We start from the raw sequence: 144,179 nt of genomic DNA, 5'->3' as shown, positions 1-144,179 counted from the left end.
GGCACAGTGGTTAAGACTCTGCACTCCCAATGTAGAGGGCCCAGGTTCAATCCCTGGTTGGGGAACTAGATCTCACATGCATGCCACAACTAAGAGTTCACATGCCACAACTAAGGAGCCCACGAGCTGCAACTAAGGAACACGCCTGCTGCAAATAAGACCTGGTGCAACCAAACAAATAAATGGGTTGTTTTCTTTAAAAAAAAATTTCATCAAGATTTAAAATTTTGATTGCAATCCAAAATCATTATCATTATTATTACAACCTCAGCTTACAGACAGGCTGCAATCAAAAGTCCATTTGCATGTCATTTTAGAACATGGAACTTGCTTTCTATGAGAAACAATTCCACCAATGGGCATTTGGTCCCCAGCTGGTTCTTCCCAGGGGTGTAATTCATAACACCCATAAAGCAGCTCAACACACATGCAGGATTCTGGGATAGGAGGCCCTTTCTTCCTTACTCCTCCATCACTCCTACAGAAAGCAAACTATTCCATTCCTTTCCCTCTCCCAACCCCCACTAAAAAAAAAATGAAATTTAAACACTCTACAAGTAAAACAAAGAGCCAGCTCTGCAATTTTTTTTCATTTAGATTTCTCATGCTGCTGCACGAGAAAAACCACAGACCCTCCTGCTCAGACCAATGGGCTATAGGCCTTTTGCATTAGAAATTTAGGAAAATTTTGCTTTATAAATCTAGCTGACATTGAAAGTTCCTGAAAGTTCTACCACTTTTCTCCTAATTCAAAAATACTTAGTGAAACAGACTAATGCATGCCTCAGTGTACACAGGTATACATACATGTACACATGCTTTAGAGTCAGACCAAACAGGAGTTGAAATCCCTGCCCTACCACTTCCTAGAGGGCCGCCTATGGAAGATATTTCACCTTTGGAAACTTTTTGATGTGGTATTCGGTGTTCCTCAAGTATGGCCCTGATCTCTTTTTCCAAGTTCACCTTCCATCACTTTCCTGCAGCAGCTGTTACAAGCTCTTCCCCAGACACCCCGTGCCTGCTGGTATCGTGTCTTCACTCTAGCAGGAACCCCTGCCCCATCACATCTCTTATCCTCCAATTCCCACTTCACCTCTCCCTCCCCCGTGCAGCATTTCTGTCCCTCAGATGTGATTTCAACAAGGTTCTGACTGCACTCTAGTTGTTGATGTTACCTGTGTTATTTATTTACTAAAAACGAGCTCCTTGAAGGCAGAGTCTGTGGCTCACACATCTTGTACTTTCTGCTGTGGCTCCCACACGGCATCTTTAATGCCAAGGATGTTCACTAAATATTTGTTGAATGAATCATGATTCCTAACTTAGACCAGCTGGTAAGTGCCCTGTCACCCATAAATTCACTCCAATCAGAAAGCAGAGGAAGGTAAAGTAAGAAATACTCACCAAACGAAGAGCAGTCTTTCAAAGATTTCTTCTAAGTCTCAACTGTTCACAGTCCCATGGGGCAGAGAGAAGCGGGTTGTGGCTCTTTCACAGGAAGATGGAGGAGGAATGAAGCAAACATTAAGCACCCAAGATGTGCTAACCACTGTGCTGAGTGCTGGAAATACAGTGCTGAGCAGGACAGACATGGTCCCTACCCCCATGGAGTCCATGTCTAGTACAAGGTAATGATGTACAGGCTTGTACCTGGGAGATTCAACCGTGTGCCGGGAATCAGAGTGGGCATCTCTAAGGAAGCCATGTTTTACACGGTTTTCTCCCCATCTATTGCCCTTGCCTGTTATATCTGTAATCACAGAGATTTGGAACTAGTGGCCCCACCTACCTGTATGCGTTAAAGATAGGGATGCATGTCAATAACATCCTGACCTCAAAGCCTGGCACATGGCAGGAGCCAGAAAGTGAAATGAGTGAACCAGTTCTGTGTCCCAGTCCTGATTCGGGGAGTGGACAATGGTCACTTGGTAAGGACAAACATCAGCACATCATATATCCCAAACAACTCAAAGAGATGCCGTGGGCAAGCTCTTTGGGGGACACTTAGAAAGGCTCTGTGTGACCTTCTAACAGACCTAGGTGAACTTGCATCCCAGTTACTTAGCTGTCAGATTATCAGCCTCTTGTCCTGACAGAGGTGCAGCCATGACATGGGTGATAAAATAACACTTTCACGTAGAATCGTCCAAGTTTGAGATCAGAAGGAGCCCATAACTCAAAAGCATTAAAGTGGGACTTCCCTGGTGGCTCAGTGGTTAAGAATCCACCTGCCAGTGCAGGGGACACAGGTTCGAGCCCTGGTCCGGGAAGATCCCACATGCCACGGAGCAGCTAAGCCCGTGTGTGCACCACAACTACTGAGCCTGCGCTCTAGAGCCTGTGAGCCACAACTACTGAGCCTGTGTGCCACAACTACTGAAGCCCGTGCACCTGGAACCCTTGCTCCGCAACAAGAGAAGCCACCACAATGAGAATCCTGTGCACCGCAACGAAGAGTAGCCCCCTGCTCGCAGCAACTAGAGAAAGCCCGCACACAGCAACAGAGACCCAATGCAGCCAAAAATAAATAAATAAATATATATATTTAAAAAAGCATGTCCCAGTCTCTTCCACAGCATGTCTCCTCCTGGTCACTGCTAACAGGTAAGGTCTCAGAGGCTGTGCTCTTCTCTCCCTGGCCTGACTGCAGCCAGTGAGGGGTCACTTTACTGCCCTAACGGACCTTGCAAACCAAGTCCTGTGTGTAAGGATGTTTACCAGCCTTTCTAGAAGAGGTCCTGTTCCAGTCACAGTTATTTTATCCCGCACAAGGAGAGAACTCTTGGGGGCCATCAAAATCTTCTCTGAGACCAGCACGACCTGCAGAGTATTCGCTGTTCCTCTAAAGAGCACAGAGAGTTAATTAGTACGAAATTAATTATGGGAAAAGGAAAGACATTCCCAACCGATGAGCTGCTTTAAACTGGCTTATTCCTACCCAAACCGTGTGTTTCTTCACAAGACCCTTCTCCATCACAGAGCTACCAGGCTGAGCAACAATTTCAAAAGGGTTGATTGGGTTGGAGCCAGTAGGGTCAAAACAAGTTTCTAAATATTGTCTCGGTGATAGTTGAACCCCTGCCAGCTGGGACGGGGCCAAGACTGTTAATAGCTGTGAAAAGGGAGACTGGATAAGAAATTCCAGGGGACACATAAGCCAGAATGAATTTCTCATCTGGGGACTTAGTATCTTAAAATATTATTTATTCATTCACGCACTGATTCACTCATTGATTCACAGATTTCACGAGTCACATAGGCACAGCTCCTAGTCTCTCAATCCATCTCAGGAGGCAGAGGCACAAATACTGGGGAGGAAAGAGACAAAACCACATGTGCCACATGACAGGAGCACCAGGAGGGTACCTAAACTGTAGGGCTCCTGGAGAAGGTGACACAGAGCTGGGCGGTAAGGGAGGGGTGGGAGTTCATTAGCCAGAAGTGGGGGAGGCATTGCAGATTGAAGGACACACGAATAAGACACTTAACTTCTGTACTCCTCAATGTCTTTATCTATAAAATGAGAGAAGGCACAGCCGAACTTAATGAAATTTCTGAGAGGATTAAGAGCAAGGCGGAGCACGGGGCCTGACAGCATCCCACACTCCCAGGGCTTACACGCCAGCAGATCTGGGTTCCCAGCAGTCGGGGAAGGACTGACGGAGAGTGCATCTTGCTCTTACTGTTCCTAGGGGCCTGGGTGTGAATTTCTAGCTTCTACGGACCAGAATTAGGAGAAAGTCCGTACCCAAGGAACAAAACAAAACTTAGCAGAGGAGGCAAATTGATGAGTCACGAACCACAGACCTTGCAGACAAAACAGCATTCAAGTACACTCGCCTGAAATTAGAATGGCTCATGGTAAGCCCACTTTCAACTCTTTTTTTTTAAATTTAATTTTATTTATTTTTTTATACAGCAGGTTCTTATTAGTCATCAATTTTATACACATCAGTGTATACAGGTCATTCCCAATCGCCCAATTCAGCACACCACCATCCCTGCTGCTTTCCCCCCTTGGTGTCCATACGTTTGTTCTCTACATCTATTTCTGCCCTGCAAACCGGTTGATCTGTACCATTTTTCTAGGTTCCACATATATGCATTAATATACGATATTTCTTTTTCTCTTTCTGACTTACTTCACTCTGTATGACAGTCTCTAGATCCATCCACATCTCAACAAATGACTCAATTTCGTTCCTTTTTATGGCTGAGTAATATTCTATTGTATATATGTACCACAACTTCTTTATCCATTCATCTGTTGATGGGCATTTAGGTTGCTTCCATGACCTGGCTATTGTAGATAGTGCTGCAATGAACATTGGGGTGCATGTGTCTTTTTGAATTATGGTTTTCTATGGGTATAAGCCGAGTAGTGGGATTGCTGGGTCGTATGGTAATTCTATTTTTAGTTTTTTAAGGAACCTCCATACAGTTCTCTATAGTGGCTGTATCAATTTACATTCCCACCAACAGCACAAGAGGGTTCCCTTTTCTCCACACCCTCTCCAGCATTTGTTCTTTCTAGATTTTCTGATGATGCCCATTCTAACTGGTGTGAGGTGATAGCCCATTGTAGTTTTGATTTGCATTTCTCTAATAATTAGTGATGTTGAACAGCTTTTCATGTGCTTCTTGGTCATCTGTATGTCTTCTTTGGAGAAATGTCTATTTAGGTCTTCTGCCCATTTTTGGATTGGGTTGTTTGTTTCTTTAATATTGAGCTGCATGAGCTGTTTATATATTTTGCAGATTAATCCTTTGTCTGTTGATTCGTTTGCAAATATTTTCTCCCATTCTGAGGGTTGTTTTTTCGTCTTGTTTATGGTTTCCTTTGCTGTGCAAAAGCTTTGAAGTTTCATTAGGTCCCATTTGTTTATTTTTGTTTTTATTTCCACTACTCTACGAGGTGGATCAAAAAAGATCTTGCTGTGATTTATGTCAAGGAGTGTTCTTCCTATATTTTCCTCTAAAAGTTTTATAGTGCCCGGTCTTACATTTAGGTCTTTAATCCATTTTGAGTTTATTTTTGTGTATGGTGTTAGGGAGTACTGTAATTCTTTTTACATGTTACTGTCAATTTCCTCTTTTACAGCTGTTAGCATTTGCCTTATGTATTGAGGTGCTCCTATGTTGGGTACATATATATGTATAATTGTTATATCTTCTTCTTGGATCGATCCCTTGATCATTATGTACTGTCCTTCCTTGCCTCTTGTAACATTCTTTATTTTAAAGTCTATTTTATCTGATATGAGTATTGTTACTCCAGCTTTCTTTTGATTTCCATTTGCATGGAATATATTTTTCCATCCCCACTTTCAGTCTGTATGTGTCCCTAGGTCTGAAGTGGGTCTCTTGTAGACAGCATATATATGGATCTTGTTTTTGTATCCATTCAGCGAGCCTGTGTCTTTTGGTTGGAGCATTTAATGCACTCACATTTAAGGTAATTATCAATATGTATGTTCCTATTACCATTTTCTTAATTGTTTTGGGTTTCTTTTTGTAGGTCCTTTTCTTCTCTTGTGTTTCCCACTTAGAGAAGTTCCTTTACCATTTGTTGTAGAGCTGGTTTGGTGGTGCTGAATTCTCTTAGCTTTTGCTTGTCTGTAAAGCTTTTGATTTCTCCATCGAATTTGAATGAGATCCTTGCTGGATAGAGTAATCTTGGTTGTTGGTTTTTCCCTTTCATCACTTTAAATATATTGTGCCACTCCCTTCTGGCTTGTAGAGTTTCTGCTGAGAAATCAGCTGTTGACCTTCTGGGAGTTCCCTTGTATGTTATTTGTCATTTTTCCCTTGTTGCTTTTAATAATTTGTCTTTAATGTTTGTCAGTTTGATTACTATGTGTCTCGGTGTGTTTCTCCTTGGGTTTATCCTGCCTGGGACTCTCTGTGCTTCCTGGACTTGGGTGGCTATTTCCTTTCCCATGTTAGGGAAATTTTTGACTATTATCTCTTCAAATATTTTCTTGGGTCCTTTTTCTCTCTCTTCTCCTTCTGGGACCCCTATAATGCAAATGTTGTTGCGTTTAATGTTGTCCCAGAGGTCTCTTGGGCTGTCTTCATTTTGTTTCATTCTTTTTTCTTTATTCTGTTCCATGGCAGTGAATTCCACCATTCTTTCAGGTCGCTTATCCATTCTTCTGCCTCAGTTATTCTGCTATTGATTCCTTCTAGTGTATTTTTCATTTCAGTTATTGTATTGTTCATCTCTGTTTGTTCTTTCATCCTTCTAGATCTTTGTTAAACATTTCTTGTATCTTCTCGATCTTTGCCTCCATTCTTTTTCCGTGGTCCAGGATCACCTTCACTATCATTATTCTGAATTCTTTTTCTGGAAGGTTGCCTCTCTCCACTTCATTTAGTTGCTTTTCTGGGGTTTAACTTGTTCCTTCATCTGTTACATAGTCCTCTGCCTTTTCATTTTGTCTGTCTTTCTGTGAATATGGTTTTCATTCCACAGGCTGCAGGATTGTAGTTCTTCTTGCTTCTGCTGTCTGCCCTCTGGTGGATGAGTCTATCTAAAAGTGTTTTGTCTTTGTTACTTGTTTTTGTTTTATTATTGTGACTCTTTAAGCTTTATATCAACAAACCAGATGAGGGTAAAAAAAAAACTACACAACCACTCTCCCACGTCATGCACATCCAGAGCTGAAGATGAAATTAAGTAACATTTTTCACTTGGTTTTCATGAAAGACTAACATCCTACTAGTTTCACCGCAGGCCTCTTGCTCTCACTTTTTTCTCACCCATTAAAAAGACTGTCAATATTTAGCTTTGCTTTCTTCCACCTCACTCTGTAACTCAAGTGCCCTCTGGTGTTATGCTTGATTTTAGCAGCTAAAGTCATTGGCCTCTGAGTCCTGTTTAAATGTGCTTCGTGGTGGTAGTTTTATCATGTTTCTCTTAAGTAGCATCTAGCACTAAACTGTAATTATAAGACTTTGTGGGGAAAAAAAAGAAATTAAAAATTAGAATGTCTAGGTGCCAAATTCTTCAACCTACTTGATTAGTATGCCAAGTAATAACTTTTTTCCGTGCCTCACTTTCTCCAGTCATGGCCTTGGAGATTGTTAGCTCAGAAACTCACCTTACAGAGCATGTAAGACAACGTCCTCATCTGAAAGACAAAGATATCAAGACTCAGAGAAATTAAGAGACTTGCCAAGGTGACATAATGAGGGTTAGCCCCTAGATCTTTCACCACCATATGATGAAAAGAGTTAAAATTTTCTAAGTACTTATCATGAGGTCTATTACAGGCTTTATCTTATGAGTCCCACAGCATTGTTTTGAAGTAGATACTATCGGTATACCTATTTTGCAGACAGAGAAATAGAAGTTTGAGAGAGAGAGGGTGGAAATGGGTGTACTCCATGTCACACAAATACAGGTTTTTAAACCAGGCAGCATGATTCCAGAAACCGTGCTTGAAGTCACAACTGATCTTACTACCTTTATAGAAATTGTATACATAGATGCAGATACAGAGGTATGTAGATGGATATGTGTGTACTTATAGATATATGATAATCAATAAGCAAAATACAGAATTATTTTGAATACCTTAAAATTTTAAATAAATAGCATCATATTTTAGAATGAAAAAAACGAGGGAGAGAAACAAGCGAAGGGGAAACCTATGGATTGAAATGGATTTGGAAGACATAGTTTTTTTTTTTTTAACGAGTGACTCTAAACTATAGTGTCTAAGAACGTTTGCACTTCGGTGCCAACAAGGTGGTGGTTACTGTGGGATGGGACACCGATGGACCTGTTGAGGTGGCTACAAAATTCTGCTTCTTAACCTGGATGGTGGGTACATGGGTCTTCGCCTTATAACTGCTCATTGAACTCATTAAGCAATACCAAAAAAAAAAAAAAAGCATCATAAATTTATCTACCTGGGGTGTATAGAGGAAAAAGGCACCTAACATTCATGCCATCCTCTTTCAAGTGTACCTTTCTGTACTAAGGAGACTTAGAAACTAAAAACGACATTTCTCAGACTCCTTCCCAACCAGAGTCCTGGATGTGATTTAGCTTCTGTCAATCGAATCCGGCAGGATTGGAGCACAATGCCAGGCTTCTGCTGCTCCCGCTGGCAAGCCCAGTTGCGAAGACATTTTGTTTTTCTGCAGCAGCATTAGCAGAGGTTCTGGGCTCTGTTCACTGGCCTTGAAGTGTTGAGAGCAGGGCCTGTGGCATGTGGCATCCATTTGCGTGGACCACAGCCTGCACAGTGTGGTTCTAAGAGCCCACAGTACCAGCTGTAGCTTCTGATTGCGGTGACTTCCTGAGTATGGTAGTTTCCTGTTCTTGGTGGCTTTCAAATTGTGGCTGTAGAGATATAATGGAATCAGCAGCTTTTTGATGCTAGAAGCAACCTTTCTGTCTTGGTGCCTTATGCAGGCTTTGGACAACTTCATAGGGTAAAGCAAACACATACTGAAGTCCAGGGCCTATGAAGGGTGGGGGGCCTGGTAAGCTCCCTGCTCTTTGGGTAGAGGTCCTGCGGGACTGCACCCTAGGAGCAAAGGTCAGCTACAGGTAACCAGTCCTCAAACAGACTGCAGTCCCCCTTCAAAGCTTCTGCACAGCTAAAAGTATCTAACTCCTGCAGTGTAACGGAAGTGACTCTTAATTGATAGTTACCAAGTGCCTGGTACAAGCAAATGGAAGTTATTTCTGGAGGAAAGAATTATCATCTTAGACTTCTAATTCTTTCAACAGCAATTTTAAAAATGCAATACCCAGCACACAGACAAACAAAACAAGCACATGAGGAGATTAGACAGCAAGAATGAGAAATACACAGTAGAAGCAGAAAAGCACAGAGAAGGTCTAGACCAGTGCTCTAGAAGAACTATAATGGAAGCCACAAATGTGAGTCACATTTTTAAAAAATTTATTTATTTATGTATTTTATTTTTGGCTGCATTGGATCTTCGTTGCCACGTGCAGGCTTTCTCTAGTTGCAGTGAGCAGGGACTACTCTTCGTTGAGGTGCGCGGTCTTCTCACGCGGTGGCTTCTCTTGTTGTGGAGCACAGGCTCTAGGCACGTGGGCTTCAGTAGTTGTGGCACACGGGCTTAGTTGTTCCGTGGCACGTGGGATCTTCCCAGACCAGGGCTCGAACCCATGTCCCCTGCATTGGCAGGCGAATTCTTAACCACTGAGCCACCAGGGAAGTCCAACAACGTTAACATATAACATATGGCAGCGTTAATTATATTTATCATGTTGTACACTACATCCTGGTACTTACTTATAACTGGAAGTTTGTACCTTTTGGCGAACTTCATCCAATTCCCCCTCCCCATTTTCCCATCCCCTTCCTCTTGTAACTGCAAATCTGATCTCTTTGTCTATGAGTTTGTTATTTTGTTTGTTTTTCAAATATAACTGACCTACAACACTATGTTAGTTCCTGGTGCACAACATAGTAATTGAACATTTCTATATATTTCAAAATGATCGTCACCATAAGTCGTTAAGTCGTTACCATCTGTCGCCATACAAAGATGTTACATTACTACTCACTATATCCCCCACACTGTACTTTTCATACCCTTGACTCATTTATTTTGTAACTGCAGGTTTGTACCTCTTAACCTCCCTCCCCTACTTTTTTCATGCTTCCACCCCCTGTGGCAACCATATGCTTGTTCTTTGTATCTATGACTCTGTTTCTGTTATGTTTGTTTTGTTTTTTCGATTCCACGTGTAAATGAATTCATACAATATTTGTCTTTCTCTGTCTGACTTATTTCACTTAGCATAATACCATCTAGGTCCATCCATGTTGTCACCGGTGGCTGTGGCTATTTATTTTTTAAAGTATAGAATTAATATGTGTTTCCAATAACTAAAAAGGATTGGGTATTTCATTTAAAATATCTATCATACTTGTAATAAATCTAGTATTATGTGGGCTAACTTTATGAAATTCATAAACTATAAAAATGATAGTAAGTAGAAGTGACTTCACCTAGTTCCGGCATTCACTTTGTTTAAAAGCTCAAGTGTGTTCACTGAGAAAAATCACTAGCTTTTTCACTTCTGCAAACCTGAAAATAGTACTGCTTGGAAATATGATTCTCTATAGAATTTACAGGTGGGTAAGATGATTCATGGCTGAAGTAGTATCATTCATCTGCTTTTACTTCCATAGTCTGGGAACATGCCTTATAATTTTGCCAAATGTCTACATGTTTCTAATATACTCCCAAAGATAAAGGACCTTAAGCTACCTGTATTCAAAAAGAAGGGGAGTACCGTCTGTAAATTATATCTCAATAATTGATTTACATAAAAGATGGAAAGAGAGAAGACTAACAATAGCTGGACAAAACAAGAACAATGAACTTGTCACACCTATGAGTGCATCTATTGATCTATTGGTTGAAAAAGGTTTTAAAACCTTCCCCCACCTCTAGGAGACTAGATGGCAGCCTAGTACAGCACAAAATCACTGGTCAGAGCTGGCAGTGAGCACAGCCTTCCAGCTCCCTCCCTCAAATGAACCCGGAGAAACCGCAGAAGTAAGAAGGAAACAGATCCACAGCAGTCCCAACAGCAATCCTGGAGGACCAAGGAGCTTTATCGCCAAAGTACTGAAGGAAAAGAGCTTTGGGCCTAGCGTATTATATCCAGACAAATTTTCATTTAAATGGGAAGGTGTGTGTATTAGTTCTCTATTTCCGCCATAACACATCGTCACAAACTCAACTGCTTAAATCAACACACTTACTTTCACACACTTCTTATCTGGAGGACAGAAGCCTGAGCTGGCTCCTTAGTTTCTCTGCTCTGGTTCTCACAAGACTGAAATCAAGTGTGGAAGAGCTGGGCTCGTGGCCAGAGGCCTTGGGAGGAATCAGCTTCCCACCTCACGTAGATCACTGATAGAATCCAGTTCCTTTTTAAAAATTTTTTTTTACATCTTTATTGGAGTATAATTGCTTTACAAAGGTATGTTAGTTCCTGCTTTATAACAAAGTGAATCAGTTATACATATACATATGTTCCCATATCTCTTCCCTCTTGCGTCTCCAGTTCCTTAGAGTGTCGGGGCTGGGAATGCATTACGACCCAGGACTGGGATGGTGGTGCACCCCGCCTGTGTGGGTTTGGGAACCCTTCTTGCAGGGTGGTTTCCCCGCCCCCTACTCATTCCCTCCTCAGGGTCTTCCTCCTCGGAAAATTCTCAGGGGCTGGTTGCCACCCTCTGGTCAAGGCCAAGGCCAGATAAGAGAAATCTGGCAAAAAATGATGTGTGGAGGAGAGCATGTGGAGCGGGGAGACGAGGGGAAGGGGGTGTGCAGGAAGTACTGCTGCAGCCCCCCAGGCCCCAGCCTGCCCCTCGGGAAGCAGGAGCCCCTGAGCTGTGCAGGGAACCACAAGGCAGTCCCACCCCACGGTTCCCAGAAACACCCTGAAAAGCACACACACACACCCCCATCTGATCTGCTCACACAAGCCCTTCTCCACACCACTGCTTCTGCCCTTGAACTTTACCAGTGGGAAACCGCAGGTGCAGCCCGGGAGCTCACTTCCCCAAACGCTGGCATCTTATCCCCTTGCCTGAAGACACATTCAGTTCCTTAACTGAAAAGTAAAGCCCACAGTTCCTAAAGTAGGAGTGATGGGGAAGCACAGTTGCCCGAAGTATGACACAGGGGATGAGGGTGAGGAAGGGCACGCCGCCGCTTCTACCTTTTGGTAGAAGACTCCCAGACCCATACATTCACCTGCTGGGGACACAAACATCATAACGGTGATTGATTTAGAAAAGACTCTGCAAACTTTTCCTGTAAACAGAAGATAATGAATATGTTCACCTTTGCAGGCCCTTTGGTATCTGTCTCTGTACCCACCTCCATCTTCGTAATGCAAAAGCAGCCAAAGACAACACGCAAACAAATGGGGGGCCAGACGTGCCACTGTCCTAGTTTGCCAACCCCAGATTTAGGGTATATAGTTTCCCAGATATGGGTGCCACAGCACCAGTGAACTTGCTGAGGAGTTCCTCAGCCTGGGTTTGAAGGGTCTTATCCTGGCTGTGGCTTCTGGGTGGAGTGAATGTGCTAAGGGTGTGGGGGTGCTGTAGAGTGCCTTCTTGGTCCAAGGTTCCAGGAGAGACAACTCATGACCAAAGGTGTGACCAGAGGGTGAGTGGTAGTGCAGCATTTCTGGTATGGGGTCTGGACCACCAGCTGGTGCAGCTTATTTTTTCCCTGGAGCCCCGCTCATAGCAATTGGGATGAATCATTTCTATCTTATGACCACTGAGCCCATCTGACCTAATGAGTATTGGGCTGAGGAACCCAGATCACAATGGGCACCTCTGGGTTGCAAGGTCACTTGACATCCTATGACCAGAGGCCTCATCTCTACCAGGCCCCAGAACTATACCAGGAGCCACTTTTAAAGGGTGTGGTTTTCCCCACTGCAAGTGGCATGGCCTTGCTTCAGGACACAAGGGGTCTGTGTTGTGGGCATCCAAATGGAAATGCCATATACTGCATGTAACACTTTTCCTACCACAGACACCTCTAATGTCATAGGTTCCGCTGGGTTATCTGCCCAAAAAGCAGGTCCAGCCACACTCATCATTCACCAATTGTCTGTGACTGCTTTTGTGCTAGCACAGCAGTTGCAACAGAGACCTAGGGTCTGCAAAGCCTGAAATATTTCGTATGTACCATTCCAGAAAATCTATGGGTCACACTGGCAATTAAATGGAGATAGAATGGGGATCACATCCCTGCAGCCTCAGAGAGGTTGTAGGTTGGTACCCATCTCTGTCATTTCCTCCAGGATATGATATTGTTTTACACATACTATTTGGGGAATGAGGAGGCAGTGTCAGAAGTTTGAACTTGGAAATCACTACTATGGTAGCCCTCACCCCACGGTAATTTACTGACTACAAAGATTTTCCATTCTTGTTGCACATCCAATGCATATGAAATGAGCACTGTGTTGGATCTGTAGACCCAGTGACACCCCTGTAAGCAGGACCTGGGAGAGATGTCTATCCTTTACCTGGCCCTCATGTATCACTTCAACAACGGGGTGGGCCATGATGATGCTTCAGATCCGGGGCATGATGTTGGTCACAAACGAGGCCCATATGAATGTGGCGGGAGCCTCTGCTTCCCAGGGTCCACTTACCTGAGTCAATGGCCACGTGGCTTCCAAAGATGGGGAAGGCCAGAAGGACTTCTGCACTTGCTGCGGTGATGAAAGGGCCCTCCTTGCTGGAACTTGGCAAGTCTCTCTCTCTCTCTCTCTCTCTAGTAATGGATTCTGGGTCTGACAACCGGCTCAGTTCTGGAAACTGGGCAAGGATTGGATGTTTCGTTGGGATGGCTGCTTTCAGCCTTCTGATCATCCAGCCTCGTGTTTGTCTCTCTCTGTTTCATTTCTTTCAGTCGAGCAGTTGGTATCCGTGTTGGCCGCCCGTCTGCTTGCCTCTAGGATTGCTCTGTGCTACTAGCCAGCATCACACTCTCTGCAGTCAGGCCCTGGCTGGCACTGGGACCCTTTAATCTCCTTGACCATCGCACCTGCTTTGCTCCTGACTCAGAGCGCCCTCGCTTGGCATCTGCTATTTCCATATTTTCCATCTCTAGTACAACTGGAAGCCGATTGGGAACACCATCTCCTAGCCCCATTCCTGACCTTCAGCGAAAGCCATCCTTGAGCTGTTGGAGATGCTTCTCATCCATGCTTTCCTCATAGGCTCGACAGAGTCCTTCAGGCTTTCCCACGGCGCGGGGTGGACTGGACACTTTTCTGCCCTTTCCTACCACGTCCGCCCTGGGAGTAGATCTCAGAAGTTTTCACCAAAAGGAAAAAAAATTTTAACTACGTGTGGTGATGGTTGCTACCTAAACGGTTATGGTTTTCATTTCACAGTATATACAAATATCAAAACATTAAATAACATGGAAGAAGAGTGAAAGCAGAACCACTGATTCTGCTGGATTTCTCATGGAAACAGACAATTTAAGGGAAAGCTAGATCACCAAAGGGTAGCTTTTGCCCAGACTGGAACCCTGGGATACTCCTCGCAAATTCTCGGTATTTATAGTCTAACTGTCCCTTTGCTGTGGTGGCTTCTCCACATGTTCTTATGACAAGCCACCAGCGGAGCCCCACGGCAGATGAGCTAAAAAGTGCTGATGAACCACAGCCGGTGAGACGACACTCTGACACATCTTACTTCATTCTTGCATCAAACCAATACACAGCGGCAGTGTGAAGTGAGGGGTGCGTGTGTGCTGGGGAAGACCCGTGCGCCTGGGACCCTGGAGGTTCAAGATGAATGTGGGGACCACTGTGGACGACGAGCCGGGAGGGAATGTTGCTAGAGAGAGTGGGTGGTGCCCTGCCCCCTCTGACTTGTCCTGGCCTTGATCACAGACGACCTAGAAGGGCGGTGAGATTCATGGAACCGAGAGCGGGGAGGGGCAGTCGGAAGAATAAATTAGATGTCCGGTGCCACGCACTTTTATTTATTTATTGTATCTATTTATTTAGCTGGACTTACAATGAACGCCACCCAAGAACGACTGCCCTGTGGCCGCTGCCTGGTGGGTGGGGAGGAATGTCTGATTAGGAAGCTTGGGAGGAGGGGCGGGGCCAGAGTTCTAGGAAACAGGGCGGAGCCGACCCGGAAGTGAGCTGGCTTCCGTGGGAAACGCGCAGTGAGGTTGTAACCTGTTCTCCCTGAGCTGCTCGAGGAGAGTAATTGGCAAGAAGTAGCTCTCGGTCTCCAGTCCCGGGTCCCCAAGTCCCGCCCAGGTTGGCAAGAGGAAGGAAGCTCGTGGTCGCCCCGCGTCCCCGTCCCTTCTCGGCGCAGAGACCTCACTCACCCGGCTCCGCGGCCCGGGTCCTCCCACGTCTCCCAGAGGCTGATTGTTCCCGGCCCCGCGAGCCTCCCCGGAGCGCGGGACCTCGGCCCGGGCTCCTCTTTGTAGCCGCGGTGGGTCCCGCTCCCCACGACGCCGCTCGGGACGCAGCCGGCCGAGCTCTGACCGAGCCGGGGCGGCGGGACGTCGGGGAGACAGACATTCGAGAGAAGACTGAGGGATTCAAACTGAAAACCCCGAGGAGTTTTCGGAGTCTTCTCTTGTGCTTGCAAACAGCGACAGTCTCAAGCTGGGAAAGCAACGTTGGGTGGACCGGGCAGGCGAGGACCGCGCCCCACCGATCGCGGGCGCTCGGCCCCGGAGACGGGTGAGAAGGGAAGGAGTGCGCGGCGAGTAGACCCCACGGCAGGTCCCCCAAGGGTTCAGTCCTGTCCCGCCATCCCCAAGCCACCACCCCTGAGACCGCTGTGTTTAGCCAACTGCGCGGGGGATGGCGGGGGCGAAGAGGGTGGGGTGAGGGGAGAGATGTGGAGGACGAGGGGAACTGCCAGGCAGGAGAGGCTGGGGACTGCTGGTTGATAAGAAAGGAGTGAAATTCCTACACCCTTGCTCTGAGCTTGCTCCTCCAGTGTCCTTGGGAGGAGTTTGCAACGTGCAAAGAACAGAAGCTAGTGATAATGTCCCAGCTTTTCTTGAGTCTCGGCTCCAACAGGACGGTTGGACTCTATTGCGCACCCGCCTTCGGTGATAGACCAGGTGCGCTCTGCCTGCAGCTAGCTTGATTAACACTAGGGTGCACTTGGTGAGAGTGAATCTTAATCATTAAAGAGAAAGTTGGAGAGGTTAGGATGGAGACTGGAGGTGGGAGAAAATATGGGAAGAGGGAGGGAGAGATGGGAAGAGGGAGGGAGAGATGGGAAAGGGAGGCAAAAGAGGCAGCGGGGAGAAGGGGGAGAGGAAGTTCGTTGGAAGGTTAGAGGAGGAAGTGGTTGGTGGAAGGAGGGAAGAGGAGATCATAACCCCCAGCAGTTTTGCTCACGCCACAAAAGGGGGTTTTGGGGGGGTGAATGGGGGGAGGTTGTTTAAAGTGAATTTTTTTTTTTTTTTGCGGTACGCGGGCCTCTCACTGTTGTGGCCTCTCCCGTTGCGGAGCACAAGCTCCGGACGCGCAGGCTCAGCGGCCATGGCTCACGGGCCCAGCCGCTCCGCGGCGTGTGGGATCTTCCCGGACCGGGGCACGAACCCGCGTCCCCTGCATCGTCAGGCGGACTCTCAACCACTGCGCCACCAGGGAAGCCAGGAATTTTCTTTTTTTTAATTGGTTGTGCCACATGGCTTGTGGGATCTCAGTTAATGACCAGGGTTTGGACACGGGCCACGGCAGTGAAAGCAGGGATCCTAACCACTAGGCCACCAGGGAACTCTGGAAGTATTTTTTTTAATTGAAGTAGAGTTGATTTACAATATTGTGTTAGTTTCAGATGTACAGCAAAGTAATTCAGTTAAATATATATATATTTATATAACATACAATAACCTATAATGGAAAATAATCTGAAAAGCTATATATACATTATAGATATATATAATGTATATATAGTTATATATAATGTATATATAGTTATATATAATGTATATGTATTTATATTTAGTTTTTTTATATATATGGTTTTTCAGATTACTTTCCATTATAGGTTATTACAAGATATTGAATATAGTTCCCTGTGCTACAGAGTAAATCCCTGTTGCTTATTTATTTTATATATAGTAGTTTGTATCTGTTAATCCCATACTTCTAATTTACCCCTCCCCTGGAAATGTTTTTTTCTGGTCACCTTTTCTCTCATCCCTAAGCTAGATTGGATAAAAATTTTAATATCTTTTAAAAATTAGCAAGTAAATAACACTTAAAATTTCTTTAGTTGTTAAACACAATTGGTTGTATTTTACATTCTCCATTACCTTACTACACTGTCCATCTTTGCCGGAACTCTTTTCACTGTTTCCTTTGCAATCCCTGTTTGCATATGTATAATAGTTTCTAAAACTAGGGGTACCTGCAAGTCAGTCTTTCCTTCCATTGTGGTTTTCAAACATATGTATTTCCCACCATAAATAGAGAATCAAACTTAATATAGGTTATGGAAATGCAATTTTCCCTTAAAAAAAGGAAGGAGAGTATGTATATTTTTAACAAATGGGATTCCACTGTGCATACATTGCTGCCTCTTCCGTGTGTCACTTAATGATGTATCTGGGAGATACACAATGCAAAGTATTCCACAGCATGATTATACCAAAATTTATTTAACCAGCTCTCACTTGTGTAGATTCAGGGTGTTTCCAACTATTGCTTTTGCAAAAAAAATCCTGCAATAACCTCTATACATACATCTTTCCAAACTTGTGTGAGTATATTTGCAGAATAAATTCCTGGAGATAGAATTACTGGGAAAATGAATGTATTTTTAACAATTTCAAAAAATTTTCAAAATTGACCAAATATTATAAAATGTGAATCCTTAGTTTGACAGCGTATGGAGGAGCTTTAGTCAGCAGGAGTAAAAACTGGTCCTGGAGGATATTTTGGCAAGGCGTATGAAAAACCTTAAAAATGTCCAACCCTAACCTACAGACTGTAAGTTAATAAATTTCTGTTATTTTGAGCCACTACATTTGTGGTAATTTGTTACAACAGCAATAGAAAACCAGACAGACATTATCAAAGGTGCTCAGACAACAGAAATGGACAAAAGCCAATCTAACTTTCAGAAGGTAGGTTTTGCAAAACTTGTACCTAAGAACAATCCTGGACAAGATTCTACAAATAGCTTTTAAGGGCCTATTTGGAGAACTCTGACAGGAAAACAGTGCTCATCAGGATGGTAAGGTAAGTCGCTTACTACATTTTCCAAGCAGTAGTACCCATCTGTTTAACTTGGTGTTGTAAACTGGGAAGTGTGAGAATACGATGTACTGCAGCTCCAAGCTACTTGACAAGCTCTCATGATACATCTGAAGAAAAGATGGAGAAATCCAGCTGAGAAAGAGCACCTGGGTGGATTGATAACCTAATAATCATAGTCAAAGGGTTCAAATGAATGAATCCCTGTTAACCTTGGGGTAAGTCTTTAAAATGGGGTGCCTCAACACTCCCTCCTTGGCCTTCCCAGAGTCCATAATTTAAGTCAATTTCTTGGACAAAGACATAAGACAGGATCGTCACTTAACAGATGATACAAAACCAGATGGAATAGAAAGTGTTAGGTTTCAGGATCAAGATCTAAAGCCTTCATGATAGGATGGATGGATCCGTGGACGGAGAGCAGGGCACAGTAGCCAGCAGTTGTGGACCCTCTACCTGGTGCTTGCCATTGTGGCAGGTGCTTTCACTTAATCCTCATGACAACCATGGGAAGTAAGGTTATGCAATTGTTTCTGTATTATAGATGAGTAATCTGGGGCTTGAAGAGAGTAGGTGTCGGGCTTCCCTGGTGGCGCAGTGGTTGAGAGTCCGCCTGTCGATGCAGGGGACACGGGTTCGTGCCCCGGTCCGGGAAGATCCCACATGCCGCGGAGCGGCTGGGCCCGTGAGCCATGGCCGCTGAGCCTGCACGTCCGGAGCCTGTGCTCCGCAACGGGAGAGGCCACAACAGTGAGAAGCCCGTTGTACCGCAAAAAAAAAAAAAAAAAAAAAGAGAGTAGGTGTCTTGCCCCAGGGTCACAGTGCTTTTAACACTGTTGAATTTCGCAGGCTGAGTTGCATGCACAATATAATGGCAGTTTTTAAATATATGAAGGGCCATCACTTGAGAGAAAGTATAGATTGCTCAAAGAGACCTCAAGAAAATGAACTACACAAAATGCTTGGAAGCTACAAAGCAGATTGTAACTGAATATTAGGAACAGAGTTCTAGTGAAGAGTTACGAGTTGCCCAAAGATGGAATCGCCTGGATGTGTGAAGTCTTGCATTCCCAGCCAGGAGAACACGGGGACTGTACTGGTACACAGTGTGTGAGGGTGTGGTAACTCAATGATCAGTGTTTGTGCAGAACTCAGAACATTTACTTGGCATCCAAGCACAGCCCTTTTTAAAGTGTCTCTTAAATTTGCAATAAAAGTGAATAGAAGTGTTTAGGCAAACGCTAGGCGTTGCCTTAGTCAAGTAGAAGATAACTTCTGGGGCCGACCCCGGCTCCCCGTCACTCCCTTTCTCTCATTCGGCCCTCCATGGGGCAGGGGAGGGAGGCTGCGCTCACAGCCATGCTTGTACCTCATGACCTCTGCACCTTAGTAACAGCACCCGGGGGACACAGGACCCAGCTGGACTCATCAGAATCTCTCCCGAGCCTGACAGTCCATGGGCTCAGTTTCTGTGCGTTGCCGGAAATTGAGGTGAGGTAATGTCAGGCTTCGCACATGGAGGGCAGAAAACGCCAGGCCCCGAGAGAAACAGGAATCCTGTGACCAGAGGGGTGGAGATGTGAGACCACCTGGCTCGGAAGGAAGAAGTGGCACCTGGGGACCAGCTGCTCTGGGCTGAGGGCCTCCGCCCTTGGGTCCAGGCCCTCCGTCTGGCCCGGCTGCTCTTCCTGCCCTGCCCGTGAGTGACACGTCTCACGTGCCAAAGCACTGTGGCCCTCTTTCCTCATGCCACTGTGAAATGGGTTTCTGTTGTTTGCAATCCACAGAGATTTTACCAGGACAGCCCTCCATCGCTCAGCTGCAAAAAATACAAGCCCGCGCAGAGCATCCAGGGAGGAGGCCAGGGAGGCGCCCAGGGGAGCCGCTGGGCCTAGAAAGTTGTCAGGCAGCCCCTGCCTTCACTTGCTCGCTTTCTTGGCACTGCGTGTAACCCGTGCTCTGTGGGCCCCTCCTGCCTGCTCCCTGTGCCCCCTCTGCTGAGCGGCTTCTCTGCTCCATCGCCCCTCACAGGACTGTGTGGCTCCCACCTGGCTTCCCAGCTCCACTTCCCTCACTGATTCCACTGTTCCTCGGTTCTGTGTTCTGTGTTCCTGGGAGACAGGGTCGATGGCTGGGCCCGGGCCAGGTGTTCGTTACAGTTCCATCAGCAGTGGACAGGCTGGGTCACCTGGAACCTGGGGCTGCCCCTCCAGGGATGCGGGCAGAGCAGATGCCGTGAAGGGGGTGAGGATGGGGAGGAATCTTAGTGCAATGACTGCTGGACTGGCAGGTTGTAGGAGACAGGCTTCAGCTGGTTGCACATCTTCTAATCTCGTGGAAACTCCCTAATTTTTTTTTTTTTTTTGCGGTACGCGGGCTTCTCACTGCTGTGGCGCAGGCTCAGCGGCCATGGCTCACGGGCCTAGCAGCTCCGCAGCATGTGGGATCTTCCCGGACCGGGGCACGAACTCGTGTCCCCTGCGTCGGCAGGCGGACTCTCAACCACTGCGCCACCAGGGAAGCCCGAAACTCCCTTATTTCTGTGGGGCCTGGTTTTTTTCCTGTAAAATTAAAAGGTGGGACAAGAAATAATAATAATAATTATCATTTATTGAGCATCTCCCACGTGTCAGATGCCCTTGTAAGGATTTTACACGCACTAGTTTAACTTACTTATTGCCTGTAAAGCATTTAAGAGTCACTAGGATGATGATCTCGTTCCAACCTTCAGTAAATTGACATATAATGTGCAAATCTCAGTTTGCTGAACTTGTACCCTTAATGATCTTATAAAACAGAGACACATCTCCATCTATTCAGATCACAGTCCTGACATTTGTATCCTCACAGGAAAAGTCTTCTGTCCGTTCATAAGGTTTTGACGTTTAGGCTTTCAAATCAAAGATATTCTATTTCCAAAAAACTGAAAGGAGAAAGAATTAGCATTTAGAGACACATGATTTCCTTTATCACATCATGGTAAAAAATTCAACCGATATAAAGTCTTATAAAGTAAGAAAGTGAACGCTCCACTGCTCCCATCTCGCACCCCAGAAATTACCCTCTTAATGGTAAAAAAAAAAAAAAAAAAAAAAAAAACCCACATTTCCACTTTTCTCAAAAGGTCTGTGAAGTTAGCAAGCTGGGGAAACTTTCTTGGTGCTTGAAGGGCTTGGACATGATGCCCCTGAGCAATGCGGTCCCGTCCTCCTCCCCCTCGTACTCCCCCCGTGGAGCAGGTGACCTCGGTCTCACTCGGTGCTGACTCTCCTTCACTGTCCCTAAGACAGGAGTGAGGTCACCTGTCCATCTAACAGCTTTGTGAAGGCTGCGTGATATCATGTGTATGGAAGTGTTTGCAAACTGGGAGATCATATACAATCGTTAGTTAATATTATAGCATCATACATGTTTATTTTTAATAATAATTATAATAATCAGTTTTTAGAAGGTTTGATGATACCTTCTGGGACCATTCTTATCATATGTGAAAATTTCTCCTCATAACAAGCTTTCTCAAGCTCTGAGGTCTAAGCAAAAATGGAATTTACATGACTTCCAGGGCACCTGGAAGTGGCTGCAGTCAGTATGGGGTAAACATCTCACAGTGGAAGAACCTGCAGCCTAAAGCGCTGCACCCCAGACACAGCCTTTAGGGCTAAGAGATCATTTTTTTTTCAGCCTCAGAATCACTCAAATACACACCCACAAAAACTTTAAAATTTCTCCTTTTCGTGGAATGGCAAGAAATACTAGGTTAATTTTTTTTTCTTTTTTTCTATTTTTACCTTCTAATTTCACTTCCTACTCTGTTCTGGACCTGAAAACAATGGGTTCCTAAATGTCATCTGTGAAAATAAAAGGTATAGGAGAAACTGCTATTTTCCAATCCAGTTATTCTTACCCTCCTACAAATTAAAGACATTTTTAAATGTAAAATTCACAATGTTCAAGTTTCTGAAAAAAAAATTCTGGATGTGCTAAAAAGGAAATGTGATTCATAATCGTGAGAAAAATGAGTCAATAGAAACGGACTCAGAAACAAACAAGATGCAGAAGCCGCTCACGGGTAGCTAGAACTCTCAGGTGCAGCCTTCCCTGGACTGGACGTTTTCGTATACCTTATTAAGTCACGTAAAACACGATTCCTCTAGATCTTACAAGACCTCAGCTGAAGGCCTCTGCTCACACTGTAGAGTGAACTCATCAGGTCCCCATAAGCGACTGTGTTCAGATTTCTAGTTAAGTTTGTGGAAAACTGAGTGAATGGGACTATTAGTTGTGTATTTTCCCACAGCACTGCCCGCCTTCTGTTACCCAAGTGCATTTTGGGGACCTAAGATGGAAACAGTCAGGGGCGCCGGAGGTGAAGGACTGAATGTGGTGCCTGGTGGTTCTCCAGTTGAGCATGTCCCTTCGCTAGAGCCGGCCCTGAGGTCACACCGATTTGTGGAGACCCCTCCTCCCCTTTTCCCCAGGTGTCCGTACCCCTTTGAGCTGACAACTGAGCAGGTCTGGCTGGTTAATAAAGCCTGGCGCGCTTAGACACGAGCCCCGCGCAGATGCGGAGGTCCCCGGGCGCAGAGCCTAGTTCAGGGGCCGCTACCCCGCTACCAGGCTACTTTCCAGGTCTGCAAAACAGGCGGGCGTGGGCGGGGTCCCTGAGAGCGAAGGGAGGGCCGGGCGGTGCGGGCCTGGGCGGTGCTTGATGCGCCCCGCCTCCCGCGGCCGCTTTTCATCCCCGGCTGGTGATCCTCATCCAGGCCGCCTCGTCCTCGGGGAGCTCGCGACGGCTCGGGGCAGAGAGTCGCCGGGGCGCCCAGAAGCCCCGGGAAAGGACGAGGAGCGGGGCCGGGCCGGGCCGGCAATGCCTCCAGCTGCTACGGCGCCCGCCGGTGACCGAGCGCCCGCGGCCTCGGGGGCGCAGCTGGGCCCCGGGGAGGCCAGGCTTTGAGGCGCTGGGGCCTAGCGCCCGCTGCGGCGGCTCAGGAGGGCCACAGGGCCCGCGATCCTCCGCCTCCCTCGCTCTGTGCGGCCCCGCCTCGGCTCGCTTCCTCCGCCGCCGATCGCCATGGCCTCCGCCGCCCGGGAGAGCGCGGGCTCCGGGCTCAGGCGGTCGCCACGGCTCCCGGCGCTGCGCTGGCTGCTGCTGCTGTGCTTGTGGCTGCCCAGCGGCCGCGCGGTGGGGTCGCCCTCCGCGCCGCTGTCCGAGCTGCACGCGCAGCTATCGGGAGTGGAGCAGCTGCTGGAGGAGTTCCGCCGGCAGCTGCAGCAGGAACGGCCGCAGGAGGTGCTGGAGCTGGAACTGCGCGCGGGCGGCGGCCCCCAGGAAGGCTGCCCAGGCGGCGGCGGCGGCTACAGCGCCATGCCGGACGCCATCATCCGCACCAAGGACTCCATCGCGGCCGGCGCCAGCTTCCTGAGCGCGCCGGCTGCCGTGCGGGACTGGCGGCAGTGCCTGGAGGCCTGCTGCCTCGAGCCGCGCTGCTCCGTGGCCGTGGTGGAGCTGCCCCGCCGGCCCGCGCCCCGGGCCGCCGCGCTCGGCTGCTACCTCTTCAACTGCACGGCGCGCGGCCGCAGCGTCTGCAAGTTCGCACTGCACCGCGGCTACAGCAGCTACAGCCTCAGCCGCGCCCCAGAGGGCGAGCAGAAAGGCCTGGAAGCTGGCGCCCCGGCCACCGCCCGGGCCTCGCAGCGGCCGGGTAAGCACGCCCCTGGAGGCCGGGGCCGGGCCGCTTGGGTCCTGCTGTCGCTGCCCTTGCACCTGTTGGTGGCTGCATCTGGGAGACCCGCCTAGGCAGGGCCGCTGGGCCCTTCTCAGTCAAGTCAGAAATGAAACACCCTCGATCCAAGTTAACGTAACTTAGTTGCGGGCATCCAGAAGAGTGGCTTTGATATCCCATCCTAGGGATGGTTTCTGAGAAAGCCCAGTAGATTGAGCAGAAGCGGGCACGATGGGCTGCTTGTGGAATTTTTCTAAGCTTAGGGAGGAATGCTTATCTGAAAGGATTCACAGAAATTCGATTTAATGGAGGAGAAAAGTTCAGGGGGAAAAAAGTCTATTTTAATCTCGGAGGTTCTTATGAGGAAGGCGTGGCTTGTGTCAGGTAATTACAAGAGCAAAATCTAATTAGCTGCCGGATTGCTCATAGCGCGCCCTTATTTCCTAGCTTGGCTCTCAGGATTCATGATTCCACCTAAAGCTGCTTTCATCAGATAAAAATAGGAAGAGAAATGTGTCAGGTTATTTTGAAGTGGGTCCAACTGATTCCCATGAACTATGGTTCTCTTTTTTAAAGAGGGAAAAGAAGGGACTTGGTTTGTTGAAAACAAAGTTTAAGGCACCTCTCTTTTGAAAAGGAGCTAAAAATGATGCTTTTCGTTTGATGGTTTTACTTTCTGGGAATGCTCAGAATGAGAAGACCCAAACAGGGGGCAAAAAAAAAAAAAAAAAAATGTAGCAGTTGGAGATTAAGTTCCCTGAGGGAATAAAAACTTGATTGGGCCTACCTGTGGTCAGCTCCGTGTGTTTGATTGCACTCTGTTGCTGTTTGCTTTATGATAACACAAGAGTGAAACCATAGCAAGATTAGAGGGGCGTAGCTTCTGGAGTCTTCATGACCTTCAGGTCCAAAGACAAGGGTCTGGAAATCTGTGTCCACAATGGCCCACCTCCCTTCCCACCTCCAGAGGAATAAACATCAAAGGTCACCCTGCAACTGCTCAGCCTTGAGGCAGACACTGGGAAGGACCCCAAAGTTTTCTCCCTGAAGTGGAGGCAGGAGGCACTTTCACCTGGACCCTCACCAGCATCTCTGAGACCGCCCATGGGTGTTACACACACATCCATCCTCTGCCCAAGCAGGGACTCAAAGATCCCAGCAGCAAAGAAACAAAATCCCTTTCCCTTTTTCTCACTGCACATCTGGAAGAAACCAACATTGCCAAGGAGAGCTTTCTTATAAGCCAGGGGAAACCCAAAGGAAATTAAACAAGGAAAGAATATGCCCATGGGAGAAAGAAACTTTAGTTTACTATAGAAGTTTCTGAATCATTTTTTCTTCTACTTTGTTTTTTTTTTTTTTTTTTGGCCTTCCCTTCCCTGGGGCAAGTGTGCCTAGGAATTCAGTTTTGTAGATGTTCAGAGGTACACACAGATGACCACTGGGCTTGGTCCTTATTCTGGAAAAGAACTGCCTTGCTCACAGTTCTTTGGATCTCTGATAGTATGGACACATGGAAGGGTGCTTCTTAGCCCAGTGCGCCAAGAAGCTGTCTGCAGGTAGGGCAAACGTTACCCTACCCAAATGTCCTGTGTTTTCCCTGCCCAGGTTCTTAACCTCCTGAAGTTCTCTGTGCTTCTGAGACTAAGTTTTTCCTTCTTGAGTGTTTTTTGTTTTTCTGAATCTTGTGAACATGTGTAGTTTAAGGCTAAAGGAGCATGAAAATGGTTTAGAGAAGCTCTGGCAGAGAATTTGTTAGGGGTGCATTTGAGGTGAGTAAGAAGATCATGAAGAAATGGTGGAGGGCCAGGTGGGATGGGACAGCACACATTTATAGCGGAGCCCATCAGCCCTGTTTGTTGCTGATGTTTATTGTTTGATGAGAAGCACTGTTAACAAGCTCCTTAGACAAGTGAACTCACTGTCCTCACAGCACCCCAAATCTAGGTTCTTTCATAATCCTCAGCATACTGGAAGGCTTGGTGAGAGAAAGTAACATGCCCGAGGGTCTCATAGCACCTAAGTTGTGGAGCTGTGCGTTGTGAGCTGTGTTCTGGGCCAGCTGGAATGTTTTTCTCCAGCAGCATGGGGCCACCTGGAAGCAGAGATGCCCTTGGTTGGGTTTCCAGGGTGGGACTGACCAGGTGGCTGCAGGGGATGATGGAAGAATGTGCGAAGGAGTGGAGGATGCTTAGAGAGGTGTGTTGAAATGACAGAATCTGCCTGCAGTTGCGTGCAAGGTCAGGGCTGGGGACTTGAGGTCCTGAAACCTGGGTTTGAGAGCCAGCTCTTCTATATGAGGGTCCCTGTTCATCCCCTTAGGACTTGAGTGCTTGCCTTGCCCTCCAGCCGGGCTGTCATGACGATCAAGGCTGGACATGCTTTGTGAATTATAAAGGTGGCATTTTTTAAGGAAAATGATCCATGCTAAAGAAAAAGTATGAGCAAAAAAGTTTATTATAGCATTATTTATGATGGTGAAAAAAATTGGTAACAAAATGTCCAGTAGTAGAGGTTAGGGAATCAAAATGACAACTGTGAAGTTTACGTAGTGACACAGGCAATGGTAGGATACATGAATAAATATCAAAAATAGAAAATAAATTAGTAGGTTAAATTCAGGATGTAACTTTATATTTACTGTAACCAGAATACACATCCAGTGTCCCCAAAGTATAGTGGGAAGGACAGAGCCTTTCAGTTTGACAGATCTGGGCTGACATCTGAACTGACAAATTTATCACTTGTGTGGTCTTAGGCAACTAAGTTAGCCAATCTGACCCTAGTTTCCTCATGAGTATGATGCAGATGACAACACTACCTCAGAGACTTGTGAAAGTTCAGTGACTTTACGGCTCAAAACACTAAGCATGGTGCCTGGTACAAAGAAATCACCCAACCAATGGTAACTATTAATTATCATTATCAGCAGCTCAGATGGAGAAAGACAAAGAGTACACACCAGAAATGATGATAATCATATTGGGGTTGTGAATCATTTTTTCCTAACGTGTTACAATTAAGAAAAACACTCAATGGAAGAAAAAAGACCACAAAAGCCAACAGAAAACTCAAGATGAATCTTGACCTGTAGTAACTGAGCCTCTTCCCTTAGTCTGGCCCTACTTCCATATCCTCAGCCTCGCCTGTATCATTTGTACCCACGCAGCAAGACCCAGATGCCAGACCTCTTCCTTGCCATTAAGGCGTTGGTCAGAGCAGCGTGTTGTAAATCAGCATAGCTAACGGTATACTTCTCTGTATAAAATGTCGCCTTGATACGCTCCATCAAAATTGGTATGAGTTTTATTTCGCCTCTGTGGATCTTACCAAGTGTGCTTAGTCTTCAAAAGAAATCAGTGTTTCCATAGTACTTAACATTGGCTTGTTACATTTTTATAACAAAAATTCCAAGTTACATTTAATCTTGTTCCTCATCGGCAAGTGAAATTTTTTGAATGATAGCACACTCCTTTCCTCCTCTCGTCATCTGTTTATTTTTAAGACCTGTTTCTGGCTTAAGCCAGCTTTGCCTGGACTTGAACTGAGGAGGAAATATAGGTCTATTATTTCAAATACAGTGACCAATTTAGAGGATATGAGGATTTCACTGTGTTCATAAATCATATCTTTAAGCTTACCTAAAGAAAAGTATCAATAAATGACTAAACGCGATTATTTTTTTCTTCCAGGAGGGCCAGGATTAATTAGTTTTATAATATGTGGGATACTTCAGAGCTTACCTGAGTTTTCCATCTTAAATCTTTCTTGGTTAAATCTTTAAGGGCCTAGGACTTCACTGGCAGTCCAGTGGTCAGGATTCCACACTCCCACTGCAGGGGCACAGGTTCAATCCCTGGTCGGGAAACTAAGATCCTGCATGCTGCATGACGCAGCCAAAAAAAATTTTTTTAATTAAAAAATTAAGAAAAGAGAAGAGAGTGTGAAACCTTAGTGGAAGGTCAAAAAAAAAAAAAAAAGAAAAAAGCAACATTAAAAAAAAATCTTTGAGGGCATAAAAAAATATTATTAGTATCACTGCTGTTTATATCATATAGGTGTATTTTAGTTTGTTTACTTAAAATGGTATTTTAACATAACTTTTAAAGCAAATAGCTGTTAATTATAATGTATTACTGCTGAATTATAGGATTCCAGAATTATGGGACTTCTCTGGCTGTCCAGTGGTTAAGACTCTGTGCTTTTGCTGCAGAGGCCATGGGTTCAATCCCTGGTCAGGGAACTAAGATGTACGAGCCGCACAGTGCAGCCAAAAAAAAAAAGGTTCCAGAATTATAAAGTGGTAAAACATTGTGTGGAAAGTGATGAACCTTCCAGAAGCAAAGGAAATTCTCTATAAAACTATAAAAGGGCCTATTAGTTATGCAGTTGTCATCTCTCTCCTTACCTGGGAGGAGCAGAATAAAGCCAACAGGCACTGGATCTTAGCTCAGGTGGAAAAAAGCAGATCAAATGTCTTCTAAGGCAGGGGTTGCTTATGCGGCTTATTTAATTCAGTTACTAGTCCTCATTGTTTTAAATGACTGAAAAAATGGGACTCACCTTCTCAGTGGGCACATGTACCCTTTGGCAATAGCAAGTGTGCTTATTCCTTGTAAACTAGCTCATGAAAAAAGAAAGTCATCTCTCTTGGAGGCTCGCAGCAGCATTCTCATTCAGAAAAGCCACAGCTCTAAGACCTGCAAGCCCCTCATGTCCTCTGTTGCTGGGCGTTGAGAGGAACGATAGATGAGAAGATAGAGCTGCACAGGTAGGTCAGGTAGGTCTCTGAACATCCCCTGAAGCAAGGAAATGACCCAGTCAGGTTAGCATTCCGGAAGAGTCCTTCCAGCTGCAGTAACCACCCTTTGTTGCCTAATAAGAAGCTAATAGGATTGCTGCTAGCCCCAAACCTCAGGCACTGGACGTCTGGATTGGCCCTTAGAAGTTTACTTGGGAGGCAACTTCGGCTGCGCAGAAAGAGAGCAATGTCTTAGCAACATCATTCAGAATAAGCTAAGGGAGTCCAGGCCACAATTCGGACCAAGTTTTGGAGCTGGAGGAGGGAGGAAATAGTGGATGCCAAAAAAGATGTATTACAAAAACCTGTAGGGTTTTTTTCCCAGCTAAATTACTAAGTTTCTTTAAAATATATGTGCATTTGCGTAAGCTTACTAATAAGATGCTTAAATCCATTGAAATATTCACAGTTCTGCTCTTAGAAATATTTTCTATATCTAATGGCTTCTATCAGTCACCACTGGGGCAGCTGTCAGTCACGTATTAATATTTAGTGAACACTGTGAGCCTTAAATTTAGTACCATGAAGAACAAAAGGTAAATACATACTCGTTCGCTATTTTAGGATATCTCAAACTCTGTGCCGGCTTCTCTTATAAAAACTAGTTAGAAACTGTGAAAATTCCAGAAAATTTCTATGTGAGTTTTATTTTATGTGAATCCAAGAACTTGCCTTAACTTTCCAAATTTAATTTATTACATTACAATGAAAATAAGAAAATAACTTTCAGTTACTATACATCCTCTTGGCAGTTCTTTGCTGGACCACATCTATTCTAGCAAACAAGTGACCTCTCAATAAATTAGAAAAAAAATAGGGAACATATGTCTTGTGAATTATTTATTTTCTTTCACAGAAAAGGACGAGCCTCCACTTAGCAAGGCCGGGCAGGATGTTGTTTTGCATCTGCCCACAGATGGAGTGATTCTGGATGGCCGTGAGAGCACAGATGACCACGCCATCGTCCAGTATGAGTGGACACTGCTGCAGGGTGACCCGTCAGTGGACATGAAGGTAATTCGTGTCGTAATTGTAATGAAAACTAATGTTTCAGTGCAGTGGTCTTTCTACTTATGTTCCCCAAATGTCTGTAAGTTGGCAGAAGTGTAAAATGGAGAAAGCATAAAAATGATTGTTGAAAAAATATTATATGAATTTACTTTTCTACTGAGTTAACAGTGATCCTGACCATGTGTTTTGTTTTTATCTATCTATTTATTTTTTTGGCTGAGCCTCGTGGCTTGTGGGATCTTAGTTCCCCAACCCGGGATCGAACCTGGGCCCTCGGCAGTGAGTGCGTGGAGTCCTAACCACTGGGCCACCAGGGAATTCCCTGACCATGTGGTGTGAAGCTTACCCTCGTTCTTGCTGCTTTTTTGTTGACTTCTCCAGAACACAAAAATGCTTCAAGGAAAAAGACTCATGCTTTGTTTTGTTGACTCAGATTACTTTAAAAAAAATTTTTATGTCTTCTTTCTGCAGTTCAAATCCAAGTAGAAAATTTGAAAAATACAAAGGAGTATAAAGAGGAAAATAACGATAGAATGAACTTATTCTTCACATGATCCAGAAAGCAACCATCTTACCTTGCATTAGGTCTGCCTGAGATAGTTGAGTTAATTAAGTGAGGTGGGGTTTGGAGTCAAGGGCTCCTATTCAAGCCCTCCTCACTGATTTTCATCAGGCTTATCTGGGCTGGAATTGCTGCCGATGGGAATGTGCCACTTACCCAGTGGCTGCCTGTACACAATTAAGATACAATTGACATGTAATATTATATGAGTTTCAGGCGTATAGCACAGTGACTTGATATATGTATATCTGGTGAAATGATCACCACCGTAAGTCTAGTCAACATCTGTCACCACATAGAATTACAGTTTTTTTTCTTGTGATGAGAACTGTTAAGATCTACTCTCTTAGCAACTTTCAAATATACAAAAGTGTTATTAACTGTAATCACCATGCTGTACATCATATCCCATGACTTATTTATTTTATAACTGGAAATTTGTAACTTTTGACCTTTTCACCTGTCCCTTACCCCATGCCTCTGACAACCACCAATCTGTTCTCTGTACCTACGAGCTTGATTTTTTGGGTATTTTTGTTTTCTTAGATTCTATAATAAGCATAAGCTCATACAGTATTTGTCTTTCTCCGTCTGGCTAATTTCACTTAGCATAATGCCCTCATGGTCCATCCATGCTGTTGCACATGGCAAGATTTCCTTCTCTTTATACACCATATTTTCTTTATCCATTTATCTGTTGATAGACATTTAGGTTGTTGCCATATCTTGGCTATTGTAAATAAGGCTGCACTGAACATGGGAGTGCATATATCTTTTCAAATTAGTGTTTTTGTTTCCTTTGGATAAATACCCGGAAGTGGAATTGCTGTATCAACACAGGGAGTCTTGAGTCGTGAGGAAAGTGGCTTTTTATTAACCCTGCCATGACCCTTTGTAGTATTTCCTGGCTTAGGCAGATAAACTTCATCCAAATCACTTCAGTCAGAGGAGGTGGGGAAAATCTGTGTTGGTTTACCAGGGCTGCCATAACAAAGTACCACAGACTGGGTGGCTTAAACAACAGACATTTCTCATAGTTCTGGAGGCTAGAAGTCCGAGATCAAGGTGGCAGCAGGGTTGGTTTCTTCTAAGGCCTCCCTCCTTGGCTTGTAGTTGTCTGTCTTCTCCTGCCTGTGTCTTCACAGGCTCTTCCCTCTGTGCAGAAGCACTGACTTCTGTTTTCTTGGGACAAAGACAAGAACAATAATCAGCTAGTCCCTCAAGACTAATTTAAACACACTGCCTTACCCAGTGATTAGGCCGTCTTAGAACTGGACCAGACCCTCGATCAGCATCTTACCCAGACTCCTATGCATACAGGAGCTCCTGTTTTCACATCCCTTCCAGTGGTCATCCAGCCTCTGCCTGATATTTCCAGAGATGAAAGCTCATCATTTCACATCACGTCGCATGACATCTTTAATCAGCTCTAATTGTTGGGCCAGTGGGGTGTTACTTCTACGCGCTGGTACTGGTGTTGAATCTTCTTTTTGGAAAAGCACTGAACACATCTATTTTTCTGAGCATCAGCCATTAAAGTTTTTTTTTTTTTAAATGAGTGTCACCACTTGGGATGGTCTTCTCAGAACTTAAACACTCTCAGTTCTTTCACATGTTCCTCATATGAATTGATCTTTAGACTGTCCACCATCCAGCCTTTTTTGGATTATCTCAGATTCATCCGTGCCCTTCTTAAAATCTGACACCCCTAATGGAAACCCATACATAAACCGTGGTTCTTCCTGACACAGACTATTACATCCTGTGATCCAGACATTGTCTCACTTCTATTAATGAAGATTCATTTACATAAACTACCTTAGTAGCTGCTTCACACCATAGGTTCATGTTGAGTTTTCCATTAGCAGGATCACCTAAGACCTGCTTCATCTTTCTACATGACCTGCTGTCCTGATGGCCTCCCCCATCCTGTGTTTGTATAATTGATTTACTGAACCTGAGTGCAAGACTTTATGTTTACCCTTTTTATATCTCAGTGTTTGGGTTTACAGAAATAATTTTGAACTTTGAGTGTCATCCATCATATTTATTATTCTTCTGTGCATTGTGTCAGCTGCAAAATTAATGTATCTTTACTGAAATCTCTGAGAACTGAGATTGATCAGGAAAGGTGCATGGGCAAGCCATTGATCAGCCTGCTATGAGAGTTCCCTTGAGGTGGACACTGACTATTAATTAATTGGCACTCGTGGGATATATTTGTTCAAGCAGCTGCAAATCTGTCTCTATTATCATCTAGCTTTTCATAGTTGCTACTGAAGGCTTTACTCTGTAAACAATGAATTATGTATATACATGCTGAATAAAAATAATGCTGATAATTCAGTATTTAATTTATTCAAGATATTTATAAAGAAGTAACAAGACTAGGCATTTCTTATAGACGTTTAGGGCTGACTATGATGCCATCAAGAGGAAAATGTGTGGGATTTCCCTGGTGGTCCAGTGGTTAAGACTCCGCACTTCCACTTCAGGGGACACGAGTTCGATCCTTGGTCGGAGGAACTAAGATCCTGCATGCCTACCGGCGGGGCCAAGGGAAAAAAAAAAAAAAAAGAGGAAAATGTAGACTAATTCCCCAGCCAAGTGTATAACGGCGATGGCAGATAGACCTAAAGCTGTAAAGCCAACATCTAAGTGACAGAGTCTGCGATAGAGGAGTCATTTGCTATCAAACTGCATCTGTCTTATGATGGTGGACGTTCATGAATGCCCCCAAAGCTAACTCAGCTCTCATTGGTCGGGCTCTCCGCTGAGTGCCTATCCCAACCCCGCCTTGAGTCCTCCCCTCCCCTCCCCGCTTTTCTCCACTGTCTGCAGGGTCCTCACCCCCTTCTCTCATCTTTGGTGGCAGAATAGTCAGCCCTCCCTTTGTTTTGGGATACTTTAAGACCAGGTTGTAGGCCTATCCTTTCACATCCAAATGACCCATTCAGGTATTCAAAAAACAAAAATCAATGAGGTTCTCACCCTAAGAGGAATTATGCTGCCAGCTTAATTACGATAAAATTAATTGCTAACCTTTTTTAGCATCTAGTGTGTGTCCAGTACTGTACTAAGCACTTTTTAAAAAAAATTTTTTGGCCACGTGGCATGTGGGATCTTAGTTCCCAGAGCAGGGATCTAACCTGCACCCCCTGCATTGGCAGCGCAAAGCCTTAACCACTGGACCGCCAGGGAAGTCCCAGTACCAAGCACTTTAAAACGACTAAACATATGGGAAAGCTCATGTTCTGACTTGGTTTCCTCATTTATGAAGAAAATGAATAAGAGAGATGATTGGTCAGAACCAAGAGGTTCTGATTTTTTTTTTTTTCTTTTTGGCCACACCCAGCAGCTTGCTCCATCTTAGCTCCCCAGCCAGAGATTGATCCCGGGCCTCCGCAGTGAAAGCGCCGAGTCCTAACTACTGGACCACCAGGGAAGTCCCAAGAGGTTCTGATTTTAAAGTCATATATTTTCTGCCCTCTAACAGGATATTCTACATCTATTTAACTGGGTATTAATCTATAATACATTCTTAAATGTAAGAAGACACATTTTTCAGGTAGTCCATTAGATGTCACTGAGTTTCATAACATAATACATTTAAGTCTGAAGTCAGAATGTAAAATATGACATTTAGGAACATGATAACAGAGTATGAGGACGTTCAGGGAGATTTGAAATTCATAAATCTGTAGATTGATTTCCATTCATGAGATGTGGAAAAATTAACTAAACTGTTTTAGAATACCATGTGTAATGGAAGCTTACTAAAGGATGGATATTGTTTACACCAATAACTTCATGATTAACTTAAAACCAGTTCCACATTGGTGTGCCTGATGTACACACTTAATTTTTAAAAACAGATAGGTGTATTATCAGCCACACTGAAACATGTTTGGGAGTGAAAGGAGGTGGTATTAATAATTACACCAGGACCACAGAGATAAACTGAGACTGTCTTGAGCAAACAGAAACATGGGTCCTTCTTGATAAAACCCAAGTTCCATGAGGCTGGATGGTCTATATTTCATCCCCCAGTTAGTCTCCTTTTTAGACCACCCTCAACTCATTAACATAGTGTTTTAAAACTGAGCCTTAGGGCTTCCCTGGTGGCGCAGTGGTTGAGAGTCCGCTTGCCGATGCAGGGCACATGGGTTCGTGCCCCAGTCCGAGAAGATCCCACACGCCGCAGAGCACTGGGCCCGTGAGCCATGGCCGCTGAGCCTGCGCGTCCGGAGCCTGTGCTCGGCAACGGGAGAGGCCACAACAGTGAGAGGCCCGCGTACTGCAAAAAAAAAAAAAAAAAAAAAAAAATTAGAAAACAAAAACTGAGCCTTAGAGAAAAGGTTTTCTGGGCAAGGAACATAAATAGAAAGAAGAATATTGGCTTTCTGTCATAGGGAAACAGAACGCAAAATAAATGTTGAATTTCAAACTGCCTTCTGTCTTATGTAGGAGATGTTTTGTCATTCACTCCTCCTCAGTCAGTTTCCCTGGATATAATTTGGGTCAATACTGAAAATGCCCACAAAATGAAAGAATCATATACGTTAAGGAGATGATTAAAAAACGTATTGAAAGACTTTATAAAAATTTAGTAAGCAGGATTTTCAAGGCAGCCTGGTTGTTTTTGGTTTCTTTTTTTCTTGCCGCACATGGGCCTCTCACCGTTGTGGCCTCTCCCGTTGCGGAGCACAGGCTCCGGACGCGCAGGCTCAGCGGCCACGGCTCACGGGCCCAGCCGCTCCGCGGCATGTGGGATCTTTGCGGACTGGGGCACGAACCCGTGTCCCCTGCATCGGCAGGTGGACTCCCAGCCACTGCGCCACCAGGGAAGCCCCCAGCCTGGTTGTTTAACCAATACATAAAGTACCAGAGAACCTGCGGTGATCTTTGAAGATTAAAGGCTAACTGCATCTGTCTCCTGTTTTTCACCTACGATTGTTGATAACAGGTCAAAGATATATGTAAAATCTATAATATCACAGCAGAATTTATAAGGATTATGAAGGATTTCTTTAGAATTATTTTCAGCGGGGGACTGAGTGATGGGTGGAAAAGGGATTTCAGTTGTCTGGGATGCTGTCAGGATTTCTCCCCCAGCCTCTTTCCCTCCTCTCGTTCCTCTCTTCCTTCTTTCCTTCCTCCTCCCTCTCTTCTTTCTTTCTTCCTTTCTTGATATTTTTTCCCTTTCTCTCCTAAAGCCTAGAACTATACTTTGTACTCACTAGGTTTCTAATAATACTTGCTAAGTTGATTGGTTCCTTTTTTAAAAGTGATTGACTATTTTGCTAACCTTTCAAAAAGTGCCCTTTTAAGCCTCAAATTTTTATCATCCTTCCTAGCAAGGTGGGCAGGACAACATTTTTCCACACTCTGGCCTCATACTGATGATAGGAAGAGCTGCTAAGTGTTGTCTAACAATTACTTTGCATCTCATCAAGGGAGATCCTAGACACATATCACCTATTATTTTTTCTTGGCTATTGGACAATATCTAGTCTTCATGAAAACAAAATGTAAATCCCTTCAATAAAATTTATCCTAGATATTCGAGGCCATGGGGTGGGGTGGAGGACAGAGGGTGTAGACTGTTTGTAAATTTTAAAAAGAAAGAAAAATGATAAGTAACTGAGAAAGCTTCGTATCACATTTCAACTATTTCCTTCCTCCCTCAGTGAGTCAGTTTAACAGTCAATGAAAGAGATCAAATAGGTAATACTTCTAGCACAGCTTCTACTTTGCTTTGTTTTTTAAAAATTTATTTATTTTATTATTTTATATAATTTAGTTATTGTTTCTGGCTGCACTGGGTCTTCGTTGCTGCGCACAGGCTTTTCCCTGGTTGTGGCTAGTGGAGGCTACTCTTCATTGCGGTGCGTGGGCTTCTCATTGTGGTGGCTTCTCTTGTTGTGGACTACAGGCTCTAGGCGCGCAGGCTTCAGTAGTTGTGGCACGTGGGCTTCAGTAGCTGTGGCTCGCGGGCTCTAGAGCGCAGGCTCAGTAGTTGTGGCGCACGGGCTTAATTGCTCCGCGGCATGTGGGATCTTCCCAGACCAGGGCTTGAACCCATGTCCCCTGCATTGGCAGGCAGATTCTGAACCACTGCACCACCAGGGAATCCCTGCTTTGGTTTTTTAATCCTCGCTTCACCACTTCCTCTGTGCAAGATGGGAATAACCAAAGCCCTCCTCTCAAGGTGTTATTACTGAGATAAAAGGAGGTAATGCAAATAAGACCCCTGGAACAGTGAGCAGCACATAGTAAACAGTAAAAAAGTACGTTATCAGGGCTTCCCTGGTGGCGCAGTGGTTGAGAGTTCGCCTGCCAATGCAGGGGACACAGGTTCGTGCCCTGGTCCGGGAGGATCCCACATGCCGCGGAGCGGCTGGGCCTGTGAGCCATGGCCTCTGAGCCTGCGCGTCCGGAGCCTGTGCTCTGCAACAGGAGAGGCCACAACAGTGAGAGGCCCGCGTACCGCAAAAAAAAAAAAAGTACGTTGTCATTCAATTTATTCTGAGATCATCTTTCCTTTGATGGTGTCCATGAGGTCCCTGGTAGCCTCGTCTTGCACCCAGGCGGGCTGTGTTGGTGCCTGGGTAATGTTCTCTTAAAGATTCTCCCAAGGAACCCCAAACCCCAAATACTTATTCCATGTGCTCACCAGTGCCCGGAAGGCCTTTAATAGGGAACAAAACCTCACTCCTCCAGTGCCTACAGAGGAAACCCTTCAGAGTCTGGTCTGAGTCAAAAAAGGACTTTTTAAAAAAATGTATTTTTTTGACACTGAAAAACCAGAGGGTCTAGTTTTTCCTGGAGGTGAGAGCAGAAGGAGAGAGGGAGAAGCAAAACAACACCACACCCCAGGGCACCAAAACGGATCGAAACCTCTGCAAACTTTCACCTACGTCACTGCCCGTCAGTTATTTTATTCACCTGAAGCTTTGAATAAAGGACAAAAAGTTATGGCAGCCCACAGAACATTTTTGAGACACAGAAGATTATCAAGGCTGCAAATTTCCTGAGTAATATCTGGGGTTAAGTTGGTGCATATGGGGCTTCCTTGGTGGCGCAGTGGTTAAGAATCTGCCTGCCAATGCAGGGGACGTGGGTTCGAGCCCTGGTCTGGGAAGATCCCACATGCCACGGAGCAACTAAGCCCGTGCGCCACAACTACTGAAGCCAGCGCACCTTCAGGGGACGTGGGTTCGAGCCCTGGTCTGGGAAGATCCCACATGCCACGGAGCAACTAAGCCCGTGCGCCACAACTACTGAAGCCAGCGCACCTAGAGGCCATGCTCCAAAACAAGAGAAGCCACCGCAATGAGAAGCCCACACGCCGCAACGAAGACCCAGTGCGGCCAAAAATAAATAAATAAATTTATTTTGGAAAAACAAAAAAAAGTTGGTGCATATGAATGAATATTCCGTCATGGCCTTAAGTATTTTTTTGTATCTTCAAGAACGAAGGGTGTGGACTTCCCTGGTGGTGCAGTGGTTAAGAATCCGCCTACCAGTGCAGGGGACGCGGGTTCGAGCCGTGGTCCGGTAAGATCCCACATGCTGCGGAGCAACTAAGCCCGTGTGCTGCAACTACTGAGCCTGCGCTCTAGAGCCCGTGAGCCACAACTACTGAGCCCACGTGCCACAACTACTAAAGCCCGTGCGCCTAGCGCACGTGCTCCTCAACAAGAGAAGCCACTACAATGAGAAGCCTGCACACCACAACAAAGACCCAATGCAGCCAAATAAATAAATAAATAAAAATAATTTAAAAAGAAAAGTATAAAAAAAGAATAAAGGGTGTTATTAGTCAGGAAAAAAAACCAACAGCAAAGCCTAGGACTTACTGCTCCAACTAAGCAGGAAGACACATGAGAGCATAATAGATGAATAGTTCATACCAGTTGTGTTTCAGAATTAACCGTGAGCCTTGATGTAGACTGCCCTTTAAGCATGAGTTCCTTCTACGCAGTAGCTCAGGGCCTTGAATGTTTAACTGCATTTTTTTTCTTTAAGAAAACTACTTATAAGGAAATGATGAAAAATAATCTCCCTGGGAAAAAAAGTACGTACCTCATGAAAAATAAATCTGGGTAAACTGAGAATTTGTGAAAGCTCTATTCCAATAGCAACAGAAGCTTTGAAGTCTTTTTCCTGTTCAGAAACACCCAGCTTCCCAGACAATAAATTTATAGCACAGTAGGCTTCCAGCATCACAGGAATCTGCAGTCAATCTGGGCTTTCAGGTCCCCTTGGGTTTAAACCTGACTTCCTGTCACTGTCCCTTCAAAGGTCCTGGCATTTCTATTTGGGGGTGGGTAGTAGGGTGGGGATGTGGGCGGGAGAAGCGCTTTTAGAGGTTTTAAAGGACTTTGCGTGTATGAGGAAGTTATCTTGCTTTTTCAGACCACAACAGCTAGCTGGTTTGTGTATAAGCTGTGACTCAGTGCTTTCTAGGAAATGATTCTTGGAATAAGGACCTGGAAAACCTAGAGCTCTGCTAACTCGGAGGTAGAATTCTACAGTGGCTACGAGCATGGAATTTGGAATCATATGACCTGGGTTCAAACCCAGTTTTGCCAATTCCCTCGTGGGGTGAACTTGGGAAAATTACTTCATTCTTTGAGCCTCAGCTTCCTCAATTGTGAAGAAAATAATACTACCTGAGAGTGTTCCACTGGGGATTAAAATGGGAAAATGCAAATAAAGTGCTTAGCACATTGCACAGCACAGAATGAGCACTCGTGGAGAGGTAACTATTATAGCTAATTCTAACCATCTTGGGATGTAAACTATTTGTGGGGTCTCTTTGACCAATAGTTTAACTGAACTACAGTAAGAATAAATTTACTCACTTGTATATAAACAAACAAACAAAAATTATGAGAGCCTTCTACTGGCAAGGAGCAAGGGAGTAAGGCCCTGTGAAGAATTTGTAGGGTATTTTGCCCTCAGGGAGCTGCCTCCCATTGAGGAGATTAGATGTGCCCCTAAATAACGATAACACCAAGTAGAAGGTGGCAAGGCCAAAAGAGAATGTAGATAAAGTGCCCCTGGAATTCAGGGGGAGGGAGAGATTATAATCTGGCTGAGAGACATCAGAGAAGACTTTGCAGGTGCGAGCCCTGTGGTACATGTCTCTGTACTCTTAATATTTTGACAATAGGACTCATAATTATATTGACATGAAAATTTCGGATTGAAAAGATCCATATTCTATAGTGCAAACATTTTGAACATGTGTGAGGGCTTTCAAGTTCAATGAATATCCTCTGATTACAGTAGCCTAGGACCATGAAAATCAGTATTCTATTTTTTTTTTTTTTTTTTTTGCGGTACACGGGCCTCTCACTGCCGTGGCCTCTCCCGTTGCGGAGCACAGGCTCCGGATGCGCAGGCTCAGCGGCCATGGCTCACGGGCCCAGCCGCCCCGCGGCATGTGGGATCTTCCTAGTTTTATAAGTGGAGCACTATTTACATAACACATTTTGAGGGAATTTGAAAAGTAGGAGAAAAGCCCCAGTCCAAAAATATTTCTCCCTTTGATTCCTGAAACCTCAAGATAAGCAATGTAATTCTGTCTTAATTACTGCCTTTTTGGTTCTGTTCTTTTGAGAATGATCCTCCTCTGGTGAGGATAAGAGAAATCCCCAACTCCTGAGGAAACGCTCTTAAAATCACCTTCCTGCACAATTGGGAAAGATGGGTACACCAGAGTTTTTTGTGACTATGGTCTAACTCCATTCATTTGAGCATATATAACTAGGAAATTACAGACAGTTGAATTCATTTTGCTTCTTTTTTATGGAATTTTGGGTCATATTCATGATGAAAAGTAAACAGAAAAAGGAACATATAACTGAAGAACAGAACCTAAGCATGTTCACCTGAAGTATCTAGACAGTTGTGGTGCCAGTTTATGTTCTGGCCTCTGCTGATCAGGACAGCTGCCCTGTGTGTCTCCTTCACTCTCTGTATGTGTGCAGGGAGATGGCATTGGATTATAACAAGGATCGTAATGGCCTTCAAACCACTATAGAGCTCTCATCCGGTTTTGCAAATTGGATTAGTTGACACGAGGCAGAAAGCTAGAATGCGTTTGGGTTCATTGGTTCAATGGAGTTTCTTACTGAAATATTTTGTACCACATTATCTTGTCACCACTTTGTAACTGACATATGCCCAATGCCTTATATACTTTAGAAGCAATGATGGGGGTAGGGGAATAGACAGGTAGTACTCATTTTGTAACTCAGTATATATAATAATCACGTATGTATGTGTGTGTGTGTGGTATATAAATAAACCAAAACGTGTATTCCTCGCCACTAAATTACTATTTTAGGGAGGTGCAGTTGAGCCAGAATAGCAGAGTGAGTTATACATTGATTTAGCCAGAGGCCAGCCATCAAAGGCTCTGTTACCACTGAACAGGAGATCTTGGGCAGAGATTAGAAGCTCTTTGTTTTATTAAAGGTAATATCTCTCTCCAAGTTACAAATTGGGTATGTTGCATATACATTTATGTGTGTGTGTGTGTATATGTATTTTTTATCCTGACACTTGGGAAATGTTTGTAAAATACTTTAAATCCTTTCCAGTGTCATATAAATGTGAGGAGATGTCCAAAAAGATGACCTGGGTGCTTGAAGGGAAAACGTCCATCTTACAGTTCTATATATTCTAATATCTGATTTTGAGGAAAGATAGCCTTTGTTAGCCAAATAACTAAACTAAAAAGGGCCAGGGAATTAAAAGTACAAATCACTATGTTTGAAATAAATAAGCTACAAGGATATATGGTACAGCACAGGGATATACCCAACATTTTATAATAACTATAAGTGGAGTATAACCTTTAAAAATTGTTTGAGTCACTATGTTGTACACCTGAAACTTAACCTGAAATTGTAAATCAACTATACCTCAATTTAAAAAAAAAAAAAAAAAAGGACATGCCAGGCTGTGTTATGAAAAGGATTAAAAAATCAAATCAGATTAATGTTTTATCTCTTATGGCTTTAAAACCTGAAAGAGTTTTCTGCATCCAGGAAATAAAAACACAGAGGGAAAAAAATATCTTGAAATGATGAAATCCAAAAATCAGAGTGTTTACTTCCTTTTCTCACTGGCTCTGGGAGACTTAAGGTGAAACAGCAAAAGCTTTAAACAAATTACTGCAGAAGAAGGGGAGGGGAGCCTTTTGTAGAAGAAATTTCACAGGAGATTAATAGGATCTTATTGCCTTTCTCAGTTGTCAAAGTAAGCCTCAAACAAAGACCTTGGTATTAAGTTACTGTACTTAGTTTCTGCTCATAGAGGCAAGGCCTGCAGATGTGGACTGGTGCCGAACGCAAAGCCCTCTTCAGAAGCCCTTCGGGCAAGATCCATTCTCTGTCAGCAGTTGTCAGCATCTCCCTTTTCTGTTGGTGTCCAAATCCAGCAGCTCTCAGAGCTTTCCCATCGAGACAGTTGAGCGTCATTACACCCATGGATAGCTGAGCCACAAAATCTGACAGAGCTATCCTTCCCCTATAAGCAGATTTTTCAAACTCTATTTATCTTAAAAAGTTTTTGAGACAAACTTCTACACACCTTGGCTATACTTGTTAGAGTACTTTTGCCCCACGAGGGCCAGGTGGAAATTTGACTCATTGGGAACCATATTAATTCTGCCAAGTGAATAAGGGTGACCAGAGTGGCCATTTAATAAAGATCATCAACCAACTCCCCCCCGAAAAAAAAAGGCACCAGGGAGGGGATATTTAATTTGAAAAGACCTAAATTTGAGTGCACCCAAGATGTTGAAGGTGATTACCATGGTCTGGATCTGGATACGGTGTTTCCTGCATCAGAGAAGAGGTACCTAGGAAGGCTAGAGAGGCATCCAAAGCCCAGGTGGAGGGACTGGCTCCTTAGATGAGGGATGCTCTGTCCTTCCAGCCCCAGCATTGGAAAGAGGCTTCCCAGGGAAGGCCCGGCCCGCAGAGGTTTAGTTTGACACTGGCGTGCTGAGTGTTGACACCCAGAAGCCCAGTACCTCACTCGCCTTCCCAGAGATATGACGGGGGCCTGGGTGAGGACGTGTCTTGTGTGGATGCCCGCCCCCCCAGCCTCCAGCCTCAAGGCTTCCCTGGTCTCTTAAAACCTCCATTAACTTCATCTCAGCCTCACTCCTACGGCCACACTCAGCATCCCCCTGTCGCACCCACCTTAAATCCCTGCTCTGACTCAGTCCTACAATCTACCCTCTCCTCTCATACACCCAGGTCAGCGCACCCCAAGGCTGCTGGCCTTCGGCAGTCTTAGGTCTTTGTTCTGGCAGACCAGCTGGGACAGAGGACAGAGCTTCCCTCTCACACCACCCTGCTCAGGGCTGCGGGGCTTCACGTCAGCACGCTCCAGTGTGCTCGTCATCTGCTCCCGTGTTCCCAGGCATTCCTGTCTAAGTCCCAAGAAGCGATAAACAGTGGTGTCACCTGTTGCATAGCTGCCACCCTGCACAGCCTGCCTGACTCTGAGCCAGAGGCTCCACTCAGCCTAGCACCCCTGTGGCCACAGGAGAGGTCATAACTGACCCTTCCAATGCAACCATGTGGATGGGCGTGGGAGGGGAAGTTTCCAGGAGAACGGGGGTGTCAGGCCCCAACCCCACCGGAGCGCAAGTCTTCTGACCAATCTGCCAGAATTGTGTGTGATCAGTGTTCTGCAACCTTGGACCAGGAGTGGAGAAGTGGGTCATGGGACTGCTTCAAGGATGACATTGATTTCCAGTTCAGCATGATGCTGGACTCTGTGCCTCAGGTTCTTAACTAAATATGTTTCCTGTTTGGGTATCAGGTGCCTCAGTCCGGAACCCTGAAGCTGTCCCACCTACAGGAAGGGACATACACCTTTCAGCTGACGGTGTTGGACACTGCTGGACAGAGGAGCTCTGACAGCGTCTCAGTGACCGTGCTTCCCGCGGCCTTCTCCACAGGAGGTGAGAAGAAAGTCCTTCCCTCACATTCACAGTGGCCAACAGAAACCAGGTCATCGATGGAAGGATGGTATTAAATTGGCATTTTACATTCTGACTGTGCATTACAGGGGCCCTTTCTTTTTATTTTGGCTGTTGTTGAATGGGAAAATCTTTACTAAAAATATGATTGCAAAAATAGGCTGCATTGGGCTTCCCTGGTGGCGCAGTGGTTGGGAGTCGGCCTGCCGATGCAGGGGACACGGGTTCGTGCCCCGGTCTGGGAAGATCCCACATGCCGCAGAGCGGCTGAGCCCGTGAGCCATGGCTGCTGAGCCTGCGCGTCCGGAGCCTGTGCTCCGCAACGGGAGAGGCCACAACAGTGAGAGGCCCGCGTACGGCAAAAAAATAAAAAAATAGGCTGCATTGTATTTTGGACTAAGTGACACTGCTGAATTGGGGCGGGGGAGCACTCCACACTCCAGGGGATGAGCGTAGGCTGTGCGAGCCACGGGACCCGAGAGATGCTCCATCTTTCCGTGACTCAGTTTTGTAAAAGACATCTGGCTTTTCCAGGAGAGGATCTTGTTTAAAGGAGGGTGGTCTATTTGATATGTATGTTCAAAGAGTGCAGCCAAGGAATACATTTAAAACAAATTAAAATATGTTCAGTGCATGTGTCAATTTAAAAGGACTATTTAAAAACTGTCATGGACACTTTACACAGATGCACAGATACGTTAATAACATAGCTCGACATATATATAATGCTTCTCACATTCTGTTGCCCAGTGTAAACTCATTTCTCTCATTTACCTGTTTCTTACTTTCCCAAACATCCACATTTCTAAGATTAGCTCATCAAGTTAAAAAAAAAAAACTTACATGGAACTCAGCAGCACTAAAGATATGGGGGTATGGCAGAGGGAAGCCCTCCCCCCAGTTCACTCTGGAGAAGTGCTGAGATAGTGTATGTGTGAGGGTCCTGTCACTCGGTCAGTGGATACCTTCCCAGCATCTGCAGTGAACGGGAACTGTGTGCAAGGCAGTGGGCGTGGGCACTGCGCTCCACAGACCTGATCCCTGTCCATGTGTGGTGACCCTTCACTAGCCGTGGCTCTAGCAAACCTGTAGCCTGTCTCTACATCCTTGATTCCTCGGTATTTGGATGGTAATCAAGCCAGCAGTTGGGAGAATAAGAATAAAAAGATTGGGTTTACTTGTACTTTGACTGATCTTCCATCAAAGACATGGGTCAGTGTGCATATCGGACATGAGGAAGGAGACCTTAGGATCCTAAGAGCTCCACCACCTTGATAATTTGCCTTCCACAAGGATACAGCGCATTAGGAACATTCACAGTTAAGTTGGCTGACTCCTGTCCAGCCAAGGTTTAAGCTGGAGGGGTGACCGCCAATGGACAGGCCCGACCCCAAACTCCAGTCTGCTCACCGCAGCACCGTGAGTCAGCCACGGGGAGTGAGCCAGGCCTGCAGCCCGACCCACCTTCAAGCAGTCCCTGCTTGTTGATTTATTGCAGCTGCACAGAAGAGCCAGTTACTCAGAACACACCTTGGAAAGCTGGCCACGTGCCAGGGCCACTGCAAACAGCTGAAATCATCAGCAGTGGAAAACTCCTGGGCCCCGAGGGCTATGCTCCCGGGAACAGGGCTTCCCCGGGCAAGGAGCCAAGTCAACTGCTGGTTCTGGGAGAAAAGTGCTCCTGGGAAGCTGTCATCCCCTGCAGAAATTAGAAAAGGGTTGTTTTTGTACAACTGAGGTGCATGGGAGGGAGAAACGGCCTGAGCTGATGGAGGCAAAGGGCTGACACCTCACCAGCTGCCTGTTGCTCTGGTTTACTTACTCAGGCCAGTTTTCTGGGGCTCCCAAGGCAAGTTGCCAGTTGTACATTTCTGGCCTTTCTCAAGATGACGATAAAGTGTATTTGAAGCTGCAGAGAGTGAGTGATGTGATTCACCTTTGGTTACTGAAAGGCCAGTTGGGTATAGGTCTTATGTATGCAACTTTATACAGAAAATAAAAAGAATGCTATTGTATTAACTGCTGTCTGGAATCACTCACTGGTTAGACTGGAATAACAAACTATGAATTAAAGTTAATAAGATACTACATCGACACATTGAAAACAAGAGGTGGGGATTGAGAGAGTTTCTGTTCCCTGTATTATATATATGGATCTGTGATTAATGACTAGCTTTCATGATAACCAAGGGTGACACTTTCTGGGGTAAACAGACAAGCACATACCCCTGCTTCTGTGATAAGTTGGTTCAGTTTTGAATATAGAGGCTGCATGTCTTCCAGCTTTGCAAAAAATAATCTATTCACAGAGCAAGCCAACAAACACCTCTAAGATGATCCAGATATGTGGTCTCCATAGAGAATCCCAAACAGACAGTCAAGACATTTTTAAGATGGAAAAGAAAATACCAGAACTTATATATTTTATTTATTTATTTATTTATTTATGGCTGCGTTGGGTCTTCGTTGCTGTGCGCGAGCGTTCTCTAGTTGCGGCGAGAGGGGGCTACTCCTCGTTGTGGTGCACGGGCTTCTCATTGCGGTGGCTTCTCTTGCTGTGGAGCATGGGCTCTAGGTGCACAGGCTTCAGTAGTTGCGGCACGTGGGCTCAGTAGTTGTGGCTCGCGGGCTCTAGAGCACAGGCTCAGTAGTTGTGGCGCACGGGCTTAGTTGCTCTGCGGCATGTGGGATCTTCCCGGACCAGGGCTTGAACCTGTGTCCCCTGCATTGGCAGGCAGATTCTTAACCACTGCGCCACCAGGGGAAGCCCCAGAACTTATATTTTTATTAATTTTTACTCTTCTTTAAATTTTCAGTCTATTTTATAAGATGGTTAATATGGTGGCACATGCATATGATTTATAGATTGGAGATAAGTATAGTCAAAAAGGTTTGGAGACCACTAATCTAGAAATAGATGGGTAAATTACTAATATGGATCTAGCTCCAAAACTACCAAGGAGTAAGGAAAGCCTCGAGATAGTTAGGATTTTCATGTCATGAGTTTAAGAAATGTAAGCAGAGGCTGCATCCTGCTTGGTGTCCACAGAGTTTGCCTTTACTTTTCCTCCCAACCCCTTCCCTGTGTCCGAAGCAGATTCTCCTTTCTAGGCCCAAGTTCTCAGCCATAACTGCTGGTTTCCTGCGTCCTCTGCTTTCTGCCACCATTTCTTTTCTCTACCTCTTCTTCCTCCATAATCAAGGTATCTTCGAATTGCCTTCCACCCAGATGGACTCCTCTCGCAGCATTTTAATTGAACTTCTTCCCAATAGAATGTTTCCAAGACTCTCTTGGGCGTGTATACTATGCTCAGCCATTTGTCTCAGAAATATCGTCATGTACCACTCTCCCATGAGCTGAGATAATAGTCTAGTCCATCTGTCCCTGGAGAATTACAGAATCCTTAAGACCTACTTTTAGCCTGATACCTTTAGTCTGCATCACTAGTGTCAGCAGTTGTTATGTCACTATAACAACTATAAAGTAAAGTTGGCTTAATCTGGAGTTGGGGCATGCAGGGAATGCCTTTCAAGAAAATACATGTAGCTCTGAGGGTTAAAAACTCTTAAGAGCTCCAAAATGAAGGGAATTTCATTATTTGTAGAAAATAAATTCTTACCAGCTAGTAGCTAAAGATTCTGTTTATTCTTTACAGCACCATGGATCTATGGTGGCCAGCAAACAGGGTTCAATAGTAGCAAGTTGATCTCAGTAAAAATTATTACTTAGGAAACATGAATGCAAGAATAGCATATAGAAAGTGGTGTCTATACAGCTGATCACAGACACATGAAGGAAGGAGCCCAGCTGAGCTCAGCCTAAATCATCATGAGAAAAATAAATGGCCAGCTGATACAAAACAAACAAAAAAAAGCAAGTGGTATCTCTGATAAAACACAGTCAGCCAGCCAAGTACTGTGCAAGGGGTGAACTGGTGTTAGGTGGCCGGCTGAGGAGCTGATGGACGAACGGATGAATGCAGAGTGGGTCACCTGAGGGAGGAAACCCAGGGCTGCATGGGGAAGACCAGAGCTGCTGCTTTTCTGTTCTCACCTCTGAAGTATCATTGGCTTAGAGAAGGGCCCTAAGACGAAGAGCCAGGGAGGGGGAAGGGTGAGCTGGGACGAAGTGAGAGAGTGGCATGGACATATATAGACTACCAAATGTAAAACAGATAGCTAGTGGGAAGCACCGCATAGCACAGGGAGATCAGCTCGGTGCTTTGTGACCACCTAGAGGGGTGGGATAGGGAGGGTGGGAGGGAGATGCAAGAGGGAAGAGATATGTGGATGTATGTATATGTATAAATGATTCACTTTGTTATACAGCAGCAACTAACACACCATTGTAAAGCAATTATACTCCAATAAAGATGTTTAAAAATAATAATAATAAATAAATAAATAAGCTGGGGAAAAAAGAGACGAAGAGCCCATGGTGATTCCTAAGAAATAAGTCAGGAAGGTCAAGAAGAAACCCCCTAACCTTCCCAGAACCTATTGCTTGAGCACAGACTGTTAGATGTTCCCTCATTATCTGCATCTCTTTATCCAAATGCATTTCATTATATGTATAGTCTCTGTTAATCTTGACATGGTAGAAGTCTTTCTTTCCTGCACTCCTGTGACTTGAGACTTGTTTACGAACAGGATGCTCGAATGTTTGCTCACGCTACCACTTCTTTTGTGATGATGGCTGTTGCATTGACATCACGCTGGCTTGCGATGGAGTGGAGCAGTGTCCTGATGGGTCTGATGAAGTTTTCTGTCAAAATCGTGAGTTGACTGCATCATATTTTGGGGTAGAAGGGAACTCTACCCCAAACTCAGTAGTGCTCTTTTTCTGCCTTGTTTCAGGTATAACTTCATGTGAATGAGCTATGCCTTAAATTAAATGAGCATTTACTGTGTCTTTAATGCAAGTTACAAATGTCAAATTTTGATATTACTTACGTTTTTAAGAGATTGTTTTTAATTTTCTAAAAGATTCTTCCCCATCCTAAAATTGCTGTTTAGCATATGCTTTTTTAAAAACTGAAATGAGGGACTCCCCTGGTGGTCCAGTGGTTAGGATGCCATGCTTCCCATGCAGGGGGTGTGGGTTCAAACCCTGGTTAGGGAACTAAGATCCCACATGCTGCAGAGCCAAAACAAAACAAAACAAAACAAAACCAAAAAAAAAAAAAAAAAAACTGAAATGAGCTAACGTTTTCTTTTGATAGATTTTTTAGAAAATTTATGACATGAGGGTGTGGTTAGTCAGAGCTGTAAATCAGTCTTATAATGCCATGTATGTAAACGCTCACCGCAAGAAAGGAAGAAGAGCTGTGGAAAGTTTAATGAAGTACTGGTTTGAGCAAAGATGACGAATCTCAAAACCTTAGGTTTAAGTTGTGTCTTTGTCTCTTTCTTTATGTGAACTTTCAGAAAGCTAATTATTAGAAGAGAACTGATTACTCATTTGAAAACAAGAACAAATAGTTTTTTATGGGGCTCTGATATATCTTAGATGAATAGGTTATCATTCCCAAATGTCCATGACTTTAAATCTACTGCAAATTTAGCGGTTTTAGCTAAAGTTCAGAAAACAGACCCAACAACTGATAGTAGCTCTTTCACCCTCAGTGAGCCTTGACCGCAAGATGGTGACCCACACGGCTATGGCACAGCCTAGACCCACCGGACCAAGCAAAGATGCAGGCAGGGGCTCCTTGCGGGAAAAGCCCCAGAAAGCCACCGCCCCAAAACAGCCACCTGTGTCATCAACCATGGAAAAGAGGAATCATTCTGCCTTTTGGGGACCAGAGAGTCTCATTGATCCTGGGATGCCAGGTAAGGACTTGAGGCAGATTTTCACAAAGAGTCTCATTTTCTATAATGACACTTGGCTCAAAATATGGTTCTATTTGAAGAGTGTTAAGGAAATATCTTAAAAGAAAGGATGGAGTTAAAATGAAGAATTTGGCCAAAAAGAAAAAAAACTTGACATTTTCTCTGATTATTTATAGTAAGGAACACCTACCAAATACGTTCATACATACGTACATACATACATACTCCAGAGGTATCAATACATTTATTTGTAAATAAGTTAGAGTTTAAAAGTTTCAACACCTATGTTAAGGAAACCAATGCCCTAGTGTTAAATTTTAGGTTATTTTGAGGCGAAGCAGCATAACCCCTACCTATTTATGTAAATCATCTTCACACCAAACAAGTGAATGTGAAGAAAATATTGTATTATGTTGAAATGGTTGCATGTGCTAATATCTCAGTATTATGCCTCCAATTTAACTAAATCTATCATCTTTTGCTTTTCTAAAAATATGGCTAATAATATTTTTAAATTCATGCATACTCCTAAAGCATTACAGGATTCTATTGTTTAAAAATTTTTTACACATTTATATTTGCATGATTGTATGACAGGAGACAGAATATAGATTATCACATTTCTGTATGCTTTTGTGAATGTCTTTCAGTATTCAAACTCTGCATACATTTTACTGAAATAATCTGTCACTATTTCAATAACTACTTTATGAAACTTTTTTGTTCATTATAGAAGATACAGAAGTTGCAAATAATAAAAAAGGAAATGACTTAAAATACCACCCCTTTATTGATAACAACTTTGAATATTTTGGTATATTTCCTTCCAATCTTTTATCTACTTTGTAGATTTTATTTTTTTTATTTTTTATTTTTTTTCACACTTTACAAAGAGCATCCTTTATTGTGCATAAAAGTCACTGAGAAAAATAAGGATCAGAGTCACTGGGATTTTCAAAGAGATGAAATGCACATAAACATAAAAAGGAAGAAAAGCCATCAAATATGGTCTAATATTTCTGTTCTTTAGGAACTATTCTGTTTCTGTCCAAATCAGGAAAGCTACTCTAAAAACACTTAAGTAGGGCTTCCCTGGTGGCGCAGTGGTTGAGAGTCCACCTGCCGATGCAGGGGACATGGGTTCGTGCCCCGGTCCGGGAAGATCCCACATGCCGCCGAGTGGCTGGGCCCGTGAGCCATGGCCGCTGAGCCTGCGCGTCCGGAGCCTGTGCTCTGCAATGGGAGAGGCGACAACAGTGAGAGGCCCGCATACCGCAAAAAAATAAATAAATAAATAAAATAAAAATAAAAACACTTAAGTAGTAGACATTTTCGTTCCTATATATATTATGTTCTCAAGGCATTTTGTCTTGTTTGATTTAAATTCCATATCATGATGTGGTCAAAAACAGACATATTTCTATTTTGAATTTTGAAAGTTAGAAAGGTCAAATAATTTTCAAAAAGAAACAGGTCAATACCAGAGTCAGGACTCATAATTAACATTACTAATTCTCTATCTCAAAATTTGACCATGAATGTTATCCATTATAAAATTTGAAAGAAATACAGTTGCCTTAGGTTGTCCTATTTAAAAGTTAGATCACAAAAATGACTTGTAACAATTGAGCATTGAGGATGAAATGTAAGATAATTTTATTTCATCACATTTCTGCTCTTATAAGAGTCATCTAAAGTGAGTATTTCTACAAGTCTCCATTCTGACCAGGGCATGTATTCTGGATAATGTCTCTATACATATATCCACTATATGGTTGTATAACTTACTGTTGATTTAACATTTATTTAAATGTAAGCAATAAAGTACTTTAAATTGTTATAGACAAAAGAAAATCAATAAGTAATCACCAAAGAAGAATATCTGTTCTACTCCCTGAAACAACATATTATCTATACAATGTATTTATGTTAGAAATCGAAAATTTGAGAAGCTCTGTCTCTTCAAAGCTTCCTGTAAAATAAATGTGTTAAATTCTTACTTATATTTCCCAACACATGTGCATGCTCACATACAGATGCACATACAACATACAGATGCACATACAAACATTCAATAAGTAAAGGGGAAAATCACCTAAATAATCACATAAGAAAGATCTTTTTAAAGCCCTCAGAATGTGTACTATCACTATACAGGTTTGTGATTTGTTAAAAAATAGATCTAAATTCACCAAGTAAGCAAGATAATTTCATGATCAGTCTTCAGAATAGTTCTTAGAATTTAAAATTTCCTATAAATAAAATGACTTACAGATCTCTTTGTTACTCACATCACTCTGTTATTGGTCAAATCAGTCATACAATCAACTGGGTCATTCCATCATTGGATGACTTGAATAATTTTTTTTATACAGCAGGTTCTTATTAGTCATCAATTTTATACACATCAGTGTATACATGTCAATCCCAATCGCCCAATTCATCCCACCACCACCACCACCACCCTGGACTTTGTAGATTTTAAAGTGCTTCGACACAAATATGTCTACAAAATATCCTACAAAAGGGTTTTCTTTCAGACAGTTTAGGTTAAGCGCCCTGCGGATGCCGTTTATTTTTGTTTATTCCTTGCTTGTACTGCCACCTAATGGGAGAATTTTGCCACTCCTTCCAAACCTTGGGATTTGTTTGACTCCATTTTCTCCGTATGGAATGTCGAAGACAGTCACCTAAGAAACAGAGTAAGGGGAGACCAGGTGTTTTGGGCAGCAGGGATGAAGTTGACAGAGAGAACTGAGTTCTCGGAGGCCACAGTGGGTGAACTCTTGCTCTGTCACTGTGGACGAGAGGCACACATGAACGTGAATGAATTAGCGAAGGCAGAGTGAAGACCAAAGGCCAGTCTCCTTCGTTAGGTTCTAGTCATGGCTCTGCCTTTAGAACCCTGAGTAATTGCTTCATGTCTCTGGACCTCAGTTTCCTCATCAGTTAATAAGAGCTTCAACCAGATGACCCCTAAGGCCCCTCTAGCCTCGTATCTGTTTGGGGGAATATGAAAAGCCTGATGCTCATGCAGGCCTCCATCCACCCTTGTCTGGCTAGATATTGCTCTGTGATCCCAGCTTTATCTCCTGGGGGTTGAGGACTCAGCCTCAGAACCCTTTTGCAAATAATGCTCCAGGCTGCCACCACTGGTTAATGATAGTTGACACCCAATCTGAAATATTTTTGCATCTCTATTTTTTTTTTTTTTAATTTTTGGCCTTGCCGCATGGCACAGCAGCATGTGGGATCCTAGTTCCCCGACCAGGGATCAAACCCGTGCCCCCTGCAGTGGAAGTGCAAAGTCCTAACCACTGGACCGCCAGGGAAGTCCCTGCATCTCTATTTTTGTTCTTTTTGATAATAAGCCTTTGACTTGGGCTATGAAGACGTAAAAATGGAGTTTCACAGATGCAGAGAGATTAATATCCAGTTATTATTTATTCTATGTATTATTTTTCCTAATCACTAAAGTAATATGTATTTACTGTAGAAAATTTGGGAAATATAGAAAACTATAAAGAAGAAAATTTAAATCATCTAGCAAAACTCACCATTAACATTTTGTTGCATTTTCTTCCAGTTACTTTTACTTGTATACATACACACATACATTTATTCACTTCTAACAAAATTAGGATATTATTTTTACAAAACTTTTATTTTTCTCACTTATGAGTATTTTCATACATTATTAAATGTCCATCAAAAACACAAATTTTGGAAGTCCAGGGTGGGAATTCCCTGGCGGTCCAGTGATTAGGACTCTGCACTTCCACTGCAGGGGGCACGGGTTTGATCCCTGGTCGGGGAACTAAGATCCCACATGCTGCGCGGCACAGCTAAAATATTACAAAAAAAAAAAAAAAAAAAAGTCCAGGGTAAAGAAAGTGGGAAAGAAAGAATAGAACCTTGAAAGTGTTAGAAAGGGCTCCCACAACACGTGGTTTCTGTTTGGACAACATCCCTCTTCTCCCTCCTCTTCTGTTATCCCTGAGACCACCAGACTGGAATCCCCAGCCTCCAATTTCATGTGATTTGAAATTATGTTATATTCAGCATAACATAGTAGACTTAAAAATGCATTATTGTTTGTGACCTGTGCCTGAGTTTTACAAGGATTATCAGCTAGTACGGTAAATATGAACAAGTTAATTTTTCTGCTGCCTCCTTCCCCCACAGACTGTGAGGATAAATAACACTTAATTCATTGAAGAGACGCTAAAGAGATACTAAGATTAATACTAATAATGTGTACAGAAAATAATGAGATGCAGTTTTTCATGTATCACATTGGCAAAGGTGAAAACATAATAATAATGCTTATAAGAGTACAGAGAGGGAGATACTGGTGGTCCAGTGGTTAAGAATCCATCTTGCAATGCAGGGGGTGCCAGTTCGACCCCTGTTCAGAGAACTAGGTCCCACATGCTGCGGGACCGCTGAGCCCGTGAGTCACAACTAGAGAGAAGCCCGCACACTGCAATGAAGAGCCCATGTGCTGCAATAAAAGATCCCACGTGTGCAACTAAGACCAGATGCAGCCAATAAATATTAAAAAAAAAAGAGAGAGAGTATGGGACTTCCCTGGTGGCGCAGTGGTTAAGAATCTGGTTAAGAATCTGCCTGCCAATGCAGGGTACGTGGGTTCAAGCCCTGGTCTGGGAGGATCCCACACGCTGTGGAGCAACTGGGCCCATGCGCCACAACTGCTGAGCCCGTGAGCCACAGATACTGAGGCCCGTACGCCTAGAGCCCATGCTGTGCAACAAGAGAAGCCACCGCAGTGAGAGGCCCGCCCACTTCAGCGAAGAGTGGACCCCGCTCACTGCAACTAGAGAAGGCCCGCGTGCAACAACGAAGACCCAGTGCGGCCATAAATAAATAAATAAATAAGACTTCACCTTTAAAAAAAATCTTTAAAAGAAAGAGTACAGAGAAACAAGTCTCACATACTTTTGGTGGGATTCAATTTAGTATAGTCTCCAGGGGGCAGTTTCTGAAGCTTTGTATGTATGCCTTGACCCAGTTATCCTGCCCTTGGGAATTTATCCCAAGCGTGTTACTAAGGATGAAGTTAAGGGTGTGTGCGAATATTCGGTTCCACCAGTGAACACACACTCCGTCCTCTTAGAATCGTCGGAGCGGATCACAGCGTCGCAGCGGGGCGTGCGCTTGCTTGGGATGCAATAGCACAGTGGCTGTGCTGTTGAAGACGGTTGCAGTTGCAGGGCCTGCTGCCTGCGTGGCCCAAGTCATCCATTCCCAAGGCTGTCTGTCCCCTTGTATCTGACCCAGTCAAAGGAAAGAAACCTGGTTTCCAGCTCTGCAGAGTGCTAGAAAAGTGGCGGTGTATCCACATTCACACTGAACGTGCTTTTTTGTTTGTTTGGTTTTGTTTTCAAAATGAGAATTCATGTTCAGCCCAGCAGGTTAGCCAGATTCTTGAAGGATCCGGATTAAGGCATGGACTTAGTAGAACGCACAACCTTCTGTATGGAGGTGAGGGTTTCTGCCTGCGCTTTCTCGGGTTCCCACGCTAAATATGCCAAAGCCTCGCTGTTTGCCTTATCTCTGGAGGTAATGAGCAAGCAACTCCTACCTTTGCGTTACTGTGGAAAGTATTTTATTCAGAGAGGACATTCTCACAAAGGATATTTAAAGGGATTTTTTCATGTGCCCCGTATTTCATATTTTCATTCCCTTGAACTATCTTTATTCTAATTGAGAAACCATTTTGAAACTATATAGCAACACTTCTGGGAAGGTGGTTTGAATGTGTTGAAGCCTATTGAGCAGCACAGCTGAATAGTCTCTTATGTTCCAACATGGTGGCAGGAATCATCTGGATTCTCAAATGAATGGAAATCCAGTTAAAGGAAATGTGCTTACCACAAATGAAGATAATCAGATGGTTATTTCCACAAACTTATTTTGAAGGGAGTCGTCCTCTTTCATTGACCTGCTCACTTCTTTGGACAATGTCATCTAATGGGCTATAATCAGCAGATGCCTTTAAGCATACCCAAGTATTCTGGGGCACTGAGAGAAACGTTGGTCTTGGAAGAGGCGCCTCCTACCTTCTGTGAGGTATCAGTCTAAAAGCTTTGGTCACTGTAGTGGGGACTACATAATTTTATTATTTGAAATCTATAGATGGTTTATACGGTAAATTCTATTTTGTGACATCTGACCCACTTGGGTCAGTCCCAAGGAACCACTTGGTTTTAAACAAAATGACATGGTTTATTTTATCTAGAAGTTAGTTGAATACCTCCAGCATTCTGCTAGGATTAAAATATTACCCTCCAGCCAAATACAGATATGTTCGTAAACACTGATAGTTTTCTTAGCCTGCCTCCAAGAATGAACTTGGAGCTCCTTTAAACTAATCTTTGACAAGCTGTAGAGGCTTTTTCAAGGCTGCCTAGTACAAACAATATGAAAACAAGCAAAGAGAATGCCAATGAGTTTTATGACTGTAATGAGGCCTAAATAACATTTCCAGTATGAGCAGACCAACTGTCACTGGTTAGCTGTGATCTTGTCCTAGGACAATCCAGAGCATTTCCTGAAGAGAGCTTCCTCTTACCTGTTTTGCAGACATGCAGTGTGGTCTACCAGTGAATAGTGAGAAAGGACACTTCTGTGGTCTGTGTTAGTTGGCAGGGGTCACAGGAATCTGTAGAACATTCTAGAAGGCAGGCCCATATGGTAGCCAATTTCCCTGCTGGTTTTCCAACTTCCCTTTGGAACATGCCTGCCTGTTCTATGGTGACTGAAAATGAAATTAAAATAGCTTCCATCCGGCTTCCAACTCTCTCTGTGAATGCATAGCTATGCATGATAAACATAACATAATAGATCATTCAGAAGAGGGGAAAAATAATTTCCTAACCCTGCTAAAAGGATCATTACCAAAATGAATTATTTGCATAAGTAAATGATGGAATTTTCTTGTTTTGTTCTGACTGCTGCGTTGGTTAGAGCCTATGATAGGATGTATGGAGGTGAGGCATTTTTCTGTGCCATTCCATATGCTGATGTCTAGGAAGAGTGAATCAGGCAGTCTGGAAAATTATGGTCAGTTCCTTCAAAAATATAGAAAACAGAAATTCACATTTCAAATACCAAGAGGGCAGGGCAAGTCCCCTAGGAAATTCTAGAGTCCATGACGGTTGTGTCTTCTGAAGTCTCCTGTGTACACTGCCCTCTCCCTAATACCTGATCTCTCCCAGATCCTGTATCACTGGCTTTCTCTCCCCAGGGTATGAAGGCATTTAAGAAAATACTTTTCAAATGTGACAACTGAAGATTCAAAATGACTTGTATAGTTTTTTAAATGAACCCATCTCCAAGGCAAGGTCTCCTTTCGAAGAACAATTAACCTATTTCTCTACTGCATCCCTAGTAGAGCCTTGTCCCAGACCTTCCTAAGGAAACGTAAATGTGTGATTTTGCCTAGATTTGAGTATTAATTTGCTAAGGTATGAGTAAATAAATATGGTATCGACTATAAGTTCTCAGAGCTGTGACTCTGAGAGCAGTATGGTTCAGTGGGAAAGCTCCTGCTTTGGATCATTCCTGGGTCCTAATTCCAGTACCACTGATTACTAGCAGCCAGGCAGTTAACATCACTGAACTTCATTTCCTTACCTGTAAGAGGATAATATCTTCTCACAGTGTCACTACAAGGACTGCATGAGATATTATGTGTAAATATAATTTATGTCTCTCAGTAACTGCTAGCGCTATATGAATTTTTGCTAGAACATTGAAGTCCAGTGGCAAGAGAGCTACAAGCCTATAAGACCGTTAATTCAAATCAAAAATGCAAACAGTGTAGGGGTGGTCCCAGTCCTGAGTTCCTCTCCAGAATTAAGATGAACGATCTCTCATCTTCATTGGAAAGAGACAGAGGGGGGAAATTGTGAATGCAGTTATAGGCATACCTCGTTTTGTTGGACTTTGCAGATACAACATTTTGTACAAATTGATGGTTCATGGCAACTTTGTGTTGAGTAAGTCTATTGGTACCATTTTTCCAACAGTATTTGCTTACTTTGTGTCTCTGTGTCACGTTCTGGTAACTCTTGCAATATTTCAAAATTTTTGTCATTATTATTATATTTATGGTGATCTGTGACCAGTGATCTTTTTTTTTTTTTTTTTTTTAGTTTATTGGGTTTTCTTTTTAGAAATTTATTTATTTTTGGCTGTGGTGGGTCTTTGCTGCTGAGCATGGGCTTTCTTCTAGTTGCTGCGAGCGGGGGCTGCTCTTCGTTGTGGTGGGCAGGCTTCTCATTGCAGTGGCTTCTCTTGTTGTGGAGCACGGGCTGTAGGCACGCAGGCTTCAGTAGTTGTGGCACACGGGCTCAGTAGTTGTGGCACACGGGGTTAGTTGCTCCGCGGCATGTGGGATCTTCCCGGACCAGGGCTCGAACCCGTGTCCCCTGCATTGGCAGGCGGATTCTTCACCACTGCGCCACCAGGGAAGTCCGACCCTTTTTTTTTAGTTGAAGGACAGTTGACTTACGATGTTGTGTTAACTTCTGCTATTCAGCAAAGTGACTCAGTTATGCATATATATACATTCTTTTTTTTAATACTTTTCCATTATGGTTTATCATAGGATATTGAATATTGTTCTCTGTGCTATACAGTAAGACCTTGTTGTTTATCCATTCTATCAATATATATAAGAGCTTACATGTGCTAACCCCAACCTCCCACTCCATCCCTTCCTCAACCCCTCCCCCTCGGCAACCACCAGTCTGTTCTCTATGTCCGTGATTCTGTTTCTGTTTCATAGACAGGTTCATTTGTGTCATATTTTAGATTCCACATATAACTAATATCATATGGTATTTGTCTTTCTCTTTCTGACTTACTCCACTTCGTGTGATAATCTCTAGTTGCATCCATGTTGCTGCAAATGGCATTATTTTGTTCTTTTTTTTTTTTTTTTTTTTTTTTTTTTTGGCGGTAAGCGGGCCTCTCGCTGTTGTGGCCTCTCCCATTGCAGAGCATAGGCTCCGGACGCGCAGGCTCAGAGGCCATGGCTCACGGGCCCAGCCGCTCCGCGGCATGTGGGATCTTTCCGGACCGGGGCACGAACCCATATCCCCTGCATCGGCAGGCGGACTCTCAACCACTGCGCCACCAGGGAAGACTATTTTGTTCTTTTTTATGGCTGAGTAGTATTCCATTGTATATATGTACTACATCTTCTTTATCCATTCATCTGTCGATGGACATATAGGTTGCTTCCATGTCTTGGCTACTGTGAATAGTGCTGCTATGATCATAGGGGTGCATGTATCTTTTTGAATTGTAGTTTTGTCTGGATATATGCCCAGGAGTGGGATTGCTGGATCATATGGTAATTCTATTTTTAGTTTTCTGAGGATCCTCCATAGTGTTTTCCATAGTGGCTGCACCAACTTACATTCCCACCAACAGTGTAGGAGGGTTCCCTTTTCTCTACACTCTCTCCAGCATTTGTTATTTGTTGGCTATTCTGACTGGTGTGAGTTGTTACCTCATTATAGTTTTGATTTGCATTTCTCTAATAATTAACGATGTTGAGCATCTTTTCATGTGCCTATTGGCCATCTGTATGTATGGCCAGTGATCTTGATGTTACTATCGCAAAAAGATTTCGACTCACTGAAGGCTCAGGTAATGATTAGTATTTTTTAGCAATGAAGTATTTTTTATTAAGGTATGTACATTGATTTTTTAGACATGTGCTTTCGTACACTTAATAGACTACAGTATAGTGTAGAAACAACTTTTATATGCACTAGGAAACCAAAAAATTCATGTGACTCAGTTTATTGCAGTAGTCTGGAACGGAACCCATAATATATTCGGGGTATGATTGTATTTTATATTTTTCCATTGGATGAAAGACAAGCCAGTTAATCTTCTGAAAAGAATTGGAGACTGGTAAATTTTGGTGTTTTTATTTCTGGCTCATTATTTTTAAAAAATTAGACATGAGTTCTCAGCCATGTGATCTTTCCACTTTCAAATTTATTACTGGTGACGGTACTCACTGAGTGCCTGTCGCTGTGCACTCCTGTGGTCATTACAGCAACCTAATGATGTGTTCAGATCATTATCCACATTTTTAGATGAAGACAATGAGGCACAGAGGGTTTAAGACTTCAGACAAGGTCACACAGCTAGTAAATGATGAAGCCAGGATTTAACTTAACAGTATTATACCAGCCCCTGCGGGAGGATAGCTTGTGCAGCAAGCCTTGCTGTGTGCTCGAGGACCTTCTCTCTTAGCTACAGAGCCAGGAAGCAGCTACAGCTCCATTGAGCCCTGCTTGTATGTACTTTCTGTTAGGGCATTAGAAACACAGAAGAAAGAGATCCATGAGCACTGGAGTAGTTGGATTGGCTACTTGTAGACCTGTACTATGACTTTCTGGGCCCTAGGCACTTCATGGGCCCCTTCCTCCATTTAAAAAAAAAAAAAAAATATATATATATATATATATATATACACACATATACACACACACACATATATGTATGTGTGTGTGTGTGTGTGTAAAGTTACTGTGTTGGTATAGAGATGAATATGACATGGGGTGGATTCACTATTATATATTTATTATTACTATATTCCTGTTTTTTGTGATTTTCTTTTTTTTTGGCCGCACTGCCCTTGGCAGTGAAAGTGCAGAGTCCTAACCACTGGACTACCAGGGAACTTTCCTGGTTTTTGTGATTTTAAAAGAAATTAAAGGGAATTCCCTGGCGATCCAATGGTTAGGACTCGGTGCTTTCACTGCCGTAGCCTGGGTTCAATACCTGGTCAGGGAACTAAGATCCTGCAAGCCTCTCATCGTGGCCAAAAAAAAAAAAAAAAAAGAAAAAAGAAAAGAAATTAAAACCTTTTTGTGGGCCCCTAAAAGTAAAAGTGCCATGGGCTCTGAGCTCTGTGCCCATTGTGCCTAGGGGACAGGTCAGCCCTGGCTTTGTGATGGTTGTAGGCATTCAGTCATGCTCCAAGGTATGGGTGGAAAGAATCTGAATAAGTGGAAAGCCAAGATTTCAATTAATGGCGTGAGCAAATGGAATTGGGAATGAAAATTGCTTAAGCAGGGCACCCCATCTGCCCAAACTGATGAGTGCTTGTCGGGAAGAGAAGGCAACACGGAGAGCCTTGAAGATTTGACCGAGGGATCTTGCACAGGCTGAGTCAAAAAGGATAATAACAGAATTTAGCAACTTCAGTACCCAAAGCTAGTTGACAAGGAACAGTACCATCCATGATAAAGCTTTCATCCACCCACGACAAAATGAGAAAAGTAAGCACAATGTAGTGAGTTTTTTATAAGGCTAAATTTATTCGGTTTAAAGAACTATCCTTTTTATGTATTAAATCCTTCATGCTTTGGGCTTTTAGACATATCCTTACTTTACAATGAGGTGAAGGTAAATGGTCATTTCTTTTAATATCTTTACTTGGCAAAATTAAAAATTGACAACCCTAAATTGGCCCCCAAAATTATTTTGAATTTTCATTGGTCCACAAAATCCGAAGGTGTTGAAATCACCTTGCCATGTGGACAAGAGCCTAACTTTACTATGGCCCCAGTGCTACACCAGCCCTATCATCTAGATTCAATATTCCCTGTCCCCATCTTACTGGGACACAGGTATCCACAGCCTCAGGTGACAATCACTTTCCTCCATGCACTGAGAAGCTCAGCCACAGTAATAGCAGTGACCTGGCTGTCTCTTTCCCCTTTGGTTCCTCAGTGGTCACTGTCTTCTTTTACAGTCTCACCCTGGATGTTCCTCTTCTTTTTCCTCCCCTCCCTGTTTGGGAGGGAGTGGGGTTTCCACCACGACAGTAAAGTAGACAAGGGTAGAAATCAATTTGAAAGATACATCTGGTTCTCTAGCCTACAGGAAATTGCTTATGCCTTACTCATCTCTCTCCTTGTTGGGCTCGAGTTTACGAAGGAAGCCCAAATTATTGGCTCTATTTAGGCTGGCACACATGGTCTTTTAGAGGCACAGTAGAATGCAGTGAACCTGCTGTGGCCGAGAGAAGCAAACATGGGCGGATCTAACTGCACTGATGCTGAGTGAGTGGGATGAGTAGCCTTTGCAGACACACTCCAGTAGGAACGTCTGAAAGCAGAAAGGCCAGGGAGGAGGCTCTTGCAGTTCCCGAGGCATAGGTGATGGAGACCTAAGGCTGCGTGCGGCCGAGAGGCAGAGAAGAGGTCTGCTTGACATGGTGACTGATGGGATGAAGGGCTGGGTGAAAAGGAGCATTAAGGATGCCTTAATGAAATAAACGTATCGACAGCCCCTTCTGTTTAACAGCATTGACGTGTGACTACGATGATCATTTTAAATCATTGCTTTTTCTGGCTCTAGTAGGTATCTGGAATAACTCTGCAGTTTTCCTTTTTTTTTTTTTTTTCTTTTTTTTGTGGTACGCGGGCCTCTCACTGTTGTGGTCTCTCGCGTTGCGGAGCACAGGCTCCGGACGCACAGGCTTAGCGGCCACGGCTCAGCGGCATGTAGGATCTTCCCGGACCGGGGCACAAACCCGTGTCCCCTGCATCGGCAGGCGGACTCTCAACCACTGCGCCACCAGGGAAGCCCTGCAGTTTTCCATTTTGCAGTTGATTTTGTGATCCTTAGTGAATTCATGTATACTTCTTATTACAAATTACCAAGGAATTTTAGGTATACTTTTGAATAGTCTTATTTTAGTTGCAGGTGTTATGAACATTTCTGTTGATGCCATATGAGTAAAGAAGCTTTAATTTTTTTGTTTGTTTCTTCATAAAATTCCTCATGTCAGCAGATCACTTCCAGTTCATTTCCATTAAGCAATATATTTTGCAAAAATCTCACTTGAAATTACACTACAGCCTGAGGGTAACTCCTTAATTACCATACTGTCAATATAATAAGCACACAAATGCTATGAATTCCTAGATGGCAAATAGGAGAATGACACAGCCATGGCTCATCAGAACCTGAGATAAAAATACCGAGATTTGATCTTTCTGTATATTTGCTCTCAGTAGTATAACTGAATAGAACAGGTAAACAATTAACAACCTGTCATTAAATCAGAAGTGCTGGTGTCCACCAACAAGCAGTTAGACACACCTGAGTTTAAATCTCAGCCCTATGACCCACTGACTACTTGAATGAACCCGGGTAAGCGTTGAACCTCTCTGAGTCTGACCAGAAAAAAATGCAGCCATTAATGCCTGCCAAGCAGCGTTGAGGTAAGAAAGTGAAGTAGCATGTCTGAGTGCCTTATGTATGCTCACTGTTCATTTTCTAAAGGAAAACGTTTCTGGACTGTTTCTGTATTCCATGGTGTAAAGTCCAAGACTACCCCTGACTTCTCTAGCTGAAGTCTTTCCTTCCTTCTCTGGGTCGGGGAGGAAGTTCTGGGACAGTGTGCTTTGTCCCACATCTCTGCCCAGTGGTTTTTCACTAGCCTCACACTCTGCTTTATTAAGTTGGTCACATTACTTATCTCGACTTTTAGTATCAAACATAGGCCTATGTTTATTGGAGAAGTAAAGCCTGTAAGTCCTTTCTTTAAGTCCATCCTTAAAAAATAAATAAGGATCTGTTTTCATGTCTGTTCCCTGAAGTTTCTGATGTACCTTCAATATGTTTTATTTATTTTCCACAGATAGTGGTTCCTCAGGGAAGCACAGAAAAGAGGAAAATTATATTTTTGAGTCAAAGAGCCATCGAGGAGGAGGGGAACACCCAGCCCCAGAAGCAGGTAAACGTTTACCTTGGAAATTCATTGCAGAGTAGAAACATTTACAGAACCACATATCCTGTAGCTGAGGTTAATAGATGAATCTGCAAGAGTTCATGGTAAGAACAGGGATCTGTGGGTCAGAAGAACTAGCATATTCTCATCTCCTGTATCATACTTCATCTTGGGACTCTTGAACTAGTATCTTCACATCTTTGGACCTCAGCTTCCTCTTCTATAAGTTGATTGGACTGGATAATCACTACAGTCCCTTCCAGGTGTAACATTGTGTGGAACGAGTGATACTCAGGACATAGTGGTTAAGAACCAGATGCCAAGGTTCAAATCCTTCGTCCATCACTAACTCGATGACCTTGGGCAGGTTATCTTCTCTCTCTGGATCTCAATTTCCTCATTGGTCGATGAACATAATAACTATACCTGCCTCACAGAGCTGTTAGGGAGAATAAATGGAACAGTCATTATAGAGCATTTAGCATATTACTTGGCTCATGCAATAAGCCATATAAATGATGGCTATTGTGGAAGACAACAGGAATGGTGAAAGGGTGTAGGTGGTACAGGGGATATTTAGTAAGTGGAAGAAGAATATTGTAATTTCATAATTTTGGCTCTTTTTAACTAGAAAGAAAATACTTTCAAGATAGTCCTGTAGAAAGGTAAGTTTTAGTCCCAAATCTCATAAACTAATTAGTAAAAGAAAATTTAGGAGAACAAAATATGATTATTAAGCTATGGATCTAAACATTGAGAAAACTTTCTTTTTACACTAGAAGTAGTCTTTGTAATATCTGAACAATAGTCAAGTATAATTTTTAAATAATAGATGGCTAAAATAACCCAGGTATCAAGTACCTAGATGCTGCCCAGGCTACTGGCCTGCTGGCCTGCTGGACCAGGATGTTTGAATAAAAACGCCCGTCCCCTTTCGACATACAGAGAGAACCGGGCCTGCCCCTTACCCCCATGCCCAGATGTATCCAGAGAGCCTCAGTTCTGATTGCCCGGTGCTGTCCTAATTGTTACATATTTGAGTGTCACGCCCAGTCTTAGGAACAGAATACCCAATTCATCCCCTTAGCTGGTTTCTAAGAAAACTATCGTGATGTGTTTTAGAAGGGGTTGGGAAATTTTAAATCTCAAATTACCTAAACTAAAAACACTGAAGAAACTACGCCGACTGAGTATTTAAAAGTCAAGAATAATTTTCAGTATCCTAGCAAGTACTTTATGGGAGACTTCATCTCCTTTGTCATCAAAGCATTAATCAGGAATCAGATCTGACAGTTCAGCAACCTCATATCTGACTTTGGCAAACAGAACATTCCCCTAGATTGTATGTGGTTTTATTGTTGCCATAGCTACCTCTGAGCCCCAGACTTGGGATTGGGGTCTTCAGCCACAGCTCCCTTCCCCTGCAGCCTAAACGCTGGTGTTTTCAACAAGTTGAACTCACTTAGAAGGGCAGCCTGTAACTTTCCTACCCTGAACAAGCAGAACTGGGGCTGGGTATTGGGTTTCAGTTGGTAAGAAATGGTTTGGGGTTCCCAGGGTTTCTTTGGGGGTTGACCAAAGTCTCTTTTTTTGTCCAATTCCTTTGTAACATATCCATCTTCTGTGGCTAGTACAGGAAGATGCAGGGGGAACTGGCACCCTCAGGTCCAAACTTAGCCCTTTCAAAACTTCTTTCTTCAAGGTTGCCATTAGGAAACTGGAATGTGTGTGCCAGCTCTAGAATCAAATTATAGACTGTTGGTTTATCACAGATTTTTATCTTTCATAATTCTCTATGGGGATACTGGCCTCACCCAAAAGACTGTCTTGTACCAAGAGTCGCTAATGCAACTTCCTCATCCCACCCTCCTGAACCCAGACTGAACTCTCAGACTGTTCCTGAGAATCTTCTTCAGGAGTTTTACCTAGGATTCCACAAATAAACCAGAGGTTGAAATGCCATTAGTATGTGCTCAGCTCCAGGCCCTCTTGTCTTGGAGAGGAGGCCAGCTATACCTGGGACTGGTTTTAAGCTCAGAAAATCAAAGCTATCAGGAGTGAACTTCCTCAGTTACTTACCCCCAAATGTAAACACCTGTCGGTACCCAACCTCTCTTCTTTTCCTCCAGCACTAAAGGAAAAGGTGTCCCCTCTTTCCAAGGTCAGTCTCTTCCCCTGACCTTGATGCAGCTCCTTATCTCCTCAAGTCTGTTTCTCCAGCATTTATTAACTCCCAGTGTTTATCATCTCTACTGGTTCATTCCCCTAGACACATTCAGATCTCTAAAAACATATAAAAAACAAAACGGCATCCCTCAGCCTTCAGTCTCCCTGTAAATGAATTCCTGGTTGCTAAGTGCAGCGGCCTCTCCAGGCTTCACCTCACTTGACCTCTCCTTAGGATTTGATTCCGCTGACCACTTTCCTCTTGAAATAGCCTCGTCCCTCTGCTTCCAGGGCTCCCTTCTCTGCTGGTTGCCGACCATTTCTCTGACCTGTCTCTTCCTGTGCTCCTTGGCTCTCCTCTTTGTCCGCCCTCTGAAATGTTGGTGCTCCCTGGGGCCTTGTCCCTGGCCTCCTTCTCCCTTCCTCTCTGGCGGTCTCACCCACTTTCGTCCCCGCAACCATCACCTTAACGCTGAAGGTCCCCACATGTTCAGGCCCAGATCATCGAAGAGCCTAGAGAAAATTCTACCTGGGTTAGCTGTCGGCATCTCAATTTGAAACTGTCGAAAAATAATCATCTCCCTCACCCACTCCAAGCAAGCTCCATCATAGATCTAAGTCACTCGGGCAGAGATCCTAGGAACCAGATACATGGACCACTCTTTTTATATCTGTACTTCATACATAATTCTACCATAGTAACTAATACTTTATTGTATCTTTTCATGTAAATGTCTATCTACCCAGACTTGAAGTCATTAAAAAACAATCTCATTTAACTTTTGGAGAAGTGGTATACCACAGTAGTTCTGGAACAGTACTGTCTGGGGCCATATCCTGACTCTACCATACTGAGAGAAGTCAAGTTACTTAATTCTCAATGCCTTAGTTCCCTCATTTGTAAAATGGGGATAATAGAAGTATGAACTCATATGGTGATTGTGAGAATTAAATTACTTAATCTATAAAGCGCTCTTTATTATCTTTGATTACCAGTGTCAGGCACATGACTGTTAATTTATGCAAAATGAATAAATAAATGAAAGAAAATGTTATGAAATCAGCTTATGCAGTGGAGGTTTTTGCGCCTCTCGTTCCACCAGTTGGCAAGACCCCTGTAGCTAAAAATAGTTCCACCGTATCATCTCCAAGCCTGGCCTGACTACAGAGCAGATCAGACTAAGAATAGACCCTGCTGAGCTTGATAAGAAAGACTCATCTGGGGTACACACTGTTCCTTCCAGACTCCTGAAAGGCTCTAAAAGCTGCTTCTAGATCAATCCCACAGGGAAGAAAACCTATGGAGAACTAGAGATTTTTTTTCCTCAAGTTTTCAGTAATGGTTCTACTGGCTGAGAGTAGGTTCTCTGGATTTAGGAAACAAAAATTTCTTAAAGCCCTAACCAGAGCAAGAAATCAGGAGTTAGTCCGTACTTATTTTAATGGTGAATGATCATGTATGAATCCATAGATGTGAGCTGTGACTGCAATGAAGATACGTCCTGTGGTCACAATGTCTTTACAGTTGTCTGTTTACAGAATGTCTATTACAGTTGGATATAAGGGTAATCTGACTGCAACGTTTGTACCCACTGATGGCATATAAATTTTATAGGAACCTGGTACACAATGTGGTTTTAAGGAACTCTTGGTTTGAGACCTAGACCTGCAACTTACAAGCTATGTGCTCTTAGGCCAATGACTCAATCTTTCTGCACCTCAGTTAATCTGCAAAATGGAGGTAATATGAGTACCTACTTGAGTTGTTCAGATTAAATAAAAGTGCATGCACAGTGCTTATCATATAGTGGATTGTGGCTGTTATTGGTATTAACCACTGACCTACCCTGTTCATTTCCGACCTTTGCACAGGTGCAGTGCTACCCCTGGCCCTGGGTTTGGCTATCACTGCTTTGCTGCTTCTCATGGTTGCTTGTCGACTACGGCTGGTGAAACAGAAACTTAAAAAAGCTCGTCCCATTACATCTGAGGAGTCTGACTACCTCATAAATGGGATGTATCTATAATAAGTGTAATTTAAATAGCTGAGGGCAAGGACATGTTTCACTTATAATTTGTATATATTTTGGGTTCTGATATTTATAACCTCTTGTTTTTTGTTTTGTTTTTAACCTCTTCTGTTTAACTAAGAAAACTACTGAAAACCCTGAAGATTCTGCAACTACTAAACCTTTGTTTTTATTTATTGATTTTCCTTGGGCAGTATGTGAAATATTTTGAAATTTAGAGAGGAGTCCATATGATTAAAGACTTTTACAAATCTAATTCTGATTTACATAAGCTGTCCCTAAAAACAGAAATTTGCAATTAGCCAAGGCAGAAAATTCAGAGTCTCTAGAGGTTCCTGAGAAAGGCAGTGTTAACTCTTTACTTTCTAGAAGCCAGCCATTGGCACTTTATACCACCCCACTTCCCTTGTCCTGGGGCCTTCCCATTTCTCACTTTAAGCTTCCAGTGTTCTCCTTTCTCTTCTCCTCTTCAAAACCTATTTCTGAGGATGGAGCTCAAGTGAGTGTACACCTTCAATGAGATGTTATCCACGGCAGGAATATCTAAGTTATAAACCTAATGAACAGGTCAGTAAGGCCTAGGGAAGGTGAATATGAGTTCTCCCCAATGCCTGACATCGTGCCATGTATGTGGCTGCTTCCTTCTCCCAAAGGAGAATGACTCAGACTTTGAATTACAAATAGCTCTGACATGGTCATGGAAGCAGAGAACCTGGCAGGTCAAAACTTTTAACAGAAACCTAGCTGAGGGAAAAATGAGCAAGGAGGAGGATTAGTTCCTCTATCTGCTCAGCACTGCTCGATGGTCCGGAATACAGCAGCTATTTATATAGTCACTGGTTTTCAGCATTAGTATGTGTTGATGGAAGAAAAAAACTGCATTCAAATTGAAAAACAGAACACTGAATGGATTTCTGGGTACAGCTTTTGTAAAAAGGTCACGTGTTTAAGTATCAGCGGCTCTTCCATTCAGTGGAGTGATGCCGTTTTTCCGTTATTTATTTAATGCTCTAAAATGTTATAATGTGCACACAGCTAGTGCCAGGCTTATGTACTCCCAGAGCATAAGGGAGTTTTGCACAAATTCATCTTTACAGAAAACCAGCATCTAGCTTAGCATCTTTTACCTTTTAATCTGTAGGATTTTATAGGCATATTATTTCCACCATTGCTTAATGCTGGGACTATGCACATTCTAGAAATTATTCTACTGAGAGGAATGAATGTATAATGTGATGTTCTTATTCACATGTTTTTTGTTTTTTTTTTTACCATAAGTGGCAAATCTTTTAAAATACTTGAAAACCCTCTAGAAAACTATTTTTAGACTGAACCTGAAGTAAGTTGTTCCTTTAGCAAAGACTTAATTTGGGTCGGAGATATACATTAACAAATGGATAGTTACTTAGTTCTAGGAAAACAAAGAAATTGGTTATTTTTATTTCCTAAGAAACTCAAGCATGAATTTTAGAATTGAGCAAAGATTTAAATTTCTCCTTAAGGAGTTTAGAGAAATGACTGTGTGAATGAACCTAAGATGTCTGTACTCTGTATGTGATGCTGTGCAGTTTGTTTTTATATAGAAGGATGTCACCTATAGCCATATCCAATAAAATAAAAACTGATGAGGCATGCATCTTTCAGCACATCTTTTATACATGAAGAAACTAAACACAATTTAGTATTGCTATGGTGTTGAAACACTTGATAAAAGATGTCCCATATCTATATGTACAATATTCTTTAATAAATTTTATTATATTCCTAAGCCTTTTTTACAACTTTTAATATAATCATAGCTGCTAGTACAGATGGTCCCTGACTTACGTTGCTTCAGCTTACATTTTTTTTTACTTTATGATGGTGCAAAAGTGATACATTCAGTAGAAACCATACTTGGAATTTTGAATTTGGATTTTTTCCTGGGCTAGTGATATACTTACTGTACATCCTCTCTCGTGATGCTGAACAGTGGCAGCATAGGTCTTTTTCCCTAGAAAATAATCCTTTTTACTACTGATTTAAAACTGATACAGTAGTGTTAACAGGGAAATTCTGCAGGCTCTTTGATCCGTAAGGTAATTTCTAGGCAAAATCCTGACAGGACAATCACCTAAAAATTAAAATAAACAAATAATGCTGGCAAAACAAATTACTCAGTGTGATGCAGTCCTTTAAAGGGCACAAGTAAGAAGTGTTCAGGGCACGGAATTCAAGTACAAGTGTCCTCAGCTGCCCTAGGCCCTTGGACGGCTGCCTCTGATGCTTAAGGTGCCCTCAGTATTGCCGTCACCTGCCCTTTGGCCAAAAGTGTTCTTCTGTGATGCCCATCCTACTGGGACACTCCACCCAAGTGAGAATGAGTTCTTGAGACCCAGCAGCCATAGAACTTCCTCTCACGTCAGGAAAGAAAAAGGAAAGGAAAGACGGGAAAGGGAAGAGAAGAACAGGAAAAGGGGGAGAGAACGAGGAAGGGGGGAGGGTTTCACCGGCCCAGCACAGCACTCTGTAGTCACTAAGGCGAGGGAGCACTTCTCAGAGTCCTGGCCCCAGCAACACAAAGTCAGTTAAAAAGATAAAGCTTCGGGCTTCCCTGGTGGCGCAGTGGTTGAGAGTCCGCCTGCCGATGCAGGGGACACGGGTTCGTGCCCCGCTCCGCGAAGATCCCACGTGCCGCGGAGCGGCTGGGCCGGTGAGCCATGGCCGCTGAGCCTGCGCGTCCGGAGCCTGTGCTCCGCAACGGGAGAGGCCACAACAGGGAGAGGCCCGCGTACCGCAAAAAAAAAAAAAAAGCCTGAAGTGGGGAACCAACAACTACCGCTGTAGCGATGATAGGAGAAGGGTTAAACAAAAGGAAATAATCAGACTTTTTTTCCTTTTTAGTACATTATAAAATACATAAACACAAACTTCCTTGGGCCCCATGGGCCAGCCAGTTCTCTTCAAGCAGGATTTTTTAGTGGCACTCTATTTGGACCACCCTTTCAGTACAACAGGGACAAAATATTGTCATCTTCCGGGAAAGTGGTAGGAGAAATTGAGACAGGAAACTGAAATCTGATTAGAACTTGTTTGTTTTACTGAATATAGTTAAGAACACAGTAAGCTGTAGGAAATGATTTATACCCTGAAAGAATTTTACTACTTACCTAAAATAAGTTATTAGCCTTTTGAACCCATTTAGAACATTTAAAAAATAACCCATATTTGTTATTTCATTTGCAATACTAGTTTTCAATTACCACAGTCATATGAGTTATTTTAGTGCTATACCAAACTATTAGAAAATTTGTTAACGTTTAGCTGAAAATCAGAAATGGCTACCTCTCTAACAAAACAAAATTAAAGGACCTTTATTCCTTGCTGACAATCAGATGCCAAGAATACCTTCAAAGAATTCATGAGTATTAAGTTATTATTTTTAAATGTTATTGTATTTTAAAATACATTGAATTTTTAAGATGCTTTAGTAAAGTAGCTTATAGTCAATTTAAAAGTGTAATCAACTTTTTTTTTTGAACAACACAGATTTCAAAAATTAGGGCAATGGGATCTAAAGTATTTGTACAATGTTAATGTATAATTTTAACCCAAATGTCATTTTTAAATACTACTTGGGAAAGGGTTGAAACCCTCGTTAGAAAATAGAATTCTTAATTTAATTCTTAATTGAGAGCTAGATTTGGCTTTAATAAAATCAAATCTGTAAAAATCACCTTGTTTCAACAGGACCTCGCTAGACTGTAACTTTTAAAAATGTTTTTATTGTTGTCCTTCATATTATGTAAAGAAGTCCTTCTAATAAGGAAAAATGAAATGCTAAAATATTTTAGAAATTATGAATACTAAAGATTAAAGAGACATTTCTTCTCTCTGACCAAAACATATATTAATTCAATTCTTTTCAAGAGAAAAGTTCATAGATAGAATTAAAATTCATTATTTCCATCTTTCCCCATTTATTGATGCTCCCCGAAAATCCATTCCTCTTTATTCAACATTAAAAAAATTTTTTTTTTTTTTTGCCATGCCATGCAGCATGCAGGATCTTAGTTCCCTGACCAGGGGTCAAACCCGTGCCCCCTGCAGTGGAAGCGTGGAGTCTCAACCACTAGACCGCCAGGGAAGTCCCTAAAAATTTTAATTCAAAAAGTCTAAAGTCCAAGAGCAATGCTTGGCATAGCATTTGTCTGTACCAATCAGATGCCACTCAGTTTGTCTTATCAGATTTATCAACTGTCCCCTCAACCAGACTGCAAACTTCTTGAGAGTAAGGGCCTTTTTCTATCCCCAAGACCTAACAAAGGGACTTACATAGAGTAAAATGTTGATAATGGCTAGGAAGGATACAGACTAGTGAATAAGTTGAAGAATTAATTTAAAGTCCTAAAGAATACTTGATGTTTGAAACTACCGCCCGCAAATGACAGAGTCCTGGATCAAAAGGGTTCATGGCCTGAGTCCAGAAGCAACAGTAACAACAGCAAACTGAAGCCAGCAATGAGTTCACAAGTTTTGGCCACCAACTAATGCAAGTTTCCTGTGCCTAAGACCCTGCCCAAGAAGAGACACTGGTAAAAACATGCATGCATAATTTTTTAAAAGCCATTTTCAATGAAGTAATGTTTAAGACTTTAACTTAAGATGTGGGGAGAGGTACCTCATCCCCTCACGAAGGATCCATTTGCCAGAATCATACACACTTGGGCACAGCAGAGGGAAGGGCTTTGCTGGGAGTGCTAGTTCTGCTAGCTCTAGAGCTTATATCTCTTCAAGTTCTAGAGCCCTTAGAAAAACTAAGATCCTAATATAAAAGTATAAAATCACAACATTTAAGCAAGATCCAAACGTGTTACTGCCTTCTTAGAAACTCATTTTACAGTCGTTATATTAATAAATCTATTTATAGGTAATGGATGGGTTTTGGTACATTTATCCTCAACCCTGTTCTTTCTTGACATTAAGTCAGTGCATTCATTCATCCTTTCATTCATTCAGCATTTATTGTACATCTACAAGAGGCCCTGTGTTAAGAAAAATAGTAAATGAGGTGTAGTTCTTGTCCTTGAGAAACGTAGTCACAAATGTACAGTTGGATTAATGCTCTTAACCTGCTCAGATTTCACAAAATGGAGCATCAGAGAAACAACCTTTTTCTCTGTGATCTTGGCATTGTGCACCTGGTGGACACGCGATTCTTCTATGTTCAAACACCGCCAGTGCCTTTCACTTTTAACTTTATTTGGCAAAGCAGCACTGCATCAACTGTTCAGTGACTAGGACGCAGCTTACACAGCATGTTAAATCCATATACATTATGAGCAGCAAATCAGAAACAGAAAAACAATACTGAGCTACAAGTCTCCTAGAATTTTTAAAGAGAGAAAGGAAGAACTATGTCAGTTATGTCCAATCTGAACAGCTGAGTGTTTTAAGGGACATCACCTGTCATCTTCTTAAGTTTTAATATTTACAAATGCTTAGCTTTAAGGTCACAAAGCAGCCGATTGTATCTACAACATGCTATTCTATGACACCACATCAAAAGCTTTAAAAAGGAAGCTCATCTCTATTTTCTTAGTAGCATCTAACATACACCCAAAAACCAAGAATCTTAACTTATAAATGGTGGTGTTACCTGATGCACAAAAGCAATCTGATGAATGAACATCTGAACAGAATTAAGTGTCTAAGAAAAGAAAAACCACTCCTCAAAATCAATTCTCAAACTATGTTTTCCATTTTGCAGAACGCTTTCTTTTAACATTTAAAGTAAAACGTGGGCATGTTAAAGTAATAATACACAAATTTATATCTGCATCCTTCTACCAATTTGGCTTCTGTGCCTCTTTGAAGAATTAGAAACCCCACAAAACCACACATTTTCATGCTGAAAATAGTGTAAGAAAGTCCAAAACAAGCTGTGATGCTGTTGATTTTCAAAAGCTTTGAGGACTGAGATGAGCAATCCACTGTAATATTATATACTGGTCAAGCTGATGTTGCTTTTACAGTTCGTCCCTGGTGGAGGAAAAGGAGAGAAATACATAAGTAGGAGTTACATATTACAAAACTTGGCTTTCTAATAGATTAGATACAACTAATAAATCAGTAAAAATACACTGATCCCCAAGCATTATTAAAAACAAAAACAAAACTGAGCAAATGATCCAAGTCAAAGCAAAAATGGAAATCAGCCATTTCAGACATCCTTCGTGCTACTCCAGAATGAAGAATGAAAACTAAAGGACCTGAATTCTTTATTTTTTAATTCAAAAGTAACTTTCTTCCTTCAAGACCAAATATTCAGAGAAATGGTAACTTTTAGATCCAGGATCTTGCTAATACTATTTATTGTAAAATAATAATGAGTAGTTAGAGTTCAGATAATTCTTTACAGCTACTTGCACAAAATTGGACAAAAATTTAGTCTTTTGTTTAGGGTATCTGTTAGCAATTGTCGAGTGGGTCAATGTCAACCCAAACTCTTTGTGAGAAAACGCATCATCTGTAGGTATAATATACCTGTCAGCTGATTTCATAAGGCAGCTTTATCAGCTCCAAAAGAAACCATTCGCTCAGCCAGGTGCAGCACTGTGCCAGCAACTGCCAGTGAGAGGAAGGAAGGAATAAAAATGCAGTCTAAAATAAGTTGTATGGTATATAAATTATACCTCAATAAAGCTCTTAAAAGTGAAAAAATAAAGCTACCAGAAAAGCCTAAAGGCTTCTTATTTGAGGGTAATCTGAGTAACAAAAAACATTGTTAAAGACTCAAGTACTTTAGGGGTAAAGAAGTATGATGTTTGCAACTAAATCTCAAATGACTCAGGAAAAAAATGTTACATATATGTATATATAGAGAGAAAGAGGGAGTGAAAAGGAATGTGGAAAAATGTTAATAATTGGTAACTCTGGATGAAGAGATCAGGAGCTCTTTGTACTATTCTTGCAACTTGTCTATAATAAAATTTTTAAAGTTTTTTAAAAGCTGTTAAAGTAAATTTGAAGGGAAGGTAAATAAAGAGCTAAAATTTCCCAGGTAAGTGGTGAATTAAGGGATTATTGGCCAGTAGAGTATTTTTTATAAAATACGAATTTTATAAATTGTGCAAGAAAATATTTTTAAAATGACTTCTCCCATCAGCTGTCTTTGTCATACAGCACTGGATTATCTGTTAAATGATAAGTTATCAGTTCTTGTTCCTCTTAATACATTCTTCCAAATAATTTAAGTACTGTAATTCTCATAAAACAGCTTTTACTTAAATTCATGCAAGCATTAAAGTACTTAATCTTCAAAGAGTTCACTTGCAAAGTGCTCTATTCATAAATTAAATTCACTTGTGCTTTTTAAAATATGGATTAAAGATACTATTGTTGTTTTTTAAATAATTTTACATTTTATTTACCTGTTGCAAGGCATTAAGGATTCTGTCAATAAATATCCTTATTGCCCAGCATATCCTCTCCATTAAAAAATTCTTTTGAAAAGGGAAAAGGATAAAAACTCTCAACAAACTGGGTATAGAGGGAACGTACCTCAACATAATAAAGGCCACATATGACAAGCTCACAGCTAACATCATATTCAACGGTGAAAAGCTGAAAGCTTTTCCTCTAAAATCAGGAACAAGACAAGGATGCCCACTCTCGCCACTTTTATTCAACATAGTACTGGAAATCCTAGCCAGAGCAATTAGGCAAGAAAAAGAAATAAAAGGCATCAAAATCAGAAAGAAAGAGGTAAAACTGTCTCTTTTTGCAGAAAACTAAAATTAGCTGTTTCTATATACTAATAATAAACTATCAAAAGAAAAATTAAGAAAACAATCTAATTTACAATTATATCAAAAAGAAAAAAATATCTAGAAATAAATTTAACCAAAGAGTTGTACACTGAAAACTATAGAAAGTTAATGAAAGACACTGAAGATGATACAAATAAATGTAAATATATTCTGTACTCATGGATTGGAAGAATTAATGTTGTTAAAGTATCCATACTACCCAAAGCAATCTACTGATTCAATATAATCCCTATCAAAATTCCAATGTCATTTTTCACAGAAATAGAACAATCCTAAAACTTGTATAGAACCACAAGAGACTCCAAATAGCCAAAGCAAACTTTAGAAAGAACAACAAGACTGGAGGCATCACACTTCCTGATTTCCAACTATATTACAAAGCTATAGTAATCAAAACAGTATGGTATTTGGCATAAAAACAGACACAGAGACCAATGGAATAAAGAAATAAACCCATGCATATATGGTCCATTAATTAAGGAGCCAAGAATATACAATGGCGAAACAGTCTCTTCAATAAATGGTGTTGGGAAAACTGGAGAGCCACATGAAAAAGAATGAAACTGGACCCCTATCTTACACCACACTCAAAAAAATTAACTCAAAATGGATTAAAGACTTGGATGTAAGATCTAAACTTACTGTGGTGATCATTTTGCAATATATACATCTATCAAATCACTATGTTGTACACCTAACACTAATACAATGCCATATGTCAATTATATCTCAATAAAACTGGAAAAGATCATATTGTTAAAAAATGTTTAATGATATGGGACAATGTTGATGACATTTTATTAAATAAAAAGAGATTACAAAATAATGCTACCATATGATCTCAGGATTACAAAAGAGATTTATATAGATCTATGGATAAAAGAAGAAAAAATCTACAAAATGTTAATAAGAGGTTATCTCTAGATTTTGGGATTATGGGTGACTTTTATTCTTTGTATTTTTTTTTTCCTATTTTTACAATGCATATACATTACTTTGGTAGTCAGGAACAGTATTGTTGAAAACAAATAGAAGGCAATTTATAGCACCCCGCTCCAAAAAAAGAGGAAAAGAAATTAAGTTTACAGACTTGAGTTTGTAACATTTAGGGTGCCAAGGAAAACCAAAAATTTGCTGCCATGGCAAGTATAACCTTGTCACATCCTAAGACTCCAAAATCCATTAACCTTATTAATTTTTCCTAATATTTATAATTCTACATAACCATATTTTTTTTTCTTTTTTTTTTTATTTTGCGGTACGTGGGCCTCTCACTGTTGTGGCCTCTCCTGTTGTGGAACACAGGCTCCGGATGCACAGGCCCAGCGGCCATGGCTCACGGGCCCAGCCGCTCCGCGGCATGTGGGATCTTCCCAGACTGGGGCATGAACCCGTGTCCCCTGCATCGGCAGGCGGACTCTCAACCACTGTGCCACCAGGGAAGCCCAACCATATTTTTCTTTATCTGACTTACATGCATAGATCATTTACAATAAAAAAGAGTACATCCTAAATTTCTAAAAAGACTCTTTAAAATTGTATATATGTGGGCTTTCCTGGTGGCGCAGTTGTTGAGAGTCCGCCTGCCGATGGAGGGGATGCGGGTTCGTGCCCTGGTCCGGGAGGATCCCACAGGCCGCGGAGCGGCTGGGCCCGTGAGCCATGGCCGCTGGGCCTGCGCGTCCGGAGTCTGTGCCCCGTGGCGGGAGAGGCCACAGCAGTGAGAGGCCCGCGTACCGCAAAAAATAAATAAATAAAATTGTATATACGTGCTAATATTTCATTAGATTAATAACTGTATATATTTGTTACTTTATTGTATAATAAGTAATTATACATAATTTAATTATTAGGTTAATAACTCTAAGTTACTAACATTTAGTATTATATATTCTTTATCAAGAACAACTGAAAATAGGTACTACCAGGAAATAACAATCAAAATCCATGAACATTTTCTAATTAATGGGCTTTTTGAGGTAATAAAAGCTTTGTACAATTAACTTTGTACAAAGCATTATGAGAGACATAAAAAGAATTCCAAAAGCAACAGAATATATTCCTGCCTTTAGGATGCAAAATATATCATAATGCTGTAAAATATGTAAAGAAATTAAAAAGGGACAGTATAGAACAATATGGAACACAGGATCGGCTGGATATCCTAGGACCTAAACTGTCAATCCTAGAAATGCCAATCAATTCATAACATTTTTTTCATGTGTACATGGCACTTTAAGAAGACATCGATAGACAAAGTACTTATGGAATGAGAACCCTGAAACATTCCTAAGTTTCACAAACCAGATATGGACTTATTCCTCTGACTCCTGTGGCTATTCAAAACAAAAATAAAATAAAACTTACCAGAAGATTAACAAAATGTTGATTTCTAGATATATAAAATAAATATACTTGTATAAAATAAAATACAAATTTAAAAATCATTAAGTTTACAAAGCAACTAATACAACTATTACATATCCATAGTCTTGAACATAATACCACAGATTCTAAGTCTATAGCCTATCTCTCTGACATTCTCTCTCCTTTTATTAATCCACCCAAATTGCAAGGAACATTTTTCCAAGTATAAGGGGACAAAAGTCTACATTCAAGTTTGGGGCTTTATTTGGCACTAGAATTCAGCATGCCCACTAAGTTCTCTCTCTTTTTTTTTCCATCTAGTTTCTATCACACCTTCCGAGAAATGATTGGATCTCACTCTCACAGAGCACTCCAACTAGCTCTGGACGCCTCAGTCAGAGAAGGATGGAAAGCTGGTGAGAAACAAGAGAATGTTCGTAAGAAAGCACTAGGATGAGTTCTTGAATTAATCCTGAAGAAATTCTGAAAGAAGAGAAATCATCTAGCCTGGCAAGAAACTGACTAGGGAGCTTTTTACATAATTCCCATGTGAGATGAGAAAATGTAGGCAACCCTTTTTAACCACATTCTATCCTTACCACCACTGCCTTAATTCAGGCCACCATCACTGTACCCCTGACTTGCTACAGGTACCTCCTATTTCTGACCTTAGTTTTGTCCCTTTCCAATCTACTCTCTACCCCACTGCCAGAATTATCTTTCTGAAATGGAATTCTGATTGCTTCACTGCCTGGCTTAAACAGTCGCTCCCTACCGCCCTCAAGGCAGAGCCAACACACCACACTCTAATTGCCTGTTTGTCTTGTCTTTGGATTTTTTGGGGGGATCCTCTACTTGACTGTCAGTTCCACGAGAATGGTCAGTTTCAAATTCACAGCTGTGTATTCCTGGCCCTAAAGCAGTGCCTACATAGTGGGCATGCAAACACTTGTTGAATTAATGATGTATTAAGAAGGTCCTCACACTGAAAAATATTTAACAAATTTAACAACAGAACAAATTGCCAAAGAAAAGTATTAGATGTTGCTTTTCCAAAGGCAATTTAAAATAAAGGCTTTTTTCTTTTTTTTCCTGTCTAGGACAGTTTAAGCATAGATTAGCCTGACGGGGATAGAAACAGGGCACACAAAAGCTAGATGTCCTCTCAAATCTATTCCACACCTAAATTTAAAAAGAAGCAGACGGGGACTTCCATGGTGGTGCAGTGGTTAAGTATCCACCTGCCAATGCAGGGGACACAGGTTTGATCCCTGGTCCGGGAAGATCCCACATGCCGCAGAACAACTAAGCCCGTGCACCACAACTACTGAGCCTGCGCTCCAGAGCCCACGAGCCACAACTACTGAGCCCACGTGCCCCAACTACTGAAGCCCTTGTGCCTAGAGCCAGTGCACTGCAACAAGAGAAGCCACCGCAATGAGAAGCTCACGCACCGCAATGAAGAGTAGCCCCCGCTCAGCGCAACTGGAGAAAGCCAGCACGCAGCAACGAAGACCCAACGCAGCCAAAAATAAATAAATAAATAAATAAATAAATAAATATTTTAAAAATAAAAAGCAGCAGAAGAATTTGCTGCATGGGAGGAAAGGGGAAGGAAAGAGGTGGTGAGAGCTGACTTCAGACTACATCTGGCACAGGGCCTCCTCCTCTCTGACTCCCAGTTAAGTCTGCCCCATACGATGCCCTGGCAGAGAGAAGAGGGCGAGAGGAGAGAAAACTGAGGTGATTCATAGACGTGGGAGTAGCTGCTTCCCTCTATCACTACAGCTCCTGTCAGGGACCACACCCCACCCCCGCTTCTGCTGTCCCTGCTCTCACTGGGTTCTAGTAAAATTGTTTCCTTACCTTTAGGTCTAGAGTGGTAATAGCTTCCTACTGTCACCCTGGGAACCCCTGGTCCCTGGGTATGTCACATTCTTTACTGGTTCCCATAACCTTTCCCATATTTCTTTGAATAGTCCCTTCATTAAAATCACTTCAAAATCCTAGCTGAGCACACTTTCTGTTTCCTGCCTGTGACCTTGACTGATAGTTTATGAACACAAACAGAAATAGCAGATTAGGGTCTCTTAAGATTTTTTTTTTAATTTTTATTTATTTGGCTGCATTGGGTCTTCATTGCAGCTCGCGGGCTTTCTCTAGTTGCGGCGAGTAGGGGCTACTCTTTGATGTGGTGTCCAGGCTCTAGGCACGCAGAATGTAGCACGCAGGCTCAGTAGTTGCGGCGCACAGGCTTAGTTGCTCTGCGGCATGTGGGATCTTCCTGGACCAGGGCTCGAACCCGTGTCCCCTGCACTGGCAGGCGGATTCTTAAGCACTGCACCACCAGGGAAGCCCCAGGGTCTCTTAAGATTTTAAGTTAACTGTTGATGTTTTACCCTTTCAAACATCCTATTTTCTAGTAATTTCTTTCGGTACAAATTTGCTTTTTAATGTGGCAGTTGTTTTTTTCCAATTTCGTTTCCAGATTTTGTTCTGCCTTTATATTCTTTAAACTTCATGATTTACAACTAAGTAACTGATTATCTCTGTAATTAGAACTACATCTTTGGATATAGGAAAATGTGTTTGAACAAACAGAAAATTTGCAATAGAAAAAAATTAGAAAGTCCTCCTAGTACAACTAGAGAAAAGTTTCCAATGATGCATACATGTAAAATTGCTCAATGTTTTAAAAAGTTGAAGGCCAAAAAGAAAACCAAGTGTATATATATATTTAAATATTTGGTAAATGGTTGAACAATTGTCCATAGATTTAAAAATTATTCTAAATGTAATACAAATAGTTTAGTCTTATCAAGGGTAAAATACAGGTGTGTGGAAGCCTGAAGCTTATATAATTGGGTAAGGGGGAACCTCTTTATGAAGGAAAAAAAAAGGTAGACTAAAAATAAGACTATGCATATAAAATTTGGTATAAGGCCATGAAGGACCCAAAGCAAGTGAGGGCCCTGAAGCTTAAGTTTCATTAGCTTCAAGCTAAGTCCGCCTCTGGTTATAAAAACAAAAATCCTTTTTGTAATTCCTTCATCATTAAATTATGGTACTAATAATGTATATAAAAGGAGAAATTTTAAACTTATTAATGGAAATCTGAACTCTTACTTGATACCAAATTTCAGTAATTTCAGTGATATGTTTGCCCCTTTTATACAGCAGCAATCATACAATTGTGTAGTTATATAACCAGACTAGAAGCAAAATGAACTTCGTAACTATATCTGATTCTAACTGACAAGACTGATAGCTTTTTAAAACTTTTTTTTGTTTTAAAGAAGTGCCTGTGCTCCAGTTAGAATTCAAAGAAAATAGCTATAACTACATTAGGTGAAGAATTAAAATGCAATTCCTAGTAAGGTATCCCAGAAATGGCCAATCAAAATTAGTCAGAAGTAAAACTCAGTTTTGAACAAACTGAGTTAGATTCACTACCATTTTTGCCATTACCGTTCATTCAAAAGGTGCCTTTCCTCTTTCCAGAAAACAAAACTGAGAGGGCTATTAAACCTATAATCACCAATTTACTTATTAAGAAATCATCTTAAAATAAGTACCTCTGTCCAATAAAAGTAGATTCTAAAACATGGAGGCAGTAAGGCCTTTCTTATTCCGGCATTTAATTTCAAGTAGACTTGGCTAATGTCACTCTTACTTACTGATCTCACTCCCTCCCACTGGAGAGAGTGGGAAGGGAAAGAAGGAAGAGAGGAAAAGAGAAATCTTGGCTTCAAACGAAATATCCAGATTATGCTGAGACACAGAAACAAAAGTGGGTGTTAAAATGAGCCATGCTGTACTGAAGATTATGCTACGTGCTGTTGGCCCTTTGGGAAGGTGTGTGAGACCTGGGCACTCACTTACAGAATCCCCTCCCCTCCCCGGGGAACTTAGAGTAGCTTAAAAATTGGCCAGCCTGTTCTATAAAATGGTGAGTTTCTTCCTTAGAGTGGTTCGGAAACAAGAGTGGAATGTAAAACAGGCACAGGTTGTCAGACGTCTATGAACCTGATTGAAAGAGAGAAATCAAGCTGAGAGGGAGAATGTCCTCTCTGGGATCCTGACACCCTCGAAAACTGGGACAAGGGTATCTTTTCCCTTCTTTCTCTTTACAACAATGGTATAATAGAGATGAACTGGGGCAGGAAATGATGACCCCGTCTCTTCAGATGACAGCCTTTGTTTCCATGACCATACAGCAGCTATAAAAACGAGTTGCAAATATAGAAACAGAGTGGCTGATACTAAAAGAATCTTAAAAAGTGTGGCTGAAAGCCTCTTTAAAAAGCAAAACACCTTTGTGCCAACCAAGTCTCACCCCCCCTTCCCAAAGATGAGCGAAATCAAAAGGACAGACCATGCAAAACGTTTCTACATTTTTAATGTAGTGAATTTCTCATGTTAAAATGGAGCAGCACAAAGGTGACAACCGAAAAAGCGGCTCCTGTAGTCTAATCTCTTAAAATCCACACCCTTTCACCTTGCATGTGTGGAAGAAGAAAGAGCAGAAGATAAAATCACTTCCACCTGGACCACTGCTTTTCTTTATCTGTTAAAGGCACGTATATCACTCCCATCAGAGGTTTCATTTTGACACTGCCATCTTGTAGCTTGTCATACTGCTCCAACATCTGGTTTCCACCTGCAGGACCAACTGGCAATATCAATCTTCCACCAGGCTTTAACTGGTCTATTAGCTAAAAGAAAAAGAAGAGCACATATACACCAAGATATAGATTTTATGTTAATAGTCATTTTACATCACTATACACAACTTTCAGTGTCCACGGGCAGAAAGCAGAAATGTACTTTATTTAGTACATACATACTTCCACTGTTAAGCTTGTTACTCAGTTACCCACTCACTCATTTACCTGCCGACCTTCCTACTACAGTACAAATGCTCTGACGACAGGGACTGTGTCTTATTCACCTCTGTGCCCTTAGCATCTAACACAGTACCTGGTACAACTGCAATGCTCGAAATGTTTGAGTTGAACCACATAATGTAGGCCTATCCTCTTGGGAAGGCCAAAGGCAAAACAGGAAATTTCAATTCCTGTATGCCTATTTTGAATCTTTATAGTTTGGAGGGGAGGAAGGGAAGTGTAGAAAATCAGCAAGGAATACTTATCCTATCTAAGAATTTAAGGCATCACTGAACCAAAAATAAGGGAACCTTGGTTTTATGACTGAACTTAGGATTACTGGCACCATATGACATGACGAAGGAAGGTGGGGCTGGAGTCTCTGCAGCATCAGGACGAGGACGCTCTTTCAGTGAAGAACCAAAACTACTCAGTGAAAGCCCCTCTAGTCAGAAAAATTTTAAATCGTATGTCACAATTTGAATGTAGCCTGACAGATGACCACTGATCAAAAACAGTAAGGAAGAAACCTTACTTTGGATAGTATTATTCCAAGGAAGAGTGTCCTTAAATAAAATTTTTGTTGTCAGCAAGTCTACCTTATTTTTTCCCTTTAAAGTTTTCTAAATGTCAAGGTTTTTAATGAAAAAATGGCAGACTTCTTCCCACTACTCCAGTCTTGCTCCCTAAATCCACTCATTTTAAATCCTTTTAGCTGTCTTCTTTTGTAGTGCTTACTTCTAAAGCATGTCTTTTATTTTTTTAACTGAAATATAATTGGCATATAAATATTGTATTAGTTTTAGGTGTACAACATAAAGATCTGATATATATATATATATGTATATAATGTGAAATGATCGCCACAGTAAGTTTAATTAACATCCATTATCACACATAGTTACAATTCTTTTTTCTTGTGATGAGAACTTTTAAGGTTTACTCTCTTAGCAACTTTCAATTATATGGTATAGTACTAGTAACTATAGTTACCATGCTGTATAATATTTCCTTTTTTATTTCAGATTATGTGGAAATAAGATGAGGACTAAGCTCTCATACATAAACAGCTGTCCCTCGGTATCCAAGGGGGATTGGTTCCAGGACCTTACCTCTGATATCCAAATCCGCAGATACTCAAGTTCCTTATATAAAATGGTATAATATTTGCATATAACCTGTATATCCCATATACTTTAAATCATCTCTAGATTACTTATTATACCTAATACAGTGCGAATACCATGTAAATAGTTACCAGGTGTGACAAATTCAAGTTTTGCTTTTTGGAACTTTCTGGAATTTTTTTTTCTGAGTATTTTCGATCCATGATTGGTTGAATCCTTGAATGTGGAACCCTCAGATACAGAGGGCCAACTGTATCTGCTCCTTTCCCCCAATCCAACCACTATCATAATTTTTTATTAAAACCATTTTCAGTTATGACTGTGTAAATGTAATTTGCAGCTGAGTCAAGAGGTACCCAATGATTGTTTCCTTTCTTATATAATAGCTGTTTCCCCAACAGTTAAAAACTGAAGGTTTTTCTTTTTTCATTCCCTTAATTTTCTTTGTACCTGTTTCTAAATCTTGGTACCCTCCCAGCTTCTTAATGAAATTTTCATGCAGTCAAATCTATCTAATTAGTGCCTTGCTTTTTTTTTTTTTTTTTTTTAACTGCTCTTTTTTCTTTTTTGGTAGGCTCGCTTCTAGCACCTTCCCCCTCTACTCTAAATCTGGACTGGTTATTCTCCAGGCCTGCTGCATAGCGTTCATACTGGGACTTCCTTTGCCATAATCCTGGAATCCTGGGAACTCTTACCACCTCTCTCTTGAACAAGATGTCCTACCTTTTTTTTCCTCCCTCATTGTTTGATGATATAATTAAAGCAATTCCTCCAGAAGTATTCTGTGAAACAGTATGTGGAATATTTTTAAAGACAGAGATTGAGATTGGCAAATCTAAAATTATCTTTATTCTATGTATTTAGTGACATGTGTGGGTACAGAATTCAAGATTGGAAATCATTTTCAATTCAGAATTGTGATGGTTTGCCTCTGACTTGTTCATTCTAATGTTGCTTTTCTATAGTCTGATGCCTTTCTGATTACTGACCCTTAAACAGTTTATCTATTTTGTTTTTCTGGAAACTTTTGGAATATTCTCTTTATCTGTAACATTCTGAAATTTCATGGTGATATTGTGGCTCTTTTTTTTTTTTTTTTAAATTCATGGTACTAGGCACTCAAAAGATCTTTTCAAACTATAGAATTATGTCTTTCAGTTCTCAGAAATTTTCTTAGGGCTTAGGGCTAACTGTTCCTCATAAAGAATTTCAAGCAGTAGCCCCTCTTTTCAGGCCAAAGCGTTATCTCTGGTTTCCAAGGTCCTGATGCCTCCAATTTCTAAGCTTTTTCTGAGTTCTGCAGAGCAAACTGCTTCTGCATTGATACCCCTCTCTGCAGTCTCTTCGGTTCAACTTCCTTCACCCTTCCAGGTCAGTTATTACTCCAACTGCTTTCTGTCTTCACACACTGTAGAGTTCAGGATTGCAGGTATAATCTCCTAGATAACTGAATATGGAGTTCGTGTTTCTGTTTCTTGTTTTTCTAGTTGTTTTGGGGTGATATCCAAAGGAGGCATAAATATCTTTATTCTCTTAAAACTGGAAAGCCCCTTCAGCATGCCTATCTTCAAATTTAATCAGATGTAAAGAGCCCCCCACCAACCAATAATACTTCCAAGTGCTACTACGAATGTTCAAATTCATTCTGAGCTAAAGCCAGAAATACCTTTCGAGATCATCTTAGGGTCTTAGTGGGGCAGATGGGCCCTGTACCCAAGACCTTTCATTTAAACACAGTTCTGAGAAAAAATGAAAAAACAAAAAAAAAATTTAAAAATAAATAAATAAATAAATAAACACAGTTCTGTTTCAGATTTTAGTTGTTCCTACTAGGCTGCCAATATTTAAAAAAAAAAAAAAAGTTAAAAAAGTTAAAAAACCTACTGATCAATTTTCATACTACATGAAAATTCATTACGTTATTCACTTATGACTTGTACACCTTTCTTTTAATTGAAGTTAATACTTCAATTAAAATATGTTAAAACCACTGGTTTGGTCTCTTTTTCAAACAGATTAACAGGGCCAGAGAAAATAGCTGATTTTCCTAAGGTCATTCAGCCAATGAATAACAAGTCAGTGACCAGAACAAATCCCCTAACTTTCAGCTTCTCATAACTGTGTAAACACACACAAAAAACCCACTTGCAGGCTGGGGAGTACATGAGACTGCGCAGAAGAGACGCTGTCACTTTTAGCCCCTTGCCATCTAGTCAAGAACTATGAAAAAATCACATGTAATAGAAACCTAAGCCAAGGAATATTTGGGCTGACATAAGTTTATCAGAGTCTTACGAAAACTAGAACTCAATTTCGTACTTATTTCCTTGACTATGTAATATATACTACTGGAATATCCTTCCCTCTCACTGCAACTATGCAAATCCTACTATTCTTTAAGATTCAGTTCAAATTCCATTCCTATAAGAAGTCTCCTTGACTATTCTATGCAACATACTCTCCCTCCCTTGAACTCCTACAGTACATATTTTGTTTTCCCTTCAATATCTATCATATGCTGATACATGTATGACACAGCTCTTCTAGAACATAAGGTTTGTGAGGATAAATGTATGACAAATACTTCCTGGTCTTACCCATGCACCTGACATAGTCTTGCACATTCTGGTATTTAACAATACACCAAGTGATTATCAGATCATGAACTCCAGAGGGACTGTCCCAATTCTACTGGTGTACTAGTTTTTAGCCGAATCAAATAGTGCTTTAAATAAGACAGCCATGAGCTGGGGCTGTCATTTATACAACTGTCTGCATATGAAAAAACTGCCTACTAACTGCAACTAAAATGCACAGCGTTTCAATTTTTAAAAAGTTGAGCATAATTATCAACTAAAAAGAAAAAAAAAGCACAACATAACACAGATGATATTTTGAACATCAATAGAAGTCATTTCCTATAAATTTTTAACAGCTTTAGTTGAATAAAGCAACAAACACAGAAAAAAAACAACTCACTGCCTGGGGCACAACTGGGGCTGCAGCTCCTACATGAATAGCATCATAAGGGGCTTCTTCAGCATATCCCATTCTTCCATCCCCCACTGAAAGAAAAAAAATGCTTTAAAAATCTGTTCAGATAGAACTACGCAGTGTGAAGAATTATAGGAGATTTAAAGTGGGGAAAGGATAGATTTTTAGATAAAAGATGCTGGGACAACTGGATATTCAAAGAAAAAATAGATACTTGGACCCCTACCTCATACATACACAAAAATGAACGTCACAAAGATCAAAGGTCTAAATGTGAAAAGTTAAAATGATAGTGCTTCTGAGAACTAATATAAGGACATATCGTCATGATTTCAGAGTGCCTTAAACAGGATACAAAAAGCACTAGAAAAAAATTGGTAAGTCTGACTACATTAAAATTAAGAATTTCTATTTATCAAAAAAGTACAGTATGAGAGTGAAAAGGCAATTCACAGAGTGGGAGAAGAGATTGATAATATGTACAACTAGACACAGGGCTAGTCTATAGAAGTCCTACAAATCAAAGAAAAATATAAGTAAGTCAATATCTGAATAGGCATTTCACAAAAGAGGAAATCCAAATGGCCAAATGTATGAAATAGTGTTCAACCTCACTGATTAATAGGAAAATACAAAATTAAAATCACAGAGATACTGCCATACATTAAGTGGGCAAAAAGAAAAATCTAATAATACCAAGTACTGGCAGAGATGTGAAGCAACAGGAACCCTGGTACATTACTGTTGGGAATGTAAGTTGGTTCAGTCACTTCAAAAAACAGTTTCTGCAGTATCTTTGGTCACTCTATGAACTGTAACAACACACCTACAGAAATGAGTGCTTGTATGATGAGTGTATATAAGCATCTGGGCTTACGTACATTATGAATATATCTCCAAATCAGACAACCCAAAATATCCATCTAGAGTAGCATTAATAAACAAATTCTGGTAATGTTCCTACAATAGAATGCTATACAGCAATAAAAATGAACTATATGCAAAAAGAAGGATGAATCTTACAGACATAATAATGAATAAAAGAAGTCATTCATCATAGAATATATACTGTATGGTTCCATTTAGCTGAAGTTCAAGATTAAATTAAACATCGTTTATGGAAATGCAGTTAGGTAGTAAATGCATAGAAGTAATAATACCACTAGGGAAAAGGGAGGTAGTCATGGTGAGGAAAAAGCAAGCAGAGAACTTTCCAGGTACTAATAATGTTCCATTTCTTGATCAGTGTGGTGATTAAACAGGTGTTTGTTAAGCTTCACATTTATGTTTTATGCATATTTTGATGTCTGTTATTTTTCACAATATAAAATATGCTCACATGGAAATGTGTCCATGCATACTGCTGAATGGAAAAAAGCAACCTAAAGGACAATATGTAGAGTATAAGTCAATTTAAAAAACATGTGTGTGTGCAGTTTACTCATATGTACATTTATATGTCTAAAAAACTTCAGGAGGAAAAAGAGGGGCTTTCTTTTTTATCTTACACATCTCTGCACTGTTTAAATTTTTTATATTCGACACTTGTTACTTTGATACTACTTCTTAAAAAGCAATGAAGAAAGAACTCAACATGGCATTTCCTGAAATAGTTAAGTCACGTCACCCATGGTCAAGGTAGAACCAGTGTAACATTTTAGAGTAGTTGCTTTTTCTTGCTTAGTACTTAAAAGTGAATGTTAAAAAAAAATGCAATAATTAGCTCTGAGTATTATTTAGCTTGCATGGGATTTTTCTGAAAATAAAAATTCTCCAGAGAAGAAATTTTTAAAGTTTTCTGATACTTACCAACCAGCTGCACTCTCCCTGAAGACAAAAGCATTGGATCATCCTTTCTGACATTATTTATTGAGTCGTCTACTAGCTCTTTAATGTGGTCAATTCCTATGACTTTTCCACTAGGTCCAACCTGGAAGTGAAAGAATAATTCAGTAGTTCACTGGTCTAAGTTTATTTTTCTAAAGTGGCATTAAAGTATTTCTTTATCCAAAGTCATATTCTGCAATGAGAAATCAGGACAAATAAACAGCTTAAGCCTCCAATTAGATTGTTAAACACTCAGTTTATTATAAATTATTGGGCAAATACAACGTTCTCAACTATAACCCTTAAATGAATAATGATACTTCAGTAATTAAGAAGCTAGAATAAATTACAAAAACTTGTAATACTAAGAAAAATGATAGCTTTCTTCAATTTCTAATTTTTAAATCCAGGATCTTGAAGTGGGACTTAGCTACCAATATTAAAAGGTACTTATTAGTGCAACCATTTTTATTTAAATTCCACTTAAAAGTGTGACTTTAAATATTAAAATGTTACATAAAAAATTTTTGTATAGGGATTTCTATACCTGATTCTACTGCCACATGTGGGAAATATAAAAATACATAAGGCCCCAAGTATAAATATTAATTGTAAAATAAATTTAACACAATAAAGACTCTGAAGTCAGACCACCTGTGTTCACATCTAGGTTTCACCACTTACTTACAACTATATAACCCTGACAAGTTATTCCATCAATCAGGTTCCTCAACTGAAAAATGAGGAGGAAGGGGGTACATACCTCATAAATCATGTGAGGAGTAAATAAGAGAATACAGGAAAAGCACTGAGAACACAGACTAACACATGGTAAATGTGTGAAAAACACTGATTAGTATCATTCTCAAAAAGATAACTCAGAAATCTAATGATATTTTAAAAAATGATTATGCCTCTGAAACCATAAACATGTCAAGTATAGAGAACAAGTCATTAATTAAATACCATTTCTAGTATTTAGTTACATCCCATTAGTGAGGGTTTAACTTGTACAAAACAAGTCAAACAACTGAAAAGAAATATCTGAATCCTTATTGTGTGCCTGGCACTGTTCTGGATGCTTAGGATACATCAATGAAAAAAAATCAGACAAAATTCCCACCTCTCTGGAGCTTATATTCCAGTAGTCTGCCAGTTATATATGCATAGCAAGTTAAATGGATTCTAGTCCTAAAGGATCCATAAATCCTAACTTAACTAAATCATACCCTTCCAAGCTGGCCTACAGGTACAAGATTTTTCATAATCAACCCGATTTGATTATTTGAACACAGATAAACCTTTACTTCAAGGTGCTTGAGTGGGCCTCCAGACTTATACTCTGGATAGTCATTTACCAGATAAGCCTCTGATGATAAAAACCTGAAGTATAACAAAAAATGCATTTTTATAAGAGCATTTTTCTTAATGTAAAAAAAGCTCTCCTTCAATCCCAATAAACCTGTAGGAGTGTTTGGAAATCAGGCTGTATTCTGTTCTGCCAGAAGAGTACTTGGAAGATTGAAGTTTGGCTACTGGTTGCCACTTTGTGATCACAGAGAAGAGCATATCGGAAAATGAAGCCAACATGTGGAGGAAAGCAAAGTCAAACCAAGAACCAGAGAGAAACCCATTGTCCATAACAACATTTGATCTTCTTCTGAATCCAGCCATACAAGAAGTTAGATATACCTCTAGACTTTTCCATTATATAAACCAAATAAATTCCCTTCAAGTTCTGCCACTTTGACTGAATGTTCTGTCACTTCAACAACAACAAAAAGAAATCCTAGGTGATACATATTCTAACTGCTATCTTAATAGAATTTAAAAAGGAACATAGAAAACCTTCGAAAACTGCTAGTGAAAAAAATACACAGCCAAATCATATAATATGCTTCTGCTGGGGCCAGAATGGTAAATAAAGCTCTTACCATACGTGCAAAACATGCAGTAAGGATTCCACTTCCAGATCCTACATCAAGAGCTTTAGCTCCTTCATGCAATTGATCAAATAGAAGTTCTAGTGCATATGCATGCTGCCAAAAGAAAACAAAGCAAGTATTCATTTTTTTTCAAAACTCTATAAAGTATATATACCATGGCATACAAATAAAGTTGCTAACTTGTCACCAATTTTTCTACTATTGTCATCTACCAAAACAATGAAAACATAACATATTATATACTTATATCTACACAGGAATTACGTATAAGAAAATTCTTGTTTGATTAAAATTCTTGTGTTTTAGATGAAGTGTTCAGTAATTTTAGATCTCCAGTGTGCAAATTTTTTTAATTTAATTAATTCAAAGTCAAAAGCTACAAAAAAATTTACAGTGAAAAGTCTGCATCTCACCCCTGTCCCCAGTCTCACTCCCTAAAGGCAACCAATGTTACCAGTTTCTAGTGATTTCTTCCAAACATATTCACTTTATGCACATATAAGCAAATATATATGCATTTATAAATTTATTATATCTTGAAGGAGCTTCCTTATCACTATTTAAACAGTGTGTTCACTCTTTTTTAAGGCTGAAGAGTATATTTTTGTATGAATGTATTGTAGTAATAAATATACCTGATGAGAGATATTTAAGTTAGCTTCAATCTTCTATAACAAAAGAGATAAAATAATCTTAAAAGGTGTACCTGTAAGATAATGTAATAACCTTTTTAATAATCTTATAAAGTATATCTATAGGACAAATTCCTACAAGTGGAATTAAGGGGGCCAAAGGATATATATTTTTGTTTACCATATATATAAATGACAAATCAAATAAATTCATGTTGGTTATGCTTTGGACTAAACCAAGAAATAAAGCCTTCTCTACTCCATCCTCTTTATAAACTTACGTTTTAGTGCTTTTCCAAAATATGAGGTTAGAATTAATAAATGTTATCTCAAAAGCTGTCCTTAAATGCCTGGTATATTAATTATTAAAAATCATCAGATCCAGTAGCAATAAGCACATTCACTATCAGATCTTGGTTGACAAAAATACATATCCATGAATCCATAGTGACAGTAAGTAAATACATCCTTCTACATATACATAAATGGAGAATAAGGAGAAACTGTTCTCAACTGTTTTTAAATATAGATGAAATGATGAACTTAGAAAATTGCCATTTGGCAACCATTTCAGTAATAACTGATTGAGGCAAAAATCACAAATGGATGCTAAAACTAGTGTATTATCATTTGATGAGTAACAAGATATTTACATACTCTCAAAGTGTTTGCCCCAGACATTTATTAATTACAAAAGGGAAAAGTAGTAACTTTACAATGGAGTTCAGAAGTTTCTTGGTGGAGAAACCTGACTGACACGACCGCAGTCAGATGATTAAAGTTAATATCACCAATAAGGGGACACTCTGACATCACATGACATCTGCTAAAATACATCACTTCTGGGATATTCCAGGCAAAAATGTATAACTCATATCTAATCAAGAAGAAACATCAGACAAACCTAAACTGAGAGGCATTCTATAAAATAACTGGCCTATAACATTCATAAACATTTTCAAGACCATAAAAGAAAAGACTGAGGGATTGTTCCAGATTTAAAAAGACAAGGCAATTCAAACTCCTGATCTGCAACTTTCTTTTCCTATAAAGGACATTACTAGAACAACTGATGAAATCTAAATAAGGTCTGTAAATTGGCTAAGTGTTTAATCAATGTTAATTCCCTGATTTGGACAACGGCACTATGGTTATTTAAGTGAATGTCCTATTTTTAAAGGTAAAGAGTATTCTGCCTACAAATTACTCCTAAAGAGTTCATAAAAAAGGAAATATATATATATATGGGGGAAGGGAGAGAGGGAGGAGACAGAAAGAATAAATGATAAAGCAAATGAAGTAAAATGATAACATTTGGTGAATATGGGTAAAAAGTATACGGGAATCATTTGTACTATTCTTAGAACATTTCTGTAAGTCTGAAATTATGCCAAAATTAAAAAAAAAATTTTTTTTTAATCATCAGAAACAGGTAACATTCAAAATGGAGGATAGAATGGAAACTCCCTATTCTGGAAAACTAACTTAGGTGATAAAAGCTAGAATACTGGTTACCTTGAGGATAGAGGTTGACTAGGAAAAGAGGCCTTTCTGACTGAGGGAGCCTTTTGGGGTGCAGGAAATGTTCTGTATCTTGATCTGGGGAGTGGTTACATATATGTACACACGTAAACATTCATCAAGCTGTACACTTAAGATGCGTGCACTTTATTGTGTGTATATTATAATTTAATAAAAATTTTTTGAAAATACTATTTATTCCAATCACTAAAAGTGGAGAATCAGACATTTATGTACCTCCTGATGTGATGAACAGAAGAACCATTAAGGAGTCTTCTTGAAAAGAAAAAAAAAGGAACAAGTTAAACACCACTAGGAAACATTTAACCAAGTTCAGAATATGGGAAATTCTATAGGATAAATGAACAAATTTTGTCAATTAATAAATGGCATTTTAAAAAGGGGGACTATTAAAATTAAAAGAGACTAAAAAGACTAAAAAAGACTAAAAAGATACAATGTAAGGCTCTTGTTTGGATCCTGATTTAAACAAATCAACTGTAAAAGAATTTTTTGAAACACCTGGCCAAGTTTGAACATGGACTAAATATAAGATAATACTAAGGAACATTGTTAGTCATGATATGGTATTGTAGTTGTGCTTTTAAGTCTTTCAGATTTATACTATTTAGAGGTAAAATAATATTAGGTTTGGGATTGCTTTAAAATATTTCAGCAAAAGAGAAACAATTATATAAGACAAGATTAGCAAATTTTTGGTAATTACTGAAGTTGGGTGATGGCTACTTGAGGGTTCATTATATTATTCTATTTGCATGTGTGGTGTTGAAAATTTTCCATATTAAAAAGTTAAAAAGAAAAGATGTTAAGGCTATCTTTTCTCACAATTAACATAAAAAGGGGAGAAGGCCATTAATAGATGTAGCCTCATATAATCCAAGGATTTTCAAACCATGTTCCAGAAAGTCATAAAGGTTCCACAGAACCCTTTAGGAGTTACACACAAATGTAGACCGGTGGTTGGTGTGTTTGGTAAAAGGGTAACAGAGAAATAACTAAAATTTTCAATTTTTCATATAGATTCTTTTGCAAAGAGCTTCTTGCCTAATGAATGGAAACCACTAGTACTATGAAAAAGAATCCTGGATTAAGTGTTCAAAGTACTGGATTCTACTGGTTCTGCATTTATTACCCCTTGACTTTGGAAATTATTTTTAGCTCATTGTTCCTCAGTTTCCACATCATTAAAATGGAGAGAAAAAAGTTGTTCCTATTCTGCCTTCTCCATAGCAGTACCATTGTGAACAAAAGTGATGAAGTATGAAAGTACTTTATAAATTCTAAAGGATTTACGAATAAAAGGTATAATATTCACATTAATGAAAATTCAACCATTACAGCTCAATGACCTGATGCTGCTATTAAGGTACTTCGAAGTCATTTGTAAAGGTACAATTAACAGTTAATTGATCTTTTACTTCCATTTAGTGTATTTTTGGAAAAACTCTCTCTTAGGAATCTTGCATATAACTGTCAAATAATCAGTGGCTTCCCTCTTTTGCTTGGTTAGAGAACAAGATGACTTGGTTAATCAAAAAAATCTGGTTACTACCCTCCTTTCCCTTTTCTCCTGGTATCCTGTCCCATCCAGTCCCTTTCTGAACAAGTCGATCCTAAAGCCATTAAGTTGGGCTGAGTAAGGTAGTTGCCCATACCCAGGTGGCAGAGAGAGTAGCTGCAGTGTCCAGTTAGAAGTGTCAGAGCCCAAGCAGGATGAGGAGGGCGTCTGTGTTCACATAGGGAAGCAGATCCAAACAGGAGTCAGGATCCAAGCTACACGAGGAGGATTTCTGCACAACACAGTGGACCAGTGCCAGGTGTCAGACATAAATGATGGAGGAGGGGGCGGTATGAGGAGGGTGGGGGGAGAAAGTGACAGCAGCGGGAAATTGGTTCTATACAGTCGGATTGATCAAATAAATAAATGTATCAAGGAAAAAGGAACCATGGTTTTCACTGTTAGAAGTTAAATGTGGAAAGGGAAAAGACAGGAAACCATGCATACTGATATAAGTAAATAAATAAATAGGGAAAAGACACATAATCTCAAAGTACCCCCTCACAAAATAATTATTAATGACAAGAGCCAAAAACAGTAACTCTACAGCCGAGAAGGCTGGCCGACACCACCTTAATCAAGTGAACAACATCAGTAATGGGACAAATCAAAACTGTATTGTGACAACACGTAATGAAAACCCGGCATCACGTCTGTGATCTTCCCACCAAAGAGGCATAACCTGAATGGAATCATGAGGAAACGCTAGACAACCCAAACTGAAGGACATCAACAAAATAACTGGCCTGACTTCTTCAAAAGAGTCAAGGCCATGAAAGTCAAAGAAAGGCTGAGGATCTGGTTCAGATCGAAGGAGACTAAAAGCGCAGTGATTCAGCACTGGATCCTTCTGCTATCAAGGACATCAAAGGAACAACGGGAAAAACTGAAAAGGAGTTTGAAGATTAGATGGTAGTAATGTGTCAATGTTCATGTCCTGGTTTTGATGGTTATGTTGTGGCTGTATAGCAGAGCGTCCTTTGTAGGAAATAAAGTACACCCTGAAGTATTCAAGAGTGATGGGGCATCATTTCAGTAACTTACTCTCAAAAGGAGTAAAGAAAGGTCCTTGACAGTGTACTTGCAACTTTCCCGTAAGTTTGAGATTGTTTCAAAGATTTTAAAAATATCTGACTAACCTTATCTTTCTTTGATGCTTCAAAATGATACAGTGGAATACTATCTCTGAACCATCATTATGAACATCAACCAGTGGAACAAGAAAGTGTTAGCTAATGAGGTTTCTATGAGACACGTTGGATTAACTTTTACTGAGGAAACTACTGGGGACATTTTATTTAGTCAAAGCTATTGTTCTTAGACAAGAGGCTTAGCCCGAAGAATGGAGTCTCTAATAAGAGAGAGTTCGTGAACTTTTTTCAGGAAGAAGCTTTTATCAGATTTTTTTCAATGATCAGTATCCCCTGAAAGTTTAATAATTTCCATTAATAAAATAACAAGTATCATATTTGTATGAAGTAATCAAAGAAACAAAATAACTCCTATAACACCTGGGCTTTCCTGAGTCCAAAAATGAAAGGACTAGAAGGGACTTCTGTAAGGGGCCAATCCCTAATCTATAGGCAGTACTGTCCCAACTTAATTCCAAAAGAAACTCAGGAATTTTTTTTCAGTACTACATTTGCATAAGATTTGTTTCTTTAAAGAGGGGTATGCTAAATTATTATGAAAGTCCCATTCAGATTTAAAATGTCAAGGCCTTCAATCACAATTATTAGCTTTTTACATGCTTTTATCACTATAGCTAATATTCTTCTGGATAATCCAGGCTCATTTCTAAATCTGAAAATTAAGTTTTTTAAAAGTTCATTTTTATAATTATGAAAAATTTCAAACCCACAGAAAATACAATGAACATCCTTTTCTCCTCATATAGTCACCAACTATTTATATTGTGCCATACTATTTTACCAAACCATCTGAAAATATGCTGTGGACATCAAAACACTACACTCCTAGATACTTCAGCATGTATCTGCCAAAAAAACAAACTAGGACATCTTCCTTTGCAACCACATCACCATTACCACACTCAAGAAACTCATTAATTTAGTATCATCCAACATAAACACCACACTCAAATTTCCTCAATTGTCTCCCAAATCTCCTTTACAGCTGTTCCCCCACCAAGCCATTCAAAGTTCATGCACTGCATGTGCCAATCTAGAATATTCTCCCCCAACTCTGTTCCATCCACCACTTTCCTTTGTCTATCAGAACACTGACTCCTTTTAAAAGACCTGTCCAGTTGTCCTACATAATACCACAAACATTCTAGATGTGTCCATTTCCTCACGGTTAGATTTAGATCAAAGAACTTGAGCAAGAACACCACACAGGGCTTGCAGGGCACCTCCTTTGCATCACATCAGGATGCATGTAACATTGGACCATCTCACTACTGGACCTGCCAAGCTCAACCACTCAGTAAATGTGGTAACCACTAGATCACTCTATTTTCAAGGCATATTTTTCTCTTTGTAATTAACAAGTAATATGTCGAATAACAATTTGAGACTACATGGATATTTCTGTTCCCCAACAACTTTCCTCTTAATGGTTTTAGACTAATTGATGATCTTTGCCTAATTCAATTATTACACTGATAATTACAAAGAACTGATTTTTAAAATTCTATTATTCTTTCCACACATAATTGGTATTCTTGTTTCTCATTTTTTCCCCCATCTTGCTATTTTATTTTTAAATCCCTATGGACTCAGAGATTTTTGTTTCTGAATTCACTGTGCTATAATCCATTATCTTCACTATCTAGCATTTTTTGATTCTCAAATTGTCTCCAATGTGGCTTCTGGGAGTCTCTTTAAACCTGCTCCTGTGTCCTCCTGCCATTACCCGATTAGCCTCTGAGGACTTCTTCACTTTCTGGAATTTAGTCACTTTTCCATGAAGCTCTAGTCTTTTTTAGCAAGAAATGGAATTTGGGGTTCAATATCTGGATGCTAAATATGTTCACTGCTACCAGGGTGCCATTTCACATTTTTCTGTAAGTAAGACTTTGGAAAATATTCCAGGGTTGTAGTTACTTCCAAACCTGTGACTTTGAGGTTCATTAAATGCAGATACAGAAATGGTCAATAAGCACATGAAAAGATGCTCAACATCATTATCACTGGGGAAATGCAAATCAAAACCACAATGAGATATCACTTCATAGCTACCAGGATGGATAAAATAAATAAAACATACAATAACAAGTGTTGAGAAGGAAGTGGAGAAATTGGAAACCTCATACATTGCTGGCGGGGTTGTACAATGGTGCAGCCACTCTGGAAAATAGTTTGGCTGTTCCTCAGAATGTTAAACACAGAATTACCATATGACCCAGCAGATTCCACTCCCAAGTATATACCCAAGAGAACTGGAAACATATGCACACAAAAACCTGTAAACTAATGTTCATAGTAGCATTATTCATAGTAGCTAGAAAGTGGGAGGAACCCAGATGTCCATCAACTGATGAATGAGTAAACAAAATGTGGTATATCCATACAATGTAATATTATTTGGCAACAAAAAGAAATGAAATACTGAAGCATGCTACAACATAGATAAACCTTGAAAATATTGTGCAGAATATAAAAAGCAGTGATAAAAGGCCACATATTGTATTACTCCATTTATGTGAAATGTCTAGAATGACATAGAAACAAAAAGCAGGTTAGTAGTTGCCAGGACCTGAAGAATGAGGGATGGGAACTGACTGCTAAACAGGTATAGGGGTCCTTTCTGAGGTGATGAAAATGTTCTCAATTGAGATAGTAGTAATGTTTGTACAACTCTGAGCAGACTAAAAACCACAGAACTGTATACTAAAAAAGGATAAATTATATCTTAATAAAGCTATTATTTTTGTTTAAAAATGCACCATTTGCCGTGGAGTTGGTGCCACGTCTCATTTGGTAGTGAACTGGACACTCAGCACCACACTTCAGAGAAAAGAAAAATTTCATGCAGTATTTCCCATTTATCTGAAAAATACCCCTCCAGGCAATTTCCCAAACATGTTGAGTACCAATTCTCAAAAATAACTTTTATAATTAAACGAATACTTCTATATAAATTTTTCTTTTTAAGTAGCACTTCAAACCGTATTCAGGGATCTTAAGACTACAATTTTTTTTGTTAATCATTAATTTCTTTGAATAGGTAATGCGTACAAAAACCATTCCTACTCCATAAGTAAAAGAAAAACTCTAAATACTCTTCTGCACTCTACTTTTATGGTGTTTCTTGAAGATCTTGCCATATTCGTATTTACAGAACTTTATTCATTTCACTTCACAGTATTTCACTGTATGGATCCACTATAATTTATTAACCATCCACTATTAGTGGACTATTAGTGATTACTGTTATTTTTTTGTTATTATAAATAAAGTGCCAATAAATATCCTCAGTTATTTTGTACTTGTGCAAATATTTTATGGGATAAATATCTTGAAATAAAACTGGAGAGTCTAAGGTATATTCATCTCACATGTTTTAGCTATTGCCAAATTGCCTTCCAAAAACACTATCAATTTACTTTCCCAACCAAAAAAATACTTTGTCAGTTTCCCTTTTCTAATACAAAGTAATAAACTTTTAATTTCTGATGATAGGAGAAAAATGGTACTTTATTGTAGTGCTAATTTGCAATTCACTAAATATAAGTGAAGATGACGTCTTTTCATTTGTTTAAATGCCAATGTCATTTGTATTTCTTTTTCTATGAACTACATTCTTGTACTTTACCCACTTCCTTTTGGGCTTAGTAGTATTTTACTTCTTAATATATAGGATACACACATACACATGTGTATATATGTATTCCATATATGTAAATATATGGAGATTTGCCCTATACTGTCATATGTATTTCAAATATTTCCCTCAGTTTTTCCTCTTTTGATTTTGTTTATATTTTCCATCTACAGAAATCCAAGATTTTAATGTTTCAAAATATTGAATATATCAGGTTTTTTAATGGCTTCTAGGTCTTTTGTTATGTTTAAAAAGTCATTTTTATTAAATATTTATAAATACATTGCTTATTTTTTTCTTCTAGTAAAATTATTAGTTCACTATGAATATACGTGTAGAGTTTATTTTGGTATAAAGAAGGCTTTAAGTTTAAATAAGAGCTTCTCCAACCCCAAATACTTGCAGAGAATCAGAAAAGCTATTGTTCTTTTCACCAAAACCCAACAGAGTACTGATTCAAATAACTGATATTTAAAACCCAAGAAAATTCTCAACAGATTAAAAGTGCTAAGTAACTTAAAACGGGTCCTTCTCAGAGTTATACAGCTTCATAACTGCTATACGTGACCAGTCCCTAATGAATTATCCAAATAAAATATGAAACATTATTCAACTTGAGGTTTCTTTAATATGTCTATTATATTTTAAAAATATTCTCTCCCTTAATTAACTCACCTCTAAGTAAATAACCTTTTATATCCAATTTTTTATATCCAATTTTTACATGATTAGATACTAATGACAACCACCAAAAACTTTAATGAGTTTCTACCAAAAAGAGTTCCTTCTACACATTTTGTATTAAGAATAAGATTATTCTTATTAATTCATTACCAATTTACATAATTCATAGATGATAAAACTGATATAAGTAAAAGTTTAAAATGTTCTTTAAACCGTTTTTACTGAAGAAAGCACTCTTAGAGGAAAAATGTGATCCATTTGTACCCAAATGACCAAAGTTAACTTACCATGTGTGGAGCACTGATTGTTGCTTGGAACCCTGCAAAAGAAGAAGAGAACTACTGATACATTCAGCTGTAAAAACATACGAAATACTCCATGTAATTCCTTTTCTAACATCCATAAGTTGTTTTTCATAATAATTATTTTCACTTTTATGATCTCAAGAAATAAAACTTGTATTTTGTACTTTACAGTACTGTCATGCACAGTTAAAATCAGAAAATATAATCATGCCAAAGGCTAGCATGCTCAGTACAACAGTCCCACTATTTCCAAAAATTTCTTCTCCCATATAGTTAGTTAAGGAAGAATTTCATTAAGTTGAGTTGATAAATTTATGATTTTTTTTCTTTAGATTTATAAAAAGAAAATAAGCTTCCATAAATCACAGAGTATGCAAAATCCTTGCAAAATTAAGTTGCTTCATATTTTTGGCACCTTAAAAAAAAACAGAACTGGCAATCAGAGTAGCTTAAGAGACTAATAAGCTACTTCAATTTACTCTTTTTTTTTTTTTTTTTTTTGCGGTACGCGGGCCTCTCACTGTTGTGGCCTCTCCCGTTGCGGAGCACAGGCTCTGGATGCGCAGGCTCAGCGGCCATGGCTCACGGGCCCAGCCGCTCCGCGGCATATGGGATCCTCCCAGACCGGGGCACGAACCCGTATCCCCTGCATCAGCAGGCGGACTCTCAACCACTGCGCCACCAGGGAGGCCCCAATTTACTCTTTACACTATCAACTAATGTTAATTAAAACAATCTTTTCTCCATTTTTAGCTTTTAGTTTTTTCTTCCAGTGTTGCTTTCTCAAAACTTATTTACCTGCTTCTGCGTCTGAAGCAATTTTCACTGAGCGGTGGTAGCAGGTGCCTTCGGGGTTCAGAAGCTCCCTAGGATCTTCTCTGCTGACTGTTAAAGTGCTTCAAAAGAAGGCAGCACGGCAGCTGGCCCACAGAATCCTGAGGCACTTCTAAGCCTCAAAGGCGCCCACTGCCAAGGCTCAGCAGTTCAGCAAAACCTGCTTCAGGAGAAGGAGTTAAATATGGAACTTTCTAAAAACAAGCACAAACCAAAAAATTCAGGGCAAGTGAAGCAGAGAAGTCAGTAATAACTTAGTTACACGTTCCCTTTAATACTGATTTTTAAAATTGATGCTAATGCAAAAACCAACCTCAGTCAACACTGAAGACCCTAAAGAAAACTCAGCACATAGCTTAAACTGTAAGTTTTCATTTAAAGTATGTTTTAAGAATATTTTTATAGAATTCTTATATGTATTGTTTAAGAAAACAGAAAAGACACTTCATATATTACATCATTTTATTAAACTGGGTAAGTTTGGGATTATGAAACTTACTAAGGCATAAAACTCAAATTAGCAAGGTACTAGATACACATCTGGGTCCCAGCCTATTTTTACTTACATAGATTACAGAGTAAATGAGTCAAATTTGTGACGTTTTCAGAAATCCAAAGCTTACCTATTGATTGTGGAGAATCCATATAAGGGTTACATTTTGCATAGTGAGAGCGGTCTGTGGCCAGCATTACTTCAAATACTTTATCTGTCTTGATGATTCCATTTTCTGAAATGAATGAAGCAATATTTTAAGCTGGAAGTGGCATGATCAGACATTTTAGAATAATTATTCTGGCTACACTGTAGAGACTAGATTGGAAGAGAGCAAAATTGAAAGTTGTTGCAATGGCTCAGGTAATCACAACCTGGTCTTTCATAATGAAAGTAAGGATGAAGAAACGTAGAAGGATTTGAGTTATATTTAGTAGGTAATGTATACCTGACTGACTGGATTTGGAGGTAGGAGGGGGGTAATGGTTGAAATGTTGATGTCATATACTGATTTGCGAAATCCCAGACAAGGATCAGAGCTAAGGAAAGAAAGGACAAGTTATTTACTCAGTTAGGAGCAATGGACCATACACATGGAGATATATAGCGGTCAGTTGGACAAATGGATCTGGGGCGCAGGAGAAAAACCTACAACAGAGATATAAATTACTAGTTGTATAGATGGCAACTAAAGCAATGGAAGTGAACTAAAGTGGCCAGGTAAGAATACACAAAAGTGCACATTTAGGAGAAATGCAAAGGAAGTGGAGCCTGCAAAGATTATGACAAGGAGCAGACACAGAGGTAGATGAAAATCAAGCAGATATACTGTTACAGAGCCCAAGAGAAACAAATTTTTCAAGAAGGAAAGCAAGGTCAATATGGTCTTCCCTCAGTGTCCATAGGGGGTTGGTTCCAGAACCCCAGCAGATACCAAAATTTGTGGATGCTCAAGTATCTTATATAAAGTTGCATAGTTTTTGCATATAACCTACGCATCTCCTCCCATATACTTTAAATCATGGTTAGACTACTTATAACACCTAATACAATGTAAATGCTATGTAAATAGTTGCCAAACATGCGGCAAATTCAAATTTTGCTTTTTGAAATGTTATGGAACTTTTTTTTTCTTCAAATATTTTCAATACACAGTGGGTTGAATCCATGGAGATAGAATCCATGGGTATAGAAGGCTGACTGTATATATTTGCTCCCTCAACTATCAATTCTTTAAGATTAAATATAATATGTTAAACTTCAATAACCCTTATTAACCATGCACACAGTAATTATTCAATAAAGGCCTTATTAACTCACTCAGTAAGTTTACTGTCTGTCTAATACATACCAGACACAGTGCTACATACTTAGGGTGATAATAAACAAAATAGCATAGTTCTTGTCCTTACAGCTCTAAAATCTGTAAGATTAGATGTATCAATTTGACTTTAACAATCCAGAAAGAAATTTTTTAAATCAAAACATGCTTTGCTTAATTTGGCTACACTATGAGCAACTTTTTTTTTCAGATTTCTTTTTTTTAAATTGAGGTATAATTGACATATAACATTATATTAGTTTCAGGTATACAACATAATGATTCAATATTTGTATATGTTAGAAAATGATGACCACAATAAGTTAACATCTATTACCATACAGTTACAGAATTTTTTTTCTTGTGCTGAGAATTTTTAAGATGTACTCTCTCAGTAACCGTCACATATGCAACAGAGTTTCATTAACTATAGTCACCATACTGTACATCCCCATGATATTTATTTTACAACTAGAAGTTTGTATCTTTTGACCACCTTCACCCATTTTGCACCCCACCTGCCTCTAGCAGCCACTAATCTGTTCTCTGTATCTATGAGCTTGGTTTTTTGTTTACTTTTTTAGATTCCACATGTAAGTCAGATCATACAGTATTTGTCTTTCTCTGTCTGACTTACTTCCTTTCGCATAATAGCCTCACGGTCCATCCATGTTACAAATGACAAGATTTCATTCTTTCTTATGGATGAATAATACTCCATTGTATATATACATCACAGCATCAATATCTATTCATCCATGGATGGACATTTAGGTTGTTTCCATATCTTAGCTATAGTAAATGATACTGCAATGAACATGGGGGTGCATATATCTTTTCAAATCAGTGTTTTTGTTTTCTTTGGATAAATACGCAGAAGTGGAATTGCTGGATCATATGGTAGCTGTATTTTTAATTTTTTGAGGAACCTCCATACACAGTTTTCTGTAGTGGCTGCAACAATTTATTTTCCCACCAGTAGTGCACCAGGGTTCCCTTTTCTTCATAATCTTGTAAACACTTGTTATTTCTTGTCTTTTTAAGAAAAGCCATTTTAACAGGTATGAGCTAACAGTACCTCACTGTGGTTTATGATTTGCATTTCCCTGATGATTAATGATGTTGAGCATCTTTTCATGTACCTGTTGGCATTCTGTATGTCTTCTTTGGAAAAATGTCTATTTAGATCCTCTTCCCATTTATTTAATGGGATTGTTTGATCTTTTTTGCTATTGAGCTGTATATACTTGGGATATTAACCCTTTATCAAATATATGATTTGCAAATATCTTCTCCCATTCAGTAGGTTGCCACAGCTATTTTAAAATGAGACCTAAGCATCATGAGACGTTTAAAATATTTATGCAAATGAATTTAATGTATTCATCAACTGTGGAGCCTCCAGGTTCTAGAGGGTAATGGTGCCCACCAGAATCTGAATTTCGCCACATAGCCATTCAAAAAACACCTAAACCTAAGATCAAGAAGGGGCATAAACAAAACCACACATGACCCCTGCCGTCACATTACTAGGAGACAGAGAATATCCAGACTTCATATTACTTATCAGTAGAAAAATAAACAACACATTCCAACAAAGCTTCTGCTATTGCTGCAAGCCTGTGGGTATAAAAAGCAAAGGTAGGGACTGAAGTTTAAAAGGCTAAGTAGAAGGAAGTAGGGAATGCAGATGAAGCACAGACAAAACTATTCCCAGAAAGAGAAACTACAACACTAAGTACTAAAGTAGTGAACACAGGTCTGGGACTTAGAAGTTCACTGTACTGGCTACAAGGAAGGAACTTAAACATCAGTAGGTTAACAAAGGTCCCAATACCATTCAATGGTGAAAGAACAGTCTTTTTCAACAAATGGTGCTGGGACAACTGGATAGCCACACGAAAAGAATAAAGTTCAATCTTTACCTCATATCAAGTACAAAAATTAACTCAAAATGTATCAAAGATGTAAACATAGAACTAAAATAATAAAAATCATAGAAGAAAATACTGGGGTAAGTCTTCATGACCTTGGATTTGGCAGTGGATCCTTAGATATGACACCAAAAGCATGAGCAATAAGAGAAAAAAATGTATAAATTGGATTTCATCAAAATTAAACATTTTTGTGCTTCAAAGGACATTATCAAGAAAAAGGTAACTCACAGAACAAGAGAAAAATAATTTGTAAATCATACAACTGAAAAAGGACTTTTATCTAGAATATATAAAGAATTCTTATATTTTAATGTAAAAGGACAAATAACTCAATATCAAAATGTGCAAACCATCTGAATAGACATTTCTCCAAAGAAGATATACAAATAGCCAATAAGCACATAAAAAGATGCTGGACAGCATTAGTCATCAGGGAAATGCAAATTAAAACCACAATGAGATACCATTTCATACCCACTAGGATGGCTATAATCAAACTGTCAGATAATAACAAGTGTTGCAAAAATGTGAAGAAATCAGACCCTTATGCACTGCAAATTGGAATGTAAAATGGTGCAGCCACTTTGAAAAACAGCCTGGCAGTTCCTCAAATGGTTAAACAGAGAATTACCATAGGACCTAGCAATTCTACTCATACGTGTATACCCAAGAGAAGTGAAAACGTATGTCTATACAAAAACTTGTACACAAATGTTCACAGCAGCATTATTCATAATACCCCAAAAGTGGAAACAACCTAAATGTCCATCAACTGATGAACAGATAAACAAAATGTGGTATATATCCATACAATGGAATATTATTAGGTCATAAAAAAGAATGAAGTACTGATTCATTCATCCCATTATGTAGATGAACCTTGAAAACATTATGCTAAGTGAAAAAACTCAGTCACAAAAGATCGCATATTGTATGATTCTATTTAATGAAATTTCCAGAATAGGCAAATCTATAGAGAAAGAAAATAGATTAGTGGTTGCTTATGGTTGGCGGAATAGGAGGGCAAAACAGGGTATCTTTTTGAGGTGATGAAAATATTCGATGACCATGGTAGCGGTTGCACATATCTGTAAATATATCCAAAACCACAGAATTTTACAATCTAAATCAGTGAATTATATAGTATGGAACTGTACTTTGGTAAAGCTATTTTAAAAAAAAATTTAGGGGCTTCCCTGGTGGCGCAGTGTTTGAGAGTCCGCCTGCCGATGCAGGGGACACGGGTTTGTGCCCCGGTCTGGGAGGATCCCGCATGCCGCGGAGCGGCTGGGCCCGTGAGCCATGGCCGCTGAGCCTGCGCATCCGGAGCCTGTGCTCCGCAATGGGAGAGGCCACAACAGTGAGAGGCCCGCGTACCAAAAAAAAAAAAGAAAAAAAAAATTTAGTGGGACCAGGGGTGGCAAACACAAGAAGCAATGCTTCAGGGGGAGAATCATACAGGCCGGGAAAGGATGGTGCCTCTTGATATAGCAATGAAGGGAAGAAGGAAGAAAATGAAGGATCCTACAGAAACAGAAGAACAACAAGATATGCCAACCCCCACCCTTTCTCACCACTATTACCAATATCATTATCCATTAAAGAAACTGCAAGTCACTACACTGACAGAAGCGCTCTTGAACTGTGTCCACAAAATGCCTAAAAATAGGAAAAAGAAAAACAAACAAAAGTGTAAAAAGAAAACAATACGCAGGGCTTCCTGGTGGCACAGTGGTTAGAAATCCACCTGCCGACAGGAATAAAGACACAGATGTAGAGAATGGACTTGAGGACACATCAGGGGTGGGAAGGGTAAACTGGGATGAAGTGAGAGAGTAACATGGACATATATACACTACCAAATGTAAAATAGATAGCTAGTGGGAAGCAGCCGCATAGCACAGGGAGATCAGCTCGGTGCTTTGTGTCCCCCTAGAGGGGTGGGATAGGGAGGGTGGGAGGGAGATGCAAGAGGGAGGGGATAGGGAGATATATGTAAGCATATAGCTGATTCACACTGTTATACAGCAGAAACTAACACAACATTGTAAAGCAATTATACTCCAATAAAGATGTTAAAGGAAAAAAGAAAAAAAACATGAACTACCTTTGTAGGCTAGAGATTAAAGCAAAATGACTGTTTAAAGAAAAAAAAAAAAGAATCCACCTGCCAACGCAGGAGACACAGGTTCCAGCCCTGGTCCGGGAAGATCCCACATGCCACAGAGCAACTAAACCTGCGCGCCACAACTACTGAGCCTGCGCTTTAGAGCCTGCGAGCCACAACTACTGAAGCCCATAAGCCACAGCTACTGAAGCCTGTGCGCGCCACAACTACCAAAGTCCACACACCCTACAGCCTGTGCTCCGCAACGAGAAGTCACCGCAGTGAGAAGCCCGCGCACCACAACGAAGAGTAGCCCCTGCTCGCTGCAACTAGAGAAAGCCCGCGCACAGCAACGAAGACCCAACGCAGCCAAAAATAAATAAATTAATTAGTTAATTAATTCAAAAGAAAAGAACACTGTGAGGAAGGGAATAAACTTAAAAAAAAAAAAAGAAACCAATATGCAAATCAAAACATTTCAGCTGGGGGCGTCCAGTGGTTAGGACTTGGTGCTTTCACTGCAGGGGGCCTGGGTTCGATCCCTGATCGGGGAACTAAGATCCCATAAGCCGTGAGGCATGGCCAAAAATAAAAAAATAGAAAACTATCAGACTAAAACAAGGGAAAAAATGTCAAGTCTCAAGGCCAAAAAAATCAAATTATCTAATAAGAGTTAAAAAAAAGGCAACCATTAGCTTTCTTAAGAGTAACGTTCAAAGCAAAGCAAGAATGAAGCAGCGTTTTCAAGAAATTCAAGGAAAGAAAGTGCAAGTTAACAATTAAAAAGGAGCAAACTATTGATATACCCAACAACATGAACAAATCTCAAGAGCATTAATCTCAGTGAAAGAAGCCAGGAGATTTTATACTATATGAGTCCATCTAATATTAAATTCCCGAAAAGTCAAAACCATAGTGTCAGAAGGCCAATCTGCAGTTGCTAGGAGTCAGGGGTGAAAGGAGGAGATTAATTGCAAAGGGGCACGAGAAAACTTTGTGGGTGAAAGAAATGTCCTATATCAGAGATCAGCAAACTTCTGTTAAGATCCAAACAGTAAATACCTAAGGCTTTGCAGGCCTTATAGTCTCTGTGGCAACTATGCGACTCTGCCATTGAAGTGCAAGAACAGCCACACACAAGACATAAATGAATGGGTGTGGCTATGTTCAAACAAATCTTTATTTCTAAAAACAGGCAGCAGGCCAGATTTGGCCTGTGGGATGTAGTTTGCTCACCCCTGTTTTACCTCATTAGGGTGGTGGTTACACACCTATATTTGTCAAAATTTTCAAATCATACTCCTAAAATTGGTGCGTTTTAACATAAATTATATCTCAATAAAGCTGATTTTTTTAAAGTGTAAGCCAAGGATTTTATATGCAGCCAAAACTATTCTTCAAATATAAAGGTTATAGGAAAAGAAGTCTTGAATGTGCAAGAACTCAGGGAATGCTGTACACACAAGCCCTTCCTAAGGAATCTTGTAGAAGATATGCTTCATCTAACCAAGAGATTACTAGGGATACATCAGAAAAGGACACATATCCAATTTTAGAGCAAAGGCTAAAATTAAAAGGGTGGGGCTTCCCTGGTGGCACAGTGGTTGAGAGTCCACCTGCCGATGCAGGGGACATGGGTTCGTGCCTCGGTCCGGGAAGATCCCACATGCCGCGGAGCGGCTGGGGCCGTGAGCCATGGCCGCTGAGCCTGCGCGTCCGGAGCCTGTGCTCCGCAACGAGAGAGGCCACAACGGTGAGAGGCCCGCGTACCGCAAAAAAAAAAAAAAAAAAAGGGTGGATTGGTCTGCCTTTAGCAAGAATCCTGTCAACTTATTTTAGCCAGAATCCCCCATTACCCCTGATGTTTCCTCTTAGTAATTTTCCACCCACTGATGCCCACCCTGCTCCTAGGCTATAAATCCCCACTTGTTCATGCTGTATTGGAAACTGAGCCCAGTTTTATACTGAGGTCTCTTTTCCCCTATTGCAATAGTTTCTGAATAAAATCTGGTTTTAACTCTTTTTAAATTATTGTATACTATTTTTTAAATAGTTAATAGTTTTTTAAACTATTTTTTTAAAAAAACTAAAAGGGTAAAGACAACAATGGAATAATAATACTTAAACGTTATTTGTTCTGACAAAATAGAAAGAAGGCAACTAAAAACAATGGGAAGAGGAAAAAAAGGGGAAAGTAGAATTAGATCATTGAGTCATATAGGTGACAGGAGGAATCAAAGGATACCACTTAATACTGACTGACCAGACAGTAAATAGTTAAGAAAAAGTGGTCTAAGGACACTATAAAAGGTATAAATACAGACTCTCCAAATAACAAAAGAATGTTTTAAAAAATCAGCAAACAAGGCACACCAACTAGAGAAACACTTAAATACTCACAGACTAGGTTATATTAATAAATCATCCGTCTATTTGAAAATATTATAAACTTTGGATTAATTAACCCAAATAGAAAGCACTGTTTTCTACACAAATAAGCTTAGGTAAGCTACCTGTAAAGGTCATTAAAATAAAACAGTGAAAGCATTTTTTAAAAAGTTTTAAAAGCAGCGTAATAAGAGAGATATCGGACTTCCCTGGTGGCGCAGTGGTTAAGAATCCGCCTGCCAATGCAGGGGACACGGGTTCGATCCCTGGTCCAGGAGGATCCCACATGCCGCAGAGCAACTAAGCCCGTGCACCACAACTACTGAGCTTGTGCTCTAGAGCCTGTGAGCCACAACTACTGAGCCTGCGTGCCACAACTACTGAAGCCCGCCTAGAGCCCGTGCTCTGCAACAAGAGAAGCCACCACAATGAGAAGCCTGCGCCCCACAACGAAGAGCAGCCCCCGCTCACTGCAACTAGAGAAAGCCCGCGCGCAGCAACCAAGACCCAACACAGCCAATAAATAAATAAATAAATAAGTAAATTCCAAAAAAAAAAAAGAGAGATATCATTTACTAAATATTTGTCATGTGCCAGACAAAATCCTAAGCACATTACATACACTATCTTTTGAGGTACGAACTTGGGAACTATGAAACAATCTTATGCTGTCTCTAACAATCCTATAAAGTATGCACTATTATTACTCCATCTTACAGATAATAAAATTGAGTTCAGAAAAACTAAGTTGTTCCAGATCACAGAGCAAATAAGGGGTAGGGCCATTCAAATTGAGATGTTAGATTCCTGTTGACCAGTTCACTGTACTGCTACTACCATATTCAAATAGCTTAGTGAGTTCTACTAATTCATTTCCCAAAATACTTCTTGAGTGGTTCATTTGCCCTGAATTCAATTCAAATTCCACAGGGGTGATTCATAGACTCTCAAGGTCAGAAGGGTCATCAAGTCCAACTTCTTCATAAATTGGTACCACGATCTCTACTTGAAGAGTTGCACTGATGTGGAACAGCCCTTTGCACATTCAGACCACACTAATTATCAGAACACTTCCCTGTATTAAGAGGAAATCTCCCTCTTTGTAACTCACTTATATAAACCCTTAGTGCTACGCTCTGCAGTCACAAAGAATATGCTGAATTTTCTATCCAACCAACACTTTTTACACACCTGAACATATCACGACCATTTCAAGCCTTATCTTTTTCAGGTTAAGCAGCCTCACTCAATACATCCAATGACCATCATATTCACTCACTCATTCTTCTCTAGATGAATATTTGTGACATCTAAAATCAAACATATTGCTATAGGCACATTCTAAAAATCAAGTAAATTAAAGAGATTACTTCCCTTAAGCCAGATAATATACATCTACCAAACTCATGTGAGTTTCTTTGGCTGATTTCTTACTCTACAGAGGGACACAGAATTTACTAAAAAACCCTAAGTAGTTTTAAAAGCATGTCACCAGTCATTTATTAAGAAGCTGAACACATAAGGCTCAGGATAAAGCTTCCTTAGACCATTATTGGGTGGTTTCCAAAATTTTCACTACAAGGTTCTTATTATTTGCTTTTCCCCAGGATTCCATATTTTGAAAGATGCCTAAAGCAAGCTACATTTACTAAGTTATTAAATCATTTTCCCATTTTTGACAATCTGACATATACAATTGCCAGTGCCCTGAAATATTTCTAGCAAACAGCAAAGTAATTTAACATTTCACTTTGCATGTATAGCCTAATTATGAGTAAACATGCAATTACCATTAGGCTTTCTGAATTAGTGAACAGTTTTAAAACTACCCATGCCCAATTTTCCTGCACCCTAAGGACCAAAGACCCTAATTAAATAATTATAATAATGGCTAATGTTGATCCAAATATGCAATGGATCCAAATGAGAAGTTAGCAGAATTCAAAAAGGAGAATGCAATAGAATCCAAGCTATAAACCAAATAATGTTAAAAACTTGAAAAAATTAGAGCCACGTTAAGAAGGTATCTGTTCCTCTTCTCAACCTGAGGAGTGGGAAGGGTGAAGAGGGAGATACATTCCAGGAAAAAGACAAAAATACTATACAAGAGTCATGATTTAGATAAGAATACTAAACTGTGACATGATTTCAAGCAACTGATAAAGTGTAAAAAAAGGAAAAACAAGGAATTCCCTGGTGGTCCAGTAGTTAGGACTTGATGCTTTCACTGCTTTCAATCCCTGGTCAGGGAATCAAGATTCACAAGCCACGCGGCCAAAAAAAAAAAAAGGAAAAACATCTGACTATTCCTCCGCAATACGAGAGGAGTCTGTGATACTAGAAACAAACAGCAGGGAATAAACTCTTGCACGCTGCGTAGCTCAGCAAAGGGTTGACCCAGCCATTAATGCTGGTGATGATGGTTATTAATTTTCAACCCCAAAATCAACAAAGTGCAGAAGATTTATTTATTGCTCAGAACAAAATGAAATGCTATCAACTCTGACAATATAAAAGAGCCCCTAATAAGTTGGAGAATGAGTATCCTTTCTTACAAAGTGGAAGGGTTAAGGGATAGTGTCAGTTTATAAATTATGGAACAAAAAATTGAGGTTAAAGTATATTACTCAAAGTTACAAAGGTAACCACAAAAGAGGAAGCAAAAATTACGGTATAACTATATGTGGGAAAGGGAGTAAGTTTAGACAGTGTAAATACTCCTCCATCTTGGCAGGAAGTCAGTAGATGATGTCTAAAGTTGATAAAGAAATAGCAGTTTAGGGCTTCCCTGGTGGCGCAGTGGTTGAGAGTCCGCCTGCCGATGCAGGGGACATGGGTTCGTGCCCCGGTCCGGGAGGATGCCACATGCCGCGGAGCGGCTGGGCCCGTGAACCATGGCCGCTGAGCCTGCACGTCCGGAACCTGTGCTCCGCAACGGGAGAGGCCACAGCAGTGAGAGGCCCGTGTACCGCAAAAAAAAAAAAAAAAAAAAAAAAAAGCAGTTTAAGCATATGCTTTAGAGACTGAAGACAATCACCAGAAGACCCAAATATGTAGTTAAAAGTGTTCACTCGAGGCAGTCTGGGAGTGGGGAGGGTCAGGGCAAGCAATTGTTATTTTTCATTATAAACCCTTCTGTATTAGTTTATCTTTAAACATGTACACATGGTTACTCGACCAAAAATTAATCTTAATTGTCCTAACCTTTTTTATCACAGGTGGATAGTGCCTATAGAGATGTATATACAATGTGTATTTGCTCCAGTGAGCAAGATGTAAGATGTGGCAGGGACTCCTTTTCTTTTAATTTATTTATTTTATTTACTTATTTTTGGCTGCATTGGGTCTTCGTTGCTGCGTGCAGGATTTCTCTAGTTGCGGGGAGCGGGGACTACTCTTCGTTGCGGTGCACCGGCTTCTCATTGCGGTGGCTTCTCTTGTTGTGGAGCACGGGCTCTAGACGTGTGGGTTTCAGTAGTCGTGGCTTGCAGGCTCTAGAGTGCAGGCTCAGTAGTTGTGGCGCACAGGCTTAGTTGCTCTGTGGCATGTAGGATCTTCCCAGACCAGGGCTCGAACCCATGTCCTCTGCATTGGCAGGCAGATTCTTAACCACTGCACCACCGGGGAAGCCCCAGGTACTCCTTTTCTTTCACAGTGGTAGAATTGGGTGCATTATCTAGCCTCTCTGTAGTTATGTGTAGCCTTATGGTTAAGTTCTTGTCAATGAGAACTCAGGCAGAAATTATGTATGCAACTTCAGATAATGCCCTTAAAAGGAATGCGTGTTTTCTTCTTTCCCCATTTTTCTCCCCACCAGCTGAAATATGGAAAGGATGGAGGTAAACTACCTTCAACTTTGTAGATGAGGGAAAGACTTTAGGAAGCACAACAAGAAAGAAGGAGCCCAGGTCCTCAAGACCATGGAACCACCATATTAGTTCTGAACTGCTTATACTTCGATTGTTACAGGAAACAGAAACTTTCATTTTGTTTAAGCCATTGTTATTTTGGTCTTTATTACAGCAGATGAACAGGTGCCCTAAGACACAAGGTATCTGAGGAGTAAAATGAGATCAGTCTGAAGAACAGGATTGGAGTTGGAGCATGGCAACAGGTTGTAAAAGACCCTTAAAAGGCCTGAAAGCTAAGCAAGAGGTGTTTACAATTGATACAGTAAGCAATAGAAGTCTAGGCAGAAAAGAGACATAACAGAAAGCAGTACACTAGGACAATCAGTATAATGTGTAGAATGAACCTGAGGGGAGAGAAATTGAAAGTGTGATGACCAATCAGACACTTGAAGGCATATCACTCCAACTGACAACTAAGAACCTAGGCTAGGATAGTATCAATTAAAATACAGTGAAAGGGACGACTATGAAAGGTATTTGTAATAACTGTTGAGTTAATTTGGGGACAGTCTGAAAGAATCAATAACTATTCCAAGACTTTTGATCTGGGAGAATAGAAGACTAGAAGCAATCCTGGCAGAGATGGAGAAAGAAGAGATCCTGTGCTGATATGAAGCACTGAAAACACAGGTAAGAAAATAAGCTGCAGATGGATTTCAAGTCATGTCGAAACATTCTCTAAATTTCTCTAAGTAACTTGTTACAAAGTTACATCTCAAGAAAAGAAATATTACATAATTATATTAGTTTTATGAGTTGAGTGGTTGTTAATCACCTACTCTCTATTTCTTCTCCACTAACAAAATGCCAGGGAAAACAATAAGAAATGAACAAAATGGTCCCCTTTTATTTCCCATCTAGAATGATTAGGTGTGATAAGAGGTAAGTGGAGCCTGAGACACTCTCCATACAGAAAATCTGAAAGGGATTAGTTTTAAATTCACACTATAATCAAAGAAGAATTTTAAGTGATGTCAAGTTATGATAAAGCATATCATCTAAGACCAGAGATTATTCAAAAATACATCTTTCTCGGCGGGGGGAGGGTGATGAATTGGGAGACTGGGATTGACATATATACACTATTGATACTATGTATAAAATATATAACTATGGGCTTCCCTGGTGGCTCAGTGGTTAAGAATCTGCCTGCCAATGCAGGGGACACGGGTTTGAGCCCTGGTCCAGGAAGACAGCACATGCTGCAGAGCAACTAAGCCTGTGCGCCACAACTACTGAGCCTGCGCTCTAGAGCCCACGGGCCACAACTACTGAAGCCCGTGGGCCACAACTACTGAAGCCCGTGAGCCACAACTACTGAAGTCCGCACACCTAGAGCCCGTGCTCCACAACAAGAGAAGCCACCACAATGAGAAGCCCGTGCACCGCAACGAAGAGTAGCCCCCGCTCGCCGCATCTAGAGAAAGCCCACGCACAGCAATGAAGACCCAGCACAGCCAAAACTAATATGTAAGTAAAATAAAATAGGTAACTAATGAGAACCTACTGTATAGATCAGGGCACTCTACTCAATGCTCTGTGGTGACCTAAATAGGAAGGAAATCCAAAAAAGAGGGGATATATGTATACGTATAGCCAATTCACTCTGCTGTACAGTAGAAACTAACACAACATTGGTAAAGCAACTATACGCCAATAAAAATTAATTTAAAAAAATACATCTTTCTCTAAACCATTATCAGTCTTAATCAATACATGTAATTAACTATCTTGACACTATTCCTCAAAGGAGGATGTTCCCTGCACTCCTCACATCTCTGACAAACTAAAATGTTACGCAAAACTCTAAAATATTTGTAACCAAAAGTTAACTTCTGTGGCTCTCTCCTAAAACACACACGCCCACCCACCCCCAGCATACATATCCCACAGGTGATTTCATGCAAACCATGATGTGATAAAATTGACAGAATCTTGGATTTGGAAGGGTCCTGAGAGGTCTAGTATACAGTGAAAGCAGGTGACAAATCTCTTCCACAATATCCCTTACAGTGAAATGGTCAACCATTCTTTGCTTCAACATATCCAGTGACAGAAAACACTACTTTTCAAAGCCAAATCTTTGACTGTTAGGATAGCTTTGTGAATACGTCCTTATAATGAGCCAAAATGTGCCTCCCATTTGTCCTGGTTTTACCCTCTACTGCATGATTTCCTTCAAATATTTAAATACTACTGCTCTCTGTAACTTTCTCATTGCTAAATCAAACAACCTCCATCTCATCAAATCATCATATAAAATGCTGATGCTCTTGTCATCTTGACCACTCTTGTCTGATAATCTTCGGTTTTTCACTGTTATGCTTAAAGCATGTTGGCCAGAACTAAATGCAACACTAATAAAAATATGTGGAACAGCACAATGGAACTAAGATCACGTTGAATAGAATGTATACAACCTATTATGTAGATTTAGTGCTGCCCAATAGGACTTCTTATGATAATGGAAATGTTCTACATCTGCACTGTCCAGCAGGTCAGCCACTAGCCTCGTGTGCCTACTGAGCTCTTGAAATGTGGTTGGTATGACTGAGGAACTGAATTTTTAATTTTAGTTAAATTTAAGTAGACACATTGATATTAAAATTCTCCCTCAAAATCTTACCTATTAAATCTTATTCAATGCACTGTAAGTTAACTTACTTACTAGTATATCCATAAGACTGACTTGATATAAGTCAAAATGAGGAAGTATTTTCTGGATTCTAAATGAAGCCCAAATTTCTGAAAAAAAGTCACTTAGGATTTTATTACCTGGCTATCTTTGGCCCATGAATGCACATGATAAAACTAACAGAATATTCTCTTTTCCACTATTTATGCTACTAATTGATAAGAACTGACACTCTAAATAGAATAAGAATAATTTCAATTTATTTGCAGAGATAAATAAGGATACAAAAACTATAAATTATCATAATGCTTACAAATTTAAGTGCCTACTGAAGAAGGTCTCCACTTTAATGTCTTATAAGGAACTCAAACCAAACATCTCCCCAAATAAATCCCTGCTCTCCCATGCTTCCTTGCATCCCCCCACCCCCCAAAAATCCCTGCTGCTCACTCACTTATTTCCAACTCAGAAAATGGCAAATCATTCCCATTGCCCAGGTCTAAAACCTTAGTGTCATATCCCCAACTGCAGTCTTTCTCCTACACCGCAAATCCAAATCTAGCACGTTCTATTTTCTCTGTCTAGGATGCCTGTTCCCCAGGTCTACCTGCATGGCTTGAATTTCTCCCCCTTCACCAAACCTTTACTCAAATGACACCCTAGTGAGGCCTTCTTGCCTACAACTGCAAACCTACGACGCCATACGCCCTATCCTCCTTCCTTACTTTGCCACTTAGCGTGTGAACATATATTTTATTTGTCTGCTCCCACAAGAAGTAAGGTACAAGAGAGAATAGATGTTTGTTTCTCACTGCTGTATCCCCAGTGTCTTGCATATAGAAGATAGTCAAAGATCAGTTGACTGATATGACAAATTCTATATACATTATACATGCAAAATGACACAATCAAGGATGCAAAGGAAATATAAGTAGAAATAACTGATGGATTAGGGCAGTGGACTGAATTTTTTTTACAAAAATAAAATAGGTAAAAGAACAATTGTTAGCTTTGTTTTAAGTGGCCATTTGAAGTCTGTTGAGAGTTCACCTTCCACAAACACTCGGGCTTGGACGTCCCTGCTCTAGGAGACCACCTCTCTCAAGCTCATCCACTCCTGCCCCCTCGTTTTCCTTTTACCACGGCGTGAAATTATCCCAACAAAAGTAGAAAATAAACTCTAATATAAACATTACTTGAATTGTCCCATTCCCTGGACTAAGTAGGCTCACAGTTGTTTTGAATTAAGTTAATTTGTTTCATGAGTACCTTATCAGCCTATAATTATAAAATAATACTTTTCTAAAGACCTGTAATGTCCAACATGTGGCTAGTAGTTAAAGTTAATTTAAATAACACAAAAATCCAGTTCCTCAGTTGTGCTAACCACATTTCAAATGCTCAATGCCTCATGTAGCTGGTGGCTGTGGTATTGAACAGCACAGATACAGACATTACAAGCAGCTCTGTTGGGCAGGACTGCTACAGACTTTTTTCCTAAAATTTTATTTTAAAGCATAAAACCGATTCAACTGAAACACTGGCAGGGTTTTATCTTGTAATTTTCAGTTCTCTATGTCAGTGATTCTCAAGTGTGGTCCCCAGACCAGCAGGAGCCTACTACTTAGGAACTTGTTAGAAATACAAATTATCAAGAGCCCCAGCAATCTGTCTTAATTTGTTTTAACAAGCTCTCCAGATGATCCTGGAGATTTTGAAGCATGCTCAAGTTTTAGACCACTGTTCTCAGTCACTTAAGAGCATTTATCATCACAACATAAGCTATGAGATATTATGAGATGTACCATTAGAGTCTAAAGTAATCTGTAAATTATATATCAAGTATGAAATCATAAACAATCATATTTCTATTACATCTTATAAAAAAAAACCTCAGTAGGTATTTTCAATAAAATTATTATAATAATATTAAAATGAAACCAATCGTGAACTTTATTTCGTTAAAAAAAACTGTAATTTGCTTCCTTTTCCAATTTGCAGACCCTTTTTCACTTCAATATCAGCATAATCACATTTTAATCTTTTTCTAAAGATTTAGTTAGAAGTCTTAGGAAGAATACACAAGGGTGGAATAACCTGTAAATTTTCAATTTGTGTCAACTGAAATTTTCCCTTGAGCAAATATTACTGTTGTAACAAACTAATAAATAAAAATGAAATCTAGGGCTTCCCTGGTGGCGCAGTGGTTGAGAGTCCGCCTGCCGATGCAGGGGACACGGGTTTGTGCCCTGGTCCGGGAGGATCCCACATGCCGCGGAGCGGCTGGGTCCGTCCGTGAGCCATAGCCGCTGAGCCTGCGCGTCCGGAGCCTGTGCTCCGCAACGGGAGAGGCCACAACAGTGAAAGGCCCATGCACGTACCGCAAAAAAAAAAAAAAAAAGAAAGAAAGAAATCTATTGGCTAGAATCAATTCAGCAAGAAGTTGAAACTAAAGTTGCACAAATGTTACAAAAGAGGCTAAACAATTTGAGCACTCATTTCCTCTTACCAATCATAGATCTAGTATAAAACGAAACATCCACAATATCAACATCCATGTATGTTAAATATTTCTCATTAAATTTTCTGATAGGAAAACATCCTTAGAATTTCAGCTAAGAATAGTAATGCAATACATTAAAGTAACTATAAAACCACTGGGAAAAGATCTAGTTTTGGCTGACTACAAATTTGGCCCAGAAAGGAGAGACTTTAAGAGCCTGATTGATTACAATTTCTGCCACAGCCAAGCGTCTACTGCGATAACCTACCGGTGGAAAACTACTTAATCACAATTCAAGTACAGAATGTTTCAGGTGTGTATCCTGTACTAGCAGGCACTAGGTCATTTGAAGAAATTTTATTAAAATATTTACAACATATTGAGCTTCTGTTCGATCCGTGGGAACCTAAATCACACTTAATATTGTCTCAGCACATAAATTTACACTTCAAATCAAATATCCTTCCATAAAGTGAATACTGGCAATGCTTGACAGGATTTTTAAATCTAAACATTCATTACTAAACGCTAAGGAAACAAGTTTTAAATACTGGTTAAAAAAAAAAAGTCAAATGACTAATATTAAGTATTAATACTAGCCATGTGCCAGCCAATACTATTTATTTCTCTCACTAATCTTGGTATTCCTAGTATAGATCCAAGCATATAATATATATTTAATTGGCATTTATGAAAAAAGGAATGATTATTAAATTGTTTGAGAGGATTCAAAGATACTAAAAAAAAAAAGCCCCAGCCCTCAAGGAGTTTACAAATCGAATTAGGAAACATGACAAACACATGAAAAGCTAAATAATCCATAACAATTAAAAATACCACGTGGCAGGATTGTGATTATTTGCAAAGTCAGTGGCAAAGAAGAGTGCTATAAATTCCGACCAGAGTGAGAGTATGATGGACTGCGGTCCTTCTGGTCTCCCGACCAGACGGCGACACTACATTTCGATTAAAATAAGAAAGTGACACAGCACTGGTCCCACCCTAAAATTATCATCAGAGTAAGGAATACAATAACTAAAGATAATGGTGTAAAGAAACTTCCATACAAGGCTTTTAAAGCATACGGTAGCCCTGAAAAAAGTTAGAACATTCCACATACACAATCGTTTGCTGGATCCCAGGACCTCTAAAGGCTCCTGAAATACGCTGTCCCTCAGGAAAAGCATCCCCTAGTTATCTCTTCCTCCGCCCCCCACGAAGCTTTCCACTGGACAGCCGCCCCAGAAATTTCTCCCAGCATCCGCAATGACATTACTCTCATCTCCCTCTCCCTCCCCTCGCCAGTATCAGACGGTGGCATCTCCCGCCAGAGGAAAAAACGAAGGGCGGGGGAGGCAGAACCGGGGAGAAAGCTTGCAGCTAGGTCGACTGATAGGACAGAGGAGGAAGTGAGAAGACGCGGGGGTCGAGGGTGGGGTCCCCTCAGTTCCAGCCCAGTCTCTACGAGCCCTGGCCAACATCCCACTCCCCAAGGCACGCCCCTCGCCCGCCGGACCCGGACAGGGAGGTGGCGGACTCGAGTGACAGCCCCACCACCTGTGCCGCGCCCCCTTCCCCAGGACCGCGGGGAGATGCCTGCCCCTGCCCCACTAGCAGCGGCCCCTGGCTCTTTCTCTCTGGTTCCTGTGCACGTCGCCGATGAGTGACAGGTCCCGGGGGAGGCAATCGCCAGCGCTTGCCGTTCGGGACCGCTGGTGCAACCGTGCGCCGAAGCCCTCCAGCAGGCACAGGGGTAGACGGAACGTTCCGGACGGCCCAGGGGATCCGATCCAGGCCTGGCCTTCCCCAGTTGCCCCATACCGGGAGGGGGTGGCACTTACTGCGGAGGTTGTGGATTAGCTCCGAGTGGCTGGCGCCGCCGGATTTCCAGGCCATCGCTAAGCACACCCGGAGCAGGTACAGAACCACCTTCAGCGCGGCGACAGTGCCCAGCAGCTTCCCCAAGAGTGAGACCACCTCCCACACGGTCACCGCCGCGCTTGCGTCCCCGCTGTAGCCGCCGCTGCTACTGCCGTCGCCACTGCCGTCGCCGCCGCTGCCGCCACTGCGCGCTCCCGGCATCCCCCGCGGCACGCATGCGCTTTGTGAGGCCGCGCGGACTTGGGTGCGGCCGGGTGGGGCAGGAGGCGGGGGTGGCCTCATGCGCTGCCGCCCGTGCGAGGGGCCGCTGCGGCCGCCCGGGACTGGCGGGTTGGTCCCGCTGAGTCAGCGCCACCGACGCCGCCACCTCTGAGTGGCCTTTCTGAGGCCTCGGGCTGCGCAACGCCTCCTTGCTGAGTTTGTCCTGCGGTCAGGCGGGGTGGGCCCTGGCGCGGTCGGTGGCGAGCCTCGCTGCGGCTCTGGTCACCGAGCGCGGTGGCGGGATGGCAGGGCGGACCTCGTTCCGCTGCTGCCGGTGGCTTCGCAGTCGCAGCTAGATCAGCTGTTGAGAGCGGCGGTTCTGCTCCTATAGCTGTCCAGATTGTTAGACGGTGGGCTTCCTTCGTCCTGCCTCACCCAACCCAATGAATGACTAATATTTAGGTCGGTTGGAGACAGAGCTCCCTATGATGGAGCCTCAATAATCTTAATAGAACTGGAGGGCAAAGGTCTTCTCTAACCCGAGTACTCCAGCCTCTGGCTTGCGACAAGTACGTTAGTGTTTCGTTAGCAGAGACTTTGGGACCCTGATTTGTTCTCAACTCTAAAGCACAAATTCAGAGAGTGGAAGAATACCGAGACCTGGGGTGGGGGTGGGGGGGAGCGTGGGGAATCCTTTGCTCCTTAGGACAGCGCACTTGGTTAAAAATACTACAGTATCCTATGGCGAATGTGTTATTCGCCCAACACAAGTGTGCGTTTTCAGCTATTTAAGCCTCACAAATTCCACCGTTACACTGGACACCAGGTTTGTTGCTATCAGCTGTGCAGGACATTGAGTGAGAAGCTGACAAGGAACATTGCCTGTAGCATCCAACTTGCTGACTCCTGATCAGAACTGAGACTGGAAGAATCCAGTCACATTTAGTCCAATACACTTTTAAGGAAGGAAACAAAGCTATGTCAAGACAGAGATGCTACCGCGTCAGCAACAATTTTCGTATTCTAACCAGACCTTAGCAAATGTGGTATCTAGTCTACTTCCAATCCTAAATATACTTATATATTAACTATTTCCCTGTGTTCTGCGATAATAAATGAAACAGTATTCTTTACTTCAATATTGGGAATAAAATTGTCAGTTTGGGACTAATAATTTTCTATTTCATCTCTCTGCTGTTCCCTAATAGTCTTCCAGTTAAAAACAAAACAAAACGACACCAGTCAGTTTTCAATAAGAACCTGATAACTCTCTAAAGCTGAGCTAGATGGACTGCATTTCCATGAGGTGCTTCCATAAGCTGTGGCTAGGAAATAGGACTGCCAATATCAGTTAAAAACAAAATCATGGCCCCTTTTAAAGAAACAACCAACACAGTTATGAATATAGTATAAAGGAGGTTTTTTTTAAAAAAGATGAATAAGTCATATCTCTTGTATGTAATAAGATTTACATTCAAATTGGGGAGATTTGCATCAAAAGAAAATTAGCAACAGGGGGCAAAATATACGTGCTATTAGTGGTCTAGATATTAAGGGACATGTTTATTTAGATCATTATGGGCTGGAGTAATAGGAAAAGATAGAGGAAAGAACTGGTCCTTGAAGGATGGGCAGGATTCTGAGAGACAGGAATTTTTTTAAAAGCGGGGGAGAGTGTATCATAGGTCTAATCAAAAGCACGAAGGAACCTAAGGCTCTGATTCCTGAGCTGTCGACGTTACAATTAAAAATCATTCTTAATTATATACATAAATGAATTGAGGATGCTCACACAGGCAATGGGAGTCCAAATTAGAACTGGGGTCCTCAGAATTGCAACTCCAGTTTCTGACTGTATTAATAACGTTGAAGAAAAGGATTTGTTTGGGGGACGGGGAGGGAGAGGTTCTGAATAACAGATTGGTACGTTGACGGACGTACTTCCAGGAGGATTTAAGAATTTTGAATATTTTCTATGAGCGGTGAAATGCAAGACAATGCTTAGGTGTGGCTACTAGGTCGTTTCTCTTGCATTGATTTTGTTTAGGTTTTGCTCTTAAATTTGTCTTACATTGCAAAGTTATTGCACAAATGTATTGTTTCGGTGTTTCTATACCGTTTGCAGATTAGGAGCAGGTCCTACAGCACAAGAACGGGAAACACCCTTGCCTGGGTTCAGAGCCTCCTGGGTGGGGCAGGGCGTCCCAGCGTCCTCCCGCTTGAGGGTTGGTGGTTCGTTCCCGCACTGCCGACAGAGGAGAATTGGCTCTCTGCAGCCACCGTCCCTCATACGGTCCGTTCCAATCAGGGCTCAGCGGGAAGGGGCGGGACTGAGTGGCGCGGGTTGTGCTTCTCGCTGTCCCTGGCCTGGTCGCTTTCGGCATGGAGGAAATTTATGCCAAGTTTGTGTCACAGAAAATCAGCAAGACCCGCTGGCGACCGGTACCTCCGGGGAGCCTGCAGACCGCGGAGACTTTCGCCACGGGCTCTTGGGACAATGAGGTACCCCCGCTCCCGGCCCGGGAAGCCCCTGCCTCCTCCTTCCCTCCTGGAACCGCGCCCCCGGCCGCCGGCGCGCGAACTCTCTCTTCTGGCTCCTCTCGCCCTTCTCTGTCCCCCGAATGCACGTCTCAGGCTCGGTTGCCTTGTACCTCAGAGCCATCGATGGCCCCGTATCTCCTCTTTTTTAATGATTATCATTCCATTTGCCTGGGATGCTTTTAAAGCAAGGTTGATTGAAGGCAGTGCAATTTTTAATTTCGGAGAGTTTGACATATATTTCATCTCAAGATAAAATGTTCTGCTTTACAGGAAAATTATGTTTCACTGTGGTCTATTGGAGATTTTGGGAACTTGGACTCTGATGGAGGATTTGAAGGAGACCATCAGTTATTGTGTGATATCAGACACCATGGTGATGTAATGGATTTACAAGTAAGTCTGTGTAATATCCAAAAACTAACTTTTAAAAAACTGAGAGTGATCTTTACGTTTAGAGATGTAAAGGACCTTAAAGTTTGTCTAGTCTCACCCCAGGTTTACAAGAAACTGAGTTCCCTATAGGTTACGATTTGCCAACATCATATAGCTGCTTAATGGCAGAATCAGGACTGGGGAAGGGGATGTGGAATTAATCCTAACTTGTTTGTTTGCCAATTGACCATCTACTATCTGCCAAGCTCCGTTTACATAAGTTAATTTCATTCTCATCGCATGCTTGTTGAATCAAGTACTATTATCTCTGTCTTAATGAGAGCACTGAGACTAAGATCTTTAGAGCATGTACTATGTGACAAATACTGTGCAAGGCACTTTACATGTTTTTGCTTTTTGAGTTCTCATAACAGCCTAGCAGGGATTAGTTCTCTGTTTTGCAAGTTTACCAAGGCTTAGAGAACTTAACTTGGCCAGGGTCTCAAAGCTGGTAGTAAGTGGTGGGAATGGAATTTTGACTCTCACATTTTATTTGCTTAGCATTTATAGGCTCTTTGCATTTTAAAATTGTTATACTACGAATTGAGTCAAACAAATGGCTTCCTCCCTGCTAATATTTATGAATCTATAACAAGCAAGAATTTTCTACTTAGTTTTTTGACCAGGAAAGAATTGTAGCTGCTTCATCAACAGGATGTGTAACAGTTTTCCTTCACCATCCGAATAACCAGGTAAAGAACTTTTGTTTGAAATCTCAGTTTGCATTTTAATTGTTTTTAGGAAGGTTTAAAGAAAACTGTACTTAATAATGACACAAATAATAAAGTTTTATAGTCTTAAAACATGGAGGGGAAAATCCTTGTATTACCCACCTTTTAGTAGATTAATTCTAGAACCATGTTTGTGTGAACCTTCATTCAAATTGGGTATCTCTTATATTCTCTTAGGTTAGTTCTAACAATATGGTGTTCTGGCAAGTACTTTTCCTGTAATTCTCTTTTAAGATCCTAGTCTGGTCTTTTGAAGAAAGAAAGAGCACTTTCTAGCTCAAGCATCATGAGAGAGAACAGGAACAGCTACTTTGCTTCAGATAGAACCTAGGTTTCAGTTGAAAGAGAGGATATACTATATGAAGGCTTGACATTTTTTACAATGCCTTTCTTGTGTGTGCCAAAGCCTGACTGCTGATCTTCAGAGCATAGTGGTAAGGGCAGTCCTTTAAAATAGGCCCACTTGAAGTAGAAGTTTTAAGTTGCTAGAAGAGAATGCTTACTTAGATTTGGGGATTAATCAAGGTCATCTTACTAATAGGCATGCCTAGTAAATACAAGAGCCAGGTCTAGTTAAATATTTTTCTTTTTTTTTTTACTGTTTATTTCAGCAGTGCTTTTATTTTTTTATTTTTTATTTTTTTGGCTGTGTTGGGTCTTTTGTTGCTGCGCACGTGCTTTCTCTAGTTGCGGCGAGCGGGGGCTACTCTTTCGTTGTGGTGTGCAGGCTTCTCATTGCGGTGGCTTCTCTTGTTGCAGAGCACGGGCTCTAGGTGCACGGGCTTCAGTAGTTGCAGCACGCGGGTTCAGTAGTTGTGGCTCTCGGGCTCTAGAGTGCAAGCTCAGTAGTTGTGGCGTATGGGCTTAGTAGCTCTGCGGCATGTGGGATCATCCCGGACCAGGGCTCGAACCCGTGTCCTCTACATTGGCAGGTGGATTCTTAACCACTGTGCCACCAGGGAAGTCTGAACTATTTTTCTTAATGGAGTCATTTGGAAAGCACTGCAGAGATTTTCTCTTAAATGTAGGCCAGTCCCCTTAAGAATTTAGAGTTGCCTTTGAACACATAATTACCTGATACCTAAAAACCATTTCTTTAGTTTGAGATAAGTTTGGGATGTTATTAAAAAGCGTTTCTTTTGAATCTAATCCGGTATATACGGAGCTTTAATGGAAGTAGTTTCTAGACCTTACTGCTTGGAAATACAAAGGGAAAAGAGTTACTATGTTTCTAGAAAGGTGTGAGACACAATTGTAGTTGGGGAAAGCTCTAGTTTTTTGGAGCTTTGCTTTGATTAATCATAGCCTCATTTGTGACATGTAGACTCTGTCAGTCAGCCAGCAGTGGACAACAGCTCATTACCACACGGGTCCAGGCAGTCCTTCCTGTAGCAGTGCACCATGCACAGGTGTTGTGTGCAGCAACCCAGAAATTGTCACAGTTGGAGAAGATGGTCGAATAAATCTCTTCAGAGCTGATCACAAGGAAGCTATAAGAACTATAGGTAAGAAAAATCCTATTTCTTTGGTCTATTGCATAGTAATTGAGCAGCTACCATGTGCTAAGTAAATGCAATGCTAGGTGTTTGAGGGATTTAAAAATATACAAAGCAGGATCCCTTTATCAAGACAGTATGTTGATAAGGCCTGTATGAAGGAGTGACTAGAAGAAAAAGAAATTTGTGGAGAGGACAGCCAGAGGGGATTATCAGATAAAGAATTGAGGGGCAGGTGGCAATCCATTTAATCTAGGTTCCAAACCATAAATAATACTAAAAGGTGGCACACCAGATAAAGGGAACAGCATGGAGGCAGGGTAAGGCCATTCAGAGAATGACAGAAAGTGTAGTTTGACCTGACTTTAGATATTTGTATAGGAGAAGTAAGAAATGAAACAAGAAAGGTAAATTGCGGTCAGGTTGTGAAGAATCTAATGCACAGCCGTAGAGGTTACGTTGTGTTAGGTGGGCAACTACGGAGCCATTGAAAGTTTTTGAGCAAAGGGGTGATGTACCCCCTGTCATGCTTTAGAAGGATTATTCTAGTGTAGTAGTCCTCAACCATACTTTGCACAGACTTGCCTGAGGAGATTTTTAACAGCCCATCACCGTAGACCTCCTAAATCAAAACGTCTGGATTGAGCCCATGAATCAGTTTTTTGTGTTATGATTTTTAGTTCTGAGGAACACTATTTGTTTAGCTTTTAGGGACCACTGCCTGGTGGCAGTTTGGAGGAGGGTCACAAACAGTTTAAGTGTATAGTAAAGTAAGTGGTATAAGTTTAAACACGCTATGAAAAGGAAAAGGACAGTTAAAGCAATCAGGAAGGACTTCATGGAGGAGAAGAGAGCTGATGAGGATAAAGATGTATAGATTTGAGATAAGTCAGCGGAATAGTATAGGTCAGAATGAGCTCTGTAGGAAGCAATGGTGTTTGGCTCAGTAGAATGAAGGTTCTGGGTTAAGCAGTAGGGAGAAGTAAAATTGGATATAAAGGAACCTGAACAGCTGTCTCAGAAATGGAGGGTAACAACCTAAAGTGGAAATAGAGAAATAAATGAAAACTTAGCCCTCCATTTGGAAAACAGTTCAGCTGTCCTGTGAGTGATATAATTTTTCTATTAAAGGAGAGTCCATTTTAACATGTATATTATTGCATTTTTCTATAGAAATTAAACTGTGACTTATTTAAAATTTCATTTGTAATATTTCAATCAATGGAGGGAATGCAATTTAAAATTTTCATGGAAAAGGGGGACCTGTTAACACACAATGCTGTTTCCTTCATTTGTAGACAATGCAGATAGCAGTACACTCCATGCTGTAACCTTTCTTCGAACTCCTGAGATTCTTACAGTAAATTCAATTGGACAGTTAAAAATATGGGATTTTAGACAACAAGGAAATGAGCCCTCTCAGATATTATCACTGTAAGTTTTGATTTGTAATTTCAGTAGTGTGAAGCAAATTTCTTTGACTGTTTATAGCAACTGACTTTAAACCATATTGTATTTTAATTGCATGCTAAGAGAATAATCTCTGACTAAATTTGATAAAGCAAATACAGTTGACCCTTGAACAATGTAGGGGGTTAGAGTCACTGACACTCTCTACACTCGAAAATCCCTGTGTAACTTATAGTCAGCCCTCCATATACGTGGAATCCTCTGTATCAGAGGTTCCACATCCACAGATTCAACCAACCTCGGATCATGTAGCACTGTATATTTACTATGGAAAAGTATTAATATGTAAGTGGATCCATGTTGTTCAAGGGTCAGCTGTATAGTTGGATGGGCTTGATAGTACCATGCTGCATTTGGTAAATATTTGTTGTATTGATTCAGAAGTTTCTATTAATCTCTTTGAAGTTTATGTTATTTAATGGGGAACTTCTTTTTGCTCATCAAATGATTCTATTAATAGTGGAAATATTCTATTAATATATTAATAGAATATTCTATTCTACTAATAATACACTCTAGATGTGATTGGGAGAAAAATACAATCCAAGATATTTTTTTGAGCAGAAATCCCCTTTCTATGTATGCAATCTTCTCTTCTTTAATTAGAAAATAGCATGTGTTAAGCTGGAAAAAAAGTTATATAAACTAAGCATTAAATAAGGTAGAGTAGAAGTAAGGAATATGCTGTTTAGTTGATATATAATGTTTTTAAAAAGCCAAGAAATGGAAATGTTTTGCATATCTTACCATCAAATTATCTTGCTCCTTATGTGTCCAAATTGAAGAGAGAATGAATAACTCTGGCCTTTAACTCCCCCTCAGAATTTTAATATTTAGAGATATATTTAATGTAGTCAGTTTTTTGACATGATTTAAGTTTAGCCAGTAGCTCCAGCCACAAAATTATCGTTTAGTTACTGGAAAGAAACAGGTTTCATAGGTTATTCAAAGATAAATTATACTTTACAACTGTGTGAAGTCATTGTATCTCCCATTAAAGGACTGGTGACCGAGTGCCACTCCACTGTGTTGATAGACATCCCAACCAGCAGCATGTTGTAGCTACCGGTGGTCAGGATGGAATGTTAAGTATTTGGGATATTAGACAAGGTACGATGCCCGTGTCTCTACTGAAGGCTCATGAAGCTGAAAGTAAGTATTGTGGTGATACATAAGTTTTTGGTGTGTGAGCTATACAATGTATTATAAGCAGCTTTCCATAATGATACCTATGGATCATTCTATAGCAGAGTTTTTGACTGAATTGTATAAATTTATAATAATTAACTAATCCCTTTTTATTTGAAATTTACATTCTTTAACATGTTTATTATACACAAAACCATAGTGATTATCCTTACATATTCATCTTTATGTGCTTCTTTTCTTAGGATAGTTTTTTAGAAATAGAATTGATGAGTCCAAAAGTTTGCATAATTTTAAAGCTGTGATTCATGTTGTCAAATTGTTCTACATAAAAATAATACGAGTTTATACTGCCACACCCAGTATGTGAGAATGCACTTTTCCCATGCAAATGCAGGCTGTTGTTTTTTATATTTGCTAATCTGTGTGTTCTTCAATTTATTATTGTACCTTTTTCTATTTTTCTTTCAACAAGAACAAAATATATAGGCTCTTGCCTTGTTTTTAATGCTTGTCACTTGATTTTGGTGGAGATTTTTTGGCTGAACAGAAATTTTTCATTTTATCACCACATGTCAGGGTGGATTATAGTTTTAAATTCTGACTTAAGAGAAGTTGGTATTAATGCTTCAATAAAACTATAAAAGAGCAAACACTATACCAGTATTGCAACTTCTAAGTTTGTTTCACATTATTAATACTTTGGAAAGATAAATGATTTTTAAGATTATATTTAAGAAGCAAATAGAAACTTTTTCCCTCTTCCAGGTATGGCTACGTCCAGGTAAAAAGAATAAAAAGGAATAGGTGTGCCCTTAGAGCCTGTTGTTGCTAACCTCGTGGTAGTTAGAATTACAAACTTTCAGATCTCTTCTCACCAGCCCATTTTTAAACGCCAGCCTGTATTGTTCAACAAAACACACGAGTGTAGTGGCTTGTAGTGTATTTTGAATTCATCTTGACTCTTGGCTAGAAATAAGATGTTTTATAGAGGTTTGTTTTCTAATTTGAAAGTATATAAATACATAAGAATCTAGATTTGGGCAGTCTGCTAATGGCTGTATAGGCTGTTTTGTTTTACTTTGTTTTAATGAAACAGTATGAATGTACTTTACACAGGGACTCACCCAGCACACATTCCTTTCTGGAGGAAGGTGACCTTTTGGTTTTCCGACGTGTTTAATTGTGGTCACTGTCAGAATGAAAATGCCAGCTTGCAAACATGTGCCTTGCACTTTTTATGCTACACTCTGAGCACTTTCTATGCTGCCTCTCTAAGGTTACCTAACCCAGAATCACGAAACCCTTGTTCACAGACTACTGTTTTACCTTCATGCTGCAGCTCTCTTCCTAAGGAGTCCTGGGCAGTCCTTGGCTCCCAGATACCTATTGGCACACAAAGTTCCCTTCAAGTTTAGAGCTTGAGGAGTCCCCAGTCCCAAGCTGGCTTCTTAAGTCTTTCATCTGAAACCAGATCCAGATTTTTGGAGCATTTCCAGGTTTTGGTTTGCTGGGAGCTAGTTGCTATTTCTGTGATACAGGCCAGAAGTATCCAGAGTCTTGGCATGAGCCAAAATTGGACTATGTCTCTTAGAAATTCATTTGTATTCTACTTTTATGGTCTTCTCTCTGTTTCCAGTAATATAACCTTCATGTGTTAATGACACAGGAACTGAAAATAAGAGAACTTAACAATTTTCAAAAAATCTTTTCAGAATTATTCCATTGTCCTACTTTTCCATAAAAAAATTGTAATAGGTCAAATGACTAGCATTTATTTTCATTCATTTGCTGGCCCAATACACAAGTAGATTTACTTGACTTCTTTATCTTATCTACATGTGTTAGCCATTTGGAGAGTTATGTCTTTTCTTTGATCCTGAAGCTTTTGATTTTTATCCCAGGCTTGGAGTTTGAAGGTGTGTGATGGAGGTTAATGGAAGGTGATGCCTAGAGACAGGGTTTTGATGTTTGTTCAACTGATCTACACAAGAATAAGCTTCTTGGTTCTTGTCTTTTAGTGTGGGAAGTTCACTTTCACCCATCCAACCCAGATCATCTGTTTACTTGTTCTGAAGATGGATCTCTCTGGCATTGGGATGCCTCCACAGATGTTCCTGAGAAATCATCACTCTTTCACCAAGGTAAAAAATTGTAATGAAGATTCTTGTGTGTAATTTTATTATATTTTTAAATACCAAATTAGAAGTTCTCGTATTTTTAACATTAAGGAATGACAAAATGTTTCCATTCTCTGGCCTCAGGGTAAATTCTAGTATCACAGGGCTTGAAATCTGACTGTCAGCTACTGACCACTATACTGCTGATGACTAGAAATGCTGTTAGCTGGCTAACTTCGGACAGCTAGGGGTCTTGTTTGTGAGTACATTGTTGTGGGCCCTCATGCCACAGGATAGGCATTGACAGCTCTCTTATACTACATTGTCAAGGGTGTATGGCAAGACAAAAGTTGATCTTTTATGGATTAAGGTACTGGTTTCTCCTCAGACTAAAAGGCCCTGTCTCCTGATTAAAGACAGAGGTAAGTAAAGGTCAGCCAGAAACTATACACTTAAAATCAAGAGGTATTTTTGTTTCTGTTTTTTTGCATTTTCTAACCTTCTTGTTTTTGAGTTTGTCTGTGGTTCCAAAGTTTAGTTGTTCATTCATTCAGCAAATGTTTATCAAGTGCCTACCACATGCTTGGCACTCTTCTAGGTGTTAGAGCCCATGAGAGTGAGCAGAAAAGCCTCGAGGCACATAGAGCAAATATTCCAGTAGACAGTAAGTAAGATAGATAATGTCTCAGTAAAAGTCTAAGCAGAAAAACAGAAACTACCCTGGATTTAGAAGGAATCAGTTTCACGTGTGTTAGAAGGGCTCGAAGAACAAAAGGGAATGGGAGGGATGCTGGAAGAGCAAATAGCAAAAACAGAGGAATGCCCAGAAATCCACAGTTGTTAATACCTCTGCTGTACTGTTGGAAGTGCTGTCCAGGTTGGTTCTGGATCAGCAGAAAAGGTGCCACCTCAGCCTGTGTTGTCGTTGCCAGGAACCTGGAGCCTTTTCCTTCCCCCACCCCACCCCGTCTGCCTTCCAGTCACCCACAGTAGTGCCTCCCATGGGCAGGGTCTGCCTGGAAGGCAGACGGCAAGGGAGCCTGGAAAAAGGAGTTTGTCCCTGTGAGACACTGTAGAGCACAGCAAAGTAGGAAAGGAGACAGCAAGAAGGAAAAGATCTGGACCAAATACCCTGATGCCTATGAAGAAGAGTGAAGAGAATAGGAGGATGAAGAATTAGTGGAGGAGGGGCCGCTTGGCAGGGAGAACATTTGAGCAGAGACCTGAGGAGGTGGAGGTACGAGTCACAGGAACGCATGCCAGGTGGAGGAAACAGCAAATTCCCAGGGCCTGAGACAGAACAGCAAGGAGGCCAGTGTGGGTGCAGTTCAGCAGGCCGGGAGTGTGCGGAGGTGGCAGGAGCTGCGGAGGACTCTGCAGACGGGGATGAGGCCTTCAGGCTCTGTTCTGGATGTGACGGAAAGCCACTGGAGAATGTTGAGCAGGGGAGTGGGGTGATCTGTCTTATGTTTCCAAAGAATCACTTAGGCGACTGTGTAGAAAATAGACTGGGGAGAGGGATGGAAAAAGCAGAAGCAGGGAGGAGAGTTAGCACCGTGGTTCTAACGTTCATTTTCACAGTAGTCAAGAGTCATATAAAATATAGGAGCAGTAAAAGGTGAACAAAAACTAAGAAGGAAAAATCTAAAACGTCTCCAGAAAGATTCTGGAGAAGAAGTATGTATGGCATGTGTAGAGCATGCAGCACGTCTATGCTAATAACTTCATGTATGGAGAAACTAAGAATTTTATTAGTTTCTAATAAATAATAAGGATTAGCTAAGCAGTTGGGTTTTTATTTCTTCTTTCCCTACCCCCACTCTCTTGCATTTGAGATTTTACTGTTTGAAGAACCTTGGTTAGACGGGAAAGAGCCATTTACTATATTGTGTGCCTAGTGTCGCAAGGAACAATATTAGACACTGTGTAAAGGTCAAATAAATATCATCTATACAACCTGCTCTTAAGAAATACCTAATTTAGTTATGGAGAAGGGGGCATGCAAAGTTAAATCATCTAAGAAATGTTACAAGGTAGTAAGTTATTAGTGGTGCGTATAAGTGCTGGGGGTTCCAGGAAGGAAAAGAGAAGCATGAACTGGAGTCGTCTTCAAAGGCTTCTTAGAGAAGGAAGTTGAGCTGGGCTTTAAGAATCAGCAAGATCTAAACTCACTGATCTTTAAGCTTCAAGGTAGGAGGGACTTCGCCTTGTATTCCCAGCACTTAGCACACAGCCTGGCATATAGTAGGTACTCAGCCATTTATTGAGTAAATGAAATCTGTCTTTATTTGATCTGGCAGAAAGTTGAAAGGAAAGAAAATTGCAAATGAAGGCTAAAACTGAAATATACTGCTTCTGCCCCACTTAATCCTGTATTAAATGAAGAGCACTGTCAGACATAAAAGTGTATAATCTGGTAGTGTTCTTAAATTCTACTTTTAAGAACATTTACCTGAAATAAAGGCAAAGCATAAAAGGAGATCTAAAGCAAGTTGATTATATTTTTAGACATATAGAAATAAATATATTTTTAGAAATATTCATCTAGAAATACATCCAGAAATTTTCATTTTTTGATTACCTAAGAACTTAGATTTCCATATATTATCTACATTTATTCTACTTGTCTTCTAGGCATTTTGGTACATTTCTGAGACTTTCCATTAAAGAATAAACAGGAAGACAGGGTCAAAATGAATCTTGTGCTTTGCTGAAGATTTCAAGTTTGATAACCATATTATCCCATGGAAATTTGAGTATTTAATATCACTGACTAAGCCTTTAGTCAAAAATGGTGATGTGTTATAATGGAATTATCAGCCAGTTATTCTTGAGAATTAAAACCAATATATATCATTGCCTTTTTTAAGTATTAGAATTTCAGATGTTTACTAGTATAAAATTAGTCTTGAAAGCAGTTTTCACCTTTTCTTTTCTTTTCCCAGGAGGAAGAAATAGTACTTTTTTGTCTCATAGCATTAGTAACCAAGCTAATGTTCATCAGTCTCTTATAAGCTCCTGGCTCATCACTGATCCTGCCAAAGACCGTATTGAAATCACAAGCTTGCTTCCCAACAGGACTTTGTCTGTGAACAGTTTGGATGTTTTAGGTCCTTGTCTTGTTTGTGGAACCGATGCAGAAGCAATTTATGTTACTAGACAACTTTTTTCATGAAGATACTAAAAGATTTCATGTAAAACATACAGTTACAGCCTTTCAAATTCCAGCTTCTCTATGCAAATTTTTATGATTGGAAAATGTGAAATTTGCAGGGGAAGCACCCGTAAGCTATTGTTAATTTTGATGCCCAGTTTCAGCTTTTGTTAGTTGAATATTCTTCTAATAGTTAGTAGCTAGAGTCTGATTAAGGACTGATGGCAAAAGAATTGGACCGTGTGGAAGAACATGAGAGGGATCCTCGTGCTGATAAACGCACTGCCTTCAGCACAATTCTGCACAGCACAGGGAACCAACTCTCCATTTCTGATGTAGGGCTCAAAAATGTCAAACCACCAATGGGTTCCTATCCTTTTTATCAACGGTATGTGGGGTATACCCCTCCCTGGTGGCCTTAGCTAGTATTTATTCTTTTTACTACAAGTATTTTCTTCAATTCTTCCACATTTTATTTCCTTAATAATTTTTGTAAACTTTTTTCAGAAAGAATTGAGAACAAAAATGGCAAAATTTTTGTAGTGTTCAAATTTTTTTGAAGGTGAAAATGTTTTGACAGTTTCCTTTACTAGAATGGGTTTGAACAGAACTCTGTCAGCTCCTTAGACCCAACTTTATTTCTCTTGAAAAGAAAAAAGACAAGTACATTTTTCCTAAGGATTTTTGCTTTTATTTAGTTTTACAACGTAGTTGAAAATTGCTGAATTGGACATTGTGCAATAAAATAGGATCTGACATTGGTAAATGAGCTGACTTACAAACGAATTTGATAGGTAACATGCAAGAGACTAGTATGATGATGTGGTAGGAGTATAGAGTTTCGCCATCTTTATCTTTAATGTTAATGATGACCTAACATACAGTGTTTTAAGACAATTTTATGATATTGTCTTTCTAAAGTTTGTTAGATTAAATGCATTATTGAACTGTTAAGACCTTAATGACAAATCACTCCTATTATACAATTGAAGTGTATGTTTATTTACTTTACAATTCCAACAATAATTACTATGAAGTTTTGTCTTTCCATCCCAATAAATATTTGCAGTTTTTTTATGCCGCCTTACCTCAGGGTTTTTTGGATTTTGTTTTTTTGTTAACAGTTTAAAATGGAATACATATATGCATCTGCTGTTTTATATATATTTGGCTCAAAAATATTTGACTGCATGGACTTGCCTCGCGGTCCAGTGGTTAATGCAGGGGGCACAGGTTCGATCCCTGGTCGGGGAACTAAGATCCCACATGCTGCACAGCATAGCCTAAAAAAAAAAAAAAATCGACTGAAGATAATTAGTAACTTTGAATTCCAAAGAATCAGAGAAGGAAAGAAAATGTTGCTGATAGGAATTCTTAATCTGTTTATAGTTTTATTGCTGGGGCTAATTTTTTAAACTTTCTGTTATTACAAAAGTCATTCATTGTAGAAAAGACAGTCAAAAACTTTAAGTACTTAATCTCAAAGAGAGAATTCTTTTCATACTGTCTTCTATCCATCAATGTAGTTTTTCTGTTAAAAAAACCGAAATATACATGTTATATTTGTAGATGCACATTCTCTAGCAGTCAACACATGAATTCAATAATAAAAATATAGCTAAGAATTTTCCTCTGACTTTATATTTCCCTTTGTATGAATGTCTTGTTGCAGCCTAAGCTACAGTGTCCCTCTCTTCATCCAGTACAGGCATCCTCCCATTCTACTCGGCAGGCTAACATCTTTGCTTTGAACGGCCCAGAGTTGATCTCATCCCTGAAAGACCCTAGCTCCCAGGTGGCACATTTTCTGTGTACAGTGAATGGCAAACTTGTTGTGCCTCTGCTTCGATCCATATTATCTGCTGCTGAAAAGATACATGTACGTTTGAAGGTTACATGTACATTGTTAGCACCCTTCTCAGTTTCCCGCAACAATGTATACAATTTCCCGTGATCATTACAGTAAATAATTGGTGGAGGGAGGGAACCAGACATACAGGCTTAGCATACTAGCTTGGAATGGACACAAGTTTGAAGTTTGAAGCTTTGATTTGATTTAAGGGTATTTGTAACCATAAGTAGAAGGAAGTACATTTGAATAGTGTTACATTTTCTGTCAATTTAAGAGTTCTGTCAGACTTAATAAGAAACATAAGAAACTTCTATATCCTTATTGATAAATAAAACCCTAATTTATGAATTTAATTATCACTGCTTTTATTCATGGAACTATCAAATAGAATTTCTTTTGAGGGCTGTAGGATCTCAGAGGTGAAAGGTATCTTGGAGGGCATCTCCAAACTAAATCTAATCAACACCTCCACAGCATTCCCAACAAATTATCATCTAACCTCTACTTGAAAATATACCATGATAAAGTTTCCCATTTCCCAATGTAGCCTCCTTGTTTGCACACCTGTAATTGATACTGCATTATGGCAGGGTTTTAGTGTGTGAGTGGGATCCAACACAATCCTATAAAAAAAGAATCATATTATTGTGGGTTAACGAAATGATCATGTGAACCTATGAGATGGAACCAAACACCAATCATTTTATCAAATTTGCATTCTGTTGGGGTGCTTTACTCTAAGGTTCAACTAAATAAGTGAATTTTCACATACTGAACTGAAATTTGCTTCCATTTGTCTTTTCTCAGGAGCCACAAAAAACAAATTTAATTCTTTTCATCATATATTCAAATATTCAGAACTACGTATTGTAGCTTCTTTGGGGTAAACTTTTAAAATCCCTTCAATGGTTTCTTGTGGGCAAGGTTCCCTTCCCCACCTTTCTTGCCCTTCTTGGCTAAATCCTGCATACCTTTCTGGACTCCTCTTAGGTGTCATTTTCTCAAGAAAGCTCTCCCTGGCCTCTGACAATCTGGGCTAAACTGTACTCTGCATCAAAAGCCCATTGTGCAGAGCTTATATTGTGCTTACAGCCATTTGCTAAGCAGCCTGTCTCCCTCTACTGGACCACAAGTTCAAGAACAGGGCCCATGTCAGTGTTGTATGAACAATGTTTAACACAGTATCTGATACATAGTAAGCCCTGAATTAGCCTGAATTGAACTAAACTCACAATTTTGTTTTCCCTTTAAAAAATAAAGGCCTGGGCTTCCCTGGTGGCGCAGTGGTTGAGAATCCGCCTGCCGATGCAGGGAACACGGGTTCATGCCCCGGTCTGGGAAGATCCCACATGCCGCGGAGCGGCTGGGCCGGTGAGCCGTGGCCGCTGAGCCTGCGCGTCCTGAGCCTGTGCTCTGCAACGGGAGAGGCCACAACAGTGAGAGGCCCGCGTACCACAAAAAATAAATAGAGGCCATCATTAAAGTGTGACTTCCAAAATGAATACTTTTCCAGTGGTGTCTGCCTTGCCGAGAGTATGACAGAAATCTGCCATCCTGGTTCTGGGTACGATATTCCTTTGTAATGCTGTCTCAGCTTATTTTACCTATTCTGATATTTGTTCAATTGACTGCTGACTAGTTTAACTTAAACCCTTAATTTTCACACCTGATACTCCCTAAACCATACCTCCCTATTCTTGAGTTAATGCCGATGATTCTGATTCTTACTATAGGTCCATCCTTCCTGTTTAAGGAGACATATTTTGTTTCACTTTAGGAAAGAGCTAACAATCACCTTTGAATCTTTTCTGCGGAAGCTGATCGTTTTCAGAATTGCCCAGCGTGCTCTCTACACCCTCATCCCATTGGTAAGGAGATAGGTTAAATGGACTTAGGCCCACTTCCCAATTATCAGTGACATACGAATCATTGGTATTTGGCTACAGTTGTTGAAATATTTATAAACCAACCTAACTTATTGACACTCTGCCACATTTATCTTGTTCATAAGGCTATTGTGAGAAAACACCTGTGCTACAGCTATCATCCTATCAAAATTTTGGCATAATTGAAAAATTCCTTGTCCTTTGTGAATAACACTTCTACTTCACAGTATTGTGGAAACATCCTTTTAATAATCCATTTTAGAATCTTGTCTAAGAAGCATACTAAGTTCATTAGTGTACAGTTTATATCAAGCCTTCATTTAAACTTATGGTATCAATATGATATCTAGCTCAGACTAATTAGATGGTCTGAAGCAGTAGCAGTGCTCTTGTTTTACAGATAATGTAACCTGGGGAGAGCCAAACTATGATATGCAACTATTTAAACTATTTCATTGGTATCATTCTGAACCACAATGTTAAGTGGCAACACAGAATAATTAAATAACAGCCTAGACTACAGTCATCTTAGCATCAAAACAATTACAACATTTCACTATATTAGTAGAGGGAGAAAACCACAAAGGGGGTGGGGGTGAGAGGGGAGAAGTAGAATGACTAGAATCTAGCTGATCAGGTAATAAACTCTAATTAATTAAAAATAAACTAATGGTCAATTCCAAACTGTCATGACTGACTGGACTTTGGGGGAACAGTAGCTGACAGACCAGCCTAACATAGCCATCAGACACGCGTCAACTGTCAAAACAATTTTTGTACAGACCATGGTTATAAGAAGCTAAATTGTAATTAATACTAGACAGTAAAATACTAGCTGCAACAAATCAAAACACAGATCTTACTCCTGCATAGTATGGAATCAACTTATTAGCCAGAGAGATCCTACAAGCAAGGATTCCCCAGGAGCAATGAGCACACCAAGAACCCAGATTTGGTTTCTAATACCATTCTCCAGTAAAAGGAACCAAGGCTCCTTGGAGGAGCAGGAAATAAATCAGATAGTTTGGAGCATTCTGTAGTCCCAGAAGGGAAGAAAGTTAAGAAAAAACAAACAAACAAAAAAACAATGATGGGAGTATGTTATAGGGACACAGAAGCTAACTGGAAGAGTTCCAATAGCCAAAGCTGAAACAATTTGATCAAAAACAAGAAATACCCAAACTATTAAATAAATATCCATGAGTCCACATTGATAAGAATAAATGTTTGAAAAAAATGGATGAGAGACAAATCTGCTCAGAATTCCAAATAATTTATGTAGATTCTCCACTCTCAAGGAGGTGGAACACAATTCACTCCTAAGTGTGGGTTGCTCATAGTTGAGAGCCTTCCCCTAAGATAGTGTGAATTCCTGGGAGAACCTGTGTTCTCAGGACCACAGTGCTCTCCAAACTTTTTCCATGTGTGCTGCCTCTGTTCCTACAGTCATCCAAGCATGAGACTTGCCCCTTACATCTGTTGATAAAAACAAAGTGAGACAACCTACTATACATAAAATAGATAAGCAACAAGGATTTGCGGTACAGCACATGGAACTACATTCAGTATCTTGTAATAGCCTATAATGGAAAATAATATGAAAAAAATATATATTTAGAACTGAATCACTTTGCTGTATACCTGAAGCTAATATTGTAACTCAACTATACTTACAAAACAAAACAAAAACCACACAACTACAACAAAATCAAAATATCCCTCTTCCATGAAGCACTGAAGAGTTGAATAGGCTGAAGCTGGACCAACGGCTTTCCATCACAGCAACACAAAGACCTTCAAACACAATAGCAGGTATTGCCATTCTCAGACATCAGCACCCTTAGTTGGCATTTTCCTGGTCTTTCACCTCCACCCACTCCCAGTCTCAGCCACTCTCAGTTTCATCCTGTTGGTTGGTTCTTCTATCCTGAACATTCCTTCTCTCCTTTCCCTGCTCTTTTCTCCCCCTACTTCACAGGAGTAAACCTCTTAATATATAGAGCAATTCACTGAGGTCCTTGAATTATCTAGGAATTCTCCTAAAGACAGTAGTTTTTGGAGATGCCCATCTTTAGGTTTAGACAGATGAAGAGCTTAAGTAAAGAAGTTCTGAGGGTTGGTGACAGAGGTGACAAGGTTTAGGCGGCAGTCTGCTCTTCCAGATACATAATCCATCTAGAAAGGACAAGCAGGCCTGTCAACATATTAGATTCATATAATTCATATTAATTTTGAGGCTGAAAGATACCCTGAAGGTTACTTAGTTCTCCAGCTGAAGAAAGTAAGACCTAGAGCTATTAAGTCAGCCACTTTGGGCCATGTCTTCTACAGACTCTGTGATTGTGGAATACAGATTTTCAACCAAGTGCTCGTGGAATGTAATCTTTTAACAGGTTTTCACATTTGAACTTCTGGATACAGTAGCCAGCAACGAATTCAACATGAGAAAAAAAGTCTTAAAAAATTGTCTCTAGTAAAAAATGGTGAGATATTTGAAAATACTAAGTGTATATATTTTCTAGAGGCAGAATTGGCAAAGGCGCTCTTTACAATGGGTGGGCGGGACCTTTAACATCATACAACCATTGATCCCATCCCAAACTTCTAATTCAATCTAACAAGAAATGAAGCCTCTTCTCGCAGTCACCATTATCCCAATTACGGCAATAACGACTTCCTCTTTTACCGAGTCGGCTGACGGATTAAAAATCTCTAAACTCCTTAATCTGTCCTGGTTCGAGAATATATTAATCTGGCTGATTCAGAAAATACTTACTCACGGATTTACTCGGGGAAAGAGTGCTAAGCAAAGATCAATTTATTTCAAAGCATCTAGAAATCCCGAATCCCGATGTCCACAGCGAGGTTCTGAGAATTAAACTCCTCCAGATGCGCATCTTTTATCCTATATTCGTCCATAGAAAGAGTTCAATTGAAAAGAGAGAGACAATGAAATAAATGAGTGGGCTTGGGATGGGGGGAACCTGACGCCACCAGCCGGGGAGAGTCACCTGAGCAGCGCAAGGCAGGGGCGACGCGGGGCGACGCTCGCAGACACGCAGAGAAGCGGGCGACTACGGAAAGCTGGAGGCCGCAGGCGGCGCGCTCGCTCCCCGTCGCCGGGCGGGCCGAAGCCCCCAGTCCTCGGCCCCCGCGCAAGCGACGCCGGGAAATGCCCACATCCGGGAAACCTGCAGCGGAGTGCGGCGGCGGCGACACCGAGTGGAAGGCAAAATGGCGGCGGCGGCGGCGGCCTGGTGCTAAGGGGAGAGGCAGGTCCCCGCGACCCCCGAGACGGGCCGCGCTGGCCCGCGGCAGTCCCCCGGCGTCTCTGCCCGCCCTGCCCCACCGGGGATACTTGGAGTCCCCGGGACGGGCTCCGGCCGCATCGGCGCCCGCCCTCGGGCCCGTGGACGCTGTCCAGGAGCCCCGCTCTCCCCTGCAGGTAGGTCCGAGGCTGGCGTAGCGGGTGGGGCGCACTCTCTTCTTCCGAGCCGGAGTTGGCGGGGCGGTGGCCGCCGGGGCCCACGCCCATCCCCGCTGGCGGGGGTCCAGGGGCTGCTACGGACGGGCGGGCCGGGCCGGCCCGGTGCGGGCCCGACTTGGCTGGTTGCACGGACCTGAGCGGAGCCCTGCCCTGGGGAAGCGAGGGTTGGCCGCGTCCGGGGATGGAGGAAGAGCCCCGGGCTTTGCGGCCTTGGAGGTTCAGGTTGGGCTAGGAAGAGCCGGTGTCGCCGGAGGCCGTGCGCGGGCTCCCTCGTACCTCCACCCTTATCCCCAACACGCACGGGTCAGCGGTGCTCAGAAAGGAGGGAAAAGCGAGAGGTGGTTCTGAAGGAAATTCGCCGTAACAGAGCCGCAGTTCTTTCATCCCAGAGGGACCCAATGCTGGATATACCTTGAAGAAATTCTCGGAATTTCTACTTACAGTCCACTGTAAATAGGGTACTGTTCATAGCTGGAAGGGGTAGGAGAGATGGAGGGATCTCTGTGGAGTAGGCGTGTGTATGTAAATACAGAAAGGGAAGGAAAGGAAATTAAGGGGACATTGTTTATTATAACTTCAAAAAGAATTTGTATCACAAAGAATGACTCTCAGGTGACTTGATTTAACCCCATTCTCTCCAATTGAAAGTTCTTTTCTAAGGGAAGAAAATTTAATGTCTGTTGACCCATGTGTTACTATTACTCAAAATATACAGTCATGTAGAAGTTATTTATAAATCTAGTGAGAAATAAGTATAATCTCGCACAAGTAATATTGTTTCACTCCGGTTAGGGAAATGAATTTGAATCGTGAAGCTTGTCCGGCCTTTATGGATTATATATTGAGGATTAAGAATTTTTTATCAAATTTCCTCCATGTGGAAGAAACGGTAGGACATTATAATTGGAATGAATGTTCTCTGCTAAGGTGTCTACGTTTGTGATTTACCTCCGGTTATTTCTGTAATAAGTTGACAGACAGGTAAAATGAGCTAGTTGATTCCCTAAGGCAGCGGAGGAATTTGACTGATTTAACAGTAAAAGAAGTAGCATTGTGTTACTCTGATCGGCTGCTCCTGCAAGAAACTAGATCATGGTACACGCCAGGGAAGGCGCATTTTTTTTTCTATGCCTGAATATTTATTGAATATGACTTGCCACTCTTCAAAAGCAAATAATAAAATACTTCTGCTGCACATTTTTGATATCATGTGTGGATATCCTTCTATAGATTGAGTTTTTGTTTTTGTTTTTGTTTTTAATGCTTCTCCTTGTTACTCTACGTACATGTAGTCTAGGAACAGTTTCAGCTCTGGTTATTTAGTTTTTGTTCTAGATGTTATATTTACATTAATGGGGGATTTTTGTAGACCGCAAAAGTTATTTAGTCATTGATCAACATTTTTATCAAGTAGAAATGGCAGTCATTTTTCAGCATGAATATAAATTATAGTGATTGTTTTCACTTTCGGTAAGTTAATTCTTAGAAACTGAATTGGAGAAGATGTCATCAGTATGCAGAGATTCTTGAATATTGCTGTATGAACAGCTAAGACTGTGGTGCTAAGACAGTACATATTACTGTTGCTATTCTCATCACTGATTTAGTCAAACTCTGAGACAGGCCATCTTTCTTAAAAACCTAATTCAACCTAAGGTAACACTTTGAAATCTTCTATTGTAATGGGATCTATTCTTCTTCTAAGCTGGACAGTGATATTTGTTTGGACTCACATTTGCACATTTGATGAAGGTCTGAACTTTCTAAGGAATGGAGGTTTTGTCTTTTCAGTCTAACCAGTTTAAGTATCTCTTCAAAGAATGTGAGTAGTTATAATCCCTTAGGAAAACTCAAGATGTAGGTATGGTAAAAAGAGCCCTGGGCTGGTTCAGGATGTGTCGAGTCCATTCCTAGCATGATGTTGAGATGGCTAAATGATCTTAGGCAGGCCACATTACCTCTCTGGATCCATTTGCTCATCGGAAATTATATATATATGTAGATATATAGGTAGATATACATATATAGAGATAGATAGATATACGTATCAATCTATCTATATCTGTATATCCCCAAGACACCTATGCTCTGTCAATCTGTGATCTAGTAGGAAAAATAAGTTTTATTTGACTGTGCAAAGTGCATTTGGAGTTCAGAGGAGGTTAACAACTACCAGTTCAATGAAAACTTCAGGAAGGAAGCATTTGAATGGGACCTTAAAGGTTGGGTATAATTTCTACAAGAAGAAATATGGCAGGGGCTCTTCCAAGAGTAGTGAACAGGAAGAGTAAGAACATGAAAGTAGAGAAGCACAAAGTACATTAGCTGAGAGCAAGTAATTTGGCTTGGTTAGAATCTGGGTAAGATAGTGGAAAGAGTAAGAAGATAATAACTAACATTTATTGAGTCAGGCACTTATTCTAAACATTTGACATGTATTAAACTTATTTAATGCTTAAAATAACCCTATTTAAATAGGACTATTATTGCCCACATTTGAAGGTGAAGGAACTGAGGCACAGCTTGCTGAGATCACAAAACTATTGTAGTTACTGGTAGAACTGGGATTTGTACGCTGCTCTTTGACCCAGATCTCTGACTTTAAGTTAAAGGAATCATTGAGGGTTCTGGAGTAGGGAGGTAACATGATCAGAACTATGTATTAGGAAGACTCATCTGGCACCAGTGTAGCATGGGTTAAAGAGGTAAGCTGTTTAGTGTTGAAGAGTTCTTCTCAAAATTCTCTTTGTTTATTAGAGTTTTCACATATCAGTTTCACATTTGTTAATGCCAGTGTCAACCATACCTTGCTGGAGGGATTGTAAATTAGTCTACCTTTCTGGAGGACAACCTGACAATAAGTATCAGAATTTTAAATATGCATTCTCTTTGACCCAGCAATTCCACTTCTCGGAATTTATCTTAAGGGAGATGCCCAATAATGGGTGCACAAGAATTTTTTTTTTAATGGATTGTTTAAATGGTTACAACTGTAAATACACTAAAAACCATTGAATTATACACTTTATTATTTAGTTAGTTAGTTTTGGCTATACCACCGTGCAGTATGTGGGATCTTAGTTCCCTGACCAGGGATTGAACCCGTGCTGCCTGTAGTGGAAATCCCAGCACAAGAATTTTTATTGCCACAGTTTTTATTAACTAATTTTTATATGTACAAGGAATATGTGTATACGTGTAAGCTATGAAGCATAGTAAAATGACCATCCACGAACTTACCACCCATCCTCAGAACTAGAATATTACCAATACAATTGAAGTTATCAGTGTTTAAAACATTATTTATAATAGCAAAAATTGGAAATAACCTAGAGGACCATCAGTAGGGGATAGATAAGTTATGATACATCTACCTGATGTAATTCAGTGTATAGTTATTTTAAAAAGATGAGGTTGAATTGTCATATTTCCTCAGTTCCAAGACACCATTAAGTCTAAAACAAGCAATCTATTTAGTAACAATTTTTCAGGGGAAAGAAAATAAACATTTTTTTTAAACTATTTTACTTCTTTATTTAATTTGGTTGCACGGGGTCTTATTTGTGGCAGGCGGGCTCCTTAGTTGTGGCATGCAAACTCTTAGTTGTGGCATGCATGTGGGATCTAGTTCCCTGACCAGGGATCGAACCCAGGCCCCCTGCATTGGGAGCCCGCGGTTTAACCACTGCATCACCAAGGAAGTCCCAATAAACATGGTTTTTAACTAACCTTCAATAGAATACATTTATCCATTCAATTGTATACCATTCAGTTTTTTTGAGCCTCAGCTTTATTCACATTCAGGATCTAGAATTCTTCTGATTTACTTTGGGCTTTGGTTAGTTAACAAATAGCATCATGGTGACGTGGTGCTTTTCATAACCCCAGCTAATTATCGTGAACCTCTATTGTCTTTATGATTGAGTATATAATTTTGAGGCATATTGAAGAACACTGGAGTTTTGTCTTCCTTTCCTTTTGCTTAAACTCTTAGTTTTGTTTTCTTTCCTGAGTTGAGTGAGTTATTAGAAATTAAACAGCTTCTTCTGAAGGTAACTCAAAAGGTTTGACAGGTATTTGAGTGCTTGTACTTCATAAAAGACTCTTACCTTTGAAAATTCTGTGATCTCACCTAAATTTGGCAATTGTTTATTCCTTTAATTGCATTGTCTTTTTTTTTTTTTTTTTTGGCTGCATTGGGTCTTTGTTGCTGAGCGCAAGCTTTCTCTAGTTGTGGCAAGCAGGAGTTACTCTTTGTTGTGGTGTGCAGGCTTCTCATTGTGGTGGCTTCTCTTGTTGTGGAGCATGGGCTCTAGGCGCGCAGCCTCAGGAGTTGTGGCTTGGTGGGCTTAGTTGCTCCGCGGCATGTGGGATCCTCCTGGACCAGGGATCGAACCCGCATACCCTGCACTGGGAGGCGGATTCCTAACCACTGTGCCACCAGGGAA

The 144,179-nt window shown here is 40.8% G+C and overlaps 3 protein-coding genes and 1 long non-coding RNA gene across 6 annotated transcripts; 2 read left to right on the top strand and 2 right to left on the bottom strand.

Moving 5' to 3' along the window:
- Positions 1-22,874: 22,874 nt before the first annotated feature.
- Positions 22,875-66,788, top strand: LRP11 (LDL receptor related protein 11; the record flags this gene model as incomplete). 2 transcript variants are annotated; one of them, XM_079716112.1, is made up of 7 exons in its annotated part: positions 22,875-23,505; positions 29,184-29,341; positions 42,756-42,897; positions 47,566-47,691; positions 48,541-48,747; positions 62,453-62,548; positions 66,581-66,788. In XM_079716112.1, 7 exons carry the CDS (start codon positions 22,875-22,877, stop codon positions 66,733-66,735), a joined length of 1,515 nt encoding a protein of 504 aa, XP_079572238.1. In that variant the 3' UTR covers positions 66,736-66,788. The 2 variants fall into 2 exon arrangements, with proteins under 2 accessions (XP_079572238.1, XP_079572239.1); XM_079716113.1 differs by lacking the exon at positions 47,566-47,691.
- A 5,170-nt stretch (positions 66,789-71,958) lies between these two features.
- PCMT1 (protein-L-isoaspartate (D-aspartate) O-methyltransferase) lies at positions 71,959-119,416 on the bottom strand (the record flags this gene model as incomplete). Of its 2 annotated transcripts, none has more annotated exons than XM_079716357.1 (8): positions 71,959-72,759; positions 81,415-81,631; positions 85,909-85,994; positions 87,733-87,853; positions 89,685-89,789; positions 99,188-99,219; positions 100,663-100,767; positions 119,176-119,416. In XM_079716357.1, the coding sequence occupies 7 exons, from the start codon at positions 119,414-119,416 to the stop codon at positions 81,452-81,454; spliced, it is 870 nt and encodes a 289-aa protein (XP_079572483.1). In that variant the 3' UTR covers positions 71,959-72,759; positions 81,415-81,451. The 2 variants fall into 2 exon arrangements, with proteins under 2 accessions (XP_079572483.1, XP_079572482.1); XM_079716356.1 differs by having other exon boundaries at positions 81,462-81,631.
- Positions 119,417-121,798: 2,382 nt separating this feature from the next.
- On the top strand, positions 121,799-132,527 carry NUP43 (nucleoporin 43; the record flags this gene model as incomplete). The annotated part of the gene is made up of 8 exons (XM_079716558.1): positions 121,799-121,918; positions 122,228-122,350; positions 123,004-123,081; positions 124,445-124,625; positions 125,915-126,050; positions 127,087-127,238; positions 129,254-129,376; positions 132,298-132,527. 8 exons carry the CDS (start codon positions 121,799-121,801, stop codon positions 132,525-132,527), a joined length of 1,143 nt encoding a protein of 380 aa, XP_079572684.1.
- Positions 132,528-132,806: 279 nt separating this feature from the next.
- On the bottom strand, positions 132,807-139,339 carry LOC307061416. The gene is made up of 3 exons (XR_013811184.1): positions 139,256-139,339; positions 139,021-139,149; positions 132,807-133,789 (listed from the first exon to the last, which is right to left on the bottom strand). It is a non-coding gene; the product is annotated as an uncharacterized lncRNA (long non-coding RNA).
- Positions 139,340-144,179: the final 4,840 nt, after the last annotated feature.

The sequence above is a fragment of the Hyperoodon ampullatus genome (assembly GCF_949752795.1).
Source record: "Hyperoodon ampullatus genome assembly, chromosome: 12".
NCBI lineage: Eukaryota > Metazoa > Chordata > Mammalia > Artiodactyla > Ziphiidae > Hyperoodon > Hyperoodon ampullatus.
The sequence above is the reverse complement of the archived record's forward strand: the minus strand, read 5'-3'. Positions and strand labels throughout refer to the sequence as shown.